Source organism: Eptesicus fuscus, chromosome 21, assembly GCF_027574615.1.
Source record: "Eptesicus fuscus isolate TK198812 chromosome 21, DD_ASM_mEF_20220401, whole genome shotgun sequence".
NCBI lineage: Eukaryota > Metazoa > Chordata > Mammalia > Chiroptera > Vespertilionidae > Eptesicus > Eptesicus fuscus.
Genome location: NC_072493.1, coordinates 44,686,120 through 44,787,827, shown reverse-complemented (window position 1 = coordinate 44,787,827; position 101,708 = coordinate 44,686,120). Strand labels below are relative to the sequence as shown.

At 50.2% G+C, this 101,708-nt stretch overlaps 7 protein-coding genes and 1 pseudogene across 7 annotated transcripts; 6 read left to right on the top strand and 2 right to left on the bottom strand.

Annotated features, from left to right (window-relative positions):
- Positions 1-12,514: 12,514 nt before the first annotated feature.
- LOC103297724 (sialic acid-binding Ig-like lectin 5) lies at positions 12,515-16,210 on the top strand (annotated as a pseudogene).
- A 4,064-nt stretch (positions 16,211-20,274) lies between these two features.
- LOC103297589 (60S ribosomal protein L13a-like) lies at positions 20,275-20,933 on the top strand. Its single transcript, XM_054711315.1, has one exon. It carries the CDS (start codon positions 20,309-20,311, stop codon positions 20,915-20,917), a length of 609 nt encoding a protein of 202 aa, XP_054567290.1. The 5' UTR covers positions 20,275-20,308; the 3' UTR covers positions 20,918-20,933.
- A 1,857-nt stretch (positions 20,934-22,790) lies between these two features.
- Positions 22,791-28,271, top strand: LOC103297725 (sialic acid-binding Ig-like lectin 5). The gene is made up of 9 exons (XM_054711305.1): positions 22,791-22,874; positions 22,956-23,375; positions 23,586-23,864; positions 24,184-24,231; positions 24,452-24,706; positions 24,793-25,077; positions 25,514-25,613; positions 26,737-26,818; positions 27,759-28,271. Exons 1-9 carry the CDS (start codon positions 22,838-22,840, stop codon positions 27,951-27,953), a joined length of 1,701 nt encoding a protein of 566 aa, XP_054567280.1. The 5' UTR covers positions 22,791-22,837; the 3' UTR covers positions 27,954-28,271.
- Positions 28,272-34,518: 6,247 nt separating this feature from the next.
- LOC129147810 (sialic acid-binding Ig-like lectin 5) lies at positions 34,519-40,967 on the top strand. Its single transcript, XM_054711306.1, has 9 exons — positions 34,519-34,601; positions 34,684-35,076; positions 35,293-35,571; positions 35,990-36,037; positions 36,279-36,533; positions 36,618-36,902; positions 37,566-37,665; positions 38,802-38,883; positions 39,576-40,967. The coding sequence occupies exons 1-9, from the start codon at positions 34,565-34,567 to the stop codon at positions 39,768-39,770; spliced, it is 1,674 nt and encodes a 557-aa protein (XP_054567281.1). The 5' UTR covers positions 34,519-34,564; the 3' UTR covers positions 39,771-40,967.
- A 5,921-nt stretch (positions 40,968-46,888) lies between these two features.
- LOC103297726 (sialic acid-binding Ig-like lectin 5) lies at positions 46,889-53,405 on the bottom strand. Its single transcript, XM_054711307.1, has 9 exons — positions 53,359-53,405; positions 52,903-53,280; positions 52,411-52,689; positions 52,039-52,146; positions 51,389-51,643; positions 51,002-51,303; positions 50,707-50,789; positions 48,488-48,569; positions 46,889-47,618 (listed from the first exon to the last, which is right to left on the bottom strand). Exons 1-9 carry the CDS (start codon positions 53,393-53,395, stop codon positions 47,436-47,438), a joined length of 1,707 nt encoding a protein of 568 aa, XP_054567282.1. The 5' UTR covers positions 53,396-53,405; the 3' UTR covers positions 46,889-47,435.
- Positions 53,406-65,894: 12,489 nt separating this feature from the next.
- Positions 65,895-69,511, top strand: LOC129147812 (sialic acid-binding Ig-like lectin 14). Its single transcript, XM_054711311.1, has 7 exons — positions 65,895-65,963; positions 66,041-66,421; positions 66,649-66,918; positions 67,178-67,225; positions 67,493-67,747; positions 68,558-68,693; positions 68,828-69,511. Exons 1-7 carry the CDS (start codon positions 65,927-65,929, stop codon positions 68,862-68,864), a joined length of 1,164 nt encoding a protein of 387 aa, XP_054567286.1. The 5' UTR covers positions 65,895-65,926; the 3' UTR covers positions 68,865-69,511.
- Positions 69,512-74,798: 5,287 nt separating this feature from the next.
- LOC103297727 (sialic acid-binding Ig-like lectin 5) lies at positions 74,799-79,881 on the top strand. Its single transcript, XM_054711308.1, has 9 exons — positions 74,799-74,885; positions 74,964-75,350; positions 75,578-75,847; positions 76,099-76,146; positions 76,428-76,682; positions 76,769-77,053; positions 77,265-77,364; positions 78,764-78,845; positions 79,363-79,881. Exons 1-9 carry the CDS (start codon positions 74,849-74,851, stop codon positions 79,555-79,557), a joined length of 1,659 nt encoding a protein of 552 aa, XP_054567283.1. The 5' UTR covers positions 74,799-74,848; the 3' UTR covers positions 79,558-79,881.
- Positions 79,882-86,474: 6,593 nt separating this feature from the next.
- LOC129147813 (cytoplasmic tRNA 2-thiolation protein 1-like) lies at positions 86,475-90,536 on the bottom strand. Its single transcript, XM_054711314.1, is given in 4 exon segments — positions 86,475-87,076; positions 88,668-88,874; positions 88,877-89,038; positions 90,501-90,536. Coding segments are annotated over 3 exon segments (882 nt in total). The 5' UTR covers positions 88,998-89,038; positions 90,501-90,536; the 3' UTR covers positions 86,475-86,522.
- Positions 90,537-101,708: the final 11,172 nt, after the last annotated feature.

Sequence of the window (101,708 nt, the reverse complement as noted above, 5' to 3'; positions counted from 1 at the left end):
ACCTGTATATTAATCCTCACTGTAGGACATGCTTATTAATTTTAGAGAGAGAGAGAGAAACATCGTTGTGAGAGAGAAACATCAATCACTTGCCTTCCTGTTCACACCCTGACTGAGGATCGACCCCAAAACCTAGGTATGGGCCTGACCAGGAATCAAACCGGCAACCTTTTGGTATAGACCAGTGGTCGGCAAACTCATTAGTCAACAGAGCCACATATCAACAGTACAACGATTGAAATTTCTTTTGAGAGCCAAATTTTTTAAACTTAAACTTCTTCTAACGCCACTTCTTCAAAATAGACTCGCCCAGGCCGTGGTATTTTGTGGAAGAGCCACACTCAAGGGGCCAAAGAGCCGCATGTGGCTCACGAGCCGCGGTTTGCCGACCACTGGGCTAGGGGATGATGCTCCAACCAACGGAGCCACACGGACCAGGGATACTGTGATAGTTTTAAAAATTTGCGTCGTATCTCCTGGCCAGGTGACTCAGTTGATTGGAGCGATGACCCGTATACCAAAGGGTTCAATTCCCTGTCAGGTCACATGCGGGAAGGCAATAGATGGATGTTTCTTGCTCACAGTGATGATTCTCTCTCTCTCTCCCTTCCCCTCTCTCTAAAAATCAAGAAAAACACACACACACACCTATCTTTGGGCGAGGATAAAAAAATTGCCTTGCGTTCAGCGGTGTCGATGCGCCAAAGCCATTACCCGATTAATGGGCACTTGCTTTGTTTCCAGTTTTGTGGTTTTTGTTTATGGGTGCAATAAACTTCCTGGTACGCCTATCTGCACTCACGGAGGGCTTGGTTTTAATGGGGTGGGTTCCCAGGAGTGGGATTGCTGAGATTAAGTGAGTGTGTAGGTGCGACGCTCAGGAAGGATGCCAGCTTGCTCCCCCACCTGAGGGGATCTTTTCCTTCACACCCATGCAGGCCACGAGTGTCCTTATCCTGTTGTCGGTTTCCAGCCATGAAGAGTCCCGAGATGGAAAAAGTGTGGTGTAACGTGACACCTTAATGAGTTATTGGGTTGCTTCTAATAGTTTTTCCAGCAAATTGTGGATTTCCCAGGCATACAATTAGACTGCTTGCAAATAAGAAGGGTATGCCCTCTCCAGTACGTATACTTCTTATTTGGTTCTCTTTTAAAAAAAAAATAATATTTTATTGACTTTTTTACAGAGAGGAAGGGAGAGGGATAGAGAGTTAGAAACATCGATGAGAGAGAAACATCAATCAGCTGCCTCCTGCACACCTCCTACTGGGGATGTGCCCACAACCAAGGTACATGCCCTTGACCGGAATTGAACCTGGGACCCTTCAGTCCGCAGGCCGATGCTCTATCCACTGAGCCAAACCGGTCAGGGCTGGTTCTCTTTTTGATTGCCCATGGCTAACTCTCTCAGAACAATGTTTGCACGCAGCCGGGGGGGGGGGGGGGGGGGGAGGACGCTTATTTCTCTGCTTGGGAATCCCATCATCGTGTGTGGTCCCACTTCCCAACACCAAGGATGCTGCTAGTGTTGGATGTTTCTTGCTCACATTGATGATTCTCTCTCTCTCCCTCCCCCCCACCTTCTAAAATCAATTAAAACACACACACAACGAAAACATAGTTTGCTTTCCCTGAAACCCGGTGGCTGGTGTGCAGGCGTCTGAGTAAGCGGACACTGCGACTTTCTGAAGAGGTAAGGGCTCCCCAGCGCTCCCTTTGAGGGCTTTGGCCTCGAACCAGGCTGTCCCCAGGCAAACTTGGCCACGAGTCTCCTTTCATTGTTTCCCTGGGTTCTGACCCATTTTCTAAACTTGGTACTTTAGCTCCCGTCCAATCTGAAAGCTGCCCAATGTCCTACAAAAAAAAAAAACACCACTTTTTTTTTTTTTGCTTAAGTGAACCCAAATGGGTTCTCTTCGCATCCAAGGGCTGTGCTGGGTAGAATGTTAAGTAAGAACCGAGAGAGCAGGTGCCATTGTCTCGTTCTTGACTTCGTTCCAAGTCGTCTCTCATCGGCACTCATCTATGAATTCATTCGTAAAGCGAATGCTGAAATCCGTGAGCGCACGCCTTGGCCGCTCCAGTGCTAAGCCAGTACACCAAAGGGGGCATTCTCGTTGTCTGCCTTTTCTCTGAGGGTGAGAGACCGATTTCCCGTCGTCCATGGTGGATTTATTCGGGCAGTTCCCCTGCGTGTAACCAATCCCCGTCTCGGCCCCAGGGCCTCCCCTGCATGGTTCCCTCCTCATCCTGCTTGGCTGTGTTCCACCTGCTGGGATGTCCCCACCCGCCTCTCCGAGGACTCCCTCATCACGCCGCTGGGTCCTGGGTCGTTCCTGAGTGGAAGCAGCGCCACCTCCTCACCTGGCTCGGGTCCTGACGTTCCTCGCTGGCACTTTGGGTAGACACCCTCCTCTCTCCCCCGAGACACCTCATTCTAGGTCACTGCTCTGCACAGATATCCGCCTTGCTCTGCCGTCCCTGATGACTTCGGAGCTCTATTTTTATTTATGTACTAGGGGCCCAGTGCACGAATTTGTGCACCTTGAAAGGAACTGTGGGCCGCGAGGCTGCAGTAGGTACAGGGGTGGGTCTTGGCCCATCCTTGGTGCCCCTGCCTGGCCCCTCCAGCCGTGGCCCCCGGTCCCCTGTCTGTTGGCAGCCCCGCTCCCACCCACTGACGGCGTGGAGCGATTGGGGCGGGCGCCAGCAGCAGGTTCGAGTGGCAGCTGCCGCCCTCATCACCCCTCAGGAGCAGGAGGAGGTAGAGCAGCCCTCAGGGCGATCAGGGCCGGCAGCCTCTGCTTGCACCCGCTGATGGCGCCAAGTGATAGGGACCGGCGTCGGGCTCCGGCAGCGGGTGTGAGCGGCGGCTTTGGCGCCAGCTGCGGCTGTGAGCAGGGCCGGCACTGGCAGTGGGTGCGAGTGGGACCAGCGCCGGCAGCAGGTGCAGGTGCCGGGTGGGACCGTGGCGCACGGGAGCAAAGAATTATCAGTAACCACCAGAGGCTCACCCCATGACAGTGACCAGCGCCCCGCCTTGGTCTGGTGCTCCCGCTCACCTGCTCCACCATCCCACTGCGGCCAATGCCCATCATGGTCTGCCCACGCCCTCTGGCGGTCAGCGCACGTCATAGCAACCGGTTGTTCGGTTGTTCCATCATTCGGTCTATTTGCATATTAGCCTTGTATTATATAGGATTTTTAATCCTCACCCAAGGATATTTCTACATTGATTTTTAGGGAGAGTGGAAGAGAGAGAGAAAGATAGAAAGATCAATGTGAGAGAAATACATCAATTGGTTGCCTCATGTAAGAACCCTAACCAGGGCTCAAGCCAGGGAGGAGCCTGAAGCCACGGTATGTGCCCTTGATGGGAATCGAACCCCGAATTTTTTAGTCTGTAGGCCGATGCTCTACCCACTGAGCCAAACCAGCTGGGGCTAGAGCTCTATTTTTTTTAAAAAAATTATTATTATTTTGTTAATCCTCACCTGAGGATATTTTTTTCCATTGATTTTTGGAGAGAGTGGGAAGGACGGGTGACAGGAGGAAGGGAGGGAGGGACACACACACACAAAGAAACACCGATGTGAGAGAGGCCTGGGACAGGGATGGAACCTGCAACTCAGGTGCGTGCTCTGGACCAGTTACTACCAAGGAACGTGGTAAATAATTTGGTTTCTTCAGTGTTGTCCCCTTCCCTCAGCACCCTAATTAAGTTAGTAACCATGTACCTACCTATATAGTTTAAGTTTAAAAAATTTGGCTCTCAAAAGAAATTTCAATCGTTGTGCTGTTGGTATTTGGCTCTGGTGACTAATGAGTTTGCCGACCACGGCCCTAGGTGATTCTCCCGACCGCGGACTCGGTGCCACTGGCTTTTATTCTCTGTGTGCCAGGCACTGCATTTTATGCTTCTGAGTACATTTCATTTTATTTTAAAAGTATTTTTATTGATTTTGAGAGAGAGAGAGAGGGGGGGCGGGAGAGAGAGAACCATTGATGGGAGCGTGAAACATCCATCAGCTGCCTCCTGCATGGGCCCCACCGTGGATGGAGCCTGCAGCCGGGGCATGTGCCCTGACCTGGAATCAAACCGGCAACCTCTGGGTGCACTGGCCCACGCCCAACCAACTGAGCCACACCAGCCAGGGCAGGGCATTTTATGTTTAATTGTCATTATTTTTTTTCTAGTTATTTCCCCTAGCTCTTCCAGTGCAGTTCTTATTCGGTTGTCTTTATTGCTTATATCTAAAATGAAAGTTTTCCTTAATTTCCTTATGACTGGGAAGCTGCTACAGTCTGCCACTCCTTTTGTTTCATAAGATCAATCAGTTAAAATACGTTTTATAATTTTTTCCATGCTATATTCTTTTTCTACTTTGTTGTTTGTCAAAATGGTGTTGGAAGAGAGCTGGAGCCTTGGGCATCTTCTCTCTCTCTCTCTCTCTCTCTCTCTCTCTCTCTCTCTCTTCTCTCTCTCTTTCTCTCTCTCTCTCTCTCTCTCTCTCTCTCCCCCCGCCCCCCCACCCCCCATCTGAATTGTGGATCCTGGTCTCTCTGTGATTTACCTGTCGAGTGTGTGCTGAGCACACTTTGTCCAGCAGGTGGCGGACTTGGCCTTTGATTTTTCTCCCTGACTCAGGTTGACAAAGATCCACTGTTGAGAAAAGAAGTGAGAGAGTCAAACGCTGGCTAAAGGAATGTTTGGTTCCAGCGCAGGGGAGACCACAGCACTTGGTGAGAGAATGCAGCAAGTAAACCCGCAGCTCCGGCTCGGCCCAGCTGATTCTGTCCCATGGAAATGCCAGATATTGACATTTTTCAAAAGCCAGGCATTCAGAGTACTGTGAGATATCTCCAGATGTGAAACTGTGACCAAGACATTAAAGATGTTGGAAAAACCTGTGTGTAAACGAAATACAAACTAGGATTTAGAATTTTATTATTATTATTATTGTTATTATTATTATTATTTTTTGGCGGGAGGCACTGGATTCTCTGTACTTTTGTTGCCTGGGATTCCAGTTACACTGAAAAGTGAAATTTGGAATGAACACCTTCGCCGTAAGGTCGAGAGAAAGACAAGGGTGTCTACTCTCACCACTTCTTTTCAACATTTTAATGAAATTTCCAGAAGGAACAATGAGATGCGAACATGAATTAAAAGGCACCGTGATTGGAAAAAGAGAAATAAAACATTATTGTTTCCAGTGACAAGATAGTGTACATGCAAAGCCCAACACATCTCAAAGGCAACCTCCTGGAATGGATCCGTGAATTTAGCAGAGCAACTGCTTCCAAAACCAATGTACAGAGACAATTTCTACATCTACCTTAGCAACATCAGAAGATTAAACCAAAATATCATGTGTTATTATTGTTATTTTTTAAAATCCTCACCCGAGGATATTTTTCCATTGGTTCAGTGGATAGTGCATCAGCCTGAGGGATGAAGGGTCCTGATTTTGAGTCCAGTCAAGGGCATATGCCCGGGTTGTGTAGGGAGCGTGCAGGAGGCAGCCGATCAATGACTCTCTCTTCACTCCCTCTCCCTTCCTCTCTGAAATCAATAAAAATATATTAAAAAAGAAAAGAAAAGAAAGAAAGAGAGAGGGAAAGACAGAAACACTGATGTGAGAGAAACACATTGATTGGTTGCCTCCTGCACAAGCCCCGACCAGGGCCCCGGGCTGGGCATAGTGTGAGTGCCTGACGCTGAGCTCTGGATTGCCAAAACATCCATTTCAAAATGCATCCACCTTGAGTAAACAGTGCTGTTTTTTTAGGTACAGCTTCTGAGTCAGGCCACTCCTGCCCGTGAAGGTCTCTTGATTAGAAAGCCTTTGGGTAACCAAGATAATTGAGCACTGAGTGAGCCTGCTTTTCCATCCCCTCGCCTTAATGCCCTCTCTTCTGTTTTCAATTTAGCCAATAAAGAGGGAACCCAAACACCCCACCCTTGGGCTCTAATAGGGCAGACTCCCAGGTCCATGCTCCCTTGTTCTCTCTCTACCTGCGACATTGACCACACCTGTTTGTCCCTTCCAGGACCCGTGAGTAATAACTCTTTTTTAAAAATGTATTTTTATTGATTTCAGCGAGGAAGGGAGAGGGAGAGAGACAGAAACAGCAATGATGAGAGAGAATCATTGATTGGCTGCCTCCCGCACTCCCCCTACTGGTGATTGAGTGCACAATCCAGGCAGGCGTCCTTGACCAGGATCCAACCCCGGGGGGGCCCTTCCGTTTGCAGGTGGACACGTTATCCACTGAGCCGACCCAGCCAGGGCTGTGAGTCATCTTGCTCTTCAAAGTTCCCCGGTGGTTTTTGCTGAAGTGCACTCATTACAAGAGCAACGCCAGCTCTGGCTGGGGAGATGTCTTTGGGGCTGGCTTCAGGTACTACGGGCCAGGTGGGTGCCCAGGTGTTCCTAGCCCAACGCATCACCACTTGTGGGGAAGCATGGCACTTGGTTGGAAAATCTGGTAGGAGGATTCCCTGAGAGGTCAGAGGCCTCTGGGGGGCCTTGACGAAGGCGGCAGACTCTGCCTTGACTTTTCCAAGTGGGAGCCTGAGCCCCCGGGTGTTTTACTAGCATCTTTATGTTCCGACTTCAAAACGCCCTTGTTTGAGACACACTACAGATGCAGGTGTACTTCTCAAGGATGCTGGCCCTGCCGATAGTACCTAGAGGTGAACTTCAGTTCAAGCTGTTGTGACAGTAAAAGCCCGAGGAGGCAGGCGAACGGGGCTACTTGACTTAGCCAGGTCGTCCCTGAGCCTCTCTTTCACAGAAACACGTATCAGGGCAGTCCTTCATCCGTCGCTCAGGGCCCACTGCTCAGCCCTGGCCACCACGGAGGCGGGGACCCACACCACAGTGGCTTTCCCAGGTGACCTTCAGCTTCCCTTCATCCCTCTCAGGGGAGACAGGAAAGCTCAGGTGTGCTGGACTTAGAGAAATGCCTCCCTCCAGATGGGAAGAGGCTCTGGGACAAGTCTTCCCCTGGGGAGTAGGTGCATGCCATGGAGAAGGCGCTGGGTTTATTTCACAATGATTCTTTTTTTTTTTTTTATAACTCATGCTTTCTTTCTTTTCTTTTTTTAAAGTATATTTTATTGATTTTTCACAGAGAGGAAGTGAGAGGGACAGAGAGTTAGAAACATGGATGAGAGAGAAACATCCATCAGCTGCCCCCCGCACACCCCCTACTGGGGATGTGCCCGCAACCAAGGTACATGCCCTTGACCGGAATCGAACCTGGGACCCTTCAGTCCGCAGGCCGACGCTCTATCCACTGAGCCAAACCGGTCTCGGCCACAATGATTCTTCTTCTCTCTCTTTGCCAGGGCCACAGGCGGCTCTTCGCTCTGCAAGCCTGGTGGGGCTCCTGGAGGTAAAATCCAGGAAGGCGTGGGGCCTGGAAGACCGAGCCCCACAGGAGTTTCTCACTCTCCACACTCAGCCTCCCCCCAACTGTCAACATCACCGTGGAAGTGTCCCTAGCACTTCATGACTCCAGCAGCTTCTGTGCTAGTTAAATGGTTCTCCATGGTAACTTCCTGCATTTGCCAGTCTCTCTAGATTTCGGGATGGTGGCTTGCTTTGTGGTCTTAGCTTTTTTTTTTATTATTATTATTGATAATTTTCTCTTTTTACATATATACTAGAGGCCTGGTGCATGACATTCATGCACTGGGGGGAGTCACTCAGCCTGGCCTGCGCCCTCTCATAGTCTGGGACCCTGTGGGGAGTGGGCCTGAGCCGGTAGTCGGACATTCCCCCGAGGGGTCCTTAGTGCTGCCATGGAGGCGGGTGAGACTTCCGTCACCACCGCTGCGCTCACCAGCTGTGAGCCCGGTCTCCTGCTATGCCATTTTTACCCTTTTCCTATGGGAGCGCACTGACCACCAGGGGGAAGCTCCTGCATTGAGCGTCTGCTCCCCGGTGGTCAGTGTGCATCATAGCAACCAGTTGTTCCACCATTCGGTCTATTTGCATATTAGGGTTTTATTATATAGGATATATATATTATTGATTTCAGAGAGGAAGGGAGAGGGAGAGAGAAACATCAATGATGAGAGAGACTCATTGATTGGCTACCTCTTGCACGGGGGCCGAGCCCACAACCCAGGCATGTTCCCTTGACGGGAATTGAACCCTGGGACCCTTCAGTCCGTAGGCCGATGCTCTATCCATTGAGCCAAACCAGCTAGGATTGATCTTAGCTCTTTGATGGGTCTAAGAAAAGTTCATTGATCCCCAGTTGTTCAGCTTTTTCCTATTCTAAGAATGAGAGCGATACTCCAGGCCAGTGGTTGGCAAACTGCGGCTTGCGAGCCACATGCGGCTCTTTGGCCCCTTGAGTGTGGCTCTTCCACAAAATACCACATGCGGGCGCGCACGTACAGTGCGATTGAAACTTCGTGGCCCATGCGCAGAAGTCGGTTTTCGGCTCTCAAAAGAAATTTCAATCGTTGTGCTGTTGATATTTGGCTCTGTTGACTAATGAGTTTGCCGACCACTGCTCCAGGCAATTTGCATGTCAGAGCTGAAATCAGAGGTCTCCTGCTATGTCATTTTTACCCTTTTCCTTTCTTTTGCACATGCTTTTGAAGGTTGGGCCTTGCAGAGGTATACTAGTACTTCAAGAACACATGCAATCAACGTCGGAAATAGGTTCAAAATGCTAAGTTTAACGTGTCCAGCAGGGGGTGCTGTTGCTCACTGGTTTTTTTCCTTTGGTGAGTTTGGCCTCTAAGACCAGTTATTACAGGGACACTTTCAGCTTGTAGGATTTTTGTTTAGTCCCGTCAGGGTCCCCCCAGTTATATCCCTCTATGGACAAGGTAGTTAATGAGTGAAGAAGAGGAGTGTGAGGGGAGCAACTGGGCAAGGGTTCTGACTGATGGCGAGGGATCTGGCGGCCAGAGGGAGAGGAGAGTGCGTGGCAGGAACCTGCACGAACACACAGCCAATACGAGTGCAAGGAGGAGTTGCGAACCTGAAGTCAAGTTACCAGCGGAGGGTTTGGGCAGCGACAGGGGCTGAGGCCGAGGAGGCCACGGGGTGTGGGCACGGTGGGTAGGGGAGAGGTTGCGTAAAACCAATTCAAGTCCTTACGGTGAATGTTTACCGATGCCTCGGTTTTCCTCCCTGCATTTATACTCCAAAAGAGCTAGAATTTTCAAGGCATATCAGAGCGATGGGCTTTTATGAACATAACACTCTATACACTGCCCCGGACAGAACTGGGACCTTTGATTTTCCTAATGTTCAACACACTCTATGAAAAAATATTCCTGCCCTGGCCGGTTTGGCTCGGTGGATAGAGCGTCAGCCTGCGGACTGAAAGGTCCCAGGTTCGATTCCGGTCAAGGGCATGGACCTTGGTTGCGGGCACATCCCCAGTGGGAGGTGTGCAGGAGGCAGCTGATCGATGTTTCTGTCTCATCGATGTTTCTAACTCTCTATCCCTCTCCCTTTCTCTTGTAAAAAATCAATAAAATATATTTTAAAAATATTCCTTTGGATCAACCAATGAACTTGTATGCATGTGTGTATAACAGGTGGACACAGACAATGAGGTGATGAGGGCTGGGGTATGTGTGTGGGGGGAAGGATGGGAGTGGGTTGGAAGAGGTTCATGGGGGAAAGAGGAGGACCTATGTAATACTTTCAACAATAAAGATTAAAAAAGAAAAAGAAAATATATTCCTTTGTATATTTAACAGAAAATAGACTCAGAAAAAAAAAAAGAGTTTTAGGCTAGAATACCTAATTGGGACTATGGAAAGATTTGCATTTAAAAAATACATCTTTAAGAAATAAAGCACCCTAGCCGATTTGGCTCAGAGGATAGAGCGTCAGCCTGTGGACTGAAGGGTCCCGGTTCGATTCCAGTCAAGGGCATACGTCCGGGTTGTGGGCTCGATCCCCAGTGGGGGGCGTGCAGGAGGCAGCCGATCAGTGATTCTCTCTCATCATTGATGTTTCTCTCTCTCTCTCTCCCTTCCTCTTTGAAATCAATAAAAATATATTAGCCGAAACTGGTTTGGCTCAGTGGATAGAGCTTTGGCCTGCGGATGGAAAGGTCCCAGGTTCGATTCCGATCAAGGGCATGTACCTTGGTTGCGGGCATATCCCCAGTGGGAGGTGTGCGGGAGGCAGCTGATTGATGTTTCTCTCTCATCGATGTTTCTGGCTCTCTATCTCTCTCCCTTCCTTTCTGTAAAAAATCAATAAAATGTATTTAAAAAATAAAAATATATTTAAAAAAGAAATAAAGCAATTCAACGGATTAAAAAAAAAACATACAAAAACAAAACCCGGTGTAGGCTTGAAAAGTTCTGAAGTGCACTGGCTCGGGGCAGGAGGTGTCCAGAGGGCAGTCAGTGTCACCCAAATCCTTTGGCTGCGTTTGTTAAGCCTGTAGCTCTGCTGCCCCCTGCTGGCTCTGTTCTCGGGTTCAGTCTCACCGCTTACTGGGCTCTGAGGTGGTCAGGTCTGGGCCCTTCCTTCCTTGGAGATGTGATGGGGAAACTTCCTTCTCTGTTCAACCAGGGTCCTTGTGTCAACACATTGCGGCTTCCGGATGCGACTTCCTTCCCGCTCACTGATCTCATCTGCTCCATCTCCTCACAGACGAATCAGAGCTCGCCGTGAGAGAATAAAGCCGTCCCCCAGCAGGGTCTTGACCCAGCTGCCTAGAGATGCTTCTACCCTCCCTGCTAGGGACCAGGTAAGGAGATCCTGCAGAAAGATACATGCGACCACAAGCCACGCGCTTCCCCTACACTGACATCTAGTCTGACTTTGATCCTCAGGTCAATGAAGTTTCCCACCCTCAGAATTGCCCGGGGCATGTGTGCGACTTTGGTTCTTCCCCTTCCTTTTCTGGGTTCCCACCCTCTCCTAGGTTTTGGACTGAACATTCTTCTCTCTCATTAGCCCTTCCATGGTTTTAAGATTTACAATAATTTTTCCTCCTTGCGCTTTTCAGTGGAGTGACATGTTTGATACCCTGGATGGACATGGTCCTCATCGCTTATTTATTTATTTATCATCTATTTATTTAAATGTTCTATTTCATTCTTTTTAAAAAATATATTTTTGTGGATTTCAGAGAGGAAGGGAGGGAGAGAGAGAGAGAGAGAGAGAGAGAGAGAGAGAGAGAGAGAGAGAGAGAGGAGAGAGAGAAACATCAATGATGAGAGAGAATCATTGATCGGCTGCCTCCTGCATTCCCCCCACTGGGTATCGAGCCCACAACCTGGGCATGTGCCCTTGAGCGGAATCGAACCCGGGACCCTTCAGTCTGTAGACCAACGCTCTATCCACTGAGCCAAACCGGCTAGGGCTGAAGGGTGATTTTAAAAAAATATTTAATTTATTTTTTACAGAGAGGAAGGGAGAGGGATATAGAGTTAGAAACATCAATGAGAGAGAAACAAAGATCAGCTGCCTCCTGCACGCCCCCTACTGGGAATGTGCCCGCAACAAGGTACATGCCCTTGACCGGAATCGAACCTGGGACCTTTCAGTCCGCAGGCCGAAGCTCTATCCACTGAGCCAAACCAGTCAGGGCTAAAGGGTGAGTTTTTAAAAAAATATATTTTTATTGATTTCAAGGAGGAAGGGAGAGGGAGAGATAGGAATATCAATGATGAGAATCATTGACCGGCTGTCTCTGGCACAGCTCCCACTGGGAATTGAGCCAGCAACCCAGGCATGTGCCCTGACCAGGAATCAGACCATGACCTCCTGGTTCATAGGTGGATGCTCAACCACTGAGCCACACCGGTCCGGCAAGGGTGAGTTTTTAACTCATCTTTTCCATCCTGAGAGCTTACCCTTTGCTGTATCTACAGCCACTAAAGCAGGGCGGGGCACACAGCTGATGTCCCATGAAAGATCGGTTGAATGAATGAATACTCTGTTCCAGGCACTGCCCCCTGTGCTTCTGACCCATACGAACGCCTCTAATCTCATGCAACAATTCCAGGTCACAGACAAGCAAACAGGCCCAGAGAGGCCGAGTAACGTTGGTAAAACGGAACAGGTGATGGGTAAGGTGGTGAGAATGCCGGAAGGCCCAGGGTCCCTGGTGGGGCCCACAGTTCTTGTCCACCTGATGTGTTTGCCCCTCAGAAGGAACCTTCTCCAGACCCAGGCGACCTCAGCCTGGCGGCTCAACTGCTCCCACCATGTCATTAAGATTTGGTCTGTGGTCGGCCCAAGGCCCCAGCGGCTCTGGTCCCCAGGGAGCTGGTGGCCCGGCCGGGCGGCGGTCTCTTTCCTGGGTAGACATGGGGCCAGAGGGAAGCGCTGCCAGGATGGGACCTTAGGATCCTGCACAAGCCTGTCCCCAGCTCAATAGCTCAGAGTGCCCATGTGTAACTGTGGGGGAGGGGACACAATACATTTCATCCCTCCTGCATCTCCCTCACCCCTTCCCCAAACCCCCAGCCTGCGGAGGCCAAGTTCCCCTTCCAGCCTGGCCACAGTCTCTCCCCCAGGGCTTCCTGTTGGGGTGTCCTAGGCCCCGCCCCGGAGCTGGGCACTTCCCTCCCTGACACAGGGACCTAGACCCGCTCTGCCCGGCCAGAGGCAGACATGGTGGCCCTGCTGCTGCTGCTGCTGCCCCTGCTGTGGGGGGGTGAGTGGGCTCAGGGAGGGGGGCTGGGCAGGTGGGGGAGGGGCGGGAGCAGCATCTGAGCCTCTGTGTCCTCCTCCCCCAGGGTCCCTGCAGCAGCAGCTGCGTGGCTTGGAGCTCCGAGTGCAGGAATCGGTGACGGTGCCGGAGGGTCTGTGTGTCCACGTGCCCTGCTCCTTCTCCCACCCTCGGAGTTGGCAGGCCGCCTATCGTGAACTCTACGCCTACTGGTACCGGGACGGGGACAACACAGACCGTGATGCTCCTGTGGCCTCGAACGACCCAGATAAACCAGGGAAGAGAGAGACCCAAGGCCGCTTCCTCCTGGCGGACCCCACGACCAACAACTGTTCCCTGCAAGTCAGAGACGCCAGAAGGAGTGACGCAGGACGCTACTTCTTCCGAGTGGAAAGAAGAGATCCTGAATATAAGCCCCTGGGATATAGTTACCATGATAAGACGCTGGATTTGCAGGTGACAGGTACGGCAGGGGCCCCGGAGAGGACCCAGGGACAGGGGACCCCGTCTTAGAGCAGGAACAGGACACTGGACACTCCCTGATCCAGGCCTTGGGCCCTGGGTGATGGGAAGAGACACAGGGCCTGGGGTGAGCTCTAGCCCTAGTGGGGGCCACTCTCAGGGACCCACTCTGAGTCCCTCCCCTGGGCCCAGACACCTGCCTTTCTCCCCCGCAGCCCTGACAGAGAAACCCCACATCCGTATTCCGGAGCCTCTGGAGTCCGGCCGCCCCACACAGCTGGCCTGCAGCCTGCCCGGGGCCTGCGAAGGGGGACGACCTCTCACCTTCTCCTGGGCGGGAGCCGCTGTGGACTCGCTGGACCCCCAGAACCTCAGCTCCTCGGTGCTCACCTTCACCCCGAGGCCCCAGGACCATGGCACCACCCTCACCTGTCAGGTGAAACGGGAAAGGGCTCCGTTGACCACACAGAGAACCATCCGGCTCAATGTCTCCTGTGAGCGTTGGAGGGGTGGCTGGGTCCGGGGGAGCAGTGGGATGGCATTTGTGTGTTCTGTGTGTGTGTGTGTGTGTGTGTGTGTGTGTATGTATGTGTGTGCATGTGTGTGTATGTATGCGTGTATGTGTGTGTGTGTGCGCAGGAGGCTGCGCTAACCTGAGAACACTCAGGCATGGATCTGCGTGTAGGTGGGGAGTGGGTCAGGAAGAGAGAACCCCACTTTATTTGTCCCCCCGCCCCACCTTGGGATTGGGGTAACTTCTATCTGAAGTGGACCCCTATCTTTCTATCCCAGATGCCCCAGGGAACCTCATCATAGACGTCTCCTTCAGAAACGTCACAGGTAGGAAAGAGCCCTCCTCTCTGGGCTGGGACCTGCCCGGGCCCTGGTGGGGCAGAGGGGGGAGCAGGAGTTTGAATGGGATCAGACACGGGAAGGGCAAGGATGAAAGTCATCACCCCAGTCCCTCACCTTTGGTGGGTGGGTGCCTGACCTGTGTTCCCCACACACACTTCTCTCTCTCTCTCTCTCTCTCTCTCTCTCTCTCTCTCTCTCTCTCTTTTCTCCCTCCCTCCCTCAAAATCGTTCTCCCCAAAGTCTTTAAGAATCTGCAAAACACATCCCTTACCATCCTGGAAGGCAAGGATTTGAGACTGCGTTGTTTGGCTGACAGCAACCCCCCTGCAGAGCTGAGCTGGTTCCGGGGGTCCCCAGGCCTGAACGCCACCCCCATCTCCAGCACCGCGATCCTGGAGCTGCCTCGCGTGGGGCCTGCACAGGAAGGAGAGTTCACCTGCCAAGCTCGGCACCCGCTGGGCTCCCAAAGTGTCTCTCTCAGCCTCTCCATGGCCTGTGAGTGGGGAGACCCCAGGGGGCAGGACAGCTGGGTTCTGGGTTCTGGGGAGATTAGAACCAACGCTGACCCCTCTCCTCGCTCCCCACAGACCCCCCGCAGCTGCTGGGACCCTCCTGCTCCTGGGAGGACCAGGGTCTGCACTGCAGCTGCTCCTCCAGGGCCCAGCCGGCCCCCTCCCTGCGCTGGCGGCTGGGGACGGGGCTGCTGGAGGGGAACCATGGCAACGCCTCCCACACTGTCACCTCCAACTCAGAGGGGCCCTGGACCAACAGCTCCCTGAGCCTCCCCGCGGGGCTCAGCCCTGACCTCAGACTCAGCTGCGAGGCCCGGAATGTGCACGGGGCCCAGAGCGCCTCGGTCCTGCTGCTGCCAGGTCAGGGCCTGCTGGTGCAGAGGCCACGGAGAAGGGAGTGGGTCAGAGAGAGGGTGGAGCTGGGGGAGGGGACTGAACGGGGACAGGGGTGATTGCTAGGACAGGCCTGCATCTCCTGCCAGAACAGAACTGACAGCGGGCTCTGCAAGGAGGTGGGAAGAGGAGAGACTGAGTCCTGGGAGTGGGTGGTGTCACCTGAGCTGGTGCTGGAGGAACAGGCCCTGAGCTCCTGCAGCCCTCAGCACCAGGGCTCCTGGAGCTGCCCCAGGTGGAGGCTGGAGACCGAGGGGAGTTCACCCTCCTGGCTCAGCACCCACGGGGCTCCCAGCACGCTCTCTATGCAGAGTGAGTTACAGGCTGGTCAGGTGTTGGGCTGGGGGTGGACGGAGACCTGGACAACACGTCGACCTTCTCCCGTCGTCCCCAGGCAGCCCGCACTCCAGCAGATGTGTGACTGAGGAGCAGCAGGGCTCCTGGCCCCTGGTGCTCACCCTGATCAGAGGGGCCCTCATGGGGGCTGGCTTCCTCCTCACCTACGTCCTCACCTGGCTCTACTACACCAGGTGAGCAGGCCTGTCTCTCCGGGAAGTGCAGGGATTGGCCCTGTGGCCCAGGTGGGGCCGAGCTGTCTGGCTCTGCCTGGAGTTAGAGCCAAAGTGGCCGAGTCTCTGAGCTGAGACCTGTGTTGGCCCCGCAGGTGTGGAGGCCCCCGGAACACCAGGCAGAGCTCCTGATGGGTCCTCCCTTCGTCTGAAGATGGGACTGAGGTGTGGGCACCAGGCTACAGGGACCGTCCTGGGACATCAATGTCACCTTCTCCCTGGAAGCTCTTGACTCACCTGCTCACATGGACCCCTGGGGTTTCAGTTTGTGGGAGTGACTGAGTGAGGACAAGGGGAGCCAATGCCATGGAGAGAAGACTTTCATTCCTGTTACCTCCTGAGAGGGGGGCCCCGCTATGCCCGGGGAAGCCCCAGATTTCCTCCGGAAGCAGGTGCAGGTGCAGGGCAGCCTAGCGAAAGCCTTTATTGGGTTTCCATGGGAAATGCAAGGCAGGGCAGGTGAGCAGCTTAGGATCAGCTGGTGTGTGTCAATCTGGGGGAGGTGGGCCTGTGGGCGTGGTCTCTATTTGTCTGGTCCCAGGTCCTGGCTGTTTTGGGGCAGGTTGGGGAGGTTGGGAATAGGGCTCAGGCTGGTTGGTTTGCATCTGAAATTCTTTGCTGTCTCTGAGAATGGGCCGGCCCTGGGAGGCCCTGTGTCTCCTTGGCTTCCAAGCTGTTGACAAGCTCAGAACATCATAAGATACAGAAATAAACAAGCGATACACACCCACTGACTGACCCCTTGTTTCTGCCTCGGCTTCTCCCATTTGACTTGTTCCCTCCCCCACCTCCCCCTATTTCTTTCTCTCTGTTGGTTCTGCCCAGTCACATCCCTGCTCCTCTCTCTCCATTCTCAGGCCCAGGAAGGGACTGAAGTTGGCAGCTTATCCTTCCCTTGCCCAGGGGTTACCTGGTTACCACCTGGGTTTCTGGTCTCCCATCTTTAGGTGTTGATACACAGTAGACTTAGGGGCTCCTCTTCTCTCCCTACTCGTAGATGTCTACCTCAGAGTTATTATTATAACACATCCCAGCATTTAAACTAAATGAAAACGTTTATGTGATATCACCTGACCATTGATTTACTCTGTAGTGTCGGTGGGAGTTTCTTGAGTCCAATTACATCTGGTTTTCCTCTCTTTGTTGTTGCTGTTGTTTTACCTGTTTCAAGTAAAGGATTTTGTGTATTCCTTGTCATTATTCATCAATTGGTATTTATACCTTTTCTTAGTTTTTAAAAATATTTTTATTAATTTCTGAGAGGAAGTTGTAGGGAGAGGGAGAGGTAGAAATATCAATGATGAGAGAGAGTCATGGATCGCCTGTTTCCTCCATGTCCCCTACTGGGGATAATGTCGTCACCCAGGCATGTGGCCTCACCTGGAATCGAACCATAACCTCCTGGTTTATAGGTCGACATGACACTCAACTCCAGAGCCTCCCTGGCCAGGCTATATCTATTCATGAATAATAAAAAGTGCAACATTTAAGACACTTCGTCTCTCCATTTTGTACTATTATGTTCATATATCTTACATCCATAAATTTGGTAAACTTTAGAGAACAATAATAATTACTCAGAAGTAGACAATTATTTTATTTCCTGATTTATTGAGATATTTTAAAATCAGAATATATGCAAGCGTAAGGTATGCAATGTGCATATTTGATATACCTATGTAGTGAAGTGATTACCACAAAAAGGTTCATTAACACTTCTATCCTCTCATAATTATCATTGCTATGGTTATAATACTGATGATGTAGAACAGCGGTCCTCAAACTTTTTAAACAGGGGGCCAGTTCACTGTCCCTCAGACCGTTGGAGGGCCGGACTATAGTTTTAAAAAAAACTATGAACAAATTCCTATGCACACTGCACATATCTTATTTTGAAGTAAGAAAAACAAAACGGCAAAAACACCCGCATGTGGCCCGTGGGCCGTAGTTTGAGGACGCCTGATGTAGAACCATAGCAACTTTCAGGTATATAACAAAATACTGTTAATTATAGTCATCATACTGTCCAGTACATCCCCAGGAATTATTCATCTTGTAGCTGAAAGTTATCCTTGACCAGTATCTCCCAGTTTCCTCACCCCCAACCCCTGCATCACCGTTCTACTCTCTTTCTGTGAGTTCAGCTTCTACAGACCCCACTGTGAGAACATACTGCAGGTAAACAATGGCTATTTTGAAAAATAACTCTCACAGCTATGTTTCGTTCATGCAGTTCTAGGTCTCCATCACACAATCACTTTCCTCTATGCAAAGATGGACTCAAAATGTATTAAATACCTAAATATAAGGCCCACAACTGTAGAAATCTTAGAGGAAATCATAGGGGGAAATCTCAGGACATTGGATTTTGCAATGATTTCCTTGATATTTACACCAAAAGCACAGACAAGGAAAGCACACATAGACAAGTGGGTCTGTACAAACATAAAAAGCTGAACACAAAAGGACATTATCACCAGATTCCAGAGGCCACGTACAGAATGAGAGAGAAAATGTATCTGATGAGGGGTTAATATTCAGAATATATTACAAACGCATATGAGGCAACATAAGAAACCCAAATAACACAACTGAAGAATTGGGCAAAAAACTTGAGTCGATATTTCTCCAAAGACGATATACTAATAGCCAATAGCCTTATGAAAAGATATTCAACGTCAGTAATCCTAAATAACTACAAATGAAAACCCTTGCTGGGTAGCTCAGTTGGTTAGAGTGTCTTCCTGATACACCCAGTTTGCCAGTTCCTTCCTTGTCAGGGAGCATACAACCATCAACCAAGGAATGCATAAGTCAAAGACGGTCATGAGATATCACCTCACACCCTGTAGGATGGTCACTAAGAAATGAAACCACAGAAAATAACACGTGCTGGTGAGCACGTGCAGGAACTGGAACCATTCTGCACATTTGGTGGGATTGTAAAAGGATGCACCAGCTATAGAAAACAATATGGCAGTTCCTCCAAAAATTCAAAATAGAATTACAATACCATGTAACAGCCTCTCTTGAGGTTATATATGCAAAATAACTGAAAGCAGGCCCTCAAAAAAATATCTGCACACCCGTATTTATAGCAGCATTATTCACATTAGTCAAAATCTGTCCGCAGAGCAAAGTCAATGATGAGAGTGAATCATTGATTGGCTGCTTCCTGCTCATCCCTTTCTGGGGATGAAGCCCATAAAGCAGGCATGTAGCGTGACCGGGAATTGAACAGTGACCTCCTGGTTTATAGATCGACACTGAACTTCTGAGCCACACTGGACAGGCTATACCTATTGATGAATAATAAAAAAAATGCAACGTTTAAGACATATCCACCACCATTTGGTATTATTATGTTCATATAGCTTACATTTATAAATTTGATAAACTTTAGAGAACATTACTAATTACTTGGCTGTAGACAATTATTACATTTCCAGATTTATTAGGATATCTTTTAAATCGAATGTATGCAAGCGTAAGGTATGCATTTCCTGATTTATTGAGATATTTTTTAAACAGAATATTTGCAAGCGTAAGATATGCAATGTGGCCGAAACCGGATTGGCTCAGTGGATAGAGCGTCGGCCTGCGGACTCAAGGGTCCCAGGTTCGATTCCTGTCAAGGGCATGTACCTTGGTTGCGGGCACATCCCCAGTCGGGGGTGTGCAAGAGGCAGCTGATCGATGTTTCTCTCTCATCGATGTTTCTAACTCTCTATCCCTCTCTCTTCCTCTCTGTAAGAAATCAATAAAATATATATTAAAAAAAGATATGCAATGTGCATATTTGATATACCTATGTAGTGAAGTGATTACCACAAAAAGGTTCATTAACACTTCTATCCTCTCATAATTATCATTGCTATGGTTATAATACTGATGATGTATAAGCATAACAACTTTCAGGTATATAATACAATACCGTTAATTGTAGTCACCATGCTGTCCAGTACATTCCCAGGAATTATTTATCTTGACCAACATCTCCCCACTTCCTCACCCCCAGCCCCTGCATCACATTCTACAGTATTTCTGTGAGGTCAGCGTCTTTTACCCCATTGTGGGAACAGACTGCAGGTAAACAATGGCTATTTTGAAAAAAGACACAAACCCTCACAGTTATGTTTCTTTCATGCACCTCTAGGTTTCCATCACACAATCACTTTCCTCTACGCAAAAATTAACTCAAAATGTATTAAGGACCTACACATAATACCCACAAGTACAAAACTCTAACAGGGAAACAGGGGGAAAGCCCACGACGTTGGATCTTGCAATGATTTCCTGCATCTTTACATCAAAAGCACAGAACAGGAAAGCAAACCTAGACAAGAGGGACTGTGCCCAACTTAAAATCCTGAACACAAAGGACACTCACCAGACCCAGAGGCCCCTGCAGGATGGGAGAGGAAATGAATCCGATGAGGGATTAATATCCAAAATACATTACAAACTCATACAAGACAACATAAGAAACCCAAATAACACAAGAGAAGAATCAGCTAAAACCTTGAATAGACTTTTCTCCAAAGATGATGTACAAATGGCCAACAGAGTCATGAAGAGAGACACAACATCAGTGATCCTGAAGAACTATAAAGTAACTCCTTAGGCCGGTAGGAGTCTTGCTTGGTGAATCAGTGCATTAATATACAAAACCCCAAGTCAGATTCCTACACGGACAAGGAAGGAATGGTGAAGGAGCATAGTAGGCCCGCGGTACAGAAAATGATGGGGGGAGTGTAGTGATACACAGCTCCAAAGGTCACACACCCAAAATTCGCATTAGAAATTTTATGTCGCTTTCCCAGGCGGCTGCCGAAGATGGCGGAGGGGCAGGTCCTGGTGCTAGATGGCCAAGGCCATCTCCTGGGCCGCCTGGCGGCCATCGTGGCCAAGCAGGTACTGCTGGGCCGCAAGGTGGTGGTTGTGCGCTGTGAGGGCATCAACATTTCTGGCAATTTCTACAGAAACAAGTTGAAGTACCTGGCCTTCCTCCGCAAACGCATGAACACCAACCCGTCCCGCGGCCCTTACCACTTCCGAGCCCCCAGCCGCATCTTCTGGCGGACGGTGCGAGGCATGCTGCCCCACAAGACCAAGCGAGGCCAGGCCGCCTTGGACCGCCTCAAGGTGTTTGACGGGATCCCACCGCCCTATGACAAGAAGAAGCGAATGGTGGTTCCCGCTGCCCTCAAGGTTGTGCGTCTGAAGCCTACCCGGAAGTTTGCCTGCCTTGGGCGCCTGGCTCATGAGGTTGGCTGGAAGTACCAGGCCGTCACAGCCACTCTGGAGGAGAGGAAGGAGAAGGCCAAGATCCACTACCGCAAGAAAAAGCAGCTCATGAGGCTACGGAAACAGGCTGAAAAGAACGTGGAGAAGAAAATTGACAAATTCACAGAGGTCCTCAAGACCCATGGACTCCTGGTCTGAGCCCAATAAAATTGACTGTTATTCCTAAAAAAAAAGAAAAAAAAGAAATTTTATGTCATGTGAGTGTCACTTTCACAAAAGTTTTGTCATTAGCTTATTTGGAATATACACAGGCACACACACACACACACAGACACACACACACACTCACAGAGTCCTCTCTCTGGGATGAATTCTGTAGCCCTTCTTGAATGTGCAAATGGTTGCTTCCTCCCCCAGTTCTTTCCTGTGGGTTGCTTTAGGATGGGCCTTGTGCTCTGAGGTGAGTCATCCTGACCCCTGCTCTGTCCCTGAGGCCCATCTTGCCTGGCACAGGTTATGGGGAAATTTCCTCTTCTGCTTTTCTGTCTATACCTTGTGGCTTGGAGGGAGGGAGGGAGGGAAGAGAGAGAAAGAGAGATAGAGAAACATCAATGTGAGAGAGAAACGTAAGTCAGTTGCCTCCCATACTTGCCCTGAGCTGCTATGGAAACCGAGGTAAGTGCCCTGACCTGGAATTGAACCTGCAACCAATTTGCTGTAGGGACGATGCTTCCACCAATGGAGTCATCAGCCAGGGCTATCTATTTCCATCTGTAATGTCCTCCCAAACAGATTTATCTTTCCTCCACTGAGGAAGTGCATAGTATATCTTTGTGATGTGCACCTCTGAATATTCCAGGAACATCATAAGTTTTGATGTGTCCATGGCATCTTTTATACCATCCTGTCTTTCATTGCTCACTGTGCTATACGGATGCATTTGAGTTTTGTAATTTGATTTTGTCTCTAGACACCTTGCTGACTCTCTTCTTAAGCCCCGACATGTATCTGTATGTGCTTGTGGATTTTCCTATATAGACACATTCCTTGATGAAGAAAGTCAGCTTTATTTTCTTTTGAATTTTCATAGCTTTTACATATTGTGCTTTTCTGGCTGGACTCGAACCCGGTGCTGCTGGGTGAGGTGTGGTACTTGCTGAGCCCACCCTCTATCCTGCCAGGGGAGCCTCCTGCATCCCTAGCTGACTGTGAGTGTTATCCTGAAGGCCTTTCACATTCCCCACGCTCATTAGTTCCTCTCTTGAGATTCCATCAGTCAAGGCCAGCGAGGCACACAGAAGCCCCACTATGTGCTCCGGCAGCGGGAATGTATGTCAGGGTTCGTGATGCCCGGGTTAGGACACAAATGGATCAGAAAGGGAGCACTTCTATGAGCCTGGGTGGGGCTCTGAAAAGGGACCCAGCGCTGAGGGGCCATGAGGGTGGATTTTCATGAACTTTCAGGCGGCAACGTTGCTGCTGTGCTGAGGTCCCATCAAATGGGTGTCAGTTTCTGCTGGGGCTTGTGCGCCCTCCCTGTCTCTCAGACCCTCGGCCCCTTGAAGCCAACACAGGTGCGTCCCATGTCCCCACAAAGCCCTCAGAGCAAAGGTGGTTAACACTCAGCTTTGCCCCTGGGTTCCACCCTCCACTGGACTTGGGTCTAAATTCTTTTCTCTTTGCTAGCATTTATCTAAAAAAATATTAACATTATCCTTTTCCAGAATGTTTGACAGTTTCAGCTAGTGGGCCGGATCCCCCAAGTCATTAGGACCAGCTCTGAGTGTGCTGGCCCCTGGGTGACCTCCCTCCTCACTTACACATCCTCTGCAAGGTGGTCATTTTCATATTCACATCTGGACATGCCACTCACCCTACAGGGACCTCAGTACCTTTACCTGCAGGGTCATGAGGGGAGGGGTGTGGGGGAGGGGAGACAGGATGATTTCTCAGCCACCTCACCTCCCCATGTCCTGTGGAGGCCAAGTTCCCCTTCCAGCCTGGCCACAGTCTCTCCCCCAGGACTTCCTGTTGGGGTGTCCTAGGCCCCGCCCCAGAGCTGGCACTTCCCTCCCTGACACAGGGACCTGGACCCGCTCTGCCCGGCCAGAGGCAGACATGGTGCCCCTGCTGCTGCTGCCCCTGCTGTGGGGGGGTGAGTGGGCTCAGGGAGGGGGGCTGGGCAGGTGGGGGAGGGGCGGGGCTGCATCTGAGCCTCTGTGTCCCCCTCCATCAGGGTCCCTACAGCAGCCACCAGACTATGAGCTCCGAGTGCAGGATTCGGTGACGGTGCAGGAGGGTCTGTGTGTCCACGTGCCCTGCTCCTTCTCCTACCCGAGGAGTTTGGGGACTTCCTCTAGCAAAGTCTTCACCTACTGGTACCGGGAGGGGGACAGAACAAACCGTGATGCTCCTGTGGCCTCGACCAACCCAGATAAAGCAGTGAACCCGGGGACCCAAGGCCGCTTCCTCCTGGCGGACCGCACGACCAACGACTGTTCCCTGCAAATCAGAGACGCCAGGAGGAGTGACGCAGGACGCTACTACTTCCGAGTGGAGATAGGAATTCCTGACTATAATTACCAAGGATATTTCCTAGGATATACCTTCCAAGGATATAGTTACCAAGACAAGACGCTGTATTTGCAGGTGACAGGTACGGCAGGGGCGCCAGAGAGGACCCAGGGACAGGGGACCCCGTCTTAGAGCAGGAACAGGACACTGGACACTCCTGTCCAGGTCTTGGGCCCTGGGTGATGGGAAGAGACACGGGGCCTGGGGTGAGCTCTGTTCGGAGGTGGGCACTCTCAGGGACCCACTCTGAGTCCCACCCCTGGGCCCAGGCACCTGCCTTTCTCCCCCGCAGCCCTGACAGAGAAACCCCACATCCGTATTCCGGAGCCTCTGGAGTCCGGCCGCCCCACACAGCTGGCCTGCAGCCTGCCCGGGGCCTGCGAAGGGGGACGACCTCTCACCTTCTCCTGGGCGGGAGCCGCTGTGGACTCGCTGGACCCCCGGACCCTCAGCTCCTCGGTGCTCACCTTCACCCCGAGGCCCCGGGACCATGGCACCAACCTCACCTGTCAGGTCCAAGTCCAAGGATCTTCGGTGGCCACGCAGAGAACCATCCGGCTCAATGTCTCCTGTGAGCGTTGGAGGGGTGGCTGGGTCCGGGGGAGCAGTGGGGTGGCCTGTGTGTGTTCTGTGTGTGTATGTGTGTGTGTGTATGTGTGTGTCTGTGTGTATGTCTGTGTGTGTCTGTGTATGTGTGTGTGTATGTGTGTGTGTGTGTGTGTGTGTGTGTGTGCAGGAGGCTGCGCTAACCTGAGAACACTCAGGCATGGATCTGCGTGTAGGTGGGGAGTGGGCCAAATGGACAGCTCTCCCCCTTCCCGGTTCCCACCGCCCCTCCTTGGGGTTGGGGTGACTTCCATCTGAAGTGGGGCCCTGTCTTTCTATCCCAGATGCCACAGGGAACCTCACAATAGGCGTCTCCTTCAGAAAGGACACAGGTAGGAAAGAACCCTCCTCTCTGGGCTGGACCTGCCGGGGCCCTGGTGGGGCAGAGGGGGGAGCAGGAGTTGGAATGGGATCAGACATGGGAAGGGCAAGGATGGAACTCATCATCCTAGTCCCTCACCTCTGGGTGCCTGTCCTATGTTCCACACCTCTCTCTCTCTCTCTCTCTCTCTCTCTCTCTCTCTCTCTATTTGAAAATCGTTCTCCCCAAAGCCTTTAAGAATCTGCAAAACACATCCCTTACCATCCTGGAAGGCGAGGATTTGAGACTGCATTGTTTGGCTGACAGCAACCCCCCTGCAGAGCTGAGCTGGTTCCGGGGGTCCCCAGGCCTGAACGCCACCCCCATCTCCAGCACCGCGATCCTGGAGCTGCCTCGCGTGGGGCCTGCACAGGAAGGAGAGTTCACCTGCCAAGCTGGGCACCCGCTGGGCCCCCAAAGTGTCTCTCTCAGCCTCTCCGTGGTCTGTGAGTGGGGAGACCCCAGGGGAGCAGGACAGCTGGGTTCTGGGGAGATTAGAGCCACTGCTGACCCTGCTCCTTGCTCCCCACAGACCCCCCGCAGCTGCTGGGACCCTCCTGCTCCTGGGAGTACCAGGGTCTGCACTGCAGCTGCTCCTCCAGGGCCCAGCCGGCCCCCTCCCTGCGCTGGCGGCTGGGGGCGGGACTGCTGGAGGGGAACCATGGCAACGGCTCCCACGTGGTCACCTCCAGCTCAGAGGGGCCCTGGACCAACAGCTCCCTGAGGCTCAATGATGGGCTCAGCCCTGACCTCAGACTCAGCTGCGAGGCCCGGAATGTGCACGGGGCCCAGAGCGCCTCTGTCCTGCTGCTGCCAGGTCAGGGGTCTTATTGGGGGCAGAGTCTTTGGGTGAAAGGAATGGGTCAGAGAGAAGGTGGAGCTGGGGGAGGGGGGCTGTGGCTTGGGCTGGAGTGATTGCTAAGAGAGGGCCATCCATCTCTTGTTCCCCCCCCCAAATATTTTTATTGATTTCAGAAAAGGAGAGGGAGAGAGAGAGATAGAAACATCAATGATGAGAGAGAATCATTGATCAGCTGCCTCCTGCAGGCCCCCCAGTGGGGATCGAGCCCTCAACCTGGGCATGTGCCCTTGACCAGGGAGCCAACCGGGATCTCATGGTTTATAGGTCGATGCTCATCCACTGAGCTAAGCCGGGCTCTGATTGAGCAGAACCTACAGCGGGTTCTGGGAGGAGGGGGAAGAGGAGAGACCGAGTCCCGGGAGTGGGTGTCTCACGCCCCTCTCCTCTGCAGGGAAGGCGGTGTCCCAGGTGGGACTGGTTCCTGCGGCTCTTGGAGGTGCTGGTGCCATGGCCCTGCTGTCCCTATGCTTGTGTCTCCTCTTCTTTTGCATGTAAGCCTCTGTGGCAGGGAGCCGTGTCCTGGGGGTTTGGAAAAGGTTATGGAATTTCACCAACACAAAGCTTAGTACATCCAGGGAGGAGGCGGAGAGGGGTAACCACTTTATTGAGGTAAAACTCTGATGTATTTAAAGTGTACAATTCAATGGCTTTTACTTCAGTCACACAGCTGTGCACCCATCACCATGGTCAAGTTTGAAACTTTTTCATTAGCCTGAAAAGGAAAAAAAGAGGGAGAAACTCACATGCCTGTATTGTCATCCCGCCTCCATCCTCCCCAGCCCCAGGCAACTAGTATTTCCTGTTTCTCTAGATTTGCCCATTCTGACATTTCATAGAAATGCAATGATATAATTCATGTTTATTGTGACTGACTTCTTTCATATAGCCCGAGATTTTCAAGGTTCATGTGTCAGCACTTTATTCCTTTTTATTAACAAATACACTGAGTGGCCAGATTATTATGATCTTTGAACCCATAATAATGTGGCCACTTTGTGTGTGTGTGTGTGTGTGTATGTGTATGTGTGTGTGTGTGTGTGTGTGTGTGTATGTGTATATATATATGTATATATATATTTTTTAGAGGCCCAGGTGCATGAATTTGTGCATGGGTGGGGTCCGGCCAGCCTGGCCAGGGGGAGGGGACATGGGCAGTTGGCCGGCCTGCCTGCTGGTTTGAACTATTGGTTGAGGGGACAATTTGCATATTAGCCTTTTATTATATAGGATATACACTGAGTGGCCAGATTATTATGCGTTCAGAGATCATAATAATCTGGACATTCAGTGTATATTCCATGGTATGGCTGGGGCATATTTTATTTGTCCGTTCCTTCATTGATGGGCATTTGGGATGCTTGGACTTTTTGGCTACCATGAATTACACTGATGATGGCTCGTGCACAAGTCTCTGTGTGTGAGAGGGGCCTTGGTGCTGAACATTTAGTCCTGGCCAAGCCCCTGGATAATTCAGGGGGACAGGGTCCTCACTTGCATGTCAGGAATGTCTCCGAGTCTGGCCGCAGAGTTTAGATTCCTCCATTGTCCATCAGGGAGTGGTGGCAGGTGCCCACCTGTGCCTGAGCCATTCTAGCTGCTGACTTCTTCCTTTAGAGTGAAAGCCCGCAAGAGGCAAGCAGCCGGGAGACAAAAGGTCACGAATGATGAAGACCCGGTCATGGGCACAGTCACCTGGGTGAGTGATGGGGGTGTCTTCTCATGCCATGTAGGGGGGCCTGGGTGTATCCATTCAAGGAGTCCACACTGAGCTCCTCTGTGGTCGGCTGGACAAGAAGCTTGGAGTTGACTTCCCCTTCATTTCCCGGAACCCATGGTTGGCCTCCAGCCCCAACCACACTGACCACTGAGCCCACCTCATCTCTCTGATAGGCCCAGGCCACCAGAACCATCTCCCCAAAACGACTACTTTCTACCCATTGTGGGCATGTTACTTCACCTCCCTTTACCACAGATTCTCTATCTGTAAATGGGGATAATGAGAGTATCATGCTTACTGGGTTTCTGAGGAATGAAATATGATTACTAGGCCTTTGATATGGTCTAATCAACATCTGCAATACTCTCAAAAAAATTAAAAAGAAAAAACAGCAGGCTTGAGCAGGAAGGAGGATGGTCTTTGAGATGAAAGTCCACCATTCTCCTAGGTTGCAGCACCTGAATAAGTCTCTTTCATTTTGCACCAAAAGAACAAAACCCCAAAAAACAAACAAAAGAAAAAAAATTTTAATGAATGAACGAATAGTTGAGTCTATGAGAAGTGTATGTGCAATAAGAAGATGAATGAAAGATGCCAAAACCGGTTTGGCTCAGTGGATAGAGCGTCGGCCTCCGGACTGAAGGGTCCCGGGTTCGATTCCGGTCAAGGGCATGTACCTTGGTTTCGGGCACATCCCCAGTAGGGGGTATGCAAGAGGCAGCTGATCGATGTTTCTCTCTCATCGATGTTTCTGGCTCTCTATCCCTCTCTCTTCCTCTCTGTAAAAAAAATCAATAAAATATATAATAAAAAAACAAAAAAAAGAAGATGAATGAAAGAACTGTTCCACCAGCATAACTTGTCTTTGGAACCATGTCTGTCTCATTCCTCCCGACACCCTTCTCTCCCCTGCACTCAGGGTTCCAAGAAAAACCTCCAGCCAGACGGGCCCCCAGACCAAGCGTCACCTGCTGAGAAGGGCCCTCTGTCGGGGGAGCAACAGGAGCTCTACTACGCCAACCTCACCTTTGAAGGCATGAAGCCACGGGAGCCTCGGGACCAGGCGGCCACCAGCACCCACGAGTACTCAGAGATCAAGCGCGCAGGCAAATGAGGACTCGCTCTGAGCACGGTCCTGGCCAGAGGCATCACAGCCCCTTCGGAAGGGGCAAGAAGTCCAGGACTCCTTGCTGAAGCATGAGGAGACCTCGTGGCCCGATTAACATGAGCAGGTGGATGAGCATCCCCAGGCAGAGCAGAAAGAAGGCGGGTGATGGGCCGGTCCTCTCACATCCACCTGCACCTGTGCTTCAGGTGAGCTGCTCCGTGACACTGTCTCTCACCCTCCCGCTCCCTCCAGAATGTCACTTCTGGGATCCTGGCACATTGTCTAAGGTGGTCTGGGTTTTCCAATAAATCCCGTCTTCGCATAGTTCTCTGGGTGGCTGTCTCCCGGATTGCACCCCCACTGATGAGCAATGACAAATGACACAGACTACAGTGTAGACGCTGGGTAGTCTTCTCCTCCTCCAGGTATATTACCTGTGGCCTGTAGCAGGTGGGTCATTACAACCCCATCAAGGACTGAGGGAATTTAAAACCCAGCTTCGGGCCCTATTGCGTCTCATCTATTTTCAGTCCTAACCACAAGATGGCGATGTTTACCACGGCCCGGCCTCCTTGGCAAGACCTCTTTTCAGGCCCCATGAGATTCTTCCTCTTCTTTTTCTTCCACATTTTTATTGATTTCAGAGAGAAGGGAGAGGGAGAGAGATATATAAACATCAATGATGAGAGAGAATCATTGATCGGCTGCCTCCTGCATGCCCCTTACCGGGGACTGAGACTGCAACCCTGGGCATATGCCCTTGATGGGAATCAAACCCAGGACCCTTCAGTCCTCAATCCCACACTCTATCTGCTGAGCCAAACCAGCCAGGGCCCCATGAGATTCTTGAATGTTCTACTTAGCTTCTCTGTGACTGCTCAGAGTCAGCAGTCTATTTGAATAAAAAAGTGGCTCCAAATACTTGTCTCATTGCTGTTGACTTCCTGCTTCTTCCATCTTCACTGTGCAAATTTTATTTTTGTTGACTCCAAACATTAAGAAATAATTTTTATCCAGCTTTCCTAGTTGTTTGTTTGTTTTTCCCCTTGGCCTGGCTTGCTCTGCTCTTAAGGACAACTGTCTCGTGCTGTGGTCCACTAAGGCCACAGGATCCTTTCCCCAATCTGAATATTTAACCTTTATGTAGAATAAATTAAAATTTAGAATTTATTTGTGTGACCTACCAGCTCCAAATACAATATCTCAACCCAACTTCTGATACCTCATTTCTTCATTCCCAACTTCTGATACTTCATTTCTTCATTTCAGCTGAAGAAATGGACTTGGCATTCTTCCAGGCACAGAAAAGGATCCCTGATCATGTTTTCCGTTGTCCAGAGCTCCGTGACAGTACGAGACAGGGTTTAAAAGCAAAATAATGGGGAGGAAGTAAGGGAAGGGCAGGAGTCTGACAGGTTTTCTGGAGGGGGTGAGGGTAGACTCAGCCCTGAGGGGCAAGGGACCCAGTGACCTCTAGAAATGCATTGTGTCTCTGAAGCTGTCTCCTCTCCCCTAGGATGAGGGAGTTTCCAGGGGGAGACTGAGGAGGAGTTTGGCTACACCTCTGTCCCATAGGGCAGAATGTCACCAGCCTCATTCCCCAGCCTTACCTCCACAGGAGACAGGGCAAGGCTTGGCCTCCAGAGGGCGATCCATCCAGCTGGGGAGCTCTTGGCCAGAGGATTGGCGCTGTCCGTGGTTCTGGAGCACACCTGGGCTCAGCTCTGCCAAGGATTCCAACGCTCAAGGCCAAGGTCCCGGGCCTTAGGCCAGCAGGGCACCTAGGTCCAAGGGGCTTGGAAAGGCTGGGTTCCTCTTGGGAAGGAAAAGTCAGGAGAAGGGGTGGGAGTGGGCTGGGCTCGTCTCTGTGCTTTTCCTCTCATCCCTCTGGTTGCCTTACTCTTTTGAACTTGTGCCAGCAAAATGCTAAGATTCCACTTAGCATGTGCCACCAAAATGTCCCCAAAAGAGGAAGTTCCCCAATAAATTGCTACATGTCTTAGGGGATCTACCAAGCTTGTCAGGCCACCACTTGGAATTAAAATCTCAGTGTGACGTACAGAGAGGGGAGTTTTTGGGGAAGGTTAGGCCAGTTAAGGAGAAGCAGGGGCCTGGAGAGGAAGCCAGGCAGGAAGAGGAAGAATGGGCCCTAGCTGGTTTGGCTCAGAGCATCAGCCTGCGGACTGTAGGGTCCCAGGTTTTATTCCAGTCAAGGGCATGTGCCCAGGATGCAGGCTCAATCCCCAGTAGGAGGTGTGCAGGAGGCAGCCAATCAGTGATTCTCTCTCATCATTGATGTTTCTATCTCGCACTCCCTCTCCCTTCCTCTCTGAAATTAATAAATATATATATTTAAAAAAGAGGAAGAATGGGCAGACACCAGTAATAACAAGAAGAAATATTGATCATATGCATTTATTGCCCAGAGGCTGGAAAGACTGTTAGCTGTTTGCATGTTTTCTCACTGGCACCAGCAATGTAGGAATTCACCTTCCACCATAAACTCTGTTTGCAGGGAGGCGAAGCTTTTGAAACATTCGTAAACACATTTGAACATTTGCCTTGGTTATGCGCTGTGCCAGGTGTAGGAGATTAAAAATGAACTCAGCTGCCCTGGTCCGGCTAAGTAGGTGGGAACATCATCCCCTGTACAAAAAGGTGGTGGGTTCGATCTCCAATTAGAGGACATACTTAAGTTTCGGGTTTGATCCCCAGTTGGGCCATGTATGGGAGGTAACCAATTGATGTTTCTCTCTCAGATCAACGTTTCTCTCTCTCTCCCTCCTTTCTCTCTAAAAATCAATGTAGAATCTAAAGAACAAAATAACTGATGAACAAAATAGGACCAGAGGAGTGGATAAATGGAACAAAATGACAGACCTCAGAGGTTATGAGGGGAGAGAGGATGTGAGTAGATCAACCAAGGAATATATATGTACATGTATGCCTAGCCCATGGACCCAGAAAATAATGTGGTAAAGGCCTAGGAAGATGGGTGTAGGGTGGAGGGAGGCAAAGGGGAGGGGGGTACATCTGGAATAGAGTCAACAATAAAAAAATTAAAAATAAAGAAGCATATCCTCAGGTAAGGGTTTTTAAAAAAGTGAACAAAACAGCCCTAGCCGGTTTGGCTCGATGGATAGAAAGTGGCCTTCGGACTGAAGGGTCTCGGGTTCGATTCCGGTCAAGGGAACATACCTGGATTGTGGGCTCGATCCCCAGTGGGGGGCATGTAGGAGGCAGCCAATCAATGATTCTCTCTCATCATTGATGTTTCTCTCTCCCTCTCCCTTCCTCTCTGAAATCAATAAAAATATATTAAAAAGCAAAATTAAAAAAATAAGTGAACGAAATAGATTTGACTTGACACTGCCTTCAGAGTAAACCAGGACATGCATTTAACATTCTGTAATATTACAAATGATTACACCATATTGGGGGTGGGGCTGGCCAGGGGGAGGGGCTAAGGGAGGTTGGGGGCACCATAGTGACGGATCATTCCGGTTGTTCTGATGTTCCACTGTTCTGGTTGCTTGGCTTTATATATATATATATATAGTTGTCATACCCATTAACATGCATATTGTCTATTTATTTGTATCTTTAATGTCCTCCTAAACAGATCTATAATTTTCTTCATTGAGAAAGGGCATATTATATTTTTATGTACATCTCTCTTAGCAATCTACTCTCAGCAATTTTCAAATATACAACACAGTAAAATTAACTGCACTATTATAGTTAATAGTATTAATACCCACTATTATTATTATTTTGAAAAATATTTTTATTTATTTCAAAGAGGAAGTGAGAGGGAGAGATAGAAACATCAGTGATGAGAATCATTGATCACTGCCTCCTGCAAGCCCCCTACTGAGGATCGAGCCCACAACCTGGGCATGTGCCCTGACTGGGAATCAAACTATGACCTCCTAGTTCATAGGTTGATGCTTCACCAATGAGCCACACCAGCGGGGCAGTACCCACTATTATTAAGTACAGTCACCATGCTGTGCATCACATCCTCATGATTTAATCATTTCATAAGTGGAAGCTTGTACCATTGACCACGCTCATTGTGCCCACCCCACAGGCTCTGCCTCTGGTAACCATCAATCAGTTCACTGTATCTCTGAGTTTGAATTTTTCAACGTTTCTACATATAAGCGAGATCATACTGTACTTGTCTTTCTCTTTCTGATTTACTTCACTGAGTACAATCCCCTCATGGCCCATCCTTGTTGACCCAAATGGCATGAACTCCTTCGTTTTATAGCACAATACCACTCCACTGTATATATAGCACACGTTTTTGTCCATTCACTGATTGATGGGCACTTAGGCTGCTTCCACATATTGTAGATGCCGCTGCAATGAACACAGGGATGCATGTGTCTTTTCAAGTTAGTGTTTTTATTTCCTCTAAGTAAATACCCAGAGTGGTGTTGCTGGGTCATGTGTCAGCTCTATTTATAGTTTTTGAGGAACTGCCATACTGATTTACATAGTGGCTGCCCCAATTTACATTCCCAGCAACAGTGCAAGAGGGTTCCCCTTTCTGAACATTTTTGCCAACACGTATTATTTCTTGTCTGTTTTATATCCCAGCTTGAGATTTGCTAGACACTCAGTGATGTGATTTGTGGGGGCACAACCATGGCCATCATGCTTTGCTTTAGTCCTCTGCTTGCACTGGACAGTCTTCACTGTAATACCTGCGGAGTCCGGATAGGTGGCGGGGGAGCTGGTTCCCTCCTTTTCACCTGCGCCCGAGGCAGGGGCAGACCCAGGTTTGTGGAGCCTGATATTGATACAGATGTCAAGATCATTGCTTCAAAAGAATACAAAATCTGCTACACATGAATTTTTCTAACAGGAGAAAACATATTACATTAAGTCACAAAGGTGAAAATGTTTAAGCCCAAAATATAAGACAAATGAAAAAAAGAACAGACTATTTTTATTTTTTTTTTTTAGCCCTGCGACATACCCGTCTGGCACACCAGCATAAGGCATGTTCCATACAATTTTTTAAAACCTCAATTGAGGATATATTTGTTGATTTTAGGGAGCGAGGAAGGGAAGAGATAGAGATAAAGATAGAGATAGAGATAGAGATAGAGGGAGAAGAAGAGAGAGAGGGAGAAGGAGAGAGAGAGAGAGACAGAGAGAGATATGTGTGAGAGAGTAACATCCATCGGTTGCCTCCTACATGCCCATACAGGGGATGGGACCTGCAACCTTGGTATGTGCCATGACCGGTAATTGAATCCACAACTTTCTGGTATAAGGGATGACACTCCATCCAATTGAGCCACCTAGCCAGGCACCACAGTTTTTACCTGATACTCTTTGATTGCCTCTTCATAGGAGATTAATTCTGTCACATAGGAATAAATGTTAATATTATATTAAGTATTAATTAGTAGGATATTATATTTATACTAGAGGCTGGGCACATGAAATTCATGCATGGGTAGGGTCCCTAGGCCTGGCTGGTGATCAGGGTCAATTGGGGTATTCTGGCTGCTGGCCAGGGCCTTCTTTTGTTCAATGCGACTCCCTGGTTGTCAGCACACATAGTGAGCAAAAGAACTCTCAGTCTCCTGTCGAACTCCCGTGGGGACACTTTGTATATTGGCCTTTTATATATATAGGTAATATAGAGAATGGAGAGAGACTTCAGTGTTCCCCTCAGCATGGATGATTGACGTTTCTTTTTCTCCTGAACAATTAAAGAAACGTTTCTTTCAATCACACTATTTGTTACTGGGAATGTCTGAAGTTTCACATAACTGTCATATTTGGGAAAACATTGATCAAGTTTCTTCCTTTCATAAAAGGGCAGTAGGATTTCAGGTTATGTCCACACATCACTCGAGCCCCTGCTGGGCTTTGAAAAGGGACGGAGCACATGAGGGGCCTGAAGGTGAGCTTCCTGAGCTGTAAGGTGGAGAATTTACTGCTGTGCTGAGGCCCTGCCTCTGGGTCCCTCCAAATAGGGTAGATCTCCTCTCACACATCACCTTCTGAAGGGGCCTGTGTGCTGTCACTGTCCCAGGTCCCTCAGATCCTGGAAGACCCACACGTGTGCTTCCCATGTCCCCACAAAGCTCTCAGAGCAAAGGGCTTGAGTGCTCAACTTTTCCCTGGGGTTCAAATCCCAAGTGGAGTTGAGTCTAAATTCCTTTTTCTGTTGCCAGCACTTGAGTTTTCTAAAGAAAATTTAAAGTTATCCTTTTCCAAACGGATTAGTGGTTTCAGCTCAAGGGTGGGTCTCCCCCAAATCCAGCTCTGACCCCAGTGGCCCCTGGGTGACCTCCCTGTCCACTTACACATCATCTGTAAGGGGATTACTTTCAGATTCACATCTGGACAGGCCTCTCAACCTCTGGGGGCCTCAGGATATCCACCGGCATGTTGGGTGGGAGGAAGACAGGCTGATTTCTCAGCCACCACACACCCCACGTCCTGTGGAGGCCAAGTTCCCCTTCCAGCCTGGCCGCAGTCTCTCCCCCACGGCTTCCTGTTGGGGTGTCCTAGGCCCCGCCCCAGAGCTGGGCACTTCCCTCCCTGACACAGGGACCTGGACCCGCTCTGCCCGGCCAGAGGCAGACATGGTGCCCCTGCTGCTGCTGCCCCTGCTGTGGGGGGGTGAGTGGGCTCAGGGAGGGGGGCTGGGCAGGTGGGGGAGGGGCGGGAGCTGCATCTGAGCCACTTTGTCCCCCTCCCCCAGGGTCCCTGCAGGAGAAGCCAGGCTTTGAGCTCCGAGTGCAGCAATCTGCGACAGTGCAGGAGGGTCTGTGTGTCCACGTGCCCTGCTCCTTCTCCTATCCACAGTATTGGCAGTTTCCCTCTGCCAAACTCTACACCTACTGGTACCGGCACAGGTACAATAAAAACTATGGTGAACTTGTTGCCTCGAACGAACCGAATAAACCACTGGAGAGAGAGACCCAAGGCCGCTTCCACCTCGCGGACCCCACGACCAACAACTGTTCCCTGCAAATCAGAGACGCCAGGAGGAGTGATGCAGGAATATACACCTTCCGATTGGAGATAAGAGATCCTGGATATAAGCCCCTGGGATATAATTACCAAGACAAGATGCTGTATTTGCAGGTGACAGGTACGGCAGGGGCCCCGGAGAGGACCCAGGGACAGGGGACCCCGTCTTAGAGCAGGAACAGGACACTGGACACTCCCTGATCCAGGCCTTGGGCCCTGGGTGATGGGAAGAGACACGGGGCCTGGGGTGAGCTCTGGTCGGAGGCGGGGCCTCTCTCAGGGACCCACTCTGAGTCCCCACCCCTGGAGCCCAGGCACCTGCCTTTCTCCCCCGCAGCCCTGACAGAGAAACCCCACATCCGTATTCCGGAGCCTCTGGAGTCCGGCCGCCCCACACAGCTTACCTGCAGCCTGCCCGGGGCCTGCGAAGGGGGACGACCTCTCACCTTCTCCTGGGCGGGAGCCGCTGTGGACTCGCTGGACTCCCGGACCCTCCGCTCCTCGGTGCTCACCTTCACCCCGAGGCCCGGGGACCACGGCACCAACCTCACCTGTCAGGTGAAATGGGAACAGCCTCGGTTGACCACACAGAGAAGCATCCAGCTCAATGTCTCCTGTGAGTGTTGCAGGGATGGCTCGGTCTGTGTGGGTAATGGCACTGGCGAGTGTGTGTGTGTGTGTGTGTGTGTCTCTGTGTTCTCTCTGTGTGTATGTATGTGTGTGTATGTATGTGTGTGAATGTGTATGTATGTATGTATGTGTGTGTATGTGTCTGTGTGTTCTCTGTGTGTGTATGTATGTGTGTGTATGTATGTGTCTCTCTGTGTGTATGTATGTATGTGTATGTGTGTGTATGTGTGTGTGTGTGTGTGTGTGCAGGAGGCTGCGCTAACCTGAGAACACTCATGCATGGATCTGCGTGTAGGTGGGAAATGGGCCAGATGGACAGCTCTCCCCACTTCCCGGGTCCCACCGCCCCTCCTTGGGATTGGGGTGACTTCCATCTGAAGTGGGGCCCTGTCTTTCTATCCCAGATGCCCCAGGGAACCTCACCATAGACGTCTCCTTCAAAAACGGCACAGGTAGGAAAGAACCCCTCCTCTCTGGGCTGGGACCTGCCTCCAGGGGCCCTGGTGGGGCAGAGGAGGGAGCAGGAGTTTGAATGGGATCAGACATGGGAAGGGCAAGGATGAAAGTCATCACCCCAGTCCCTCACCTCTGGTGGGTGCCTCACCTGTGTTCTACCTCTCTCTCTCTCTCTCTCTCTCCTCTCTCTCTCTCATCTCTCTATCTCTCCCTCCCTCAAAATTGTTCTCCTCAAAGCCTTTAAGATTCTGCAGACCACTTCCCTTTCCATCCTGGAGGGAGAGGCCCTGAGGCTGCTCTGTGTGGCTGACAGCAACCCCCCTGCTGAGCTGAGTTGGTTCCGGGGGTCCCCAGGCCTGAACGCCACCCCCATCTCCAGCACCGCGATCCTGGAGCTGCCTCGAGTGGGGCCTGCACAGGAAGGAGAGTTCACCTGCCAAGCTCGGCACCCGCTGGGCCCCCAAAGTGTCTCTCTCAGCCTCTCCGTGGCCTGTGAGTGGGGAGACCCCAGGGGGCAGGACAGCTGGGTTCTGGGAGATTAGAGGCACCGCTGACCCCTCTCCTCGCTCCCCACAGACCCCCCGCAGCTGCTGGGACCCTCCTGCTCCTGGGAGGACCAGGGTCTGCACTGCAGCTGCTCCTCCAGGGCCCAGCCGGCCCCCTCCCTGCGCTGGCGGCTGGGGGCGGGGCTGCTGGAGGGGAACCATGACAACGCCTCCCACGCGGTCACCTCCAGCTCAGAGGGGCCCTGGACCAACAGCTCCCTGAGTCTCCGCTTTGGGCTCAGCCCTGACCTCAGACTCAGCTGCGAGGCCCTGAATGTGCACGGGGCCCAGAGCACCTCTGTCCTGCTGCTGCCAGGTCAGGGCCTGCTGGGGGCAGAGGCCATGGAGAAGGGAGTGGGTCAGAGAGCAGGTGGAGCTGTGGGAGGGGGGCTGTGGCTTGGGCTGGAGTGATTGCTAGGACAGGGCCCTCCATCTCTTGTTTTACCCCCCAAAATACTTTTTAAAAAAAAATATTTTATTGATTTTTTACAGAGAGGAAGGGAGAGGGATAGAGAGCCAGAAACATCGATGAGAGAGAAACATCGACCAGCTGCCTCTTGCACAACCCCCACCGGGGATGTACCCGCAACCAAGGTACATGCCCTTGACCGGAATCGAACCTGGGACCCTTCAGTCCGCAGACCGACGCTCTATCCACTGAGCCAAACCGGTTTCGGCCCAAAATACTTTTTATTGATTTCAGAAAAGGAGAGGGAGAGAGAGATAGAAAGATCAATGATGAGAGAGAATCATTGATCAGCTGCCTCCTGCAGGCCCCCCAGTGGGGATCGAGCCCTCAACCTGGGCATGTGCCCTTGACCAGGGAGCCAACCGGGACCTCATGGTTTATAGGTCGATGCTCATCCACTGAGCTAAGCCGGGCTCTGATTGAGCAGAACCTACAGCGGGTTCTGGGAGGAGGGGGGAGAGGAGAGACCGAGTCCCGGGAGTGGGTGTCTCACGCCCCTCTCCTCTGCAGGGAAGGCGGTGCCCCAGGCGGGAGTGGTTCCTGCGGCTCTTGGAGGTGCTGGTGCCATGGCCCTGCTGTCCCTATGCTTGTGTCTCCTCTTCTTTTGCATGTAAGCCTCCGTGGCAGGGAGCCGTGTCCTGGGGGTTTGGAGAAGGTCATGGAATTTCACCAACACAAAGCTTAGTACATCCAGGGAGGAGGCGGAGAGGGGTAACCACTTTATTGAGGTAAAACTCTGATGTATTTAAAGTGTACAATTCAATGGCTTTTACTTCAGTCACACAGCTGTGCACCCATCACCACGGTCAAGTTTGAAACTTTTTCATTAGCCTGAAAAGGAAAAAAAAGAGATAGAAACTCACATGCCTGTATTGTCATCCCACCTCCATCCTCCCCAGCCCCAGGCAACTAGTATTTCCTGTTTCTCTAGATTTGCCCATTCTGACATTTCATAGAAATGCAATGATATAATTCATGTTTATTGTGACTGACTTCTTTCATATAGCCCGAGATTTTCAAGGTTCATGTGTCAGCACTTTATTCCTTTTTATTAACAAATACACTGAGTGGCCAGATTATTATGATCTTTGAACCCATAATAATGTGGCCACTTTGTGTGTGTGTGTGTGTGTGTGTGTGTGTGTGTGTGTGTGTGTATGTGTGTGTGTGTGTATGTGTGTGTGTGTGTGTGTATATGTATATATATATTTTTTAGAGGCCCGGGTGCATGAATTTGTGCAAGGGTGGGGTCCGGCCAGCCTGGCCAGGGGGAGGGGACATGGGCAGTTGGCCGGCCTGCCTGCTGGTTTGAACTATTGGTTGAGGGGACAATTTGTATATTAGCCTTTTATTATATAGGATATACACTGAGTGGCCAGATTATTATGCGTTCAAAGATCATAATAATCTGGACATTCAGTGTATATTCCATGGTATGGATGGGGCATATTTTATTTGTCCGTTCCTTCATTGATGGGCATTTGGGGTGCTTGGACTTTTTGGCTACCATGAATTACACTGATGATGGCTTGTGCACAAGTCTCTGTGTGTGAGAGGGGCGTTGGTGCTGAACATTTAGTCCTGGCCAAGCCCCTTGATAATTCAGGGGGACAGGGTCCTCACTTGCATGTCAGGAGTGTCTCCGAGTCTGGCCTCAGAGTTTAGATTCCTCCATTGTCCATCAGGGAGTGGGGGCAGCTGTCCACCTGTGCCTGAGCCATTCTAGCTGCTGACTTCTTCCTTTAGAGTGAAAGCCCGCAAGAGGCAAGCAGCTGGGAGACAAAAGGTCACGAATGATGAAGACCCGGTCATGGGCACAGTCACCTGGGTGAGTGATGGGGGTGTCTTCTCATGCCATGTAGGAGGGCCTGGGCATGTCCATTCAAGGAGTCCACTCTGAGCTCCTCTGTGGTCGGCTGGACAGGAAGCTGGGAGTTGACTTCCCCTTCATTTCCCGGAACCCATGGTTGGCCTCCAGACCCAACCACACTGACCACTGAGCCCACCTCATCTCTGTGATAGGCCCAGGCCGCCAGAACCATCTCCCCAAAACGACTACTCTCTACCCATTGTGGGCATGTTACTTCACCTCCCTTTACCACAGATTCTCTATCTGTAAATGGGGATAATGAGAGTATCATGCTTACTGGGTTTCTGAGGAATGAAATATGATTACTAGGCCTTTGATATGGTCTAATCAACATCTGCAATACTCTCAAAAAAATTAAAAAGAAAAAACAGCAGGCTTGAGCAGGAAGGAGGATGGTCTTTGAGATGAAAGTCCACCATTCTCCTAGGTTGCAGCACCTGAATAAGTCTCTTTCATTTTGCACCAAAAGAACAAAACCCCCAAAAAACAAACAAAAGAAAAACTTTTTAATGAATGAGCGAATAGTCGAGTCTGTGAGAAGTGTATGTGCAATAAGAAGATGAATGAAAGAACTGTTCCACCAGCACAACTTGTCTTTGGGACCATGTCTGTCTCATTCCTCCTGACGCCCTTCTCTCCCCTGCACTCAGGGTTCCAAGAAAAACCTCCAGCCAGATGGGCCCCCAGACCAAGCATCACCTGCGGAGAAGGGCCCTCTGTCGGGGGAGCAACAGGAGCTCCACTACGCCAACCTCACCTTTGAAGGCATGAAGCCACGGGAGCCTCGGGACCAGGCGGCCACCAGCACCCACGAGTACTCAGAGATCAAGCGCACAGGCAAATGAGGACTCGCTCTGAGCACGGTCCTGGCCAGAGGCATCACAGTCCCTCAGTGGCAGGGAAAGAAGTCCAGGACTCCTTGCTGAAGCATGAGGAGACCTCGTGGCCTGATTAACATGAGCAGGTGGATGAGCATCCCCAGGCAGAGCAGAAAGCAGGCGGGTGATGGGCCGGCTCTCTCCTGTCCACCTGCACCTGTGCTTCAGGTGAGCTGCGCCGTGATGCTGTCTCTCACCCTCCCGCTCCCTCCAGAATGTCACTTCCTGGATCCTGGCACATTGTCTAAGGCAGTGATGGGCAACCTTTTGAGCTTGGTGTGTCAAACTTTGCCAAAAAACTGAGCATAACTCGGGTAGTGTGACACTTTGAGGAAAAAACTAACTCCAAGACTCTAGTCGCAAATGTTTCATCCTCAGGAACAGCAAATGTTTCATCCTCGGCATGCGGCCGCATGTCATCAGAAATGGCTACGCGTGTCAGTGCTGACACGTGTGTCATAGGTTCGCCATCACTGGTCTAAGGTCTGGGTTTTCCAATAAATCCCGTCTTCTCATAGTTCTCTGGGTGGCTGTCTCCCGGATTGCACCGCGACTGATGAGCAATGACAAATGACACAGACTACAATTTAGACTCTGGGTAGTCTTCTCCTCCTCCAGGTATATTTACTGTGGCCTGTAGCAGGTGGGTCACTGCGATCCCATCAAGGACTGAGGGAATTCAAAACTCGGCTTCCGGCCCTATTGCGGCTCATCTATTTTCAGTCCTAACCACAAGATGGCGATGTTTATGGCGGCCCCTCCCCCTTGGTAAGACCTCTTTTCGGGCCCCATGAGATTCTTCCTCTTCTTCTTCCACCTTTTTATTGATTTCAGAGAGGAAGGGTGAGGGAGAGAGATATATAAACATCAATGATGAGAGAGAATCATTGATCAGCTGCCTCCTGCGTGCCCCTTACCGGGGACTGAGACTGCAACCCTGGGCTTATGCCCTTGATGGGAATCAAACCCAAGACCCTTCAGTCCTCAATCCTGAAGAGATCTGAGCTTGTTCGAAATTCCATCCTAATAAGATCCCATTTACTTTTTGGCTCTATCTGCTGAGGCAAACCGGCTAGGGCCCCATGAGATTCTTGAATGTTCTACTTAGCTTCTCTGTGACTGCTCAGAATCAGCAGTCTATTTGAATAAAAAAGTGGCTCCAAATACTTGTCTCATTGCTGTTGACTTCCTGCTTCTTCCATCTTCACTGTGCAAATTTTCTTTTTGTTGACTCCAAACATTAAAATTTTTTAAAATCCAGCTTTCCTAGTATTTTCCCCCTTGGCCTGGCTTGCTCTGCTCTTAAGGACAACTGTATCATGCTGTGGTCCACTAAGGCCACAGGATCCTTTCCCCAATCTGAATATTTAACCTTTATGAAGAATAAATTAAAACTTAGGATTTATTTGTGTGACCTACCAGCTCCAAATACAATATCTCAACTCAACTTCTGATACTTCATTTCTTCATTTCAACTGAAGAAGTGGACTTGGCATTCTTCCAGGCACAGAAAAGGATCACTGATCATGTTTTCCATTGTCCAGAGCTCCGTGACAGTACAAGAAAGGGTTTAAAAGCAAAATAATGGGGAGGAAGTAAGGGAAGGGCAGGAGTCTGACAGGTTTTCTGGAGGGGGTGAGGGTAGAGTCAGCCCTGAGGGGCAAGGGACCCAGTGACCTCTAGAAATGCATTGTGTCTCTTAAGCTGTCTCCTTTCCCCTAGGATGGGGGAGGTTCAAGGGGGAGACTGAGGAGGAGTTTGGCTGCACCTCTTTCCTGTAGGACAGAATGTCACCAGCCTCATTCCCCAGCCTTATCTCCAAAGGAGACAGGGCAAGACTTGGCCTCCAGAGGGCGATCCATCCAGCTGGGGAGCTCTTGTCCAGAGGATTGGCGCTGTCCGTGGTTCTGGAGCACCCCTAGGCTCAGCTCTGCCAAGGATTCCAACTCTCAAGGCCAAGGTCCCGGGCCTTAGGCCAGCAGGGCACCTAGGTCCAAGGGGCTTTGGAAAGGCTGGGTTCCTCTTGGGAAGGAAAAGTCAGGAGAAGGGGTGGGAGTGGGCTGGGCTCATCTCTGTGCTTTTCCTCTCATCCCTCTGGTTGCCTTACTCTTTTGAACTTGTGCCAACAAAATGCTAAGATTCCACTTAGCATGTGCCACCAAAATGTCCCCAAAAGAGGAAGTTTCCCGCCGAAGCCGGTTTGGCTCAGTGGATAGAGCGTCAACCTGTGGACTGAAGGGTCCCAGGTTCGATTCCGGTCAAGGGCACGTACGTTGGCTGCGGGCACATCCCCAGCGGGGGGCGTGCAGGAGGCAGCTGATCGATGATTCTCTCTCATCATTGTTTCTAACTCTCTATCTCTCTCCCTTCCTGTCTGTAAAATATCAATAAAATATATTTTTTTTTAAAAAAGAGGAAGTTCCCCCCAATAAATTGATACATGTCTTAGGGGATCTACCAAGCTTGGCAGGCCACCACTAGGAATTAAAATCTCAGTGTGACGTACAGAGAGGGGAGTTTTTGGGGAAGGTTAGGCCAGTTAAGGAGAAGCAGGGGCCTGGAGAGGAAGCCAGGCAGGAAGAGGAAGAATTGGCCCTAGCTGGTTTGGCTCAGAGCATCAGCCTGCGGACTGAAGGGTCCCAGGTTTGATTCCAGTCAAGGGCATGTGTCCAGGATGCAGGCTCGATCCCCAGTAGGAGGTGTGCAGGAGACAGCCAATCAGTGATTCTCTGTCATCATTGATGTTTCTATCTCTCTCTCTCTCTCTCTCCTCTCTCTTCCTCTCTGAAATCTTTAAATATATATTTTTAAAAAGAGAACAAATGGGCAGACACCAGTAATAACAAGAAGAAATTTTGATCATATGTATTTATTGCCCATAGGGTGGAAAGACTGGTCGCTGTTTGCATGTTTTCTCACTGGCACCAGCAATATAGGAATTCACCAACCACAATAAACTCTATTTGTGGGGAGGCGAAGCTTTTTGAAACATTCGTAAATACATTTGAACTTTTGCCTTGGTTATGCGCTGTGTTAGGTGCAGGAGATAAAAAATGAACTAAGCTGCCCTGGTCAGGATAAGTTGGTGGGAACATCATTCCCTGTACAAAAAGGTTGTAGGATCGATCCCCAATTAGTGAACATACCTAGGCTTTGGGTTTGATAACCCAGTTGGGCCATATATGGGAGGTAACCAATTGATGTTTCTCTCTCAGATCAATATTTCTCTCTCTTTCTCTTTCCCTCCCCCTCCTTTCTCTCTAAAAATCAACGTAGAATCTAAAGAACAAAATAACTGATGAACAAAATAGGACCAGAGGAAGGGATAAATGGAAAAAAAATGATAGACCTTGGAGGGTAGGAGGGGAGAGAGGATGTGAAGAGATCAACCAAAGATATGTACATATATGCCTAGCCCAGTTGTCGGCAAACTCATTAGTCAACAGAGTCAAATATCAATAGTACAACGATTGAAATTTATTTTGAGAGTCAAAATTTTTAAACTTAAACTATATAGGTAGGTACATTGTTATTAACTTAATTAGGGTACTGCTAAGCTGGCCTTTGCTAAAAACTCAAGGGGCTAAAGAGCTGCATGTGGCTCTCGAGCTGCAGTTTGCCGACCACTGGCCTAGCCCATGGACACAGAAAATAATGTGGTGAAGGTCTAGGGAGATGGGTGTAGGGTGGAGGGAGGCAAAGGGGAGGGGGAATAGAGTTTACAAGAAAAAATCTATCTGGAATAGAGTCAACAAGAAAAAAATAAAAAAGCATATCCTCAGGTGAGGATTTTTAAAAAAGTGAACAAAGCAGCCCTAGCCGGTTTGGCTTGGTGGATAGAGTGTCGGCCTTCGGACTGAAGGGTTCCGGGTTCGATTCTGGTCAAGGGCACATGCCTGGGTTATGGGCTCGATCCCCAGTGGGGGGCATGTAGGAGGCAGCCAATCAATGATTCCCTCTCATCATTGATGTTTCTCTCTCTCTCTCCCTCTCCCTTCCTCTCTGAAATCAATAAAAATATATTTAAAAAATAAAATTAAAAAAATAAGTGAACGAAATAGATTTGATTTGACACTGCCTTCAGAGTAAACCAGGACATGCATTTAACATTCTGTAATATTACAAATGATTTCACCATACTGAGGGCTTACTAATCACCCAGCATGAATGACACTCTCATCATCCCCATTTCCAGATGGAAACTGAGGTGAGGAGAGGTGAAGTAACATGTCCACAAATTGTAGAACGTAATAGTTTGGGGAGATGGTTCTGGGGAATCACCGTCTATCACCACAACCAGTTTGGACTTGGGTTTTATTATTGCCACGAATGTGAAAACTGTAGTTTTATTCTATAGGCAATGAGTTTCCCCATTTTTTTTTTTAAAAATCTGTGTTACTTCCTCATCTTTGAATGCTCTCTACTGAGTATAGATTATAAAGTGATACTTAAAGATAGTATTTACTTTCCTCTGCTTTCTCTCATTGCTCCGGATAATTCAATTACACTGCTCTTCTTTTGAATGGAATCTGTCTTTTCTCTCTGGCTGCTGTTCAGATTTCCCCCTTGTCTTCGGTTTTCTTTGACTGACCCTTACCCTTATTCAACCTCAATGTGGGCGTGGTCTCCTTTGACACTCCCCACCGTGGACTGGGCCTGTCTTGGCTCTCATTTCCAGGCCACAGAGGCCACAACACCAAAGCTCACATGATCTGTATGAGCAAATGCCAGTGGGAAGTTATTTTTCACTTAGACATTCTACCTAATTTTCTGGGTCTGAGCTTGTTGGAAATTCCATCCTAATAAGGTCCCATTTACTTTTTCGTTCAGCTATTCTATACTTTCAAAATGAGAGATTTTATTTCTTCTATTCCCTTTTTTTTTTTTTTTACCACCAAGGATTTTGTTATTTTTCAGCACAAGTCTTGAGCGAAATGATTTCACCTGGTATTAAACAAGAGTCACAATTCAACTTCTTACCACAGTGATAATGGGGTTTGTGTAGTGGCTGTGGGGGGCCAGTGCCCTCCTCGTCCCACAGCGTAAACGTCCACTTCTTTCCTCGGGGCCACTCTCTGAAGTTCAGGGCGTAACGAATCCGGGTTTGGTGCTTGTTTAGGTCCCTGGGACCGTCACCTGGGCCCATGCTGCCGTGGCCACCACAGCCAGTGTTGCGGCTGGACCAGCCCTGGTGGTTCTTGCTCTGATTTTAAGACACACTTAAGCCACACGATAAAGGCACATTGAAAACACAGGTTTGTCATAGTGGTTCTCCTCCTCCTTTCCACCAGTTGTGGAGAAGAATTCGCACCCTGTCTTCAGTCCACCCTCTCAATTCCAGTCTGTCCAAGCATTCAGGTTTGAAGACATGAAGGTGTGCACCAGATGAAAACAAGCCAGGAGGTGTGGCCTCCATGAGAGGGGTCTCAAATGGCAACGATTTCTGTATGAACTGACCTGGAGGATTTAGGGAAAAAGGCCACGGGGAGAGGGCGGGTGAGTAGGTAAATGCCAGGGAAAGCTGCCTGGGATGTAGGGTCTAAAGCGAGGGAGTCAGGAAGGCGTGTGGGTAGGAGAGCGTCAGGGTCAGCTCTCTGGCTTGTCCAAATGTGCCACCCAGACAGGAAGCGGGAGGACCTGTGGGAGGCGCTCTCTTGCGCCCCCTGCGGAGCTGAGAGCCCTGCAGGAGACACTCTATGGTTACAGCAGAGCTCTATGGTCCTTCCAGTCCCGCCCCTTAACTTCCGCTTCCCCTCTGAATGGGGCTTCCTTCCTGCTTCTCCCTTGCTCAATGTGTGCACGTGGCTCGCCATAACAAGGTAAACCTTTCTTTTTGCCTGAATGAGTCTTTTTGTTAGAGGCACCTCCCACCCACACCAGACAGGTTAGTGGACAGCCCCCCCCCGCCCCGAGTCAGCCCCCAGCCCCCGAGGGCTGTTCCTGACCTCCATCCTTGTCTCCTCCTGTAAATGAATTTGTACCAAAGACCTTGACTGCGTTGTGAAAAGCCAATTTGTTAAAGCATTTAAAGCATGCACCTTCATTGAAAAGGCAAAGCATGCAAACCTGTCTTATTTCATCCGGCTTGGAGCACAGATGGGCTTTCCTGGCTAATTTAGAGAAGTGAGCCGGTCTGAGGCTTTGTGCACCTTCCTGTCTATAGGTTTCAAAATTCCTTTGCTGACTATTTTGGTACAGATTCACTCTCAAGGTCTCTCTTAACGTTGTGGTGGCCTTGCCAGAATTCATGAGAAGCACCTGGAAGCTTTATCTTGCCAAGCCTTGAGACGGCTGGCTTCTCTGCTTAGGGAGTAAAACTGTCCTTTTTTTCCTTCCCCTCTTTCCCCTCTCTTTCTGCATGCTCTCTTTAGGGAGGTTTTTATTTTATTTTATTTTTTTTTATTGAGGTATTATATGTGTACATATCTTACCATTACCCCCCCCCCACACCCACACATGCCCTCCCCCCCCAGAGTTTTGCGTCCATTGTTTATGCTTATATGCATGCATACAAGTCCTTCGTTTGATTTCATAACTCCCCCACCTCTCCCTAACTTTCCCCCTGTAATTTGAAAGTCTGTTTGATGCTTTACTGTCTCTGTATCTATCTTTTTGTTCATCACTTTATAATGATCTTTACTATCCCTAAATGAGTGAGATCATGTGGTATTTTTCTTTCATTGACTTTTAGGGAGGTTTTTAAATCATTTTCTCTCATGTGTTTGGCTGGAGAAGATAATGGCTTGTTAGTTACAAGCTGGCTGCAAATTGCTCACAATGTTTGGCCTCGTTTAACTTTCCTGCCTCAGTTTCCCTATTCATCCTGCCCTGGAATCCTGTACCATTTTGGTGATGTAATACCTGGTCAGCTTTGGGTATGGTCCCCAAACTGTTGGCAAGATCCCCGTGGGGCCCTTAAATGGGACAAGGGAGGGCCTGGCGGTCAGGAGGTGCTGGGAGAATGAACAGGTAAAAGTGAGGCGAGAAGACCCCAGTGAAGTGACAAGAAACTATTTCATGAACCGAATTCCAAGTCAGGGGGGTGGGCTCTCCCGGGGAGGCTTTGAAGCATTCTGGGATGAAACATGACACCAACAAGCTGTCCCCCTCTCCACGGTGCCTGGTCACCCCTGGCTTCAGGAGCACTTGCCAGCAGGACCTTCCCGTTCGCAAAGAGACCAGCCAGTCCTGGGCACACATCTGTGACGGAACCTCTGTTGGTTGATGTCCATGTTCCGATTTATTTAATGCACACAACCAGCTTTGAGCACAATGCATGACCTCTGCACAGAATGGGACACTGAGCAACAGAGAAATGAAGTGAATCACCACTTGATGACACTGCCTTGCCGGCGGTCGCCAACCTTTCGGACCTCAGGGACCACCAGTGGTCTGCGGAGCACCAGTTGGTGACCGCTGCCTTGGGACGTGCCAAAGCCTGCGTTTGAAACCACATCTCTGTAACCCCATCACCTGTCTTCTTTCTGCTCTGCTCATACAGTAGTTAATGTTAATCATGCCACAAGGTCTTCTCATGCTTCAGTAATGAGTCCCCGACTTCTTCCCCCCCAGACGGGTTGCGATGCCTCTGGCCAGGACTGAGCTCTGAGCGAGTCCTCATTTGCTTGTCTTCTAGATCTCTGAGTACTCATTCATGCTGCTGGTGGCCTCCGGGTCCTCAGGTTCCTGTGGCTTCATCCCGTGAAAGCTGAGGTTGCCGTAGTAGACTTCCCATTGTTCCTCTGACAGAGGGGGATCCTCTGTGGGCAACCCTTGGTTTGGGGGCCTGTCTAGCCCAAGATTTCGCTTGGAACCCTGAGTGAAGGAGAGAGTAGGGAGTCAGAGGAGTAGAAGGCAGCATGGTCCCAAGGGGAAGTTGGGCTGATGGAACAGTTTTCCAGTCATCCTCTTATTCCACACACATCCTATATAATAAAAGGCTAATACACAAACCAACTAAACAGCAGAATGACCAGTCGCTATGACGCTCACTGACCACCAGGGGGGAGATGTTCAACGCAGCAGCTGCCCCCCGGTGGTCAGTGTGCTCCCCCAGGGGGAGCGCCGCTCAGCCAGAAGCCAGGCTTGTGACTGGTAAGCACAGCAGCGGTGGCAGGAGGAGCCTCTCCTGCCTCTGTGGCAGCACTAAGGATGTCCCACTGATGGCTCCCAGAATGCGAGAGGACACAGGCCGGTTTGAGGGATTCCCCCACCCCTGCCCCGAGTGCACGAATTTCATGCACTGGGCCTCTAGTTCTTATAAACTCAAGTATTTGCCCATTCAGTTAAAATTCTGTAATACTACAACTGATTAGACCATATGGAGGGCCTACTAATCACATTTCATCCTCACACACACCCAGTAAGGATGATACTCTTATCCCCATTTCCAGATGGGGAAACTGAGGTAAGGAGAGGTGAAATAACATGTCTACAATGGGTAGAAAGTAATACTTTTGGGGAGATGGTTCTGGCAGCCTGGGCCTATCAGAGAGGTGAGGTGGGCTCAGTGGTCAGCAGACCTGAGGCAGGAGGCTGACGATGGGCTTTGGGAGATGAAGGGGAGAAGTCAACTCCCAGTTGCCTGTCCAGCTGACCACCGAGGAGCGGGTGTGGGGAACTGCTGCTTGAATGGACATGCCCAGCCCCCCTACATGGCATGAGAAGACACCCCCATCACTCACCCAGGTGACTGTGCCCATGACCGGGTCTTCATCATTCGTGACCTTTTGTCTCCTGGCTGCTTGCCTCCTGTGGGCTTTCACTCTAAGGGAAGAAGTCAGCAGCTAGAATGGCTCAGGCACAGGTGGGCAGCTGCCCCCACTTCCTGATGGACAACGGAGGCATCCAGACCCTGAGGCCAGACTCAGAGACACTCCTGACATGCAGGTGACGACCCTGTATCCTGGATGCCCAGCAGTTTGGCCAAGACTGGATGTTCATCACCAAAGGTCCCTCTCACATGCAGAGACTTCTGCATGAGCCATCATCAGAGTAATTCATGGTAGCGAAAAAGTCCAAGCAACCCAAATGTCCATCAAAGAAAGAACAGACAGATAAAATGTGGCCCATCCATATTATGGAATATCTGTACTAATAAGTAACATGCTAATTAGACTGGATGTCTTCCGGACATCCATCCAGACAAAGCAGTAGCTGCTGCGAGGGTCCACGGACTGGGAGAGGTGGCGGTGTGGGCTGGTCCAGCACCACAGTCTTCTGCAGAAGCTGTGGGAGAGGGTGCTGCGAGGTCCTGGTTCCGGTGTTGCCCCTTCTGCAGAGGCAGCCACAGAGGCAGCGGCACGGGCCTGTCCTGGCCCTATGCCTTCACAGAGGCTGAACGGGGTGTGACCTGCTGTACCTCAAACTCCCATAGCCCCTCCCACCAGATGGCCTGGCCCCAGATTGCTGGTGGGGCCAGTACTAAAAAGTGAGGGCTGAGGGACTGCAGCCATGGTGGCCTACAGTGGCACCAGCAGTGGGGTGATGGGGTTGGTGCCTTCCCCTGATTGGCCCAGTTGGATGTCAGTAGGCCATCCCCTGAGGGTTCTGTACTGTGAGAGGGGGCAGGCTGGGCTGAGGGACTCTGTTCCCCTGTGCATGAATTTTCATGTACTGGGCTTCTAGTAGTCTATCTAATAAAGAGGGAATATGCTAATTGACCATCACACCCTCACAAAGATGGCAGCACCCCACAGCCAATAAGGAGGGAATATGTGAATTGACTGCCATGCCCTCAAAGATGGCAGCACTGAAAGCCACAAAGTGGCAGCACTCAGTCCCCTCAGCCCTGCCAGGACAGTAGGCGTGCGGCAGGGCTGGGGCAGCTCCCAGTTGGGTCTGGCTACTCTGCACGCCTGCCTTTAGAGTCCCCCAGTCCCCTCAGACCCCCAGCCGCCCAGGGCCAGTCCGAGGCACAGGAAAGCCTCGGATGGTAGCTGCCCAGCCACCCAGGACCCCCGAGGCTCAGGTAACCAGGGCTGGCTGAGGCTGGCGCTGCTGGCAGTGGCAGCAGCAGAGGTGTGATGGGGGCATCGCCTTCCACTGATTGCCAGGTCACCTCCTGCCCCTGAGGGATACCGGACTGTGAGAGGGGACAGGCCAGGCTTAGGGACACCCCCCCCTCCAGTGCATGAATTTTCATGCACCAGGCCTCTAGCTTATAAATAAAAAGCAATACAGTGCTGACACATGAAACTTGAAAATCTCAGGCTCTATGAATGAAATCAGTCATAAAAAATGTGTATTATATAATTGCATTTATATGAAACATCAGAATGGGCAAATCTAGAGAAACAAGAAGTAGTGGTTGCCTAGAGCTGGGGGAGAATGGAGGTGGGTAACAATTTATGGATGTGGAGTTTCTATTTTATTTTATTTTTTTAATCCTCACCTGAGGATATTTTTTTCCATTGATTTTTAGAGAAAATGGAAGTGAGGGAGGGGTTGGAGGGGGTGGAAAAGAGAAATAAAGAAACATTGATGTGAGAGAGACACATGAATTGGTTGCCTCATGCATGTGCCCTGACCAGGGCCAGGGAATAAACCTGCAATGCATGTACTGCCCTTGATCAGAAATCAACCCCAGGATCCTTCACAGTCTGACACTCAAACCACTGAGCAACACCTTCCAGGGCTAGCGTTTCTATGTTTTCATTTTGAGCCAATGAAAAAACTCTTTGAAATTGATTGTGGTGTTGGGTGTACAGCTCTGTGACTCAACTAAGGTCGCTGAACTGTACCCTTTAAATACATGGAAATGTTACCTTAAAAAAGTGGCTACTCCTCACTCCACAAAAATGTCCCCTCTGGATGTACTAAGCTCTGTTTTTGTGAAATTCAGCGACATCTCTCGGCGTTCCCTACCTCACAGCTCCCTGCACCTCCCTGCCACAGAGCTTACCTGCCAAAGGAGATGAGACACAGACACAGGGACAGCAGGGCCAGGGCTCCAGCACCTCCAAGAGCTGCAGGAACCACTCCCGCCTGGAAAACTGACTTCTCTGCAGAGAAGAGGGGCGTGAGACACCTACTCACGGGACACAGTCTCTCCTCTTCCCACCTCCTGCCAGAACCCGCTCTCGATTCAGTCAGGCAGGAGATACAGGCCCTGTCCTAGCAATCACCCCTGTCCCCGTTCAGCCCCCTCCCCCAGCCCCACCTTCTCTCTGACCCACTCCCTTCTCCGTGGCCTCTGCCCCCAGCAGGCCCTGACCTGGCAGCAGCAGGACAGAGACACTCTGGGTCCCGTGCACATTCCGGGCCTCGCAGCTGAGTCTGAGGTCAGGGCTGAGCCCAAAGCGGAGGCTCAGGGAGCTGTTGGTCCAGGGCCCCTCAGAGCTGGAGGTGACCACGTGGGAGGCGTTGCCATGGTTCCCCTCCAGCAGCCCCGCCCCCAGCCGCCAGCGCAGGGAGGGGGCCGGCTGGGCCCTGGAGGAGCAGCTGCAGTGCAGACCCTGGTCCTCCCAGGAGCAGGAGGGTCCCAGCAGCTGCGGGGGGTCTGTGGGGAGCAAGGAGAGGGGTCAGCGGTGCCTCTAATCTCCCCAGAACCCAGCTGTCCTGCCCCCTGGGGTCTCCCCACTCACAGGCCACGGAGAGGCTGAGAGAGACATTTTGGGAGCCCAGCGGGTGCCGAGCTTGGCACGTGAACTCTCCTTCCTGTGCAGGGCCTACGTGAGGCAGCTCCAGGATCTCGGTGCTGGAGATGGGGGTGGCATTCAGGCCTGGGGACCCCCGGAACCAGTTCAGCTCAGCAGGGGGGTTGCTGTCAGCCACACAGAGCAGCCTCAGGGCCTCTCCCTCCAGGATGGAAAGGGAAGTGTCCTGCAGAATCTTGAAGGCTTTAGGTAGAGAAATGAAGTCAAGGAGAGGGAGAGGGAGGGGGGGTAGGGGGTGGGAACACAGGTACAGGCACCCATCAACAGGAGGCAAGCGAGGAAGCACTAATTTTAGTCCTTGCTCTTCCAAGTCTGATCCCATTCAAACTCAGATCCCCCCGCTCGGCTCCACCATGGTACGGAGGGGCAGGGCCCAGCCCAGAGACGTGAGGTTCTTTTCTATCTGACATTTCTTTTAAAAAATATGTTTTTATTGATTTTTAGAGAGAGAGAGATGAAGGGAGAGGGATAGAGAAATGGAAAGATGGATGAGAAACATTGTCAATGGGCTGCCTCCTGCACGCCCCCTACTGGTATAGAGCCCGCAACCAGGCCTGTGCCCCGACTCAGATTCTAACCTGTGACCTCTTGGTTCCTGGGTCGAAGCTCAACTTCTGAGCCACACTGGCCAGGCCTAGCTGTGGCATTTCTGAAGGTGATGCCTATGGTGAGGTTCCGTGGGGCATCTGGGATAGAAAAATATGTCCCCAGTTCAGAGGGGAGGATTGGAATGGAAGACACCCCAATGCAAAGGATGGGTGGTGGGAACCGGGAAGTGGGGAGTGCTGTCCTTCTGGCCCACTCCCCACCTACACGCAGATCCATGCATGAGTGTTCTCAGGTTAGCTCAGCCTCCTACACACACACACACACACACACACACACACACACACACACACACTCGCCAGTGCCATTACCCACACAGACCGAGCCATCCCTGCAACACTCACAGGAGACATTGAGCTGGATGCTTCTCTGTGTGGTCAACCGAGGCTGTTCCCGTTTCACCTGACAGGTGAGGTTGGTGCCATGGTCCCCGGGCCTCGGGGTGAAGGTGAGCACCGAGGAGCTGAGGTTCTGGGGGTCCAGCGAGTCCACAGCGGCTCCCGCCCAGGAGAAGGTGAGAGGTCGTCCCCCTTCGCAGGCCCCGGGCAGGCTGCAGGCCAGCTGTGTGGGGCGGCCGGACTCCAGAGGCTCCGGAATACGGATGTGGGGTTTCTCTGTCAGGGCTGCGGGGGAGAAAGGCAGGTGCCTGGGCTCCAGGGGTGGGGACTCAGAGTGGGTCCCTGAGAGGCCCCGCCTCCGACCAGAGCTCACCCCAGGCCCCGTGTCTCTTCTGACCACCCAGGGCCCAAGGCCTGGATCAGAGTGTTCCTGTGTCCTGTTCCTGTTCCAAGACCGAGTTCCACATCTCAGAGTTCTCTCCGGGGCCCCCGCCTTACCTGTCACCTTCAATTTTAGCATCTTATCTTGATAACTATATTTCACACTTCCTCTTTCCATTCGGAAGATGTATGTTCCTGTGTCACTTCTCCTGGCGTCTCTGATGTGCAGGGAACAGTTGTTGTTCGTGGCGTCCATGAGGAGGAAATGGTCTTGGGTTTTTGTCTTTGCTGGTTTATTTGGGTCCTTTGAAGCCACAGGTGAATCGTACCATACGCTGTCATCTTTCAAGTACCAGTAGGTGTAGAGTTCACTAGAGGAAGACCATGAACTCCAGGGGTAGGAGAAGGAGCAGGGCACGTGGACGCACAGACCCTCCTGAACCGTCAAGGATTCCTGCACTTGGAGCTCAAAGCCTGGATGCTGCTGCAGAGATTCTGGAAGAGGAGGACAGAGGTTCAGAAACAGCCCCAACCCTCTCCCACTTCCTCACCCCCATCCCTTGGCCCACTCACCCCCCAACAGCAGGAGCAGCAGCAACGGGGCCACCATGTCTGCCTCTCCCAGTACAGAGCAGGTCCAGGTCCCTGTGTCAGGGAGGGAAGTGCCAGCTCTGGGGTGGAGCTAAGGATGCCCCAACAGGAAGCACAGGGGGAGAGACTATAGACAGTCCTGGAAGGGGAACTTGGCCTCCACAGGAGTTGGGGGAGTTTGGTGGCTGAGAAATCTTCCTATCTCCTCTCCCGTCTCCTGACCCTGCAGGTAGATATACTGAGGCCCCCGGAGGTTGAGCGGCATGTCCAGATGTGAATCTGAAGGTGACCACCTTACAGATGAGGTGTAAGTTGAGAGGGTGGTCCCCCAGGGGGCCACCATGGTCATCACTGGTCCTGGTGACTCAGAGGGATCCACCCTCCATCTGAAATTTTTGTGTAAAAGGCTATTTTTAAAATTTCTTCACATCACTCAGATGCTGGAAAGAAAAGAAGGAATTTAGATCCAACTCTTATGGGGAGTGGATCCCAGGGGAAAAGCTGATGCCTCTCGAGGCACAAGGGAAGCACATGTGTGGGTCTCCCAGGGTCTAAGGGACAGCGACAGCACACAGGCCTCATCAGAACGGGATGTGTGAGGGCAGATCGCGCCCCTTCAGGGGGAACCTCAGAGGTTGGACCTCCACACGACAGCAAATCTGCCACCTTACAGCTCAGGAAGCTCCACCTTCAGGGCCCCTCTACGTGCTCAGTCCCTTTTCAAAGCCCAGCAGGGGCTCAAGTGATGTGTGGACATAACCTGCAATCCTACTGCCCTTTTATGAAAGTAAGAAACTTGATCAATGTTTTCCCAAATATGACAGCGATGTGAAACACGTCAGACATTCCCAGTAACAAGTTGTGCAATTGAAATAAGTTCCTTAAATTGTACAGAAGAAAATGAAATTTCTGTCAACCATGCTGAGGACACACAATTCTTTCTATTTCCTATAGTGTGTGTGTGTGTGTGTGTGTGTGTGTGTGTGTATAATAACAATTAATAGTGTTTCTTAGTATAATATTAACACTTATTAGTATACAATAGGATTATTGTCCTATAAAGAGTCCATCGAAGAGTATCAGTAAAAAAATGTTATGCAGGTGTTTTCAGAAGGGTATGCCATACTACTAATAAAAACGGTCTGGAATTTTTCGGAATTGTCTTATTTTTGTTTTTCAGAACTGTAGCTTTTGTGACATGATGTATGTTCTCATTTCAAAAAAAGTCATGTGCGCCACATTGTGTATTAATTTTGAAGCAGTGATCTCGACATTTGTACAAATACCAAGCTCCACAAAACCAGGTCTTCCCCTGCCTCGGGTGCAGATGAACAAGAGGTAACCAGCTCCAGCCATCTGGACTCCTCACGTATTATTACAATGAAGATTGGCTAGTGCAAGCAGAGGACTAAAGAAAGCAGGATTTCCAGGATTGTGCCCCACAATTCCTATCACTGAATGGTCTAGCAAGTCTCAAGCTGGGATATAAAAAAGACAAGAAATAATAAGTGTTGCCGAAACCGGTTTGGCTCAGTGGATAGAGCGTCGGTCTGCGGACTGAAAAGTCCCAGGTTCGATTCCGGTCAAGGGCATGTACATTGGTTGCGGGCACATCCCCGGTGAGGGGTGTGCAGGAGGCAGCTTGTCGGTGTTTCTCTCTCATTGATGTTTCTGGCTCTCTATCCCTCTCCCTTCCTCTCTGTAAAAAATCAATAAAATAAAATAATAATAAAAAAAGAAATAATAAGTGTTGGCAAGAATGTTCAGAAAGGGGAACCCTCTTGCACTGTGGGAATGTAAACTAGGGCAGCACTCTGTACTAGAAAATCAGTACGGCAGTTCCTCAAAAATTATAAATAGAGCTGCTACATGAGCCAGCAACACCACTTCTGGGTAATTATTTGGAAGAAATGAAAACATTAACTTGAAGAGACGTATGTAATCCCATGTTCACTTTGGCATCTTCTGCAATAGTCAAGATGTGGAAGCAACCTAAATGCCCATCCATAAATGAGTGGATGAAGAAAATGTGGTACATGTACAATAGAATATTATTCTGTCATAAAAAAGGAAAACCAGTCATTTGCAACAACATGGATCACCATGAAGGAATTTAAGTGAAGTAAACCAGACAGAGAAAGATAAATACTATATGATCTCACTTATGTGTGGAAAGCTTGAAAAAATCAAACTCAGATACAGAGAATACTTTGGTGGCTGCCAGAGGCAGAGGGGCTTGGGATAGGAAAAGGCCAACATTTTCAGTTATAAAATAATTAACTCATGAGGACATAATATACATCATGGTGACTGTAGCTAATAATAGTATGTATTGATATTATGAACTATAGAAATATAGTTAATAATACTGTGATGAATATCTGAAAATTGCTAAGAGAAAAATTGTTACAAGTTCTCATCATATGGAAAAAAGTGTGTAACACTATGTGGTGGTGGATATTAACAAGATTTTTAACAGCTTGTGGTGGGCCCTTCACAATTTGGAACTAGCAAGAAGTTCTAGGTCAATTACATCTCAACTATCCTATAAAATAAAAGCCCAGTCACCGAACAGTGGAATGACTGGAATGACTGTGGCCCCTCACCCTGACTGGCCCCACTACCACTCACTCCCCATCGGGGCAGGCTGGCTGGAGCCCACCAGTGCAGGAATTCGTGCACTGGACCTCTGGTATATCTATAAACTCAGGCTGGGTACTTTGATTAGATTAGAGTTAGGACATCCAAACTGTGTTCCCTTTCTGCTCCATTTGTGTTCCAACATGGGCATAACAAATTCCTTACATTAAATTCCCAGTGCTGAAATACATAGTGGGGCTTCTGTTGTTTCTTTCTGGCCTTTGACTGATTAAGCCTCAGTAACTAAAACAATGAGGACTGGGTGATTTCAAATGCCTTCATGATAAAACTCACAGCCCACTACACAGAATTTCTCTAACGAGATAGAGGGTGTCTTTAGCAAATACCACACCTAATGCAGTAGCATTGGGTCCTATAAAGTCAATAAGAATATAGCTTTGAAAATTGAAAAGAAAACAAAGTTGTTTTTTCATAAATGATTTTATACATGGAAATATCCCCAAGTATATATGGATATATTTGGGGACTTAATAAGAGAGTTATTGAGGTTGCTAGAGACAATATCAAATTAGAAAAAAATCAAATGCATTCCTATGTCACAGTAATAAACAAAAATTAGGATGTCGTAAAAGATGCCATTGACAATAGCGTCAATAATTATTAGATACCTGGAATATATATATTCAGTGATGGACTTTGTCATCAACTTGTTTAAGAAAATAGAGGCTAAAATAGGGACTGTCACTGTCAAACTGGAACACATAAAAAAAGAACGAGGCAGAATGGAATGACTAACTCTCCTGGAGTGAACAACTATCAAACCAATAACGTGGTTGACAATTGGCTCCGCCTTGCTCCAGGTGTAGCTCTTCCTCCCAATCGCCTACCGTGATGACCAACACCAACACCAATCCCCCCACCAGCCACCCGGCTGTGTGCCCTGAGGCAACAGCTTCCCCCGGGACTTTCTGTGAGCTTCCCCTTTGGACTCCCACGTTGGGGGCTGGACATCTTGGCTTTTCACATTTGCACAAATAAATGCAGGCTTCAGCACATCCTAAGGCACCGTCATCAAGTGACTCACTGCTTTTCTCTGTTCCTCAATTTCCCATTCTGTACAGCAGAGATCATGCATCCTTCTCAGAGCTGGTCGTGAGCGCTGAAGAAGGTAACGCACGGAAATGAACCAACACAGGTCACGTGGCGAGTGCTCAGGGCTTGCTGGTCTCTTTTTTTTTTTTTTAAACAGGAAGGTCCTGCTGGCAAGTTGTCCTGCAGCCGGAGGTGACCAGGCACAGTGGAGAGGGGGGTGGCTTGTTGGTGTCATTTTCCATCCCAGAATTCTTCAAAGCCTCCCTAGGGAAAGACCAGCCTCCCGACACAGAGTTGGGCTCATGACATGGCATCTTATCGTCTCTCTGGGGTCCTCTCGCCTCACTTTTACCAGTTCATTCTTGCAGCACCTCCTGACCGCCATGCCCTTCTCTGCCCCACTTAAGGGCCCCACAGGAATCTTTCCAAAGCTGACCAGGTATTTCATCACCAAAAAGGACTTATTCAGGGAAAAAGAACAGGATACAACGTCCTCCACTCAGTTATGGCGAGCCACTTGCAGGCACAGCACTCAGAAGAAGCAGGAAGGAAGCCCATTTTACAGAGGGGAAGCGGAAGTTAAGGGGCGGGGCTAAAAGGACCATAGAGCTCAGCTGTCACCATGGAGTGTTTCCTGCAGGGCTCTCAGCACTGCAGGGGGTGTGAGCACTCCTCCCACAGGTCCTCCCGATTCCTGTCTGGGCGGCACCTTAGGACAAGCCAGAGAGCTGACCCTGACTCTCTCCTACACACACCCCTTCCTGGCTCCCTGGCTTTAGACAGTAAATCACAGGCACCTTCCCCTGACATTTATCTGCTCACTCATTCTTTCCTCATGGCTTTTGTTCCTTCAGTCTTCCATGAAAGTCTTTGCAATATGAGGTCACTCCGCTGGAGAGCATGCGTCCTTGCTTTCATCTGGCGAACACCATTCTGTCCTTCAAACTGGAGTTCTTGGACGGACATGGGTTGAGAGGGTGGACTGAAGAAAGAGCTCACACAAACACAACAGCCAAAAATTCAGTGCTCTAGCATAGGTGCCTAAGAATAAGTTCTTTTGATCCTAAGTGTTTGACACTAAGCTATGGATGGCCCAGGCTCCCATGTCAAAGGCATCCATCCGGATGAAGAGCCAGGCTGTCCCACCCATGAAGTTCCCTTTTAGAAAGTTGTGGGTGACCTACATAATGGACTGCTTGTAGGAGCCCTCTTTTTCTTCCTTGAACTTTAATTCCTGCTCTTCTGCTTTAAATTCACCAAGAGAGAACCTGCAAAATCCTGGGCACCCCACTCTCCTCCCCTATGGAGGCAGAACACTAGGTCCTCTCTGTTTCTCTACCTGTGACTTCCTGAGTGGCCCTTGGTGTGTTGTGTGTCCTCCAGGACTAGTAAGTAAAGTTGTCCCCCTTCTTCACGGGAGATATGTCCCAAGACCCCCGTGGATGTTTTAAGCCGCAGATAGTACCAAACGTTATATATAGTACTAGAGGCCTGGTGCATGAAATCGTGCATGGGTGGAGTCAAGCCAGCCCGCCCCAATTGGGGCCGATCTGGCTGGGCCGGCTCAGTGAAGGGGCCGAGGGTGGTTGGCTGGCTGGCCTGACCCCCTGGTCAAACTCCTGGTCAAGGGGGAAATTTGCATATTAGCTTTTTATTGTATAGGATGATGTTTTCCCTCCACACACACGATAAATTTTGATGTATAAATTAGAGATGAACAATAATAATGAATAATATAATAGAAGAATTATAACATATATACTGTACTGAAGGTTATGTGAATGTGGTCTCTCTTCTCTCAATATATCTCCTGGTACTGTACTCTCCTCCTTCCTGTGCTGATGTGAGATGACACACAATGCCTCCATGATGGGCTGAAGGGCAGTGAATGACTTACGCTTTGTGATGAAGCCTTAGGCTACTATAAGGGTGACTTTAACACAAGCACCACAGCGCTAGAACAGTTGATCTGGTAACCTAGATGGCTCCTCAGTGACTAACAAGTGGGTAGTGTATACAGCAGGGAGACACTGGACAAAGGCACGGTTTACCTCTTGGCAGGACAGACTGACACAGCGTGAGATTCATCATACTACTCAGAACACTGAGAAATTTAAAACTTATGAGTTGTTTATGTCTGAAATGTTTCATTTAGTGCCAGTATTTTCAGACCTGACCATGGGAACGGAAACTGTGGAAATCACAACTGCAGAAAAGCGCTTTGTTTTTTTAAAGTTCCCTTGTGGTTGTTGATGACCTGTGTCCCATAATCACAGCAGGAACCACAAGGGCTGGTCCAGCTACAACACTGGCTCTGGTGGCCACAAGCACTATGGGCCCATGTTACTGCCCCAGGGGAACAAAACAAACACCAAACCCAGATAAGTTATTTTCTAAATGTTAGAAAGTGGACCTGAGGAAAGAGTGGACATTTACAGTGTGGAACTACATGGGCATTGGGACCCCCACATCCACTACACAAACCCCACTTTCAGTGTGGTAGAAGTTGAATTGTAACTCTTCTTTTGGTAGTAACAGGTTACATCATTCTATTCTAGATTTTTGCTGGAAATAGCAAAATCCTTGGGAGGAAATGTAAATATAAAAAATAAAATCCGGCCCCAACCGATTTGGCGTAGTGGACAGAGCGTTGGCCGGGGACTGAAGGGTCCCGGGTTCGATTCCGGTCAAGAGCATGTACCTTGGTTGCAGGCACATCCCCAGTAGGGGGTGTGCAGAAGGCAGCTGATCAATGTTTCTCTTTTATCATCGATGTTTCTAACTCTCTATGCCTCTCCATTCCTCTCTTTAAAAAATTAATAAAATATATTTTTTAAAATAAAATTCCTTATTATAATGCATAAAATAAGAGTAAATAAAATTAAATGGAACCTTATTAGGTTAGAATTTTAGAAAACGCTTGAATCCAGAAATTAGGCATAATATCCAAACAAAAACAAAACAAAATACTAAAATTCCCACTGGCATTTGCCCAGACTAATCATGAGAGCTTTGGTTCTGTGGCCTTTGTGGCCTGGAAATGAAAGCCAAAGCTGGCTTTGCCCAAGGTGGGGAGTTTCAAAGGAGACCACTCCCAGAGTGAGGTTGTATGAGGATCAGAGTAAGTCAAAGAAAACCAAAGACAAGGAGGAAATCTGAACAGCAACCAGAGAGAAAAAGACAGATTCCATTAAAAAGAAGAGCAGTGTAATTTAATTATCAGTAGTGACGGTGGAAAGCAGAAGAAAGCAAATATTATCTTGAAATATCATTTATAATTTATGTGCAGTAGAGATAATTCAAAAATAAGAAAGTAATAGAGATATTTTGGAACAAGTAACTGGGGCAGCCTGGTGATAGCCAGAGGGAAAAGGGAATGGGGGTTAGGTAGAGGTGGGCAAATAAGGGGGAAATGGCGATTGAAAGAGATTTTGCTTGGGGTGATGGTCACATGATGCAGTGTGCAGATGATGTTTTGTTGAGGTGCACACTTGAAACCTGTATGGTTTTACGAACCAATGTCATCCCAATAAGTTCAATAAAAATGTGTTAAATAACAAAAATTCAACGGAATAAATTTGAAGATCTGATTGGCTTTTCAAAAAGGAAAAAAAATAACCCCACATTTCCTCTAGAATAAAAAGTTTTTAATTCCTGACCATAATAACAGCTAAGCCCAAAGTGGTTGTATGGGGGAAATGAATTTTACATTTCCTAATATCACCTGTGAGCTGTTCTGGAAAACTAATAAACTCAAAGGGGAGGAGATTTTGGCAACTACTGACATATAACCTGCTGGTCAGAAGCACAGGTGATAATCTGGACTTCAGATTAGCACCTGACATGGGATTAAGGAGGAGAACAGTTTAAGAATTTAGCCTTAAACATGTGGCATGTGGTGCTACATTCAGGTAGGTAGTGTCAAAATTGAGTAGTTGAATTGCTTGGTGGTGTGGGAGACATTCCTCATGCCACCCACAATGGAATTGGTCTCAGAATACCAAAATAGATATTTTACATTCATTTTCTTGTGGGAAGTCTTCAAAGCCCAGTGTGTGTTTTACCCTTATGACTCATCATCTAGCCCCTTACAGCTCACATCTTTACAGCGACCCTTCCAGGGGTCACCTGCCCCAGTGGCCATTGGCTCCCATGCAGTGTGGCTTTGATCTAGGATGGAAGTGTAGGAGCGGAATTGCTGGGGATGGTGTGACTGTCCTCAGTTTAGTAGAAGATACTAGTTTTCTCTGAAGCCCTGGTCCCAATTCACATTTCAACAACCGTTGGCCCACACTGTCACTGGCACTGGATGCTTTCAGACACTATGATGTTCATCTACTTGGAGCTAGTGTAATGCTATTTTATTGTGGTTTTAACGAGCGCTTTCCTATTGTTAATGACATGAAGCTGCTTTTCATTTGTTTACCAGCTGGTTTGTTCTCTGTCTTTTATGAGGTGCATCTGAAGAGAGCCTGTTTTTCTGTATTTTGTTTTCTTATGGATTTGTAGAAATTCTTCTTGTATTCTGGAAACCAACACTTGATGCTTGCATGTGTTGTAAAATTCTTCTCTCACCTGATGGCGGATGATTTAGCACTACCAATGGTGTCTTTTATGAAGAGTCCTGAATTGTAACATAGTCCAAATTGTCTATGTTTCTCTCTTTTTTAAAAAAATATATTTTATTGATTTTTTACAGAGAGGAAGGGAGAGGGAGAGAGAGTTAGAAACATCGATGAGAGAGAAACATCAATGAGCTGCCTCCTGCACACCCCCTACTGGGGATGTGCCCGCAACCAAGGTACATGCCCTTGAACGGAATTGAACCTGGGACCCATGAGTCCACAGGCCGACACTCTACCCACTGAGCCAAACCAGCTAGGGCTATGTTTCTCTTTATAAATAGTGCTATTTATATCTTGTTCAGGAATCCCTCCCTACATTAAATTTTTGGAGATATCCCAAGGTATTACCTTCTAAGAGCTCTACTGTCTTGTCTTTGGTAAAACAACAGATCTCTGTCTGCCCTGGGTTTCAGTGCATCGTAGGAGCTCGGCGTGCAATCTCATTCCACTGCATTCAGATCCCTTGGTGCCCACAGACATTATTGAAAAGTTTATCTTCTCATCACTTCTGTGCATCAGCCCCTCTATCATGCATAGCGTTTCCTGTGGTTTAGGTCTATGGTATTTCTAGGTGCTCGGTTTTGTTCCCGTGGTCTAGTGCTCTAACCCTGTGTTAATACAGCATGTCTTGTTTTCTATAACATTTTAATACATCTTGAGGTCTAATGGAGCCATTCATCATACATTGTTTTTCATGATTGCCTTGGCTGAATTTGGAAAAATTTACTTCAATATATTAAATTTGCAGTAGTGGTACCAAGTTTCACAAAAGTCACCTGGTATATTGGTGACATGTTGCTTTAACTCTGCAGATTAATTTGGGCAGGCTAGACTTTTATACAATGCTAGAGGCCTGATGCACGAATTTGTGCATGGTGGGATCCAGTAGGCCCGCCCAGATGGGGGCTGATTGGGGCTGGGGCCGGTGGGGGGAGGGGATGTGGGAGGTTGGCCCCCTTTCATAAAATGCTTCCCCATCCAATGAGGATGGGGGGACGATTAGGGGCGGGGCTGGCGAGGTGGAGAAGCTATGGGAGGTTGGGGGTATCAATCAGGGCTCCCATCAGGTCAGTTGGCTGCTTCAGTGCGCCTCTAGCAACCTATCGTTCTGGTTGTTCCACTGTTCTGGTTGCTTGGCTAAATATATTATATATATATATATATATATATATATATATCCATGTTCTCATACCCATTAACATCCATATTGTCTATTTATTTGCATATTTTTTCCTCCTAAACAGATTTATAATTTCCTCCATTGAAAAAGGGCATATTATATTTTTATGTACCTCTCTCTTAGCAATATACTCTCAGCAATTTTCAAATATACAACACAGTAAAATTAACTGCATTATTATAGTTAGTAGTATTGATACCCAGTATTTTTATTATTTTGAAAAATATTTTTATTTATTTCAAAGAGGATGTGAGAGGGAGATATAGAAACATCAGTGATGAGAATCATTGATCACTGCCTCCTGCAAGCCCCCTCCTGGGGATTGCGCCTACAACCTGGGCATGTGCCCTGACCGGGAATCGAACTATGACCTCCTAGTTCATAGGTTGATGCTTAACCAATGAGCCACACCAGCGGGGCAGTACCCACTATTATTAACTACAGTCACCATGCTGTGCATCACATCCTCATGATTTAATCATTTTATAAGTGGAAGCTTGTACCATTGACCACGCTCATTGTGCCCACCCCACAGGCTTGCCTCTGGTAACCATCAATCAGTTCACTGTATCTCTGAGTTTGATTTTTTCAACGTTTCTACATATAAGCGAGATCATACTGTACTTGTCTTTCTCTTTCTGATTTCCTTCACTGAGTACAATGCCCTCATGGTCCATCCACGTTGACCCAAATGGCATGAACTCCTTCGTTTTATAGCACAATACCATTCCACTGTATATATAGCACACGTTTTTGTCCATTCACTGATTGATGGGCACTTAGGCTGCTTCCACATATTGTAGATGCCGCTGCAATGAACACAGGGATGCATGTGGCTTTTCAAGTTAGTGTTTTTATTTCCTCTAAGTAGATACCCAGAGTGGTGTTGCTGGGTCATGTGTCAGCTCTATTTATAGTTTTTGAGGAACTGCCATACTGATTTACATAGTGGCTGCCCCAATTTACATTCTTGAAGCAGTGCAAGAGGGTTCCCCTTTCTGAACATTTTTGCCAACACGTATTATTTCTTGTCTGTTTTATATCCCAGCTTGAGATTTGCTAGACACTCAGTGATGTGACTTGTGGGGGCACAACCATGGCAATCATGCTTTGCTTTAGTCCTCTGCTTGCACTGGACAGTCTTCACTGTAATATGGGAGGAGTCCGGATAGGTGGCGGGGTAGCTGGTTCCCTCCTCTTCACCTGCGCCCGAGGCAGGGGCAGACCCAGGTTTGTGGAGCCTGATATTGATACAGATGTCAAGATCATTGCTTCAAAAAAATACAAAATCCGCTACACATGGATTTTTCTAACACTAGAGAACATATCACATTAAGTCACAAAGGTGAAAATGTTTAAGCCCAAAATATAAGACAAATGAGAAAAAGAACAGACTATTTTTTTTTTAGCCCTGCGACATACCCGTCTGGCACACCAGCATAAGGCATGTTCCATACAATTTTTTAAAACCTCAATTGAGGATATATTTGTTGATTTTAGGGAGCGAGGAAGGGAAGAGATAGAGATAGAGATAGAGATAGAGAGAGAGAGAGAGATAGAGAGAGAGAGAGAGAGGGAGAAGAAGAGAGAGAGACAGAGAGAGATATGTGTGAGAGAGTTACATTAATTGGTTGCCTCCTACATGCCCATACAGGGGATGGGAACTGCAACCTTGGTATGTGCCATGACCGGTAATTGAATCCACAACTTTCTGGTATAATGGATGACACTCCATCCAACTGAGCCACCTAGCCAGGCACCACAGTTTTAACCTGATACTCTTTGATTGCCTCTTCATAGGAGATTAATTCTGTCACATAGGAATAAATGTTAATATTATATTAAGTATTAATTAGTAGGATATTATATTTATACTAGAGGCTGGGCACATGAAATTCATGCATGGGTAGGGTCCCTAGGCCTGGCTGGTGATCAGGGCCAATTGGGGTATTCTGGCTGCTGGCCAGGGCCTTCTTTTGTTCAATGCCACCCCCTGGTCATCAGCACACATCATAGTGAGCAAAAGAACTCTCAGTCTCCTGTCGAACTCCCGTGGGGACACTTTGTATATTGGCCTTTTATATATATAGGTAATATAGAGAATGGAGAGAGACTTCAGTGTTCCCTTCAGCATGGATGATTGACGTTTCTTTTCCTCCTGTTCAATTAAAGAAACGTTTCTTTCAATCACACTATTTGTTACTGGGAATGTCTGAAGTTTCACATCACTGTCATATTTGGGAAAACATTGATCAAGTTTCTTCCTTTCATAAAAGGGCAGTAGGATTGCAGGTTACGTCCACACATCACTCGAGCCCCTGCTGGGCTTTGAAAAGGGACGGAGCACGTGAGGTGCCTGAAGGTGGAGCTTCCTGAGCTGTAAGGTGGCGAATTTACTGCTGTGCTGAGGCCCTGACTCTGGGTCCCTCCAAATAGGGTAGATCTCCCCTCACACATCACCTTCTGAAGGGGCCTGTGTGCTCTCACTGTCCCAGGTCTCTCAGAACCTGAAAGACCCACACGTGTGCTTCCCATGTCCCCACAAAGCTCTCAGAGCAAAGGGCTTGAGTGCTCAACTTTTCCCTGGGGTTCAAATCCCAAGTGGAGTTGAGTCTAAATTCCTTTTTCTGTTGCCAGCACTTGAGTTGTCTAAAGAAAATTTAAAGTTATCCTTTTCCAAACGGATTAGTGGTTTCAGCTCAAGGGTGGGTCTCCCCCAAGTCCAGCTCTGACCCCAGTGGCCTCTGGGTGACCTCCCTGTCCACTTACACATCATCTGTAAGGGGATTACTTTCAGATTCACATCTGGACAGGCCTCTCAACCTCTGGGGGCCTCAGGATATCCATCTGCAGGGTTGGGCGGGAGGGAGACAGGCTGATTTCTCAGCCACGACACACCCCATGTCCTGTGGAGGCCAAGTTCCCCTTCCAGCCTGGCCGCAGTCTCTCCCCCGGGACTTCCTGTTGGGGCGTCCTAGGCCCCACCCCAGAGCTGGGCACTTCCCTCCCTGACACAGGGACCTGGACCCGCTCTGCCCGGCCAGAGGCAGACATGGTGCCCCTGCTGCTGCTGCCCCTGCTGTGGGGGGGTGAGTGGGCTCAGGGAGGGGGGCTGGGCAGGTGGAGGATCAGCAGGAGCAGCCGCTGAGCTTCTGTCCCCCCTCAGGGTCCCTGCAGCAGCAGCCACGCTATAAGCTCGAAGTGCAGGAAACCGTGACAGTGTATGAGGGTCTGTGTGTCCAGGTGCCCTGCTCCTTCTCCTACCCGTGGAGTTCGTGGTCTCCTTATGGCACACTCTACACCTACTGGTACCGGGATAGGGACAACCCACGCTATCATGCTCCTGTGGCCTCGAGCAACCCAAATAGACCAGGGAAGGAAGAGACGAGAAACCGATTCCTCTTCACAAACAGCAGGACCAACGACTGTTCCCTGTGCATCACAGACGCCAGGATGAGTGACGCAGGACGCTACTTCTTCCGAGTGGAGAGAGGAGCCTCTGTGAGATATAGTTACCTAGGGAAGATGCTGAATTTGCAGGTGACAGGTAAGGCAGGGGCCCCGGAGAGGACCCAGGGACAGGGGACCCCATCTTAGAGCAGGAACAGGACACCAGATACTCCCTGATCCAGGCCTTGGGCGTTGGGTAGTTGGAGGATCACAGGGCCTGGGGCGCTCAGGGGCCCTGAGGCACGAGTCCCACTCAGAGTCACACTTTGGGTCCCCACGCCTTGAGGCCCAGTCACCTCCTGGTCTCCTCTTCCTCCCTGACAGACAAACCCCACATCCAGATTCCGGAGCCGCTGGAGTCCGGCCGCCCCACACAGCTGACCTGCAGCCTGCCAGGTGGCTGCAAAGGGGGAGAACGTTTCACCTTCTCCTGGGCGGGAGCCGCTGTGGACTCACTGAACCCCCAGACCCTCCGCTCCTCGGTGCTCACCTTCACCCCGAGGCCCCGGGACCATGGCACCAACCTCACCTGTCAGGTGAAATGGGAAAGGGCTCCACTGACCACACAGAGAACCATCCGGCTCAATGTCTCCTGTGAGTGTTGGAGGGATGGCGAGGTCCCTAGAGATAGTGGGACTGGTGTGCGTGCATGTGTGTGTGCGTGTGTGTGTGTGTGTGTGTGTGTGTGTGTGTGTGTAGGAGGCTGAGCTAACCTGAGAACAGCTGTGCATGGATCTGCGTGTAGGTGGGAAGTGGGCCAGAAACAGAGAACCCCATTTTGCTGGTTCCCACCGCCCTTCCTTGGGACTGGGGTGACTTCCATCTGAAGTGGGGTCCTGTCTTTCTATCCCAGATGCTCCTCAGAACCTCACCATAGGCGTCTCTTTCAGAAATGCCACAGGTAGGAAAGAACCTCTCCTATCTAGGGCTGGGGCCTGTCCTGGGCCCTTGTGGGGCTGAGGGGGAATCTGAATTTGAATGGGATCAGACTTGGGAAGGGCAAGGATGAAAGTCATCACCCCAGTCCCTCAACTCTGGATGCCTGACCTGTGTTCAATCTCTTCTCTCTCTCTCTCTCTCTCTCTCTCTCTCTCTCTCTCTCTCTCTCTCTCTCTCTCCCTCCCTCCTTTCCTCCCTCCCTCCCTCTCCCCCACTTCTTTCTGCAAAGCCCTCAAGATTCTGCAAACCACATCCCTTACCATCCTGGAAAGCGAGTATTTGAGGCTGCTCTGTGTGGCTGACAGCAACCCCCCTGCCGAGCTGAGCTGGTTCCAGGGGTCCCCAGGCCTAAACGCCACCCCCATCTCCAGCACCGAGATCCTGGAGCTGCCTCGCGTAGGGCCTGCACAGGAAGGAGAGTTCACCTGCCAAGCTCGCCACCCACTGGGCTCCCAAAGTGTGTCTCTCAGCCTCTCCGTGGCCTGTGAGTGGGGAGACCCCAGGGGAGCAGGACAGCTGGGTTCTGGGAAGATTAGAGGCACCGCTGACCCTGCTCTCGCTCACCCCAGACCGCCCGCAGCTGCTGGGACCCTCCTGCTCCTGGGAGGACCAGGGTCTGCTCTGCAGCTGCTCCTCCAGGACCCAGCCGGCCCCCTCCCTGCGCTGGCGGCTGGGGGCGGGGCTGCTGGAGGGGAACCATGGCAATGCCTCCCACGCGGTCACCTCCAGCTCAGCGGGGGCCCTGGACCAACAGCTCCCTGAGCCTCCCCGCGGGGCTCAGCCCTGACCTCAGACTCAGCTGCAAGGCCCGGAATGTGCACGGGGCCCAGAGCGCCTCGGTCCTGCTGCTGCCAGGTCAGGGCCTGCTGGGGGCAGAGGCCACGGAGAAGGGAGTGGGTCAGAGAGAGGGTGGAGCTGGGGAGGGGGCTGCGTGGTCACAGGGATGATGTTAGGACAGGGCCTGCATCTGCTGCCTGAACAGAACCCACATCAGGTTCTGCAAGGAGGTGGGAAGAGGAGAGACTGAGTCCTGGGAGTGGGTGGTGTCACCTGAGCTGGTGCTGGAGGAACAGGCCCTGAGCCCCTGGGCTCCTGGAGCTGCCCCAGGTGGGGCTGGAGGTGGAGGAAGTTCACCTGCTGGGGTCAGCACCCCCAGGGATCCCAGCACTTCTCCTTCAGCCTCTCTGTGTAGAGTGGTTGCAGGACAGGTGTGGGGCCGGCCGCCTGGTCAGGTGTTGGGCAGGGGGTGGACGGAGACCTGGACAACACGTCGACCTTCTCCCGTCGTCCCCAGGCAGCCCGCACTCCTGCAGATGTGTGACTGAGGAGCAGCAGGGCTCCTGGCCCCTGGTCTTCACCCTGATCAGAGGGGCCCTCATGGGGGCTGGCTTCCTCCTCACCTACGTCCTCACCTGGCTCTACTACACCAGGTGAGCAGGCCTGTCTCTCCGGGAAGTGCAGGGATTGGCCCTGAGGCCCAGGTGGGGCCGAGCTGTCCGGCTCTGCCTGGAGTTAGAGCGAAAGTGGCCCAGTCTCTGAGCTGAGACCTGTGTTGGCCCTGCAGGTGTGGAGGCCCCCAGAACACCAGGCAGAGCTCCTGATGGATCCTCCCTTCGTCTGAAGATGGGACTGAGGTGTGGGCACCAGGCTACAGGGACCGTCCTGGGACGTCAATGTCACCTTCTCCCTGGAAGCTCTTGACTCACCTGCTCACATGGACCTCTGGGGTTTCAGTTTGTGGGAGTGACTGAGTGAGGACAAGGGGAGCCAATGCCATGGAGAGAAGACTTTCGTTCCTGTTACCTCCTGAGAGGGGGGCCCGCCTTGCCATGGGAAGCCCCAGATTTCCTCCGGAAGCAGATGCAGGTGCAGGGCAGCCTAGCGAAAGTCTTTGTTGGGGTTCCCATGGGAAACACAAAGCAGGGCAGGTGAGCAGCTTAGGATCAGCTGGTGTGTGTCAATCTGGGGGAGGTGGGCCTGTGGGTGTGGTCTCTATTTGTCTGGTCCTAGGTTCTGGTTGATTTGGGGCAGGTTGGGGAGGCTGGGAATATGGGCTCAGGATGGGTTGGTTTGCATGTGAAAGGCTGTTCCTGGCAGAATTCTCTGCTGTCTCTGATAATGGGCCGGCCCTGGGAGACCCTGTGTCTCCTTGGCCACCTAGCTGTTTAATGGCTCAAAACATCATAAGATACAGAAATAAACAACTAATACACACCCACTGACTGCTCTCTTGTTTCTGCCTGTTCTCTCTCTCTCTCTCTCTCTCTCTCTCTCTCTCTCTCTCTCTCTCTCTCTCTCCCCTGCTCACTCAACCCCCAAACCCCTGCTCCTCTCTCTCCATCCTCAGGCTCAGAAATGGACTGAAGTTGGCACCTTATCCTCCCTTTGCCAGAAGTTACCTGGTTACCACCTGAGTTTCTGGTCTCTCAAACTGCCCCATCAATGTAGACGTCGATACACAGCAGAGTTTGGAGCACAGCTCTTCTTTCCCTATTCATAGATGCCTACCTTGTAATTATTGTTATAAAACATCCCAACATTTAATCATAAATGAAAACATTTATGTGATATTACATAAAAATTGATTTTACTATTTAGTGTCTTTGGGAGTTTCTTAAGTCAAATTATATCTGGATCTCCTCTTTTTGTTGTTGCTGTTGTTGAACCTGTTAAAAGTAAGGGAGTTTGTTTATTTCTTGTAATTATTCTTCAATTGGTATTTATATTTTTTCTTATTTTGATTGATTTCAAAGAGGGAGAGGGAGAGAAAGAAACATCAATGATGAGAGAGAATCATTGATCAACTCTCTCCTAAACATCCCTTACTGGGGATCAAGCCCATAACCTGGGCTTTTAGCTTGACCGGGAATCAAACCCTGACTTCCTGTTTCCTAGATCGATGCTCAACCCCTGAGCCACACTGGCCAGGCTGTATCTATTCATGAGTACTAAAAAAAAATTCAACATTTAAGACACATCTACCTATACTCACACCATTTTGTATTGTTATGTTTATAGTAGAGGACAGGTGCATCAAATTCATGCACTAGAGGGGGTGTCCCTCATCCCAGCTGCACCCTCTTCAATCTGCAACATCCCTCTCACAATCTGAGACAGCTGGCTCCCAACTGCTTGCCTGCCTTCCTGATTGCCCCTAATTGTTTCTGTTTGCCAGCCTGATCACTTCCTAACCACTCACCTGACAGCCTGATCAATGCCTAACTGCTTTCCTGCTGGCCTGTTTGCCCCCAACTGCCCTCCCCTGCTGTCCTGATCACCCACAACTGCCCTCCCTTGCCGGCCTGGTCATCCCTAACTGCCCTCCCCTGCAGACTTGGTCCCCCCAATGCCCTCCCCCTGCTAGCCTGATTGCCCACAACTGCCCTCCCCTGCTGGCCATCTTGTGGCAGCCATGTTGTAATGACATGGGGGGACCATCTTGTGATGACATGGGGGAAGCCATCTTGTGACCACATGGGGGCGGCCATCTTGTGTGAGGGTGTGATGGTCAATTTGCATATTACCTATTTATTATATAGGATGTCTTACATCTATAAATTTGATAAACTTTAGAGAACATTAATAATTTCTTGGACGTGAACAATTATTTTCTCTCCAGATTTACTGAGAAATTTTTGATATAGAATGTATGCAAGTTTAAGGTATGTAATGGTGCATATTTGATATACCTGTATGATGAAGTGATTACCACAACAAGGTTCATTAACACTTCTAAGCTCTCATATAATTACTACTGTTATGATTACAACATTAATGACATACTCCCTTAACAACTTTCAGGTATATAACAAAATACTGCTAATTGTAGTCATCATACTGTCCAGTACATCCCCAGGAATTATTCATCTTGTAGCTGAAAGTTATCCTTGAACAACATCTCCCCATTTCCTCACCCCAGCCCATAATCACCATGATTTAATAATTTTATAACTGCAAGTTTGTACCATTGGCTACACTCATTCATTGTGCCCACCCCACAGGCTCTGCCTCTGGTAACCATCAATCAGTTCACTGTATCTCTGAGTTTGAATTTTTCAATGTTTCTACATGTAAGCGAGATCATACTGTACTTGTCTTTCTCTTTCTGATTTACTTCACTGAGTACAATGCCCTCATGGTCCATCCTTGTTGACCCAAATGACATGAACTCCTTCGTTTTATAGCACAATACCATTCCACTGTATATATAGCACACGTTTTTGTCCATTCACTGATTGATGGGCACTTAGGCTGCTTCCACATATTGTAGATGCCGCTGCAATGAACACAGGGATGCATGTGGCTTTTCAAGTTAGTGTTTTTATTTCCTCTAAGTAAATACCCAGAAGTGATGTTGCTGGGGTCATGTGTCAGCTTTATGTATAATTTTTGAGGAACTGCCATACTGATTTACATATTGGCTGCGCGAATTTACATTCCCAGCAACAGTGCAAGAGGGTTCCCCTTTCTGGACATTTTTGCCAACGCGTATTATTTCTTGTCTGTTTTATATCCCAGCTTGAGATTTGCTAGACACTCAGTGACGTGACTTGTGGGGGCACAACCATGGCCATCATGCTTTGCTTTAGTCCTCTGCTTGCACTGGACAGTCATCACTGTAATACCTGCGGAGTCCGGATAGGTGGCGGGGGAGCTGGTTCCCTCCTCTTCACCTGCGCCCGAGGCAGGGGCAGACCCAGGTTTGTGGAGCCTGATATTGATACAGATGTCAAGATCATTGCTTCAAAAATTACACATGGATTTTTCTAACAGGAGAAAACATATCATATTAGGTCACAAAGGTGAAAATGTTTAAGCCCCAAATGTAAAACAAATTTAGAAAATACAGACTTTTTTTTTTTTTAGCCCTGCGACATACCCATCTGGAACACCAGCATAAGGCATGTTCCCTACAATTTTTTAAAACCTCATTTGAGGATATGTTTGTTGATTTGAGAGAGAGAGAGAGAGCGAGAGCGAGAGAGAGAGAGAGAGAGAGAGAGAGAAAGAAAGAAACATCATTCAGTTGCCTCCTACATGCCCATAAAGGGGATGGAACCTGCAACCTTGTTATGTACCATGACTGGTAATTGAATCCACAACTTTCTGGTGTAAGGGATGACACTCCATCCAGCTGAGCCACCTGGCCATGCTCCACAGTTTTTACCTGATACTCTTTGATTGCCTCTTCATAAGAGATTAATTCTGTCACATAGTAATAAATGTTAATATTATATTAAATATTAATTACTAGAATATAATATTTATACTAGAGGCTCAGCACATGAAATTCATGCATGGGTAGGTCCCTAGGCCTGGATAGTGATTGATCAGGGCCGATTGAGGCCTTTTGGCTGCCAACCAGGGCCTTTCCTTTGTTCAATGCCATGTGTTGAGGACCAGCTGCTAGCCCCTCAGGCTCTCCTCAACACATGGCACCAGCACACATGGTCGTTGTTTGTTCAACGCCACCCCCTGGTCGTCAGCACACATCATAGCGAGCAAAAGAATTCCCAGTCTCTCGGTCGAACTCCCAAGGGGACACTTTGTATATTAGCCATATATATCTCCTACCTAATAAAAGAGTAATATGCAAATTGACCCTAACTCTGCTACACCTACAAGCCACGCCCACAAAGCCAATCAGAGTGAGTATGCAAATTAACCCAACAAAGATGGCTACAGCCACAGAGAGCAGGAGGGAAGCTTGGGTTTCCCCGGCAATAGCCCTTGCCGGCCTAAGCCTCCACTCAAGGCTACAAAGTTTCAATTATAGAAGGTAAACAAATCAAAACAGAAATGGCTGCCAGCCACATTGCAAGCAGGAGGCTTGGCTCTACTCCAGGATACAAAGTTTCAATTGTAGAAGGTAAATAAATTCCAGATACCAGGGCCTCCTCTTGGGTCGCCAGGGGGCGTGGCTGGCCTGCTAACCACCACAGGCCCCTTGCTCAGGTTGCCCCACGCCCCAAGGGAACTCCCACCCTGATCCGGGACACCCTTCAGGGCAAAGCAGCTGGCCCCCACCCATGCACCAGGCCTCTATCCTATCTAATAAAAGAGTAATATGCAGATTGACCATCACTATAACACACAAGATCAAGATAGCTTCCCCTATGTGGTCAAAGATCCTGCCCCCATGTGGACACAAGATGGCCACCACAAGATGGTCAGCAGGGGAGGGCAGTTGGGAGGCACCAGGCCTGCAAGGAAGGGCAGTTTAGAGGGACCAGGCCTGCAAGGGAGGGCAGTTGGAGGTGATCAACCCTGCAGGGGAGGGCAGTTAGTGGTGACCAGGCCGGCAGAGGAGGGAAGTTGGGGACAAACAGGCTGGGAGGGGAGCAGTTAGACATCAATCAGGCTGGCATGGGAGTGGTTAGGGGGTAATCAGGCTGGCAGGCAGAGGCAGTTAGGGGCAATCAGAAAGGCAGGCAGGCAAGCAGTTGGGAGCCAGCAGTCCTGGATTGTGAGAGGGATGTCCTACTGCCCGTTTAGGCCCGATCCCCCACTGGGATTGGGCCTAAATGGGCAGTCGGACATCTCTCGAGGGGTCCCAGATTGGAGAGGGTGTAGGCTGGGCTGAGGGACAACCCCCCCCCTCCGTGCACGAATTTTGTGCACCGGGCCTCTAGTATATAGATAATATAGAGAATAGAGACTTCAGTGTTCTCTTCAGACATTTCTTTTTCTCCTGTACAATTAAAGAAACGTTTCTTTCAATCACACAATTTGTTACTGTGAATGTCTGAAGTTTCACATCACTGTCATATTTGGGAAAACCTTGATCAAGTTTCTTCCTTTCATAAAGGGCAGTAGGATTGCAGGTTATGTCCACACATCACTCGAGCCTCTGCTGGGCTTTGAAAAGGGACGGAGCACGTGAGGTGCCTGAAGGTGGAGCTTCCTGAGCTGTAAGGTGTTGAATTTACTGCTGTGCTGAGGCTCCGCCTCTGGGTCCCTCTGAATGGGGCGAGATCTCCCTTCACACATCGCCTTCTGATGGGGCCTGTGTGCTGTCACTGTCCCAGGTCCCTCAGACCCTGAAAGACCCACACGTGTGCTTCCCATGTCCCCACAAAGCTCTCAGAGCAAAGGGCTTGAATGCTCAACTTTTCCCTGAGGTTCTACCCTCAAATGGAGTTGAGTCTAAATTCCCTTTTCTCTTGCCAGCACTTGAGTTGTCCAAAGAAAATTTAAAGGTATCCTTTTCCAGACCGATCAGTGGTTTCAGCTCAAGGGTGGGTCTCCCCCAAGTCCAGCTCTGGCCCCAGTGGCCTCTGGGTGACCTCCCTGTCCACTTACACTTCATCTGTAAGGGGATTGCTTTCAGATTCACATCTGGACAGGCCTCTCAACCTCTGGGGGCCTCAGGATATCCATCTGCAGGGTTGGGTGGGAGGGAGACAGGCTGATTTCTCAGCCACCACACACCCCACGTCCTGTGGAGGCCAAGTTCCCCTTCCAGCCTGGCCACACTTTCTCCCCCGTGGCTTCCTGTTGGGGCGTCCTAGGCCCCGCCCCGGAGCTGGGCACTTCCCTCCCTGACACAGGGACCTGGACCCGCTCTGCCCGGCCAGAGGCAGACATGGTGCCCCTGCTGCTGCTGCCCCTGCTGTGGGGGGGTGAGTGGGCTCAGGGAGGGGGGCTGGGCAGGTGGGGGATCAGCAGGGGCTGCTGCTGAGCCTCTGTTCCCCTCCCAGGGTCCCTGCAGCAGCAGCCAGGCTACAAGTATGCGCTCCAAGTGCAGGAATCGGTGACAGTGTATGAGGGTCTGTGTGTCCACGTGCTCTGCTCCTTCTCCTACCCGTGGAGTTCGTGGTCTTCCTCTGCCGAACTCTACACCTACTGGTACCGCCTCGGGGACAACCCAAACCGTGATGCTCTTGTGGCCTCAAACAACCCATATAGACCAGTAAAGGGAGAGACGAGAAACCGATTCCTCTTCACAAACAGCAGGACCAACGACTGTTCCCTGCGCATCACAGACGCCAAGATGAGTGACGCAGGACGCTACTTCTTCCGAGTGGAGAGAGGAACCTCTGTGGAACATAATTTCCAAGAGAAGATGCTGAATTTGCAGGTGACAAGTAAGGCAGGGGCCCCGGAGAGGACTCAGGGACAGGGGACCCCGTCTTAGAGCAGGAACAGGACACTGGACACTCCCTGATCCAGGCCTTGGGCCTTGGGTGGTTGGAGGATCACAGGGCTTGGGGCGATCAGGGGCCCTGAGGCACGAGTCCCACTCAGAGTCACACTTTGGGTCCCTATCCGCTGAGGCCCAGGCACCTCCCTCTCTCCTCTTCCTCCCAGACAGACAAACCCCTCATCCATATTCCGGAGCCGCTGGAGTCCGGCCGCCACACACAGCTGACCTGCAGCCTGCCAGGGTCCTGTGAACGGGGACAGCGTTTCACCTTCTCCTGGGCGGGAGCTGCTGTGGCATCGCTGAACTTCCAGACCCGCAGCTCCTCGATGCTCACTTTCACCCCAAGGCCCCAGGACCATGGCACCAACCTCACCTGTCAGGTCAAAGTCCAACAGCCTCAGTTGACCATGCAGAGAACCATCCAGCTCAATGTCTCCTGTGAGTGTTTGAGGGCTGGCGGGGTCCCTAGAGATAGTGGGACTGGTGTGCATGCATATGTGTGTGTGTGTGTGTGTGTGTGTGTGTGTGTGTGTAGGAGGCTGAGCTAACCTGAGAACACTTTTGCATGGATCTGCATGTAGGCGGGGAGTGGGCCAGAAAGAGAGAACCCCACTTTACAGGTTCCCACAGCCCCTCCTTGGGACTGGGGTAACTTTCACATTAAGTGGGGCCCTGTCTTTCTATCCCAGATCCTCCTCGGAACCTCATCATAGACATCTCCTTCAGAAATGCCACAGGTAGGAAAGAACCTCTCCTCTCTGGGCTGGGACCTGCCCCGGGGCCCTGGTAGAAAAGAGGGGGGAGCAAGAGTTTGAATGGAATGAGACATGGGAAGGGCAAGGATGAAAGTCATCACCCCAGTCCCTCACCTCTGGGTGCCTGACCTATGCTCCACACCTCTCTCTCTCTCTCTCTCTCTTCTCTCTCTCTCTCTCTCTCTCTCTCTCTTTCTTTCTCTCTCTGTCTCTCTCTCCCCCTCACTCCATCCCTCCCTCTCCCCCAACTTGTTTCTCCAAAGCCCTCAAGATTTTGCAAACCACATACCTTCCCATTCTGGAGGGTCAGGCCCTGAGGCTGCTCTGTGTAGCTGACAGCAACCCCCCTGCCGAGCTGAGCTGGTTCCTGGGGTCCCCAGGCCTGAACGCCACCCCCATCTCCAGCACCGCGATCCTGGAGCTGCCTCGCGTGGGGCCTGCACAGGAAGGGGAGTTCACCTGCCAAGCTCGGCACCCACTGGGCTTCCAAAGTGTCTCTCTCAGCCTCTCCGTGGCCTGTGAGTGGAGAGACCCCAGGGGAGCAGGACAGCTGGGTTCTGGGGAGATTAGAGGCACCGCTGACCCTTCTCCTCGCTCCCCACAGACCCCCCGCAGCTGCTGGGACCCTCCTGCTCCTGGGAGGACCAGGGTCTGCACTGCAGCTGCTCCTCCAGGGCCCAGCCAGCCCCCTCCCTGCGCTGGCGGCTGGGGGCGGGGCTGCTGGAGGGGAACCATGGCAACGCCACCCACGAGGTCACCTCCAGCTCAGCGGGGCCCTGGACCAACAGCTCCCTGAGCCTCCGCTTTGGGCTCAGCCCTGACCTCAGACTCAGCTGCGAGGCCCGGAATGTGCACGGGGTCCAGAGCGCCTTGGTCCTGCTGCTGCCAGGTCAGGGCCTGCAGGGGGCAGATGCCACGGAGAAGGGAGTGGGTCAGAGAGAAGGTGGAGCTGGGGAGGGGGCTGCGCAGGGACAAGGGTGATTGCTAGGACAGGCCTGCATCTCCTGCCTGAACAGAACCCACACCGGGTTCTGGCAGGAGGTGGGAAGAGGAGAGTCCGAGGCCCACGAGTGGGTGTCTCACGCCCCTCTTCTCTGCAGGGAAGGCGGTGTCCCAGGCGGGACTGGTTCCTGCGGCTCTTGGAGGTGCTGGTGCCATGGCCCTGCTGTCCCTGTGTCTGTGTCTCATCTCCTTCTGCATGTAAGCCTCTGTGGTGGGAGGTGCAGAGCTGAGTACATACAGAGGGGACTATTTTGGGAGGGCCCGAGGGACTAGCAGCTTTATTGAGGTAAAATTCCCATGTATTTAAAGTGTACAATTCAATGGCTTTTCCTTTAGTCACACAGCTGTGCACCCATCACCACAGTCAATTTTAAAACGTTTCATTTGGTTGAAATAAAAAAAAACACAAAAGAACAACAACAACAACAAAAAACAAGCAAAAGAAACCCACATCCCCTAATAGTTAGTTAGTTTCCATCCTCTCACAACCCTAGGCAGCCACTAACCTGTTTCCTGTCCATTCTGGACATTTCATATAAATGGAGTCATTCAACACATGGTCCTTTGTGACTGACTTCTTTCACTTAGCACGATATTTCCTTTTATTATTATAATAATTATTTTGTTTGTTAATCCTCATCCAAGAATATTTTTCCATTGATTTTTAGAGAGAGTGGAAGGGAGGGAGGGAGAGAGAGAGAGATGGACACAAAGAGAGAGAGATGGACAGAGAGAGAAACATCGATGTCAGAGAGACACATTCATAGGTTCCCTCCCTACAAGGCCTGACCAGAGATGGGGATCGAACCTGTAACCGAGGTCCATGTCCGTGACCAAGAATTGAACCTGTGAACTTCAGTGTGCAGGCCAACGCTCTAACCACTGAGCCACCGGCCAGGGCCATGACATTTTCAAGGTTCATGTGTCAGCACTGTATTGCTTTTTATTTACAAACTAAGAGGCCCAATGCATGAAGATTCGTGCAAGAATGGGCCTTCCTTCCCCTGGCTGCTGGCACCGCCTTTGCTTCGGCCTGGAGCTGCCTTTCTGCCTTTGCTCCAGCCCTGAACCGCCTTTCCACCTTCCCACGCTGCCCAGAGGCCCAGAATGGCTGGGGCAGTGTGGGAAGCAAGCATCCTGGCTGCTCTGCGCCTGCATATGCAAACCAACCTGCCAGCTTTGTTCGGTTAATTTGCATACTCACTCCTGATTGGCTGGTGGGTGTCACAAAGGTATGGTCAATTTGCATATTTTTATTTTATTAGTGTAGATAATATTCCAAAGGTATGGGTGGGGCACATTTTAATTGTCTGTTCATTCATTGATGGACATTTGGGTTGTTTCTACTTTTTGGCTACCATGAATTACACTGATGATGGCTCGTACACAAGTCTCTGCATGTGAGAGGGGCCTTGGTGATGAACATTCAGTCTTGGCCAAGCCCCTGGATAATTCAGGGGGATGAGGTCCTCACCTGCATGTCAGGAGTGTCTCCGAGTCTGGCCTCAGGGTTTAGATGCCTCTGTTGTCCATCCGGGAGTGGGGGCAGCTGCCCACCTGTGCCTGAGCCATTCTAGCTGCTGACTTCTTCCCTTAGAGTGAAAGCCCGCAGGAGGCAAGCAGCCAGGAGACCAAAGGTCACGAGTGATGAAGACCGGGTCATGGGCACAGTCACCTGGGTGAGCAATGGGGGTGTCTTCTCATGCCGTGTAGGGGGCCTGGGCATGTCCATTCAAGGAGTCCACTCTGAGGTCCTCTGTGGTCAGATGGACAGACAGCTGGGAGTTTACTTCCCCTTCATTTCCCGGAACCCATCGTCAGTCTCCTGCCCCAACCACACTGACCACTGAGCCCACCTCACCTCTCTGATAGACCCAGGCTGCCAGAACCATCTCCGCAAAACTATTACTTTCTACCCATTGTGGGCATGTTCCTTCACCTCTCCTCACTTCAGTTTCCCCATCTGTAAATGGGGATAATGAGTGTCATTCATGCTGGGTTTCTGTGAGGATGAAACGTGACTAGTAGGCCTTCATTATAATATTACACAATGTCAAATGCATGCGGGAATAGTTGAGTTCCTAAGACACGTGTGTGGAATAAGAGGAAGAATGAACACTGTTCCATCAGCCCAACTTCCCTTGGGACCCTGTCTGCCTTATTCCTCTCTGACTCCCTTCTTACTCTTTCACTCAGGGTTCCAAGGAAAATCTAGGGCCAGGCAGGCCTCCAGACCAAGCGCCCCCCGCCAAGGATGCCCCTCCCTCCAGGGAGCAACAAGAGCTCTTCTACGCCAACCTCAGCTTTTATGAAATGAAGACACGGGAGCCTCAGGACCCGGAGGCCACCAGCAGCCCTGAGTACTCAGAGATCAAGCGCGCAGGCAAATGAGGACTCGCTCAGAGCAGTTCAACTGACTTTTCAGGAGCAACCATGAAAAGCAGAAGAAAGCAGATACTATCTTTAAATGTCACTTTATAATTTATACTCAGCAGAGAGAATTCAAAAATGAGGAAGTAATGCAGATGTTTTGGAACAAATAAATGGGGAAATTACTGCCTGTAGAATAAAAATATAGATTTAAATTCCCAACAGGAATAACAGCTAAGCCCAAAGTAGCTGTGGTGGGGTAAATGGATTTTTACATTTCCTAAGATGTACATATTACCTAGGAGGAGAGAGAAGTGTTCATTTACTAAAACTTTGGTAAGTCAATTATGATGTCGTAATTTTTATGGTAGTGACTGTACATAATTAAATAAGAATGCATAAGTTACAAACTAGAAGTAGTTTTTTAAAATATATATATATATGATTTATTTCAGAGAGGGAGGGAGAGGGAGAAAGAGACAGAAACACCAATGATGAGAGAGAATCATGGCACAACCTGTCTTGCCCAGAAATGGTGAAGGGAGGTGTGACTAGGTTTGAGTAAATGATGAAGAGACATTAGTCCTGCAGAAAAGGGGCTGTCCAGGTCCCCAAAGCTCCTCCTGATCCTCACAACAGCCCCGAGGTCACCTCAGAGTAACGGTGTTCTGTCCCATTATACAGCCGAAGAAACTGAGGCTCCACAGCACGTCCTGGTTCACTCTGAAGGCAGTGTCAAATCTGCTTTGCTCACTTTTTAAAGTTGCTTTTTAGAGAGAGAGGGGAGAGGGAGAGAAAGAGAAACAGACAGAAACGTCGATTGGCTGCCTCCTGCATTCCCCCTGACTGGGAGTTCAATAATCTAGGTAAGTGCCATGACAGGGAATAGAATCCTTTATGTGTATGGGATGACGTTCCAATGAACTGAGCCACCCGGCCAGGGTTGCTCTGTTTACTTTTGAATCTCTAGCCCCTAGCACAGTGCATAGCTAAGGCAAATGCTCAACTTGATTTATGGACGAATCGAGTAGCTCACCCTCCCCACAAGTATTTATTGTGTAAGGTGAATTCCTCTATTTCTAGTGCCAGTAAGAAAATATGCAAACAGCTAATAGTCTTTCCAGCCGGTGGGCAGTAAACACATTTGATCAATATTTCTTCTTGTCATTAGCAGTGTCTGCACATTCTTCCTCCCCAGCCCCCTACTGCTCCATAGGTGCCCCAGTGTCCTCCTAAAACTACCCTCTCTGTAGGCCAAACCGAGATCTTAATTCTTAATGGCGGTCTAAGTAGATTGGTAGGTCCCCTAAGACATGAAGTAATTCATTGGGGGAACTTCCTCTTTTAGGGACATTTCGGTGGCAAATGCTAAGTATTTGATTCGGTGGAATCTTAGCATTTTGCTGGCACAAATTCAAAAGAGTAAGGCAACCAGAGGGGTGAGAGGAAAACACAGAGATGAGCCCAGCCCACTCCCACCCCTTCTCCTGACTTTTCCTTCCCAAGAGGAACCCAGCCTTTCCAAAGCCCCTTGGACCTAGGTGCCCTGCTGGCCTAAGGCTGGAGACCTTGGCCTTGTGAGTTGGGGTCCTGGGCAGAGCTGAGCCCAGGTGTGCTCCAGAACCACGGACAGCGCCAACCCTCTGGCTAGGAGCTCTCCAGCTGGATGGATGGTCCCCTGGAGGCCGAACCTTGACCTGTCTCATGTGGAGGTAAGGCTGGGAATGAGGCTGGTGACATTTTGTTCTACAAGACAGAGGTCCAGCCAAAATCCTCCTCTGTCTCCCCCTGGAAACTCCCTCATCCTAGGGAAGAGGAGACAGCTTAAGAGACACAATGCATTTCTAGAGGTCACTAGGCCCCTTTACCCTCACCCCCTCCAGAAAACCTGTCAGTCTCCTGCCCTTCCCTTACTTCCTCCCCGTTATTTTGCTTTTAAACCTTTTTTTGTACTGTCATGGACAACAGAAAACATGATCTGTGATCTATTTCTTTGCCTGGCAGTGTGCCAAGTCCACTTCTTCAGCTCAAGTGAGTGGGGTAAGCAGAGGGAGAGTCAATAGAGGCAGTAAAAATGGGGCGCCTTTTGTGGCTGAAAGAACTGTTTAGACGTTAGGAGGTGTGAGTGCAGGGCTCATGGGAACCATGAGAATGGACTGACAACCACACCCCAGTTGAGTAGATTTCTAAACTGAAATCGACAACAGAAACCCACAAACCAGCACACTCGCATCTGCAGCTGGATCAGGGCCACTGTTCCGTTCTAGCCTCTGCCCATCAGGGGCCCCTTGGGATGGGTATGAGTTCAGCCATCCCTTCGTGAGGCTTCTTGTGTGACCGGACCTGGTCTCTGGGCCAGAACAGAGAGAGGATTCGGTGTGAGGTAGGTCCTGGCTTCCAGACCCCCCTGCTCCCAGAGAGATGTCCCAAGAATTCTGGAATTCTTCACCCATTCTCTGAGGGCACATGAGGATGAACCTGGGACAGGTGACCTGAGGGCGGAGTGGGATGGAAAGGGGCCATCCTGACAGGTTGTCACCAGACCTAGGGTGAAATGCTCAGTCAGCCTTTACTTCCTGGTTGTCACTGGGGAGAAGGGAGCTCCTGAGAGGGGGAGGTGTTGGGGGGAAGGCCAACCCGGAAAGAGCCCTAGATGTCTGCTGCTCGGCCACTGCCCCTGCTCGCCAGAGAGAAAAGACTGATCCGTGATGTCAGGGGCCCTGGGCTTGGCCCCTCCAAACCCAAGCTGTTGCTGTTGCCCCTGCTGTGTGTGTGTGTGTGTGTGTGTGTGTGTGTGTGTGCGTGTGTGTGTGTGTGTGGTAACATGGCTGTGGGAGATGGTTCTTGGTCTTCATTGGGGTACAACATAGAGAAGGATATAGGGTAGAAGCTGCAGGTATGAGGACTGGGGTCACGTTGTAGGACATAGTGCCTGTGTATCCTCATGCTTGAGTCGCACCAGCACAGCCAAGGGTTCAGCGAGCCTGAGGGAGGGCGGTGAAGGATGAAGAAAAAGACAAAGAGAATAAGCTGGGTCTAGGTGGATCTTCTGTGCCTTGCTGAGGCCACAGAACAGATCCAGACTGCAAAGCTGATGCTTTATTTATAGTCAGGGGTAAACAAGGTAATTTACAATGTTCTTCTGAGTTTCACTTGTTTGGGCAGCATTTGCTGCCCCTCCACAGCCCTTTAGCTACCCAGGAAAGATCTAGGGAGCAGTCACAAGATCAAGCTTAATTATGCTTAGAGGGCTGTGCCGTCCAAGCTGGGACTTGTTTGTGACTTTTCCAGCAGGTCAGTCCGAGGCTTAACCCTATAACCACTCCCTACACATGCTCTGACCTTCTCTCATCCTGAAACTTATGGGTTTACTGTAGAATCGTCTACATTTTCTCATTTATGGAAGAGGCCAACATATCCCACGGTCCTCCTATGCCCTGAAGACCAGGCCAAACCTGCAGGAGATGACCGAGGACCTTGGTGTGGAAATAGATGAGACCCCATAGGGATGACAGCCGGGTTTTAAATTCCCTCAGTCCTTGATTGGATCGCAGTGACTCACCTACTATCGGCAACAGTAAATATACCTGGAGGAGGAGAAGACTAACCAAGGTCTACACTGTAGTCTGTGTCATTTGTCATTGCTCATCAGTCGGGGTGCAATCCGGGAGACAGCCACCCAGAGAACTGTGAGAAGACGGGATTTATTAGAAAACCCAGACCTTAGACAATGTGCCAGGAGCCGGGAGGTGCTGTTCTGGAGGGAGCAGGAGGGTGAGAGACAGCGTCACGGAGCAGCTCACCTGAAGCACAGGTGTGGTGGACAGGAGAGAGCCGGCCGAGAATATGAAAAGCCAAGGTGTCCAGCTGCCAACGTGGAAGTCGAAAGGGGAAGCTCACAGGAAGTTCCCGGGGAAGCCGTTGCCTCTGTGGGCACACGGCTGGGTGGCTGGTGGGGGGATCGGTGTTGGTGTTGGTCATCAGGGTTGGGAGGGTGAGCTACACCTGCAGCAAGGCAGGGTGAGTGGCCAAGCAAGTTATACCTGGTTTGATAGTTGTTCACAGCGGGAGGGTAAGCCTGGTTGGTACCAGTCATTCCATTCTGCCTGGTTCTTCTTTTATGTGTTCCAGTTTGACAGCGAAAACCCCCATTTTAGCATCTTTTTTTTTTTTTTTTGCATCTATTTTCTTGAACACGTTGACGACAAAGTCCATGCCTGAAACGCCTACATCTGGTTCACCTGTGACCATGTCGATGCGTTGTTTTCCTCCTGGCGTGCAGCCATTTCATCCTATCGCCCGATAGGCTTGTAAATATTTTTATTGAATTGTAGAGATTTTCTGAGGCTCTGGAAGATGGTCCCTCTGGATTCTAGAACATTCTAGAACAGTGCTGCACAATGGCACTTTGTGATGGAAGTGGTCTGTACCCGTGCTCTTCCATGCGGTAGCCACTGGCCACATGTGGCTACGGAGCACTTGCAATGTGTTTAGTATGACTGGTGAATGGTGCTGTAAACTTAATTTTAACCAATTTAAATGGAAACAGGACTGTGTGGCTCGGGCTCCCCTACTTTTGCTTCCTAGCAAGCAGATAGAGTAGGGATCTTCTTAATCCCCTGTGGGCCCTGGCCGGGTGGCTCAGTTGGTTGAGCATTGTCCCGTGTACTGAAAGGGCAATGGTTCAATTTCTGGTAGGGACACATGCCTAGGATATGGGTTCAATTCCTGATCAGGCTGAGTGTGGGAGGCAGCCAATGGATGTTTCTCTCTCACATCAATGTTCTCTCTCTCTCTCTCTCTCTCTCTCTCTCTCTCAAATCAATAAGAACATATATTAAAAAAAAAATCCAGTGTGGGACTGAGTTTGAAAGTGGGTTCTGGTCTTCTTGTGGATGAGTCTACTTGCCCGTGACCCTTACTCTAACTTGTAAATCGATTTGGGTCCTAAGTGAGGTATTTATGGGACCTATCCTTCTTAGGAGACCCTGAACATCGTGTTGTTTTCCCAGGGGAGAAGAGGAGCACAATGTTGGGCTCACCTCAATGTCCTCCTTCCCTGGTCCCCAGGATTTTGGCCTCTGAAGTGCTCACTGCCCCAGTAGCCCCCGACTCCATTTCTGGCTCCCACCCCACGATGCTGCTGAACTCCGCTCCGGTCCCCAGCCTCTTAGCCTGTGCCTTCTGGCTGCCTCCTTAGCCTTCCGGCCCCTCCTGCAGAATAAGCTGCCCTTTGCTCTGCGATTCTGGCTGCTCTTTGATGTGTTCAAATAGACTGTTTTCTATCTCTCTCTGTGTTGGGTGTGCATTTTTCCCATTTGGTCTCAGCATAAGATTGTTCTGACATGAGATAGTCCATCATGGCTGGAAACCTCCCTTGCTTTATTTTGGTTTCTACCTAAGTCACCTCCTCAAAGAAGCCGTGATCTCCCAAGCTAAAATAGGTCCCTTCCCAGCCTTTCCCCTCATGTTCATCCATTTCTTTTTTCCTTCCTTCTTTTCTTTCTTTCTTTCTTTCTTCTTTCTTTCTTTCTTTCTCCTCACTTGAGGATATTCTTTCCATTTTATTTATTTATTTATTTATTTAGAGTGGAGGGAAAGGAAGAAGGAGGGAGGAAAGGAGGGAGAGAGAGTGAGAGAGACATCAATGTGAGAGAGATACATGGGTTGGTTGGTTGCCTCCCCCATGTGCCCCAACCAGGGCCAGGGATAGAGCAATCGACCCACTACCCTTCAGTCCACGGGCCGATGCTCTCACCACTGAGCCAAACTGGCCACGGCCCATCATTTCCTATTCACAGCACTCATCATCAGACCTCACAGTACGCATTTACTTCTCTGTTGTCTCTCCCCCATAGGACTGTAAGCTCCACAAGTGGGAGGTTTGTCTTTTATTTTATTTATTTATATTTTTTACCGCCCCTGTATACATTAGGGACTCAATAAATGTTGGATGCATGATGCTGTGCTATCTGGAAGGGAGGGAGGTTTGGTCTCTGCCCTCAAAGCTCAGTCCAATTAGGAAAAATGAGACCCAGAGTATGAATGGGCACAGGCGAGGGCCAGCCCAGGGGGTGGGGTGGATGAATCTGAAGCTTCCAGGAGGACCCTGGAGGATTTGCCCAGGAAGAGGGGAAAGGGAGGGCATTCCTGACAAGGGACCAGCCCAGCAAAGCTTGGAGGTGGGACTGAATTACCAAGCCCCACCCCTACCCCACCTCCACCCCGCCTAAGGCAGGAAGCTTCTGGGCCTCACATCTGTGTGGACCCTCAGGCCAGCGACCCTGAAAACCAGAGCTTCCTGATGGCCAAACCTTAACGTGAACGTGGGCACCAGTTATGAAGCACTTGATCACGTCTTCACAGCATTGCTGATTCCATGTTCAGAGGAGGCAGCTGAAGCCCAGAGAAGTCAAGTCACTGACCCAGGCTCACTCAGCTTTGCCTCTGGGAGCTGAGGTCTGGGGAGCCCACCCATCACAGACACCAGGCGGGATTCAGGTGCGAGCGGGTGGGGAGCAATCCCACCATCTTGAAGCCCAGTTCCTTCACTCTCCAGCCTGGTGACCTCAGGCCACAGCCAATGAGATTATGCAAATGAATGAGAGGGCGCGGGCCTGCAGGGTGCGCAGGGCTCAGAGGAGCACCGTGATCACTGAGCCGTGTGCCTGTCAAGTCCGGCGGCTTTATTTACCCCTCTACAGACAAACAGGAAACGCCTCTGCACAGTAGGTGCTCAGGAAGGGCTGGGACTGTCTGAGAACCTGTCAGAGGTAGGAGGCAAGCCCCCCCCTCCCCCCAATTCCCACTCGCTCAGGAGTGCAGTTGTTCAGTCCCCTCCTCCCTCAGACCCTGGAGCCCAGGCCCCCAGCTCCTGCAGGGTCAGAGGTAACCAGTCGTGTCTCCCTCCCAGAAGTCCTGGGCAAAGGTCACTCGGGTTTATTCACAGTGTCATTTACAGGCGCCCCAATGGGGAACTGGGGTCCCTAGAAGGTGGGAACAGCGGGAACGGCTTCCCGGGCTGGGGGTTGGACCCGCTCCCGCTCCTGCGGAGTCCCCGCCGGCCCCACCTCGTCCCGCCCCCGGCGGCCCTTGCCGATGGCCAGGCGGGGCCGGCCGCGGTCCAGGCCGTCCAGGAGGGCGCAGGCCTGGCAGAGCGCGCGGCTGGCCAGCGCCCCGCAGCGGGAGCAGGCGCCGGCGGGCGGGGGCCGGGCGGCCGGGGCCAGCGCCAGGCGCTCGGCCGAGTGCACCAGGTCCAGCACCGCCGACGGCCGCGCCGCCTCCAGCAGCTTGAGCAGGTCGCGCGCGTGGCCGCGGAAGGCCTCGGGCGCGTACACGCACTCCTCGGAGAAGTAGTCCAGGCGGCGGAAGTGCGCGTACAGCACCACCTCCTTCTGCGAGGCCAGCTGCAGCGGGCGGCAGCGCGGCAGGGCGCCCCCCTCGCCCGGGGAGCCCAGGCCCCCGCCCCGGGCCAGCCGGCCCGCGTCGCCCCGCAGGAAGTTCATGAGCACCGTCTCCGCCATGTCGTCCGCGTTGTGGCCTGGGGGAGAGACGGGGAGCCGGTCAGAGAGGGCGCAGGGGGCGCTGCCGGTCATGGGGACCCGGGGGCACGGGGGTGGGGGACAGAAGGTGGACACGGTGAGAAACGGAGAGGACAGGCCCCCATGGAGCCACGTGGGGTGCCCTCACTGTCACCCACCTACCGGGCCAGGCAGCCCTGTGCTAGGTGCCCCTGGCGGAGGGAGTGAAGGTGCTTTAAGCTACAGATGTCGTCCCAGCCTCAGTGTCAAGTGCACTCGGGCTGCACAGGGACCCTCAAACGGCACTTTATGGAGATTCTCAACAGGCTGTTGACACACGTGGCCCTGGGACGGCAGATCGCGGAGAAAGTGACTGCACGACAGTTACCCTTGAAGCTAAATGCCTCCTGACTGTGCACTTTGTCATCCTACACTTTTCTATGCAGTGAAACCCGGGCCTTCTGAGGGCTTCGCCCTCGGCCCACATCCTCTCCGCAGGGCCGCTGCATGAGCTGCTTCCTTGGCTCAGACACCTCTCCCAACCTCTGTTCGCCCTTCACCTCTTCACCTGGTTACCCGCGCAGCCTTCAGGTCTCGCTCACTCCGCAACGCTTCCTCACTCCCCGCCTCTCTCCCTCCTCTAGGTCCTCCTGCTGCAAACTCGCAACGCGTGCTTTTCCTTGGTAGCGCCTGTCAGGCTGTGATTATGTGAGAACCGGGCGGGAGCAGACTGTGCACCGTAACAGCGAACGTTTGTATCAGGTTCACTGCTTTTCCGCCTCTGGTCTAAGCGCTTCACGCATAGCTCACCCAACGCCCAGCATCTCCGGGACCCAGGCGTTATTAACATCCCCGATTTACAAGAGAGGAAACCGAGGCTAGGTACTCAGCCGGAGGCTACATGGCTTGCATCTGGCGCATAGTAAATGGTCAATGATTACTTGTTGAAGGGATGACTGGGAGGGAGTAAGAGAGAATGAGAGAGACACAGTTACGTTTCAGACTACAGAGGGGAGACACCCCTGCACACCCTTCCTTTTGTGAGGGAAAACTATAGAATGTCATTTTTATTATTTTTAAATATATTTTTATTGATTTCAGAGAGGAAGGGAGAGGGAGAGAGAAATAGAAACATCAATGATGAGAGAAAATCATTGATCGGCTGCCTCCTTGCAGGCCTCCTACTGGGGATGAAGCCCACAACCCAGGCATATGCCCTTGACCAGAATCAAACCTGGGACCCTTCAGTCCGCAGGCTGAGGCTCTATCTACTGAGCCAAACCAGCCAGGGCTAGAATGTCATTTTTAAAATGCAGAGAACCACGGCCCTAGGCCCTAAGGGTACCCCTCCAGCCCTCTATTCGCCACTGTGTGTGTGCACCAAGGTGATGGCCGTGGCTCTAAAGCTCGCCAGGCCTCCTCTGCCCCTTCCCGGGGATGCGCACATACCAGGCCCTGAACCTTCTGGGGTACGCATAGCCCTTTTACTGAGACCCTCCAGGGTCTCCTTTTTACTTCTTGGGCATGCGCCTCAGCCCCTGTCAGTGCTGCCCTCGCCTGCGCATGCGCCTTTCAGCTCACAGGCCTTCCTCCTGCCACGCATGCGCTCACCGGGCACTACGTGCGTGGCTCCCACGAGGCGAGCCCCTTCCTCCAGCGCCCGCCGCCGCAGCACCCCGCAGAAGGTGCAGCAGGAGCGGCTGCGGCCGGTGGCCGTGCTGCGGGCCACAGCGTCCATCGTCCTGCCCCCGAAGAGGTCAGCGTAGGCCACGACGGTGAGCGGCAGCTCCCAGCGCGCCGCCTGGCGCCCCACGGCTCCGGCAGCAGGTGGCCCGCGACCACAGTGTGCAGCACCTTGGCCTTGAAGGCGGCGCAGAAGCCGGAGCGCGGGCGGAGGGCGGCGTGGGCCTTGTGGCAGGAGGCGCACTGCGGGGCCGGCATCGCGGGGTCTGGATGGGTGAAAGGGGTCCGCTTCTCCTGGTCTAGAAGAGAAGGGAGGCAGGTTACAAGTGGGTTCTGGATTGTTGGGTTGTTGCCTCCGCTTTCTGGAACATTTCCCTGTGCAGGCTCAGCACCTTCAAATCTCAGATGAAGCTTTCACTCATCCATCCATCCATCCATCCATCCATCCATTAATTCATTCAACAAATACCAGCTCAGTGGATCCTAGGTACTGGGGTCACAGCAGTGAACAAACAGGAAAGGTTGCAGGCACTCAGTTCTCGTGGAGGAGCCAACACACAGATAAGCAAGAAATAACCTCCATACTTGACAAATAATGAGGAGTGATATGAAGGAACTGTCATCTGAGATGAAGCCAGAAGGACAAGAAGGAGTCAGGCATTTGCTCAGGATGGAAGAATGTTCCGGAGTTAATAACAAATGCAAAGGACCTGAAGGGTCCGGCCTGTCTGTGTTCAGTTGGTTGGAGAGTGTGTTGTAGCTGAACAGGAGAGGGTCAGGGCCTTGGAGGTTGTCAGGATAAGCTTGGGTTTTCTCTTAATGAGATAGGAATCACTGGATGGTCTTAAGCTGTATAGTGATAGATAGATATATATATTTCAGAGATGGAGAGTTAGAAACATCAATGGTGAGAGAGAATAGTTGATCAGCTGCCTCCTGCACGCCCCCTACTGGGGATGGAGCCCACAACATGGGCACATGTCCTGACCGGGAATCTAACCTTGACCTCCTGGTTCATAGGTTAATGCTCAACCACCGCGCCACGCAGGCTGGCTGGAGTGATTTATGTTTTAACAGGATCCCTCAGGCTGCTGTGTGTGAAGACAGGGCCGAGGGTGGAGAGTGGCGAGCGCAGACCAGTGAGGAGGCTCCTGCAATGATCCAGGTGGGCAACAATGGGGGCTCGGAGCAGAGGGGAGGCAGTGCAAGTAGAGAGAAGTGGTCGGCCTCTGGATCTCTTCTGGAAACAGAGCAGATGGGACTCACAAGACATGGTTGGGGGAGAGAAGTGGATGAGAGACACAGAGGACTCGGGACAACTCCAAGGTTTTGGCTTGAACAATTGGAAGGACCATTTAGTGGGTAAGAGGTGAGGGATGGGGAAGAATGGGGGGGGGGAGGGGGAAGAAACTGTGAGAGGGTTAGGTTTAAGGCAGAGAATCTGGAATCTCATTTGAGCATAGGAGAGTTGAGGTCCTTTGCTCTGGAAGTCTTTCCTGAACCCTGGGCTGGGTCTGGTGCCTCCTCTAGGCGGCGGTACTGAGAGTGCCCTCGAACCGCACCCAGCTTGGGTGGTGGAAACAAGCGTCAGACCAGGCTGCTGAGTCTAAAGCGGGTCCCCGGGAGACGGGCATTGGGGGATCACGGAGAGGAGAGCGATCTCTGCAGGCATGACTACCGGAATGCGTGGGAGAGAAACATGGAGACCACCAACTTCTACTTGGCAGCGAGACAAAGGGCCGAGTCCAGCCAGTCACTCACCAGAGCAGAACCCGCGCTGGTAGGTCCAGGCTCGCAGAAAACGCGGAAGTGGGTAACCAGACTGCAACTCCCAGAAGGCTTCAGCTCTACCCGCCTACGACTCCCAGGTGCCCGTGCGGCGGTTCAGCCCGAAGCGCGCGCTTTTCTCGGTCAAACTAAGCCTACAACTCCCTGTGAGCTTCGCGCGCTGACGTCACTAGCCCCGCCCACCGCCTTCAGAATGCTCCAGGCGGGTCCGCCCCACTTTGGGCCTGAGCCAGGAGCGGGAGCGGGCATTTGCGCTCTGTGTTCTGTGCAGTTTATTCCGAAGACGGAGAGGATGTTTTTTCAGATTTCATGCTTTCTTGGGAGTATGATAGAGTTTGCGGTTGGGGAGGCTTCCGGGTGGGGGAGAAATGGGTGGGTTGCGACAGGGAGAGGTAGCGCTTGCGCTGGACAGGTTCCGGGGGGATACAGGGTGCGCACCCACGCGGGGTGGCAGTTGGGAGCGTGCGGGGAGCGGATAGGGTCCGGTTCACGGTTCTCGAGCTGCGGGATCGGGACATGGATCCGGTTAGCGGTTATGCGCAGGTGTGGTCCGTAACCAGTGCGCACGCCTTCTGTCCGGTGGCGTTGAAGGCAGAGCTCGGGATGAGGACAGGTGAGACCCGTGAAACGGAGGGTTCCCGGGGACACAAGCCCCCAAAACCAAAAAACACGGAGGGCCTCCTCAGATCCAAGCCCCCTCTCCTGTGTGTTATTGTCTGAGTTCCTCTTGTGTCTACCCCAGGGAGGTCCTTGATCGGGAAGATTGAGAGTGACGGATGAGGGGGGTGGGGGTGGGGGGTGGCCTCTGTTGTAAAGGGTTAAACCTTGGTCATTAGACTCCTTCGTTTGTTAATCATTTCCTGAGGCTTCCTTAGTGCCAGGCCCGTCTTGTGAGACACGGCTGTCTCCGGACTGGTTGGGGAGATAGGGGTGATAAAGCCCAGAGGTTGTAAGTGCTGCTGACGAGGACTTGGGGGGCGGGGGTGGGGGACAGTGGAGGTGGGGGAACAGCACTGAGTGAGCAGCCCGCCTGTGCCAGACCCTGCTTGGCGCTTCCCACGCACCATCTCAAATTCCTCAGCTGTAAACGGGAATGACAATGACAGTACCTACTGGCAGAGTGCTTTGTGGAGACAAATGAGTTAACGGGAAGTTACTGTGCATTGACCAAACGGTAAGCTTTCCTGATCTTCATCTCCTTTAATGCTCACAATCAGGGAAGGCTTCCTGTTCTGGGCCTGGCGTTGCTATTCGGTTTGTTGCCCACTGGCCACATGACTAACGGGTATTTGAGCTGCGGCTAGTCTGAATTGAGCTGTAAATGCAAAATACGTACCAGATGAGAAGATTTTATGTGAGAAAAGGATGTAAAATACCTCACTAGTTTTATCTTGATTGCATGTTGAAACGATAATATCTTTTATGTATTGGGTTAGTGTCACATTGAAATGAATTGTGCCTGTTTATTTTTACTTTATAAATGAGGCCAATTGAAAATTTTAAATTACATCCATGATATATTCGGCCCTGCTCTAGACCACAGTCTCAGCAAATAGTAACGTCACCCTGCCACACTCCCCAGGACAAGGGACTATACCTGACACGCTTCATTTGTGTACTTCTGATCCAATAAATGAACTTGCCCATTAGCCTCTCTTTTATGATTTAGGAAATTATTAAAATAAATTTTCATAAATCATAAAACTAGTTAGAACATAAGGGTTCTGTGTGGTTGTGGGTAGGATTTTATGATACTTATTTTACCTTTTAACAGTGAAAGAGTCTCCCCTATTTTTTTTTTTTGAGGAGGTAACAAGAATCCTTATGCTTCCATACATAATCACATTATTATGCTACCAAATTATTTTAAAAAATTATTGTTCATAATTAAACTTTCACCATTGAAAGCCTGAAATGTAATAGCACCATTTGAAATCAGAATCCATATTATTGAGAGAGGAATTACAAAATGAGTAACAAAATCATCTGTTGAAATCTACAAAACTCAGACTCAAAAATGCCTCTGTCATGTTTCCTGTGGAGTTGGAAGGGTCATTGTCACCAGGAGACAAAATGTGCTTTTCATCGCAGCAGCCTTTCCTGTCTCAGCGCCAGCCCCCTCGCCCCAACTCCTGCAGATGGCCAGTGAGGCACGACTCAGGCGATCTCCACACCCGAACCATTCATTTACTGCTGGGAAACAGAAATTAGTATGGGCTCTGATCTTTGCAGCCCAGCAAACACATCCACTAATTACTGCTGGGCCAACTCTTTTTTTCTTTTTAATTTCTTTATTGATTATGATGTTACGTATGTGTCTTTATTCCCCCATTACCCCCACCCCCAGCCCCCCTCATGTCCTCACCCCCCTGTTGTCTGTGTCCATTGGTTAGGCTTATATTGGGCCAACTCTTAACAGGATATTTCAAAAACTGCTCTTGGTCCCCCAAATGACAGCAACAAATCCACCTGAAGTTCCTTGGATGTTCTTGACAATCGTCTTCTATGTACAAACAAGGTGCATTTCCACCATATCTGTTAGGGTCTAGATCCTTCTCATTTTGCTTAAAGGAGGTGTCTTGATCCAGAAGTGCCGCTCACACGCCTGGGTGATGTTCTCTGAAGCAACTCTCTTTTGTAAGCTGCCTCTCTAGCTGGAAAGCTTGAGAAATTCTACCAGCAGGAGGTTCCTCCGTATGCCTGTTTCATAACAGAGAATTTGCTACTGAAATTGGATTGTAGTTTCCTCAATGCTCCAAGCTTTAAGGATTTTCTATCCCTGATTACATTCTGTCCTGCCCCACATTTGAGGTTGGATCCTGAGCCTGCATCTACAATGAGATACTTTTCTAATTCATCTAAAAATATATCGCTGATTTCATGACAGGGACACCAGCCTGCATGTAACCTTTTAGTGCTTTTTGTAAGCTTCTCGACACATTGATTCATATTCCTCACCTTTGGCTTCAGAATGACCACTGCGACCAGCATGGACCAGTGCAAATTCTGCTCTCTGTCCAGGGGACCCATTTGCTTCCAGCTTAAGGGCATCCCCTGATATGAGCCTGGAAGGCAGGACTTCTGAACCCAACCCACTTGCTGCCATCTTTCCCAAGATTGCCAGCTTTCACTGTAAACACAGCACTTTCTCTCCAAGTGTAAATCAAAACAGGATTCATCATCCATCAGAAGGAGCCCATGAAGCCCAGGGAAAAAGATCCCAGGATTCAGCTACCAACACAGGAAAACCTTCAGTCTCCATGAATCATTTCTTGTCTTTAATGGATCTTTGGAAGAGCAGGAATTCAGAACTCTCCCTGGTCCTTCGGAAGCAATGCTGACATTACCTCCTGCCTCAAGACCAAGTTTCTTTGGAGAGAGAGGGGAGAGGTGAGGGGGGGAGGAGAAGAGAGAAGTGAACAGGTAGAGACAGTGGCATTCTTCCTCTCCATTGACAAAGAACATCACATTGCCTGTAGAGCAGTTTTTCAACTTTATCACTGTTGACATCCTTTGGTTTGATTGGGTGTGGGTGGGGCTGTCATGTATACTGTAGGATGTTCAACAGCATCCCTGGCCTCTACCCAGAAGATGTCAGCAACATCTCTTTACACACATACAAAATAAAAAATGTCTAGACATTTGTCAGGTATCCTGGGGTGGGATTAGGCAGTAAAAAAATTTCCCCATTGAGATCCACCATTCTAGAGCAATCTTAAATATGTGGGTCAGATCGTATCACTTTAAGGGTCCCTCACTGTGACCTGGAAGACCATTCCTGGTCTAGCCCTATGGCCACTGTGACCTCTGTTCTTATTACTCTTTCCAATATTCCCTCCCTCCCCACCTCAGGGCCTTTGCTGTGTTCCCTCTGCCAGGAACACTTCCCACAGCTGCCTCCTCCTTGTCCTCCAGGGCTCGGTTGAAATGTTACCTCCTCAACTGTCCTGGCAGAAATAGCTGCCCTCACTCATCATTTTACTCTCTACTCCTTTTCCTCCTCTACCCTTTTCATTTATAGGTTTTCATTACTATCCGAAATGATCTATTTTCTTGCTTATCTTTTCCACCAGAAAGTAGGTTTCATGGAGGAATAGATTTTTGTTGACTTTGTTTCTGGTTGTTTCCTTGGTTCACACCATAATGCCTGGATGCTTAGTAACTATAGATGGGTAAATAAGTGAGTGCTCAACTTTTTTTATGGGTGATGGTGGGGACCCACAGATGGGTCATGCCCAAGTCTACCCTCTCAGGGTTCCCAGGATGGTGAGGAAGAGAAACTGGACGCATATCATTCCAGTTCTGGTGACCAGAGCTATGACAGCAGAGACCAGGGACCAGGACAGCCCAGAGTGTAAATGAGAATAAAGGACTTAGACAAGACAAGGAGCATTTGTGATGGCTCTTGAAGGATGAGTAGGAGTCTGTCAGGTGGAGAAGAGATCTATCTGCATTCATTCATTCATTCATTCTTTCATTCCTCCATCCAATCATTCATCATCCATTTCCTGGGGCCTCCTGGGCTGGGAAATGCTGAGGACCCAGAAATGAGTCAATCCTGAACCTGCTCTCCTCAAGCCCCTAGTCTGATGGGGGAGGTTGACATGGGCAGTCACAATCCACAATGATCAGAGAGGGTTGAAGGGAATACTGAGGCTGTGGTAGCCCCTAGGGGCAACTTGGTGCTTGTGGCATGGAAGGGAAGGGCACCCAGAATGAGCAGGAGTAGGGCTGGTCCCTTCTATGCAAAATGCTGGAGATAGCTCTAGCAGGTTTGGCTCAGTGGATAGAGTGTTGGGCCTGTGGACTGAAGGGTCCTGGGTTTGATTCCGGTCAAGGGCACATGCTTGGATTGCAGGCTGGATCCCCAGTAGGGGGAGTGCAGGAGGCAGCCGATCAATGATTCTCTCTCATCATTGATGTTTCTATCTCTCCCTCTTCCTTCCTCTCTGAAATCAATAAAAACATATTTAAAAAATGCTGGAGATAAGAGAGAACCTGGACCATTCCTGGAATAACGTTGAGTTCATGTCACACCCTGACATAAGCACATTGCATGTCTTGGCACAATGAGCCCGATCCAGCAATAAGTCTCATTTTACAGACAAGGACATCAAGTGTTAGGGAGGTTGAGTTGCCTGACCAAGGGAGCAGTCCAGCTGGCATCCAGTGTGACCAAAGTGTTGAACCAGGCTGACGAGATGAGGCTGCAGACGTTCACAAGACAGGTTTTTCACACAGATGACGTGGCCTTGAGTGGCCTTGGGAAGTGTCTCACTCTGGTCTCCCCTCTGTGGAGTGTGCAAAGCCCGTCAGGGAAGGATGGCTGCAAAAGACTGGGACTGAGACCCATGGTGCAAAAGTGAGGGGTTTGCAAAATGGGAGGAATGACCTTCTGCTTTCTTTCCCAGAGTGGAACAGCAGAGAGTGCTCCTGTTATTACTTCTGGGCTTACAACTGCTGATGATGGAGGCATTACTCTGCGAAAACCACTACCGCCATGGCTTCACCTCCTCCTTGCACTTCCTCACACCAGACAAGGTGGAGATGGGAGAAGAGCTGCCCTTTGTGGTCCAGGTCTCCTCTCCAGGAATCCCTCACCAGGATGTCTACTCAAACATCAGCCAGATCCACCACGTGGACATCAGAAGGGAGGATTTGCCCAACTGCCCCATTGTCTCACCCTACATCAGTAAGCTTGTGGGAGGCCTCGTATGCCCCAACCCCACTTCGGGCTTTGGGGAGCTGGCAAGGAATTGCTAAGGAGGGGTCAGAACCTGGAAGCAGAAGCTGTGGGCCTGGTAGCTGGGGTGATGGGGAGAGAGTCCAAGTCTTGGGGTAGTCCTCCCACTTTGGCAGGAGACCTATTAAAAACCAGGATATATTTATTTCTAGGAGAAACTGGCATTGTATATTCTGAAAAAAATACCTTTTCTCTGTATTGTCACACTGATGTAAGGCTCCGCTCTCAGAATCCAGGAATCCTGCCCCTTCTTCTCTCCCACCACTCGGCACAGAGAAGCTAATGGAGACGTGTTGGGAGCCCAATGGGTGTTGAGCTTGGCAGAGCTCCCCTCCATCGCCAGATTCCATTGGAGGCAGCTGCAGGACCTAGCTCTGAGCTTGGCTCTCCAGGGTCCAACTCACTCTAGCAAGGAGGTTGCTGTCAATCCCACACACCAAACACAGGGATTGGCCCTTATCCAGTGCCCTGCAGGTGGGAGAAGAACATGATAGAGACAAGGACGCACAAAGATTCTGGAGCTGACTGCCAGCGTTTGAAACCAGATGTTCACGGTTCGGCAAGTTAGTTAACCAATCTGGACTTCAATTTTCTGTTTCATAAGGTTGTGAGGATTGAATAATTATTCAAATGATCACATAAAAATGTTTAAACAGCCCTTGTTGGTTTTGCTCAGTGGTTAGAGCGTCATCCTTGGACTGAAGGGTCTCTGGTTGGATTCCCATTATGGTCACGAACCTTGTTTGCAGACTTGATCCTGAACTCCGACTTGGGTCACCTGCGGGAAGCAACCAATCAACGTGTCTCTTTCAGGTCAATGTTTCCCTCCTTGTGTGTCTCTTCCCCCTCCCTTCCACTCTAAAAAATCAATGGAAAAAATATCCTCAGTGAGGAGTAACCAATATATATGCAATGCTGTTACATAATTAGAATGAGCTGTTACATGAGAAAAATAAGATTTATTCTATTTCACCTATTCAACAAGTATTTGTTAGGATTATATGATGTGCTCAGGAAAAAAAATTACTTGAGGTCAATGTTTGCAAAAGTATGGAGATTTCAACATTTTCCCTCCAAAACCATTAGTAAATGCTTTGCCATTCAGTTTGTTCTCTTTTGAATCATCATGTCATCGTTCTTGTTGATTTTGTTATAGTAATGGTTCTAACTCTTCTGGATCCTTCCAAATACATGGTTTTGGCATATTTTTCAAACATCAGTTTCCATCCTTGATCTCATGAAATCTTGCATCTCTTGAGAAATGTGCAACTTTTACCTCTTATTCCTTTGCACTGTATTCACATTGTATTGCAGGAGGTTTCCATCATTGGACATAGAGACTGACCAAGGTTGATATTTGTAATATTGTGATTTGTAATAAGTAATATAATACAAAATATTTAGCCTTCATCCCTGTTCCTGGCAGAGGTCCCGAAATCCTTGGAATTTCCCAAGTGATGAAAGCTATAAATGTGTCTTTTTTTAAAGTTGATGAAGTGAATTTGGGAAAGCACCTAAGGATGGGGGCTGGTACCCTGGGGAATGAACTATGTAATTAGAGGGTTGAAACTTTCAGTCCCACACCATTTCTCCCCCAACTCTGAGAGATGAGCAGCTGGAGGTTGCATCAGTTGACAATGGCAGTGATGCAATCAATCATGCCTATGTAATGAAGCCTCTGTAAAAACCCAGGAGGACAGGGTTTGGAAGCTTCCAGGCTGGTGAACACGGGGAGATTGGGGAGCGTGGTGCACCTGATTTGAAAGAGCATGGAAACCATGCGCCCTTTCCCCATACCTTGCCCTATGCATCTCTTTCATCTGGCTGTTTCTGAGTCTTACCACATTCCCTGGCTCAGGAAGCTCATATAATCAGAAGGGAACTTGTGGCTTCATGTAACACAAGCCAGATGGTTTTCAGTGAGACAGCTTAGCAGGCCCAGAGTCTACTGGGTCAAGGGAGGTAGGATGAGGAAGGGAGCTGTCATGGTCTCAATGGATGGAGTCTCAGAGGATGAGGGGCTGGATGATGTGTGAAAAGGCTGAATCTTTAGGACCTGCTGCAAGAGCTCATGTGACTATAGAATCTGAGAAAGAAGAGGTCTGAGGAGGAGACTGAGGAGGGGTTTGGGGTAGTGAGAGCAGCAGATGGTAAGGCTATCTTGGTCCTCTCTGGGAAAGGAAAACCACACCACAAAGACAGAGCTTGTGGGGAAACCCAAGGAGGGTGTGTGTGTGAGGCAGGCTCCTCCTTGAACCTATGGATGAAAAAGGGGCCCCATATTAAACCTGACAAGCTCAGGGGAGGCCTGCGCGGTAGCCTTACAAACTCAGAGACCTAAAGTAACCACACAGGATGGTCTGACATGAAAACGTCTTAACTAAAAGCGAGTCATGGTGGGTAGTCATGTCCTAGGCAGATATCTTCCTTAACAAAGGTTAATCTTTTCCTTAAACAAGTTTGTCTATTGGCTTTTTTTTTTTTTTGCATCTGCAATAACAGACCTTTGGAATGTCAGAGTAATCCCCCTTTTTCCAGACCCCTCAGAGCACATTCTCTCACTAGAGCAGGAGACCATGAAACCCCCATTGTCATCTTGTTGCCCCAATACCATCTCCATGTGCTGTAAATGTTAACTACCCGGTACCCGCCAATGCAAAGGAAGTATTTGTCTCTTCATTTTATTCTATTCTTCATCCAATCTCAGAGAATTCCCCACTTTGCTTTCTCCCACCTTCCTAGTTTATCACCAATGAATGTCGTGTAACCCTTTTTTTATGCCTCCTCCTTTGATGGTAACATATAAACTACAAAACTGCCATTCTCTGGAGCATTTTCCCAATCTGTTGAGCTTTTGCTTCCCGGCAATTATCATCAGTTTGGCTCAAATGAACTCATAAAAATTCTTACAGGTTTGGACGTTTCCTTCATGACCCTCCAAACTCTGATCTGTTGAATATTGGCCTTTGTTGTGAAGCATTGGGCACACGAACCTTCGGCCTGTGACAAGAGGAGTGTAGGCGCTTTGGCCAGTGCTTCACAAGGCTTCCTACATGCCCAGACCTGGGCTGAGGATGAGCATGGGATGGGAGGATTTGGTCCCAGGTGAGTCCCTTGCATGATGGGAAAATTACCTGAATTCCTGGCTCCCCCCCCAAGGGAAGGTGAAGCAGGGTCTCCAGGAGGAGGTGTCTGTGTGGGGAAGTGAAAGCAACAGAGCTCCCTTGTGAAGTGTCCCTGGGGTGAACCACGCTAAACCTTCACTTCCCCTGCAGTGGTTTTGGGTGTTCCTGTCCGGAGAGGAGCGTTTGAGGCAAAACCCACAAATAGATGCCAGATGTCTGCCAGGAAGGGCTAATCAGATGGTGTTAAGGAGTTGTGAATAGGCCCTCAGGTCTCAGAGATGTCACGCCTGCTACTACTGCTGTCCTTGCGATGGGAAGGTGAGTGGGCTGGGGCAGAGGAGGGTGGGGAGCATCTGAAGATAAATGTCCCAGAGATAAATGTAGGGCTCTCCACAGTGTCCCTGGAGGACCGTGCAGGGTATGAGCTGCAGACACCAGGGCCCGTCACCATGCAGGAGGGCTTGCATGTCCTGGTGACCTGTACCTTCTCCTACCTCCAGATGGAATCACTCGGACCCACTTTCCATCTTCTGTTTCCTGGAAGGGGCCAACGTACACTAGGATTCTCAAACAAACCAACCAGGTCAGAAGCTGCAAAAGAGGACCCTGGGCTGCTTCCATAACCTCAGGGACCCCCCGACCAACAACTGCTCCCTGAACATCAGAGAGGCCAGGAGGGAAGATGGCAGGGTGTACTTATTTCTGTTGGAGAGGGTGATGCTGGGTGGCACCCAGGGCGGCCAAGGGAGGCCTCAACCGGATGCTGGGGTCCAGGTTCTTGTCACAGCCCAAGAAAGGGTTCAAGAGCATGACAGAAGGATTTAGCAAAGCACAGTAAATTTATTATAGCGATAGTATGCTTTGCACTCTCTCAAGAAGTGAGAGAGGGTGACCTCTGAGAATGGAATGCATCAACGGGGTCTGGGTGGAAGGTTTTTATTAAATGTTGGCAAGGGGGGGTGGATAGGGTCGTGCCTGGCTTCTGATGCTGGTGGGGTGAGTGCTGAAGACAGCTTGTCCTTGTCCCTTCTTTCAGATAGCAATTTCTTTTCTTTCTTCTTTTTCTTCCCTTCTTTCTCTCTCCTTTTCTCTCTCTCTCTCTCTCTCTCTCTCTCTCTCTCTCTCTCTCTCTCTCTCTCTCTCTCTCTCTCTCTCTCTCCTTTCTTAATCTTCTCAATTACAGGAAATTTGGGAAGGGGACGTGGGGAACAGGTCAGTGAAGATCTCGTCTTCGATGTTCTGGCCAAGACAGAAAAGGGGAGGGGTAGAGCTTGAGGCCTTTGTTCCCTGTTCTAAATTTCCTGCCTCAAGAGGACCTGTTGTGAAGTTTACTTTCACGTACAAGACAGAGTTTTTGAATGTGACAGGTAGGACAGGGCCTCTGCTTATAGTGTAGGGGCAGGGATCAAAGTGAGGGTAGGTGTGCCCAGAAGCCAAGGCTCAGAGAGGAGATATTTTGGGGCCTGGTGCAGAGGCCACTTCCAGAGTCACACCTTGGAGTCCCCTCTCTGTGTCTTGAGTTTCTTCCTCTGTCCTTCCCAGACCTCACTCAGACACCTGACATTCAAGTCGCAGCACTTCTATAGTCTGGCCAACCTGGGACCCTGATCTGCTCCATGCCAGCAGCCTGTAATTGGAGGAAACCCCATACCTTCTTCTGGATATGGGACATGCTTATCTCCTTGGGTCCTGGAACAGCTCACTTGTCAGAGGTCACCTTCATCCTGTAGTAGGCAGTCAGATAGGCAGGAGCAGAGTGGGAAAGATAGGCCAGGTGCAGAGGGTCACCAGGGTGGAGAGCCCCAGGTGCCTAGCAATGGGCAAAATTACAAGCCCTCACATGACCATTAACCCCATAGATGACATCTAGGCTTCATCTGTGTTTCAACTTCAGACCCAGAAAGGCAGAAAAACCAGACAGAGCAACGCCATGGCTGCCCTCAGGACCAGCTGCATTGAGATCCTCCCCTGAGTCCTCCAGAGAAAAGCCCTCAGGATGGAAAAAACAAAAAGCCCCCAGCACACTCTCTCTACCAGCACACCCGTGCCTTCCTCCTGCCCCTTCTTTCCCCAGGGTTCTCACTCTCTCCTGAGCACAAGGTGCATTTTCCTTGCCTCTTTCTCTGAAGCTCTCAGGGCCATTCTTTTGCCTCTGTAACTTGTTTCCTGAGCCCACTTCTCCTACTTCTATGTCTCTCTAAATACATTCCTTCTTATCATTTGAGTCTTGGCTCTGAATTATTCTCTTAGCCAGAATCCTTGAACTGAGTTTGCTGAACCAAGGTCTAATATCTGGTGCTGTTTTTGCTGCCA

What these genes read in the sequence shown, in the direction of transcription:
- LOC103297589 (XM_054711315.1), top strand. Translation starts at nt 20,309, where the DNA reads ATGGCGGAGGGGCAGGTCCTGGTGCTAGATGGCCAAGGCCATCTCCTG.
- LOC103297725 (XM_054711305.1), top strand. Translation starts at nt 22,838, where the DNA reads ATGGTGCCCCTGCTGCTGCTGCCCCTGCTGTGGGGGG. An exon ending in TCTCAGCCTCTCCGTGGTCT is followed by an intron (nt 24,707 to 24,792) that starts GTGAGTGGGGAG and finishes TGCTCCCCACAG; the next exon opens with ACCCCCCGCAGCTGCTGGGA. An exon ending in TCATGGGCACAGTCACCTGG is followed by an intron (nt 26,819 to 27,758) that starts GTGAGTGATGGG and finishes CCCTGCACTCAG; the next exon opens with GGTTCCAAGAAAAACCTCCA.
- LOC129147810 (XM_054711306.1), top strand. Translation starts at nt 34,565, where the DNA reads ATGGTGCCCCTGCTGCTGCTGCCCCTGCTGTGGGGGG. An exon ending in GCTGTATTTGCAGGTGACAG is followed by an intron (nt 35,077 to 35,292) that starts GTACGGCAGGGG and finishes TCTCCCCCGCAG; the next exon opens with CCCTGACAGAGAAACCCCAC. An exon ending in TCTCAGCCTCTCCGTGGCCT is followed by an intron (nt 36,534 to 36,617) that starts GTGAGTGGGGAG and finishes CGCTCCCCACAG; the next exon opens with ACCCCCCGCAGCTGCTGGGA.
- LOC103297726 (XM_054711307.1), bottom strand. Translation starts at nt 53,395, where the DNA reads ATGGTGGCCCCGTTGCTGCTGCTCCTGCTGTTGGGGG. An exon ending in CAGGTCAGGGCCTGCTGGGG is followed by an intron (nt 50,790 to 51,001) that starts GCAGAGGCCACG and finishes TCAGTTTTCCAG; the next exon opens with GCGGGAGTGGTTCCTGCAGC. An exon ending in TGTCTCATCTCCTTTGGCAG is followed by an intron (nt 48,570 to 50,706) that starts GTAAGCTCTGTG and finishes TTCTTCCCTTAG; the next exon opens with AGTGAAAGCCCACAGGAGGC.
- LOC129147812 (XM_054711311.1), top strand. Translation starts at nt 65,927, where the DNA reads ATGGTGCCCCTGCTGCTGCTGCCCCTGCTGTGGGGGG. An exon ending in TCTCAGCCTCTCCGTGGCCT is followed by an intron (nt 67,748 to 68,557) that starts GTGAGTGGGGAG and finishes CGTCGTCCCCAG; the next exon opens with GCAGCCCGCACTCCTGCAGA. An exon ending in ACCTGGCTCTACTACACCAG is followed by an intron (nt 68,694 to 68,827) that starts GTGAGCAGGCCT and finishes TTGGCCCTGCAG; the next exon opens with GTGTGGAGGCCCCCAGAACA.
- LOC103297727 (XM_054711308.1), top strand. Translation starts at nt 74,849, where the DNA reads ATGGTGCCCCTGCTGCTGCTGCCCCTGCTGTGGGGGG. An exon ending in GCTGCCCCTGCTGTGGGGGG is followed by an intron (nt 74,886 to 74,963) that starts GTGAGTGGGCTC and finishes TTCCCCTCCCAG; the next exon opens with GGTCCCTGCAGCAGCAGCCA. An exon ending in TCTCAGCCTCTCCGTGGCCT is followed by an intron (nt 76,683 to 76,768) that starts GTGAGTGGAGAG and finishes CGCTCCCCACAG; the next exon opens with ACCCCCCGCAGCTGCTGGGA.